Source organism: Peromyscus eremicus, chromosome 8b (genome assembly GCF_949786415.1).
Source record: "Peromyscus eremicus chromosome 8b, PerEre_H2_v1, whole genome shotgun sequence".
Lineage (NCBI taxonomy): Eukaryota > Metazoa > Chordata > Mammalia > Rodentia > Cricetidae > Peromyscus > Peromyscus eremicus.
The window spans coordinates 50,757,714-50,901,402 of record NC_081424.1 but is presented as its reverse complement, the minus strand read 5'-3'; the positions used below and the strand labels follow the sequence as shown (position 1 = coordinate 50,901,402).

Sequence of the window (143,689 nt, the reverse complement as noted above, 5' to 3'; positions counted from 1 at the left end):
GGGTGGAGGTCCATGAAAGGGGCCGGGGGAAAAGGGCACAGGGAAATACGTTCAAAGTGCATTCTAGACTTGCAAGCCAAAGTCCTTATGTAACCCAGTGTGAAAAGGAAGACAGTGGAGGATTTCACTTACAAATGGGCCATGGGAAGGCCAGGGCTTCATGAGTGGGACAGAAGGCATCTATTATCCTGATTCTCACACATGCGTCCCATGAAAATGCAAGATGTTCCTGGAAAGTTAATACTCAGAGTAACCAGAACTTCCCAGAGGGCCCAAGCCCACTATTAACAAAAGCACTCAGTGTTAGAGTGCCTCCTAAGTGTTGACGACTCAATCCTAGCAGTAAGCTTGAACCATTCAGTGGGGAGCACTTTCTGAGGGACACTGGGCACATTTCCACCTTGACCACACCTTTATATGTCCTCTGCCAGTGAGCGCACAAGTGTTCACCTAGCATTTGATTCCAGATGTCAGGTGAACGTGTGTGTGTGTGTGTGTGTATGTGTGTGTGTGTGTGTGTGTGTGTGTGATTCCCTGTGGGAGTTATCTCTGCACCCAGGCATGCCATGCCGTGCAGTAAGTGGCCTCATGGTGACAAAAACCCCAAAGACAGATGTTTCCTACCGAACAGAGCGTACCACAGAAAGTTCCATGAGAAATGTAAATAAGCAGATTTTGAAACAGTGTTCAGCTGGTGAGAGGTTTGTCTAGAAGAATGGTGCTTCATTATTAAAACCAGAACACGAGGGACCAACCAGCAGAGCAGAGGTTCAAGTTGAGAAGTTTCTCCTGTTACTCCCGGATTGCAAAAGAGAGGGGTCAATGGACCGCAAAAGCAGCTCATCCCAAGGCCAGCCAGTCTCAGCCTGTGTGAGTAAGCAGGGCCGCAGGGGGAAGCCTGTGAGTGTCCTCAGTAGCTAGTCTTCAGGCCTTCATGTGCTGCTATGGAAACTGACACATGCTCTCTTGACAAAGCTCGCATTGGTTTCTCTCCTCTTGAGATGCTTCAGTGAATGACGGTGTCTGTTGCTAAGCCTGAGGATGTGAGTTCAAGCCCCAAGCTCCCCATAGTGGAAGGAAAGAGCTGACTCCGGACGAAAACCATCATCTGATCTCCACCCCGGACACTGTGGTGTTCTTGCTACATTAAATAAATAAATAAATGAACAAACAAACAAATAAATAAATGTTTTAAATTTTTACAAACAAATCAGTATAAAAGCCTCTGGAACCACAATTTTCTCCCAACACCCTATTTGTTTTTTTTCTCCCTAAGGAATCTGTGTCTACAAAAGTTACGTGTAAAATAAAAAACAATATATTAGTGATTCTTAACACATATTGAGTACCTGTCTTATATGTTATTTGTTATCTAATATTTGCACACATCTCTAGGAGGGACCTTGTTATTTGTGAACCAATGCACAAGGTATTCAGATGATAAGTGAGAGAACGTATTTGAAAGTGTCAGCATTTTCAACTACTACACAGTGTCTTTATGAGTGAGCCAAGGAAATCCCCCCCCATCCCCCAAATGCTGTGAGGGATTGCCCTTGCTTCTGCTTATGACATCTGTCTTACTTACTTTTCTATTGCTGTGATAAGACACAAAACCAGGGTAACTTATATTTAAAAAAAAAAAAAAAGCATTGAATTTTGGGCTCCCAGTTTCAGAGGGTTAGGATCTATGACTATCATGGTGGGGAGCAGGGTGGCAGGCAGGCGGGCAGGGTGCTGGACCAGTAGCTGAGAAATCACACATTTTGAGACAAGAACCACAAGACACAGAGAGAGACAGAGACAGAGAGACAGAGAGGTGAACAGAGAGACAGAGAGACTGACCCTGGAAATGGCATAAGCTTTTGAAATATCAAAAGCCTACATCCAGGGACACACCTCCTCAACAAGGTTAGACCTCCTAATCTTTCCTAAACAGTTCTACTAACCAGACCAAGTATTCAAGCACATGAGCCAATAGGGGGCATTTTTATTTAAACCACCACAACATCTTACCCTGGTGAAATCTTGTTTATATCAAGCAGCAGTCACGAGGGAAGGAAGCAGGGGGGAGGTGCCGGATGACTGAATTGAGATAAGAAGAGTTAGAGCTCAGAGATCTCTGTTATCTGTACATTGCCTACTGATTTCAATGCATTCTCTGGTCTTCTTTTGCATCACTTTGGCTGCAGGTTCTCCCAGTAGGGCATGGTTTCTTTAGCCTTCCGCTCTCCCCACCCCCAATACACGGTGACCTCCTTGATCATCTGTATCCCAGGGGAACAACTTGGTCACTAACCATCTGTAGCATAAACAGCTTCCACTCAGCTCCTGCCCAGATACGGAGCATCATTTCTCTACCCTATAGCTTTCTCCTGTTTGGCATTCTCAAAGCCCCAGTTGCAATAGTGAAATGATTCCACCACTGCTGAAGGCATCAGGGTTCAGAAGCCAAAAGACAAGGGAGAACTGAACATCATGGCTGGTGGGCTATCATCGCCACCGACAATGCAAATGGCTTCTGGGTCCCTGTAACATTTAAAGATCAATTCTGAAGAGGCTAGCCTGGTCTACATAGCCAATTCCAGGATAGACAAGGCTCCATAGAGACTCTGTCTGACAAACCAAAGAAATCAGTTCTCAGGTTTGTATTAGTCAGACTTTTCATTGCTATGGCAAATAACTGGGAGAAACAGTATAAAGGAGAAAAGGCTTGTCTTGGCTCATGGTTCCGGAGGTCTGAGCTCCTCATGACAGAAGGGCATGTGGAGCAGAGCAGCTCACATAAGGGAGCCAGGAAGCAGAGCAAGAGATGGAGAGCATGTCTGTGGTGGTTGTCTTCCTCCTGTTCTGTCTGGTCCCCAGATCACTGGATGCCACCACCCCCCACACACATTGAAGGTGGTTCTTCCCTTCCCAGTTGCTGTGCCACCTGCCAATCATTCCTGGAAACACCTTCACAGGACACACTCAGAAGAGTCTACATCTAATTTCTCAGGCATCTCTCAAGCCAATCAAGTTGACAACCAAGGCTATTTGGTCACAAGCACCCGATTTGAAATTGGGGAGCCCTGTCTCCTAGACCCATGTGTCTCTGCACTTGATGTTCTGTCTGCTGTGCGAGGCACCCCAAAACTAGACGGATAAAATGTTTCTCAATTGTGTTTTCTGTACAATGACTCCATTGTGTTGTGGCTGAATTTTCTCTAAAGGGCTGCAAGCATGTTTGGAGGACCGTGATGAACTGCATAGGAGGAACACTCTCTCTCTCTCTCTCTCCTCTCTCATGTGTGTGAGAGAGACAGAGACATACAGAGACAGAGAGAGACTGTGGGAGAGTTAATATTGACAGATCTCTCATATGGAAACTGGGAATCAGGGGAGTTTTCCTAGGGACTAGAGAGAGAGCTTAGTCTTGTTGTGTTAGCACGAGGACCCAAGTTCGAGCCACAGAACCTGTGTAAAAATCCGGGCACTGATGCATCTGGAACCCCATCACTAGGGAAAGGGAGAAGGTGGATCTTTAGGGCTTGTTGGTCAGCCCCACCAGACTAATTTGCCAGCCTCGTTTTTGAGTAGGAGACTGTCAAAAAACCAGGTGGATAGCTCGTGAGGAATGACACCACGTGTGAATAGTCACGCACATAAGCATACACAGACACACATGCACACGGTGAGTTTTCCTTGTACACATTGTCCGAGTGTGCCTCTTACTGCACAGTTGTTGGAGATGGAGGCGAGAATTTCCTTTATCTGGCAGACCTCACTGTCCCTCTCCTATGTGTTCCTTTAGTTGAAAAACCATATGCATAGACGCTCCTGCTTTGTCGTTTGCCCTGATCTTGTGAAGCCGAAGAGGCTGGTACGATTAGACCCATTTGAAAACTGACAAGAACTGAAGGCCTGAGATCTTGGGACCAGACTAAATTCACATACACAGCTAATGTGCTCCCAGCTGGAGAACCGGTCACGTGAGTTCACCTCAGTGAGATTTCCGCTGAACGAGAGGCCATCTGGTCAGCTAATTGCGGGCTTTGAGGGTTCTTTTGCTTTTTTTTGTGTCTTGGAGGGGATGAGGTTTTGGTCCGTGGTGTAAGAGCATAGCATCATCTGATCACAAAAACACAAAGAAATAAATATTACTTCCCAGGATGGTAAGAGACAAATGTGAGCCCCCACGCAGGACAGGACGGACTGCCATTTCCAACTTTATTTGGCCCTTAAGCGGCAACGTATTTTTAAAAAATGATGTCATCACCTTGTGACAGTAATGCTGACCAGGTCTGCAGCAGTACAGTTGGATGACTCTGGATGTTGTTTCAGTGGCTCATTTCCCCTCATTGTCGCCACAAAGACACTGAGACAAAAGTTTCGGGTACCTGGTTGAAATTGGCCTGGATGTCCTGCACTTCCTGACAAGCTATCTAATTGATTCAAAACTGCGAGGGAAAAATTGGTTTAGACATGTCCCCAAATTGCAAGATACTCTCCCTCTAACCCTGACAGCTGGCATGGACAGAAAGATCTGAAAATATCATTCCATAAAGCTTGTTTGCAAAAAGCCCCACCGCAAAAATGCTCCTTGGACAGCTGTTTAAGACATGAGCAGGCCAAAGTGAGGTTACTTAAGCTCCTTCATTTTGTATTTTTCTTTTGTGCGTGTGGTGTACTCATATGTGTGCGCATGTGGGTGTGGAGGCAAGGTCAGAGGTCGACAAAGTTGTCTTCTATGATTGTCCACCTTATTCTTGAGTTGGGGGGTCTTTCTCACTCAACTAGGGGCTTGTGGTTTCTGTTAGACTAGCTGGCAAGTCAGCTCCAGGGATCTTCCTTGTATCCACCCCTCTCTTGTGCCCACCCTGCCCCAGCTCTGGGCTTACACACCACAGTTGGCTTTTATGTGGTTGCTGGGGCCGAGGGTTCTGGACTCAAGTCCTCATGTTATACAACAAGTTGTATGGCCCTTCATTTTATGTGTTTTTTTTTTTTTAACTGATGGATTGTATGAAATAGGTTATCTAACTAGATTTGTTGTTTATGAGTTCATACTTTCAAATCTAAATGTTTGTCTTGAATTATACCATGAAAGGATATAAATGATTGATTATGCTTTCCTGAGAGTTAGGATGAATTTTATTGGATTTTTTAAAATTAATTCTTGCTTTTCTTCCAGATTCGATAATCTTCTCATTCATGATTGAGTCCTGGAACTGTTTAAGACTTTAACTTCATGCGCAGTTTAAAAAAATATAACCTTATTGAAGTGAAACGTATATACCATTCAATTCACCTGTATAAATATACAGTTCAGTGGCTTTTAGAATATTATTAGAGTTTTTTTTTTATACATAACGAATATATCTAAAAACCAAACACTGTGATTTGCTGTGTGATCTAGACGCTGTAAGAGTAAAGGGAGAGCAGAAGAGAAAGACAAATGGAAAAATCCTGTCTCTTCTCCAGGAAATAAATAATGATCATTGCGGGAAAATTTCCAGTTTCATCTCTAAGGACTTCTTGGATAGCTGACCGCTCTCTCGGCGTTTAGAAAAATGCTGTGGCTGTATTGGCAGGCCCAGGGTTGGACTGGGCTTCCCAGGGAGCTCTTGCTAGAGCTGAAGAATTTGGGAGTGTTACATATTCTCATAACCAAAGCATCAACCTGTTTCCTATGCCTCTTCTGATGGGTCCATGCCTCAGCTCTGCAGTTCTTCCTGACTCACCTGACGTTTCTCCCCCTCCTTAATAAAGCAGAGTTCACATTTTCCATAGTTGTTTGCTGTTCTTTGGGATTACACATTAATCTGTCCTGAATAATCGCCTTGAAGCAACTTAGTTCTCTTAATTGTGCTCAGGCATCTAAGGAATTTTACAGGGTTGACGGTAAAGTTGGCATTGAATTATACCAACAGCACACGCTATTAACACACTTAAGCTTAACGCATCAGAAATGTCATAGTTCAAAAATGAAATCATATCACCAAGCATATCTTAGTCCTAGTACAAGGCTGTGATTTTTATAATGAGTGAAAAGAGTCATTGCCCTTGGGCTAGGGCATGGTGAAGTTGGATATAGGGATGACATCATGCTAACCTTGCTAGGTTATTTGACCTGTGTGTAATGTATTGTTACATCCTTAATGATGGACTTACCTTGTGTCTTTTGCCATGATGGGGAAAAGATAAAGGGGTTAATTGAATAAAATTATGAAAATGATAAAAATATTTTTGAAACTATAAACCTTTAAAACTATAGCTTATAGAATTGGAATGAAAGACAGAATAACCTACCCCAGAATAGGTAGAGTCATGATCTGAGGTTGTCTAGTTTTCCCCATTAGTTCCAACAATACTGTGTGGATCACTGGTTATGAGACTTTCATGACAGAGGAGGAGGCAGAAGCCCCACATAGACTGCCATGGTAGGCCAGTAGAACAATGCAAGGATTCCAGGAAGCTCTTACACATATACACGGAATGGCACAATTAAATGTGGAGCCACCATGGGCCACAGACACACACAGGCTCACTGGTTCCCAGATCTTTAGACCCTAAGTAAGAGGCTGAGGCATGGAAAGAACCTAGAAGGTGAACTAGAAACTTGGATCTAACCTTGGCTCTCTGGCCGCTAGCTCTATGACCTTGGAAATGAAATGGAACCATTGGGGGAAGCTCTAAAACACACATGGACTTGTGACTTTTGAAAATAAATGTGGAATCTTCCCAGAGATGGGAGTATCTTCCAGAACAACTGGCCCTGGGAAACGGAGGTCAGCATCTGAACCTCCCTTCTCTGACTGAATTTCAGAGTTTCCCAGGCAAGATCCTCACATCTTAGGGATTCCATTCCCTCACTTTTAGATCTTGGCAGCCACCACCTAGTTTTCTTCAAGTTAATGAGATGCTCTTTGGAGTCTAACTGGATGGCTGCTTGATACTTTCGTCTGCTTGGGCTGCGATCACCAATGCCGTAGACATGGTGGGTAAACAGACACTTAGTTCTCACTGTTCTAGAGACTGGCGTTTAGAAGACAGTTTTGGATCAGGGTGCAAGGAGATGCAGCTTCCTGGTTTGTAGGTGGCTGCCTTCTTTCTGTCCTCACATGACCTTTCTTTGCTCTGTACATATGGAGACAGAGAGAGAGAGAGAGAGAGAGAGAGAGAGAGAGAGAGAGAGAGAGAGAGATTTGCCTTACTTATATATTCTTTTCTTTTCTTTTCCTTTCTTCTCTTCTCTTCTCTTCTCTTCTCTTCTCTCTCTCTCTCTCTCTCTCTCTCTCTCTCTCTCTCTCTCTCTCTCTCTCCTTTTTTTCTTTTTCTTTTTTTTGAGACAGGGTCTCTCTATGTAGTCCTGGCTATTCCGGAACTCCCCTATGTAGACCAGGCTGATCTCAAACTCAAAGAATTCGACCTGCCTCTGACTCCCAAATGCTGGTGTGCACCACCATGCTGGGATCAAAGGTGTGCATCACCATGCCTGGCTTCTTGTTTCTTTTTTAGTTAAGAAAATGTAAAAACCAATTTCCCTTTCAGTGCTAGGGGTCAAAGCCAGGGCCTTGTGCATGCTAGGCAAGTGCTCTTCCACTGAGCACACCCTCCACCCTACCTTCCTCTTCGTATAAGGACACTGATCCCACCACGGGGGCTTCATACCCTTGACTTAAACTAAAACTAATTACTTTTTACGGCTCCCGCCTCAAGATTCCATTATATGCGAAGTTAGAACCTCAACATATAAATATTTTTGGCAGGGGCAGGGGCGCGGGGAAGGGTGCGTAACAAGATTTTAAATTCTAACAAATACAAAAAAGTCAGTGAAAAGTAAGGACTGATATGGCCTGTAAAACATTCGTTAACATGATCTCTCGGTTCTTTTCTTAGGAAACTCTTCTAAACAATGTTATCAGCAGCCCCTGTGCTCCCTTCTGCTCTTTCCGACTTCCAACTTTGTGGGAACATCACCCTTTCCTCCACTGCTGTGGGAACGTCTTCATGTATCAGCTCCGCCCTTCATCCACCTGTCCAGTCAAACAACACGTCCTTCCGTTGTTTAATGGGCATCTGCTCTGTTGCCATTCCGCTGCTGTGACAAACACCGTGACCAGAAGTAGCTTAAGAGACGAAATACCTTATTTCAGTTTACAGGGTCTAGTCCATCCTTGAGGGAAGTCAGGACAAGAACTCAAGCAGGAGCCTAAAGGAGAAACCTACGAAGAATGGTACTCGCTGGCTTGCTTCCAGATCTGTGCTTAGCTCACTTTTTGTGGTATAGCTCAGGACCATCTGCCCAGGGAATGATGCTGCTCAAAGTAGACTTAGCTCTTCTACGTCAATTAATAATGAAGACAACTGTCTACAGACATTCCCACAGGCCAATCTGAGCTGGGCAATCCCTCAACTGAGACTCCCTTCTCGGGTACTGTCTGTGCCAAGTTGACAGTTAAAAGTAACTACGGCAGGGTCCTCCGAATCCACTCATTTCTCCCCATAGTTTTAGCCAGAAGTAGAAACTAATGTTTAGACAGTCATCACCCTTTGTATGAGTCTTTGCAATTGCTTCTCAACTAGCTTCCTGCCTTCCAGATTTCTGTTTCTTCCGTCCCTGCATCGTGCCATTAGTGTTGTGGATGCAGAATCTAGGAAGCATTGTGTCTAGTTCACTTTTGACACTTCAGCCAATGGGATCCTTCAAAGTAACTAGAATCATGTTTGTAACAGTCAATGGCTCTTCATGTTGCTCTAAGGCCCAACCAAAATTACTTAACCTGGTGTGGAGAGCTCACCTTCTTGGTCTTAACTTACATCAAGTGCACGCAGCTGTGATGGGAAAACGTTCCCTAATTCCTTACACTGCTCTTTTAGCATACCACCACCTTAGCTTAGAGAAATGAGCTTATGGAATTCTACCACATTGGAGAGGGGGCCCTTCGATACACATGGAGCAGAAAAAGAGAAGGATAGGAAGGAGAAGAAATGTGCACGCACACACACCCCCATTGTAGTGGCTGTAAAGATTGTGAGGAAGAAAAGAGAGAAAGAAGCTGTTTGTTAGAAAGGGAAAGAAAGCCAGCAGTCAGTCCCAGGCTCCTGGGAGCGTAGGGTCGTGCTCAGCAAGTGAGTGACATTGAGGTCAAGAGGGAGGAAGCTAATGCCACACCCTTCCCAGGGTAAAGCCCTAGAGATATGTGGTATGGAGGAAATCTGAAGTTTATCTTCAGTTCCTGGGTGGGACAGAAGGGGTGTCAACTGAGGCACAGCAAGGACCCTACGACAGAGAAAACATCCAGGAGAGGCCAGCGTGAGGTGAGGAGTCAGCTGTGGAGACTTTCTGGTCTTGACCGAGAGCCCAAGGGGGCAGATCATAAGTTCCATCAACAGCTGACATGACAAGGGACTCCAGAGCCACACTGGGGGATCAGAGAGCATGTGTCTCCCCTTGACCGCAGACACATCAATCACAGCCCTTCCTCCCACACACCTGGACCTCTCCAAAACACAGCAGGGGAGGGGAAGCTTCCTCAGAGGCCCAGTTATTTTTCCAAGGGAGACTTGGCATTCCTTAAATGGTCTCTTTAAATGATTAGACTGTATTATGCTTTGAACAGACTTGAACAGTCACTTAATGTGTTTTTCCTATTAATAAGCAGTCAGAGACTTAGGAAAAAGACCAAAATAAAGAAATAACAGGTTTCTGCACATCTCAGTTGGAGTGTGTGAGACGTTTTTGCAAGCCTGCTACGTTTGCAGAACTCAGAAAAGAGCAACAACAGTACGAGCTAGTGCCTAACGTTCTCGGTTCCCCTTTCCCATCCCACCCCCTTCTGTTTCTGTTAATGCTTTGGAAAGCCAGTGGGGGAAATGGAAGGCAAAGTGCAGACATTCAAAAACCTGGCAACTGATTAAATAACACTCTGTTGATGCGTAGTAGACCAGAGTGGCTTTGAACCGGGCGGGTCAAGTGCAGCTTGCTGTAAGGACGCATCATCCACGTAAGATGTATCTTGGAGGAGGGTATACCTATGTGGAACCTAAACAAGAGGTTAGAACAGGATTTGCAGCTCAGGCTCCTCAGTGAAGATACTGACTTGGACAGGTTCTCCTCTGGCGAGTAGCAGGAGGACCATACAAGGTTGGTGGTGACCGAGGACCCGTGCAGAAGACGTAGGAGGAAGATGGTTGGTAAAATGGCCGGCTGGGGAAAAAGCCAGGTATAGTGTTACAGATGGCAAAAGAAGAGAGAAAAGAGAGGGCGTGGGGTGTCCTCCTAGATTTTGTACTCAGAACTTAAAAGACTAGAGGGTGTGATGGCTCATGCCTCTAGATACAGCACTGCAGAGGAGGAGGCAGGAGGGTCAAGAGTTCAAGATCACCCTCAGCTACATAGTGAGTTTGAGGCCAGCCTGAGCGACATGATGTCCTGTCTCCAAAACAAAACAAAACAAAACAAAACAAAACAAAACAAAAGGTATATAACAGTGTGGTTAGCTGGATTAGCTAGTTTTAATTTATTAAAAAAAATATGAAGTACTCACCATATATCCTCTACGACAGCAAGCTCTGTGGAAACAGAGATGAAAAACTTAAAATAGCCCAACAGTTGGGTAGGAAGCCACGAGGAAGGCCCACCGGTGGCTTTGTCCACAGCAGCAGCAGTTAAGTGGCAGTGGTTGAGGAGGGGTGGAAGGTTCTTTGAAGCAAGACTGTGGAAATAAGAATTCATAGGGGGGAGAGAAAAATGGCTTTTGAGAGATGAGTGTGAATGTCCGTGTAGAGAGGAATGAGGATTAACAGCTCTCTCAGTAAGCACATGTGGACTAGCTCTTCCGGGTGTGACTGTCAATGGAGGGGGCAGTTTTACTAGCCCAGCTCTTAGGGTACTGCCATCCTAATGAGGGAGTTGGGCGTATAGCATCCTGAGAACACATTTACAGGAAAAGGCAGCTCAACACGGGGTGATGGCAGGAAGGGACCTACTCTTCCTAGAGACCAGGTCTTCTCTGTGCTGGACACTTGAGTTGAGCCCCAGGGAAGGGTTGGGGACAGCTGCTTACACATGTGGATGGACAGGCTGAAGGAAGGTTAGTTTGTGGATTGCAGGAGAGGAGAGGCTCTGAGGAAGACTGTAAGAGAGGAGGTACGGGAGGTAGACAGAGGACGGGATGAACTGGTGAGCTCTCGCCAGTGAAAAACCCTGTCTTAAAAGATGGCGTCTTGGGCTGGAGAGATGGCTCAGAGGTTAAGAGCACTGTTTGTTCTTCCAAAGGTCCTGAGTTCAATTCCCAGCAACCACATGGTGGCTCACAACCATCTGTAATGAGATCTGGCACCCTCTTCTGGCCTGCAGGGATATGTGCAGACAGAACACTGTATACATAATAAATAAATAAATCTTTAAAAAAAAAAAAGATGGCGTCTTCTGGCTTCCACCTGGACACAAGTGCCCATGCATCTGCTCACACACATACACATTTTAAAAATTTCTTTCTTTCTAGGTGGCTTCCTTTGCTCACACACAGTAGCTTCACTAAAATATTGCGCTTTTGTTTTCGAAGTCCGCTCCCTTTAGCTGCTTTCATCAAACAAATTAAACTTATTCAAACTCCTTTGTGTCTTTATGTAAGAGGTGTATAAGCATTCCCATGTGCTCCTTAACAAAGGCAGCTAATTTGATCCTCAGTGATACTGATTTCACAGTTTTTCTTTTCCATAAATTGCTGTAGCTTATTTTAGCGAAGCCACTTGTGAAGTTCCCTCAAGTTCTGTTATTTTTTTTTCCTTCCCTTCCCTTTTATCACATGTTTTCAGATTTAATTTGGAGGCTTGAGACATCCTTATTTCTGTATGTGTTAAGGTATCCTTAGAAAAGCTTCCTGCCAAAGAAATCAAAGATTGAGAATGAATTTAGGACTTGAGACTTGGCCTTAATTTAGGAAGCAATGTCTATTGTCGACATAGAAAAGAGATTGTTCACAGCGCGGGTCTTTTTGGCCTCTCCTGAAAAGTGATCTTTTTGTTAACGGTAATGATTAGGAGGTTCCTAAGATGAGAAGGGAGAGTGCTCTGGGAGATTTGATGGTACTGAGCTCCTGCTGTAATGCACAAGAGCGCAGCTGTGTCTGGATGTCAATGTCCTGTTCACATCCTTGGCTTGAAAACGTGACCAGAGAACAATGGGATCCGCGTCCTGAGAATGTCTTTCTCTCCGACAGCTTTGCCTCGGCTCCCTTTAGCATCCCTTCCTGGTTTCCTCTGCCTTCTGGACAATTCTTGTCCTATTAAAGTGCAGTTGTATGTTATTTATGTATATGTAAAAGCACCTGCACACATAGGTGTATATGTCTATTCAAACACGTGATGTCATGAGAACAAGCCAAGTCTGTCAATGGCTGGTGTGTCTTAGCCTGCATTATAACACTGTTGGAAGCAACCTGAAATTTCTCCTTGCTGTTTGGTGGAGCATGACCAAATCTACAGTGTAAACCAGGGGGATTTTAGTTCAGATAGAATTTCCAGACATATTACAGTTTTCTCCTGAAAAAGTTGAAATCTACAGGAAAATTGACAGATCTGGGAAATGTATTAATCCAAACTCACAAGGACAAATACTGCATATTCTGTCTCAAATGTGTACCCTAGCCTTAAATGTGTGTGTGTGTGTGTGTGTGTGTGTGTGTGTGTGTGTGTGGTTTGGTCTAGGTCATGTAACCAGAAATGGGAGACCAAGAGGGGAAAGGGGGTTGAAGAAGGTGGGTAGGTAATAGAACACGTGATGACAAAGGACTGTAAATGGGGGAGGGGCTGAGGAAGAAAAGGAGGACAGAGGACCAATGGAAACAAAATAATGTTGAAAAGGTTACGGTGGGGGTTAGGAATTTAGTTCAGTGGTAGAGCGCTTGCCTAGCAAGCACAAGGCCCTGGGTTCGGTCCTCAGCTCTGGAAAAAAAAAAAAAAAAAGGGTCACGGTGAAACCAAATGCTCTGTAAGCTAATTTAAAAAAAAAATTTTTTTTTTTTTTAAAGTTTTGCTTTCTGATCCAAACCAAGTCATAGTTTAACACACAAATGACAGTCTAGTAACCACGGTAAAGGGCATGGACATGGCAAGGGAGGAAAGGGGTGAATAAAAATCCTGGGAATGTAGACTTCTGGCCAGCAGGAAATGGATTTATTCTGTCTGGCGGGTTGACAGTGAGAAAGTTTGTGCAGAAGTCAGGGAATCATGAAATATCTGTGTTTTGGAGAGTCTCAAGTTCTAATGTGACCAAAGATACATCTCCCCTGGGTGATACACACGCAGAAGAGAAGGGAGAAGACGCCTGGAAGCCAGTTCGGCGTCCACCCGGACTCAACGTGAACACTCCTGTGTTGGCCAGCTCGAAATATTCCTCACTACCCAGCAGCCTCGCAGGGCGAGGCCAAGGGAATGAAAGGGACTGGGAAAGAGTTTGTTGCAAATATCATCTAGCTCGCTTTGCACACCCCAGCCTTGTTTAAAGCCGGGAACACTGAGACAGCCACAGCAAAGTCAGTCAGGGCGAGGAGGAGGACGAGGAGGAGGAGGAGGAGGAGGAGGAAGAAAACAAAAAACAAAAAAACAAAACAAAACAACAACAACAACAAAATGGTCGAGGTTTTCCTCGTCCCTCCTTTGTGCTTGAAGCGGAGAGACGTGGACTCCAATTCCATTTCTGACCCTAACAATTTTGGGTAAATCATTAACCTGCCAGTGGCTCAGATGCTGGTTGTAAAATGAGAGGGTTGACCCGAATCAGTGGCTCTCAAATGTTAGCATCAGAATCACTCGGGGGTGGGTGGGGTGGGGCATGGGGGGTGGGGTGGGGTGAGTGGGTGGGTGGGTAGTGGCAGCCTCTAAATGCTCTCTCTGGCTTGGCTGGTCCAGGTGGGCCTGAGAATTTGCATGTCTCAGCATGCCCATTGTTTGAGAATCACATTTGAGATCGAGTGACCGGGAGATGTCTTTTCCTGTGCAAAAAAGTCCTAATCTTCTTACCTTAATCTTCTCGGCTGAGGGAAGTTTCCTTCTCTTGGCACTGGGAGAGGCTGCTGGGCCGATGCGATGTGTGTTAATGAAATCAAGCTTCGCGAAGTCTTCAGGCCGAGGCAAGACTCAAGCATTGATCTAATACACTCTTACGTGGACGGCTCCGAAGTTGTAAGAGGAATGTGAGAAATTTGACTCGTTTGGCGCACCAAAATGCGGGGCTGTATTGTACTGTAGTGTTGGAGGCGCCCCAGTCCTGTCTTCTGATGGAAGGCTGTGTCCTCGTAGACCTTTTAGTTTAAATTAGGGTCGGCGGGAAACCACAACAACAGCAAGACTGTAGCACTAGATGAGAAAACATGAAAAAAGAATTTCAGAGAGCCGTCGCCTAAAGAACTCTTGGGTCAGAATTTTTAGGGGCATTAAATTTTTAAAAAATAATATTTTAATTAAAAAAGTTGCAAATAACTAAAAAAAAAAAAACCCATCACACACCAAAATTAACCAGACCCCAAATCTATACAACAGAATCAACTCGCATTTGAATGGCATTATTAGCACTGGATGTACTAGTTTCTCAGTTTAGATGATATGAAGCTCTAGTTTTAATTCAACTTCTTGATTTTTGCTAAACACATCATTGTATTCAAAGCAAGCCAGTAATTAAATGGGGGGAATTCCAAACAAGTTATTTCCCCCTCGTTCTGATTAGACATCAGTTTTGCATACAGCACTCTTTCTTTGGGAACACGTGCTGGACAAGACAGGCTGCCTTGGGGGTTCTGATAGTGTAGTTACATTATGGATTATGTCACCTAACTGCTGAATGTCTATGCCACTGTTTTTAATCACTGTCTACTTTCAGCCAAGCTTTAAAAATCAGCATCCCTAAGAGATAGAATATGCTTTTTGTTTATTTCTAAAAGAAGTGCATTTTAGTTGCAAAACGATGTTCCTGATATGTAATGAATGTATTATTTTCTATTTCTTTAATTTAAAAAACAAGCTTAAATTCGATTAAGCCACTTAAAAAGAGATAACTTGATCCTGTTATAAGTGTCTAATATGTTGGAAATCTGCTCCTGTCTCAGTGACCTATGACCCCTGTAAAATGCAAATTTTTCACAGAAAGAAGCAAGTGAAGGCATACATCAGGGCTGGCTATCCCTTGGCTGGAAAACAAGAACAAAGTATTTTACCTTGTTTTTCACCCAATACAGAGGACAGGAGGTTGGCCTTTCCAGAAAACAAAAAAAGCCTGCTAGATTACTTAAAGGCCATCTGGGAAACTTGTTATTGACAGATAGCTGGTGAATGTCCTGGGCCCCCAGAGGCCAGCAGGGCACACCATTGTCTGCATGGTGCCATAAAGGGACCTCCACAGCTGGTGTCCAGGTCACAGGGCTCTGAAACTAAGGCTAATTTCCCTCCCCTCGGCCCCCTCCCCCTGCCCCCCCCCCCCCCCCCGCCCGACTTTGGGTTGATTTGTGACATCGTCTGTTGGTTTTGTTTTGGGGAGAAATTCTTTCACAAATAGAAATTATAAACGAACTCAACATGGCCTCCACAATAAAAATGTAGGCCGTCACGAGCGGTGGTGAGGACGTGGAGAGATTGGAACTCAAAGTGGAGCAGCTGGCTTTATGGAGCCCGGCTGTTTCCTGCATGGTTAACCACAGAGTTACCAGAAAGCCAACCGGGAAGCTGTATAGTTCTCGATCTCTCTCCCATATGCTTTCAGACCCTTTACACTATAAGTTCCACAGTCCAGGCTTGGTCTGTCTGGCATGCTCTGTGTGGAAACATCTGGAACAGAGTGTGGCCTGCAAAGCACAGGTGAACAGTGAAGTCATTGCATGTGGGCTCCGGAGTTACCCTTCCCCGGTGGGAATTCTGGCTTGCTTTTTTCCCTGAGGAACCTTACATTAGACACTAAGCTTCTTTGAGCCTCATTCTACCCATCTGTGAAATGGGATAGCGGTAGACCTTATAAGAATTTTGAGCAATAAGCATTTTAATAAGCAAAAGACTTATTAAAAGCAAAGAAATCCCACTTAATTTTTTTTTTTTTTTTTTTTTTTTTTTTTTTTAGTAAGCATGGTCTGCACAATACTTAGTGCCATAGAATATGACTGTGTTAAATACAGATTTTTAAATATTTCAAGCTAGTACATTTTGGTCATCTTCTTGTATAACCTGGGGTATCTTCAAACTCAAGAGCCTCCTGCCTCAGCCTCTCAAATGATGGGATGACACACACATGTAACAGCACACACGTGTGCCATGCCTCTGGACTTGAATTTCTCTTACACTTAGGTTTTAGACAACACTCTAGTTAAAAATATTTAACGTCTTCTGGTAGAATGAACTAGAGCTCGGGAGGTGGGTTACGATTCAATGTATTCTATCCTTAGACTTACTAATGCTAACTAATGTCCATTTATTTGGGAGCTGGGTGGCAGGCCCCCAAAGGAGCAAAATAAACAACAACACAAGACCAGCCAGCTTCAGCAAGGGTTGCAAGGCCACTTCCCTTTGACTCACTCTAGCGAGAGGACTTTGCGAAGTCTCTCGGAAGGTTATGATATCGTAGAGATGCTTGTGAATGTTGTACCAAATAAAGTCAGGACAGACTCTGCCAGGGAGGGTGTTTCTACATGCCCGTCAAACTACAGAGGAAGTGTACGGATCACCAATAGCTCCCAGAGGAACGTAAATCTTGTTTGAGGAAAGGCTAGAGGTCCAGGGGCCAGAAGACTGGTGTTAAGAAAATCATGGTTGTGTTTTTGTCTGCAAATTTAAAAAAAATCTGTTGTAGAAAATAGCCAAAGCTAAGGTTTGCTGTTGTGAGGCAAGTCATAATAACTATAGAACGTTTAGATAATTATTTACTGGTTGCTCTGTGTACCTGTGTGTTTCTTTCTTCCTGTAGTCTAATGCTGGGATAAGGCACCAAATGTCAATATTCTCCTTTTAACATAAAAATAGACGTGGTATTTTTATCACTTTTCTATCAAATCCCAAATTTCAACGCTTGCTGTCTGTATATGAAGGGCTAAGAAATTTCTTGTAGGCATAAAAAAGTATTAATTCTAGGCAAGGAAGACAAAGAACCAGTTCAGTGACAGCCTCTTCATAAAAAAGTGTATTTAGCATTTACAGAGTTCCTTATAAGTATTTTTACATTTAGTAAAGAAAATGAGTACTTCAAATAAAAATTTTTTTTGGTGGGGAGGGGATCTTATATATGTTAGGTTTAGCAACTCCTTGTCATGTTGTGTAGAACTAGAAATTCTTTCCTCTTTCTCTAAAATCTTAAGAAAATTCATCTTACTTAAAAAAAAAAACAGATGCTAGAGTTATCCTCAGCCTCCTCCCCATGTTCATTCAGCTTACCAACCTGAGCTGTAAGCGATGCTCTCCAAGTTTCTAACATCTTTTGGGGAGATGCAGGTCAGAATGCCTGAGGTAGGAGAAGCTCAGAGAAACCTGGTCTTGCTACCCAACGCGGTGAAGGCTTTCTGTAACCCAATCAAGACTATGCAGCCTCAACTGCGCCATGGTGATACCCAGCCGATAGCTCCCTAGCTGGTCCAGGCTCCTGTCCTCCCAGGAAGGAGGAAGCCAGCTTGGAGACCAGCTTTCGCATTCTCCAGCATTCCCTCCAGGATCTGCACAGATCTTTATTACAAAACCCTCAGCTCTTTTTTTTTTTTTTTTTTTTTTTTAACTTGACTTGTCTTCTCTACTTCCAACTCGTGCTTACTTTCCTAATTATTCACTAAGAACGTTTTATAACTCATGGGTGTTGTAACCCACACCCCCTTTCTTTGTTATTAAATGAGGGTAAATCTACTGTTCTAGAAGTGGGTGTAGAAGAACTTGTGGTTGGAAAAGAACTTCAGTATTTAAAAAATGAAAAGCGAAGAAATGCACAGAACAGCTCTTATTTTAATTAACTTCTTAATATAGGATTTGCTACTTCAAACCGATTGTTGTTAAATCTGTTCAGCAGATGTTAATAACACACTGTAACATAAGCAGTCTATGTTGGCTAGTTTTACGTCAACTTGACACAAACTAGAGTCATCTGAAAGGAGGGAACCTAAATAAAGAAAATGAGTCCATAAGATCCTCTGTATGGCATTTTCTTAATTAGTGATTGATGTGGAAGGGCCCAGCCCATTGTAAGTGATGCCATCTCTGGGCTGGTGGTCCTGGGTTCTATAAGAAAGCAGGTTGAGCAAACAATGAGAAGCAAGCCAGTAAGCAGCACCCCTCCATGACCTCTGCATCTGCTCCTGCCTCCAGGTTCTCTTTGACTTTGAGTTTCTGTCCTGGCTTCCTTCAATGACAGGCAGCAGTATGAAAATGCAAGCCCAAATAAACCCTTTCCTCCCCAACTTTCTTTTGATTATGGTGTTTCATCACAGCAAGAGTAACCCTAAGTAGGACAGAAATTGGTACCAGGAGCCAGGTACTGCTGTAACAGACCTGATTGTACTGGTTTTGGAAGGATTGTGGAAGGACTTTGGAACTTTAGGCTAGAAAAGCCATCGACTGTTCAAAAGTTGGTGATGTTCTATGGGACATTGGAAGATGAGAATATCGAGAGACATGAGATGATGGAGTCCTGAGCTGTGAAGTTCCAGAGGGAGGTTTGAAAGTCACTTAAAGACTCTACCAGGGCTGTTGAATAGTTTGAGTTCAATTGAATCAATCTGTGGTTCTGTTTGGCTAGGGCTGAAGAATCACTCATAAATAACAAGATACCAGAACCATTCAAACAGAACCTTCGCTTTACTGAGACACTTGATGCTGGCCAGCTGGAGCTAAGAAATTAGTGGTGATTAAGAAGAGACCAGCATCACTGTGGTGAAGTCTTCTGGGAGGTTATTTCATGAGAGTCAGCACACAGAACCTGTGTTTAAGAGGTGGCCAAGGTGGTACCTTGTGTTGCCACCTGAACTTGGTGGTGTAAGAGTCACTCAGATGGCACTGGTTTTGAAGGCATGAAGAGCAGCTGAGGCTTGGCACTGTGAGAAGCCAGGAAAGGCACAATGGAGGAGGTGTAGCCTCAGTAGCAGTTGAAGCCTCAAAATTGAAGGAATCATGGAGAGAGGCTGAGTCTTGGTACCATGAAGAGGGCCCAGGAGCAGCTTTTTGTGAAAGTGCAGCCCTGTTGCAACATAGACCCCAGCAATTTGGAGATACCAGTACCATGGAATGACCACCAAAAACAGCAACAGTGGTAGAATGGAGCCAGCTGGAGCCTAGAAGAAGAGCTGTGTGTGCTGCAGAGGGAGGAGGCAGAAAAGTGACCCAAGCCCTTTAGAGGAGCCCGAGGATCAAGAGTGGATCCCAAACATTGGACATTGAGTTATTTGCACAGTTGGAATTTGGTTTTGCTTTGATTTGATTGTGAATGTGCCCTGGTTCTTCCTTTTTGGAGTAAGCAAGTATTTAACTTATTTTTGATTTTAGAGAAGCCCACAGCTAAGAGACTTTGAATTTTTAAAAGAGATTTTGAATTTTACAAAGAGACTTTGGATTTTAATAGAGACTGAATTTTTAAGTGTTTTTTTTTAAGTTTATGAGATTTTTAAAATTTGAAAAGTTTGTATTGTTATGTTGATATTCATGTGTGATTTTGGGGATGAGCAAAAAGGAAAGGTTATGGCTTAACCTTTTTTTGTGTGTGTCAAGTTGACAAAAGGTAAGCTGTTCCTTGTCCCTTCTCTTCTTAACCTAAGACTTTTTAATGAAAACATAAATGTAAAACCCTTTGCTCTGCAGGCTTCTAGTGCATGGGGAACTGGGTAAAGGCCTGGTGACTCTTTATACCAGACCTACAGTGTTCATGCCACAGGCTCCTTGCACTGTGTTGTGATGCCTTTGTAATTAGGGTTGGGCTTTATTTACTTTTGAATTCCTCCTAGTTTTTAACATGCCACATGAATGATTAGGGAGAAAAATCTCTCTCATCACTGTTTTGTTTACTAATCCATTAGAGGATAGTTTTTAAAATTTGTTCAGATTACTGTCAGCAGACACTCATCCAGATTCCATCAACGTGAACAAGCATCGAAAACGATCAGGTCTTTGTTCCTCTCTCAACCAATACAGCTTCACCAAAGATGGTGGGTTCTGAGGAGGATGGACACACACGCACATGCACAGAGAGAGAGAGAGACAGAGACAGAAACAGACACAGAGAGATAGACAGACACGTATAGACACACACACATATAGATACATGGAGACACAGGCACACACATACATATAGACAGACACACAGACACATAGACACAGACACAGATTTACATATATACATACATGTAGATGCATAGACACATACAGTACATATATACACACATGTATACATACATACACATACACACAGACTTGCAGACTCAGTGGATGTGTCATGGTATTAGTATTGCTTCAGACAGGGAGCTGAAGGTCAATGGGGCAGTAGGTGACCTGAGCTCCAGGTGTAGGTGTTAGCTACTGTCAAAGAAAAGAGCAAGAGTGTGCTCACACCATCCACCAAGCAGAATGGCTGCTGCAGAGGGGCACAGTGGTTAGACACAGGGGGTTAGCATTTTATGTAAATGACCATAACTGTTATGTTTTTTATAAGAAAGACCCGTAGGTTATCCCTTACTCCTGTGTTCAGTGTATTTTGAATCAGACCAGAATGTTCCCTCTGAAAGTTGCCGTTCCCTTCGGTCATTGTCTTCAACTCCAATCCCATCACCTCCTACTGATCTCATTTCCTTACGGAGTATTTGAGATCCTTCCCATACCTAAGCCAAGCCCGGACTCTGCTCGCTCACTACAACCCATCTCCTCCATCTTCCCACATTGCTCCTCTGACACACATGTTGCTGGACCTTGGCGTCAGCCCGTCGGCTGTAGAGGGTCTGAGACTTAGACCGTGGAGCCCAACACAGTCAGGTTAGAAGCTACCAATGCTGAGAAGGGAAGGAGGTCAGAGTTCAGGGGTGGCCATATGGGAATACGAGGTTCTGTGGAGGTAAAGAGCTGCCCCTCGGGGTCCTTGAGCTGTGGCTGGGTGTGCCGGTGAATGAGAGCAGAGAAGGGACAGCTGGTCACAGACACCAAACAGCCCTCAGCCTGGCACTTCAACCCCTGACCCAAAGCTGGGTCCCTCACCTGGCTCGCTGTGAACAAACCGAGTCAGGAACATCTGACCTCTACCAGTATCTGCTCAGGCTCCTGTGCATGCGCCACATTGGTGTAGACTGCAGACTGAATTTTGCCTGGAGCTGTAAAAATTCCAGAGAACTCCTTTGTGTGGTAGGTACATTGTCATCCCCACTTATGAAAGGGTGAATTGAGGACCAGGGGGAAGTTGTGTGTGGTACAGATGAGACCCTAGGGCTAACAAGGGGTTAAGCCCGACTCACATCAAGAAAGAAGGCTGGGGGCATGGGAAAGCAGCAGCTCAGGACAGGAACGGGAGGAGGGCTGGAGAAGAAGCTGCTGGAAGGGAGGGAAAGAACAGGGAAGAGGGGCGACCAGGCCCCCAAGCTGAGTCTTTCCTCACCTAGGTACACTCACTCCATTTACCTCTGAACAGTCAGTCACAACTTACAACCAGCCTCTGGGCTCGTGAAGGGGGTGTAGGGCTGTTTTTCATCTCAAGAACTGCTAACTACAAGTTGGAAAACTTGAGAAAAATTCTATCCAATTTTCCAGCCTCCCTTCTAGTCATGTCTTCCAGCTCTGCTTATAAGGAATGTGGAGGGCTGCAAAACCCTGCAGCTGTGCCACATCTGGCATCCGGCGCCACTTTCTCTAAGAAAGCCTACTTGGCTTTCCTTCATTTTGAATAGCCGGGTCCTAAATTCTGCTGATTTTATCTTAATGTTGCCTGTAAAATATTCTACTATAAATGATTAAGTATTGAACAGCTTCCATGTTAATTCTGTTCTTTCCTAATTTTAAGCCCCTAAAGCACTTTTAGGAAAATGGGATAAAAAAAAAAATTTTGTTGTTTTAGCTGGGCGGCGGCGGCGGCGCATGCCTTTAATCCCAGCACTCCGGAGGCAGAGGGAGATGGATGTCTGTGAGTTCGAGGCCAGCCTGGTCTATAGAGCGAATTCTAGGCCAGCCAGGGATACACAGTGAGGCCCTGTCTTGAAAAAACAAAACAAAACAAAACAAAAAACCAAACCAAACCTGTTGCTTTTAGAGCAACAGAAGTCACAGGGCAGCTGTTATTTGGAAAACCTCCCTCCCCACCTTGCCTTTTGCCCTTGCTATGTGGGTTCCAGCTTGAGATTATTTTTCTGGCCGGGCGGTGGAATCTCAGAGTCATTTTTGATTTGCATTTCCCTGGTGGCTAAGGATGTTGACCATTTCTTTAAGTGTTTCCTGGCCATTTGGGATTTCTCTGTTGAGAATTCTCTGTTTAGATCTGTACCTCATTTTTATTTTTATTTTTTAATTAATAAATTATTATTAAATAAATAATTAATTAATTTTTTCGAGACAGGGTTTCTCTGTGTAGCTTTGGCGCCTTTCCTGGAACTTACTCTGTGGCCCAGGCTGGGCTTGAACTCACAGAGATCCACCTGGCTCTGCCTCCCGAGTGCTGGGATTAAAGGCGTGCGCCACCGCTGCCTGGCTTGTAACCGGTTTTTAAAGTGGATTGTTTGGTTTGTTGATCTCAAGTTTCTTGAATTCTTTATATATTCTGGATATTGGCCTTCTGTCAGATGTGGTGTTGGATGCAGGCTCCCTTGCTGTGTAGTCTATTTTTGGAGTTAGCAGCCCTAAGCTCAGAGCTGCCCGCCCTGTTTATCTTCATCCCTAGTGCCATTCCACACTTGGAGGACTTCGATGGAAGCATGTATGTGGACACCGGTTCAGCTATTTTCTGCATTTTCTGCTCCACAGCCACATTTTGAAACTCAGAGCTCTCCTTGTCTGTCGGAGGAGAAACCTGGGAAGAGCCCCATCCCGGCACTGGATGAAACCCTGGGCTATTCAACAGGGAATTCTTGGGCTAAATCTGTCAAGACAAAATAACTCAAATTGAGCCCATTAAAAAATAGACAGTAATTACTGTGTGATGGTTCTGAAGGCTGAGTGGTCAGATTAGGATGTCCGAAGGATGCTCTCCTTGGCTTGTAGATGGCCATTTTCTTTCTGGCTCTTTCTACTATCTCCCCTCTACCACCGTCTGCTTCTTTGTCCAGATTTACCTTTTTTTAAAAATTAGGACACTGTTCGTCTTGAATTCGGGCTCACCCTGATCTCATTTTCACCCGATTGTATTTATGCTATTTCCAAATAAGGTCACCTGCTGAGGCACTGACCCTGAGGAGGTCAGGGCTTCAGCCTATCTTTTCATTGTGCTGTTCTGAGGTTCCAGCTACTTGGCACAGAATCTAGAAGGCTTGCTTGGGTTCCAAGTGAACCTCCCCACCCCCCATAACGAGGGTCAGAGCCAGAGAAGGGCCTTGAGGGCCCCACACTGGTGTGTCAGTCAGATATCTGTGTACTCTATAACACGGCATATGTAATTAGCAACTGTGGTAAACACTGCCCTTTCTCTTTTCTCAGCCTTACTGCCTCATAGGGAGCCAGCTCCCTGACCTCCTGCCAGTAGCAACCTCTGTCCATCTGACAGCTTTCTTTGGCTGATGCAGCCTGCTTCACGCCAAGGAATGAATTCTCCCCTGGAAAGTTCAGTCACCGACCGACCAAGCAGAGCTGGAGTGTAAGCGCCTATGTTCCCTCACTCTTGGAGAGCTAATTCTGAGGAAAGGAAAACATGTGGGCTGAAGTCAGATTTTCCTCCCTCATTTTAAAGTTTTGTTTTGTTTTTTTGAGACAGGGTTTCTCTGTGTAGCCCTGGCTGTTCTGGAACTCACTCTGTAGATCAGGCTGGCCCCAACTCACAGAGATCCGCCTCCCTCTGCCTCCTGAGTGCTGAGATTAAAGGCATGCACCCCCCCTCGAGCATTTTAAAGTTTTAATAAAAGGTATTTGTTTAATGTGAAAAATTAATATTATATATGTATATATAGATAATTCCTGCATAAATATCTATTATCTACATCTATCTGTATCTGTCTATTTATCATTTATCTGTCTACCTTCTGTGTTTTATCATTCAACTACCAATCATCTACCTACCTATTTTCTGTCTGTCTATCATCTACCATTTATCATTTATCTATCTATCTATCTATCTATCTATCTATCTATCTATCTATCTATCTATCTATCTATCTATCATCTACCTAGCCATTGTATATGTCCATGAGCAACACCTATCAAAAATATTCACTCCAAAAGAGTAGAGAATGAATGTTTTCTTGGGCTAGGTGTCAAAGACAACTTACAAGACTATATTTTATCAAATTGTTTTCTTTCTCAAATGACTTTCTTCTCACCAGTATTATAATTTTTTTAAGGGTTTTTTGAGGGATTTTTCTGAACCTGGCTCATGATTTTTTTTTTTCTGTATTTTAATTTTTGAAATTACTGACCAAAGGACAAATGTGCCTGCATCTTGACAAATCCCATCACACCACATACATACCTGTGGCCTCTCCCCCACCCCCCACCCTCACCCCCGCTGCCACCTCTTCCAAACATAAAGCCATTAGCTCATTCTTTATCGCCACAGGCGGCAACAGTTCGTAAGGAACTTAATTGTCATTTTCAAGATTGGAACCCTCCCCTATGATTGGTTCTTAATTTTCAAGTCACTCATGCACCCTCATATCCTCAGATCACTCTCTCTCTCTTTTTAAAATTTATTTTTATTTTTTATTTTATTTATTTATTTATTTTTATTTTCCAGAGCTGAGGACTGAACCCAGGGCCTTGTGCTTGCTAGGCAAGCGCTCTACCACTGAGCTAAATCCCCAAACCTGGATCACTCTCTTTTGCTTGTTTATTTTCTTAGGGATATGTCAGCCAACCTGGTTGTAGCTCAACCAGCCCACAGGAGACCTGGCATTACCTCTTCTCCTCCTGAAGGATTTACCAGAACTTGTACAGTTTGCTTCTCTCTGACACAATCCAGCCCCAAATCTATATTCACACATAATCTCTTCAGTCCCATATGAGACCAGGATAAAGACCCAGTTTACTAAAGTCACATCTTTTGAGCAGGTTACATTTTATTTTAGGGGGGAAAAAAACCCATAATCTATCTATATGCTATCTATATTTCATAAATGGTTTTTCATTGACACCTCTTGTACAATAGGGGAGGGTGGCAGACATTCAGCTCTTTGTTGGATGGATAATGAGATAATCACGGGCTTCTAAAAGCTACTTTGGGCCTGACTGACAAAATACACTGGAAGCACTTACTGCCGAAGTGTTTAGTGTCCCATGAATGCAAAGAAAGTAGAAGACACAATCACGGCCACAGACAGACACAGAGGAAATTATATTACTGAATAAAGAACCAATTTAGCAGGGAAGGTATTCAGCTGAGCATGGTGGAAAATAATGAGAAGCATTAAGAGGGTCCTTAAATGCAAATAAGAAGGCCTCGGAGACAAAGGAGACTTCACTGCCCTGTCTCTGCAGCCTCGCCAGGGTTGAAGTGTCGCTGCGTGGCTTATTTTGGCTACTCTAAGATTTACCACTCTATGCTCGTGGTACAGCGCCTCTGCATCTTCCAGGTATCAGTACAGTTAATTATACAGAGAGATCCTTTGGTCCATCTTCCCATACCAGACTGTTGTTGTGGAGTTTTGCTTGCATGTGTGTGTGTGTGTGTGTGTGTGTGTGTGTGTGTGTGTGTGTGTGTTTGAGATAGAATCTTGCTAGATAGCCTGGCTAGTCTAGAATTTTAGATTCTCCTGTCTCAGCCTACTGAGTGCTGGGATTTTAGAAGTGCAGCAGTACACCCAACGATGAACATATTTATATATTTTAGAATTACTTTAATTACCCTGATACGCTTAAAGATTAATTAAAAGCTCTGCTTTGGCAAGCTCAGAGTGAGCTCTATCTTCTAGTTATCTTTGTCAGCTTGACACAGCTTAGAGGCAGCTGAGAGGACAGCCTGGATTGAAGAATTGCCTCGATCAGATTGGCTTGTGGGCATCTCTCTCTCTCTCTCTCTCTCTCTCTCTCTCTCTCTCTCTCTCTGCCTCTCTCTCTCTCTCTCTCTCTCTCTCTGTGTGTGTGTGTGTGTGTGTGTGTGTGTGTATGTGTGATGTCTTGATTGCTAATTGATGTAGCAGGGTCTCTCTCTCTCTCTCTCTCTCTCTCTCTCTGTGTGTGTGTGAAGTCTTGATTGCTAATTGATGTAGCAGGGTCTCTCTCTCTCTCTCTCTCTCTCTCTCTCTCTCTCTCTCTCTCTCTCTGTGTGTGTGTGTGTGTGAAGTCTTGATTGCTAATTGATGTAGCAGGGTCTCTCTCTCTCTCTCTCTCTCTCTCTTTATGTGTGTGAAGTCTTGATTGCTAATTGATGTAGCAAGGCCCAGCCCACCGTGGGTGGCACTATCCCTAGGCAGGTGGTCTTGGGCTGTATAACAAAGCTAATAGAGCCTGGGCCTGAGCTCTTCTTTTTTACATTGGTTGCTAGTAGACAACCTATTTAGAGTTCCTTAATGAAACTACTTGAGATTTTCTTCTACAGTTCTGACAGAGCTGGTAAATAAAAGCTTACACATCATCAATTCACACTTGTATTGAACTGGATTCATTTTTCTGGAATTACATGATCTATGGCTAAAACAAAATCCTTGCATACTTTCTTTGATTTAGCGATTGCACCATTCAAATGTATCAAGAGAGTACGGTGAATAGGATAAACATATACAGTTTTCACTTATTCATTAAAAAACAATCCCCTGTTTCAAAACCAGTGAATTTGGGTGGTGTCTCTTCTGAGGTCCTTAGAAGTGTGGCTCCTATGTGGAACTTCACTGTGCAACTTTTCCTAGAGAGACATGGACAAATTATTCACCCTCCATCGGACACCAATGACAGAACAAAGATCCCACTCCACCCTGGTGTATTTTGGGGGACCAGTGAGGTCACTTACACGAGCATGGAGACTCAAAGGAAGCTGTGTCATTGAAAGGTCCCCCACAGCATGGATGACAGCTTGTGAAATCCCTGCTCAGCTTGAAAGCAGTTCAACCGCACCGTCTCCACTCCACCAGCCAGCCATCCTTTACAACTTCCTTCATGTTGGGGAGGGGGCTTGTGAATATTTTCACTTTCTGAGCTCCCTTCCCGAGTTTAATGAGCCTCCCGAGCCCTTCGGGCTTTCTCAGCTTCCTGAGTCCTCTCCATCCTTCTTTGCCTTTTCAGGAGGGAATGTTTCAGTTAAGAGGAAATAGCTACACACACACACACACACACACACACACACACACACACACACACACACACACTAAAAAAAGCCACTTAGGACTGTTGGCACATAAATGCTGTAAAATGTGCTAAAAATCTAAAATTGTGGTTGGCTATGTTTTAGCTCATAACACAAGCCTGAGAGAATGCACGGTTCTTCAGAGGAAAGAGTAAGATGAAGAGATGAGGGGAAAGGAGCATTGTCAAGTGGCTGGGCTGAGACACTTGTATGCTTGAATGGAAAAGTAGAGAGACCTTGACTCTGGGGCCCCATATGTGTCGACAGTGACAAGGCTTACCTCTTAATAAATGAAATGGTAAAATTTGGAGTTAATCAAGTTCAACTTGTCTCCATGACTGGATTCCCCATTGGGCAGTCTTCCATGGAAGGCGTTAGGGACCCTGTAAAAGTAGGGCAGCTTGGCTGGGGATTGACCAGGACTTCACCTCTGGACTTTTGAAGATAATGGGCATTTGCCAACAATGTAAGGAGCTCTTTTCTCAGGAGGGAGTGCTTTTAAGTTTCTTAGTCTATTAATTAGTTTTTGAAGGTAACATCATTCTTTGAATTATTCCAATTTTGCAAAAATAACTGTAAAACTCAGTGGTACAGAAATGTCCCAGCTAGGGTTTCCATTGCTATGAAGAGACGCCATGACCACAGCGACTCCTATAAAAGAAAACATTCAACTGGGGTGGCTCACTTTCAGTTTCAGAGGTTCAGTCCGCCACCATCATGGTGAGGAGCATGGCGACCTGCAGGCAGACATAGTGCCAGAGAAGTAGCTGAGAGTCCTACATCTCGCAGGCAACAGGAAGTTGACCGAGACACTGGGTGGTATCCTGAGCATAGAAAACCTTAAAACCTGCCCCGACAGTGACGTATTTCCTCCAACAAGTCCACTCCAACAAAGGCACATCTCCAAACAGTGCCACTCCCCATGAGATTACGGAGGGCCAATGACATTCAAACCACCACAAGAAAGAAATGAGAAAAGTGTAAAAGTCAGCTAAACTTCAGACTGTGCCAGCTATGTGGAGAGTATATCCTTTTTCCTAAGTTCACTCTAAACAGAACAAGATTCTCTTATAACAAACAAACACACACACATAAGAAGGACACCTGGTGTCCTCTGATCTCCATAAGCATGCACACATATGCACATGAACACACAAGAATGTGTACACACACACACACACATACACACACGCATGCATGCAGATGGGCGGGGTTAATTTGGAAAGTCAAAGGAACACTGTCCTGTTCTGACTCATACCTCTATGGATCAAAAAGAAGCAGCATGCGGGGCAGTGGTGGCGCACGCCTTTAATCCCAGTGCATGGGAGGCAGAGGCAGGCGGATCTCTGTTGAGTTCAAGCCCAGCCTGGTCTAAAAAGCCAGTTCCAGGACAGCCAGGGCTGTTACACAGAGAAACCCTGTCTCAACACCCCCCGCCCCCCAAGAAGCATGAATGAATGTTTTAGCCAGAATCTACATGGGTTGGTCACAAATGACCATAGCATTTAAATACACTCAGTTGAGACCAGCAGAAGTTGGCCTCCTTTAAATGCCTTTTTAGCTATTAATGGAAGAGCGGATAACTTAAGACTGAACTCACTCTTCATAAAAACCATTTCATTATAGGTCTGAGTATTTGGATACATATATTTCTCTTTGATTTGATTTTTTTTTTTTTGTTTGTTTTTCAAGACATGGCCTCTCTATATAGCCCTGGCTGTCCTGGAACTCACTCTGTAGGCCAAACTAGTCTGAAACTCACAGAGATCCGCTGCCTCTGCCTCCCAAGTGCTGGGATCAAAGGCGTGCACCCCCCACGCCCGGCTTATATTTGACTTGAAATAGCCTCATAAATTACTTCTGTTAAACCAAACCAAATAAGAAACAAATGAAGCCGTATAGAAACAGTTATCTTTGCCTGTCTTGTTCATACTAGAGAATTATGATATTCAAATCTGTGTTTTATTTCTAATGCTCAGGATTTGTTTGGAATAATTTGATTTTTCAAAAGGACTTAGAAGGGTTTCCACACTTTCCCACTCTATGCCTTTGTCTGTCACTGTCCACACGGAACTTGTGTTGGGGACAAGGATTATTGAGTCTATCACTGACGCTGTCATGTTTGCTTGTCCTACAGAAGTTCGTTTGAGTCCTACAGAAGTCATATGGAGCTGTAAGAACACTGGTGGGAATGACATTCTGTTCTGTTTAGACACTCCGCAACCTAATAGCTGTGACAGAAAGTACCATGCGTCCAAGGGGTGGGAAACAGGACTCATTGTTCCTTGTCTATGCAGTACACTCCCTGTTAGCTACTTTAGCACTGGAGGGTAAAAGGATTAACTATTTGTGAGCATCGCTTCATATAGCAACTCTTACAAAACGTGCCTCTGGATCAGTGGTTCTCAACCTGTGGGGCGTGACCTTTTTGGGGGACACATATCAGATATCCTGCATATCCGATATTTATATTACAATTCATAGCAGTACAACGTCAGTTATGAAGTAGCAATGAAATAATTTTATGATTGGGGGGTCACCACAACATGAGGGACTGTTTTAAAAGGTCGCAGCATTAGGGACTGACATGGGCAAGGCCTCGGGCTCCTTCCTAAGCACTGGGAAATAAATCTGTGAAAGCAAGGCTGATGGTCTATACTGGTAATACCTGCTAGTTTGGAGCTTGAGGCCAAGGGTCACAAGTTCATGGCTTAAGTGGGCTACAAACCAAGTTCAAGGTTAGCCTGGAACAACTTAATCAGACCCAGGCTAAAAATAAAAAAAGCCAAAAGATGGTTGGAGATACAGATCAATGGTGAAGTATTTGCTAGCACGTACGAGGCCTTAAGGTCAATCCCCAGTACCACAAAATAAATAAGTAAAAATAAAATAATAATAATAACAGTAAACAACATGAGGCTTTTGAATCTTTATGCACTTGGCCTTGGTCTGTGGGATAGAGAAGGGAGTCAGTGAGAAGGAAGCCCAGCATCAGCTCTCCTGCTGTCTACAGGGTGACGTCATTAGGGTTCCCGAACGATCAAAAGACCTCAAGCAAGTGCGGCTGCATTTATTTCAATGAAAAAAAAAAAAAAAGTTTGAGAACTCCACCACCTGGATTATCTGATGGGACGCTTGTGTATTTAGGGAGATAATTTCATTACTGTGGTGTGAAGCACCCAAACCCATTGTAACTGAGTGGGAGACAAGCTCATCAGCGGCCAGGGTAATTGAGTTAACTGATGACTTTGTAGCCAGGTGATGTCATAGATAAGAACACTTGTCTGTCTCCCCACCCCACCCCCACACCCCCTTCCACCCCCACACCCCCTTACCCCCCGCCACTGTAGGATATTTCTCGGGTGGAAATTTGCAGAATTACTAGCTGTCTTTCAAGCTAAGAGATAAGCAAGGGGGAGACAATTTATAGGTGGGAAAACAATTAAATGATTTTAAATGCTCTGAGAATAGTATGGAAAAGAAACGTGATAGAATCACCACGAAGGGAGGGAACCTCAGCTGAGAGGAAACGCGTTTGGAGCAGCTGGCATTTGAACGCCCTCACATTTCTTTCATTATGGGAAGTGTTTTGAACCGCGGAAGGGTTCGGGGTCTTTTCCTCCTGCGTTCATCCAGTAGTTATAGTAATAGCTGTGTCTCCAGAGTGCTTAGCTCCTACTTCTCGAGTAAAGATAACAATACATTTTGAAGAGACTCAAACTGTTAATGTGAAATTGATTCCCAAACTCCCTTGTCCGGGTCCCTCTGTGTCCCCTGGGCCTTGTCTTCTGATTAAAGGCGAGAGAAGGAAACCCTCCCTGGGAAAGTCCCACGGTGTCCAAGAGCGGCTGGCTAGTGGTGTGTTTTTTAATCTTCCTTGTTCTCAGTCCAGTATGTTACAAGTATTCAGAACCTATTTTGTTGATTGAATAATTGACCTAAATATGCAAGGAGGCTCACAGAGAGAAGAGGAGAGAGAAACAGGGGAGGATGGGTCCTAGTATCAGCACTGGAACACATTGGATTCAACCAAAAGAAGGTTTGTTCAGTTTCCTAGGCATGTGGGAGGAACCTGGAGATTATCTAGGTGGGCAGGACAGAGGGTGCTCCTGCTGGAGAGGGTGGGTACAAAACAACAGGGCCTTGGGGACAAGCATAAAGAAAAGTGGCAAATGGGTAAACGATCGTGTTTGTTTGTTTGTTTGTTTTTTGTATACACATCAGTTTCTGTGGCTGCTTATCTAAAATCTCCCGTCTTGGATATGCTAGACTTTCTATGTCAAGTTTGCATTCGGGCAGGCTGTCAGCACACCTCCAAACTTTCACATGCCAACAGCTGTAATTAAGGTAGGAGGCCTGATTTACATAGTCATTAGCCTGCAGGACTGGAAGGGTAAATGGATCGCTAATTCATTTAGATAGTTAATTGGCCTTCCAGGTTGGAGATCTTTAACGCGGCTTTCTTCTTTGCGTGTTCTGTTTAGGGATGCGCTGAGTGTAGATTGTGTTGACCGTGGGTCGAAATTCTGCAAACCGGACTCTGGAATTCCAGCTCTTAAAGTTCCAATGAATGCAAAGGAACTGGAGAACACGGTCAAAACACCAAGTAAAATTCTACAGCAAAATCATCAGCCCTTGATTCTCTTTGTGATTCTATTGGTTCTAGTTACGTCACGCCCCCTTCCTCAGGCAGCACTGTTTCGTACGTGAATCACTAGCTTGGTCATCAGGATCATACAGTGATTGTCGAAACTGTCTTAACAGTTCCCACTGAGCAAAGGTTAAGATAGTTCACTCTTGCGGCCATAAACATGGTTAAGGAAAGAGACAGCTCAAAGATCATTTCTAAAAAAAGGGGCAACAACTACCAGGGATCTTTTCATGGCCTTTGCCAAGTTTCTGGGTTGGTTAATTACTTTGGGTTAAAAAAAAAAATTGCTATTTTTGATAGTTGCACCTTTCTATTGCGTAAATGAATTGCATAACAGGAGGGCGAAGGCAGTTTACACACGATACACCATACAACTATACAACACACACACACACACAGAGCTGGGTATTGGCCGTGATTCTTATGTGCACTAAACAGCATCTATCCCAATACGACAAATACTGAGGGAACGCAGTGGCTGGAACAGAGGATGCATCTGCGGGTGTTTATTGAATGAATAAGCACCAACCACTCCCTCAGAACAGGAGCTAGGGAGTAGGAAGTGGGAGAACAGATCCAGCCCAGCCTACCCAATACCAAGCAGCCTCTGTCCTGGATAGGGTTAATAGTCGCCAAGGGGAAGATGGAAATCAATAACTATAATTGAAAGACGACTCACTAGGGGCCAAAGGAGTGTCTATGCATGTGTGTGGGAGGTTGAGCAGGGAGGGCCGGAGGGAGGTAAACACCGGTTATAGGGTTTTCCCCAGACCCAGGCTCTGCTTCCAAATTGAGGCTTGTAGTGTGGAAAGGGCTCTCCTCCCCTCGTCAGAGGCAGAAACTGGGTATTTCTTTCTCTCTCTCTCTCTTTTTCTTTTTGGCTTGCTGACTGACACATTTCGCCTCAGGGTTAATGACTAATCCGAATCGAGCGTTAGGTCATTTTGAAAATATGAGCATTACATTATGGCAAAACACAGCCCGAAGAAACTGCCATTCTGCTGTTTACTAAACCAAAGAGCCGACACACGGCCAACAGCCTTGAGAGCAAGTGGGTACACCGTCACCCTCTTGTCCAACACACACACAACTTGGTCTACTTCAGGAAACGTAAAATGAAGACGGCTGGGTGGCTGAGCAAGACCTTGATTCGAAACTTTTAAGACGAGAACATAACGCATCTCAGTTACACAAAAAATCTGTTCAGCAGGAGGATTCGGACTGTTCGGGCTCCCACTAGGCTGGGACCTCTTCGGAGCTAATCGGCTCTCCCGGACTCTGGAAAGGAAAAGTAGAGCCCTGGCGACCGGAGCCGGGATGCAGAGGAGAAAGTCAGCAGAGTCCCCGTCGTCCCGGCCCCGCCCCCTCCCACGTGTTGCTCCCGCCTCGGCTCCGCCCCCTCCCACGTGTTGCTCCCGCTCGGCCCCGCCCCCTCTTTTATTCCCCGGAGCTCCGCGCAGAGCTGAAACTTTGCAACTCGAGCGCGCACGCTCTGCGTTCTTCCCCGCCCGGGCGGCCTTGCGACCGTGGCGCAGGAGGTGGGACCGGCTGGCGGGAAGGCTCGGGGCGCCGGCGCACGCGGAGTGGGGACCTCGGGGGTCGGACGCCGCTCGCAGGAGCCGCGGAGGGCCAGCGGAGCTCGAAGTTCCTAGCCCGGAGAGTCCCGTGCCTGGACGGCCCCGGCCTGGAGTCTGAGGTCGCAGCCGTGCTCCCGCAGCTGCGGTGGTCACGGAGAAGCGGCTGGATCCCTGAGCGGCGTGTGGGAACTGCAGCTGGACGGCGGTCGCCGGAGGAGCAGCCACATCGGACACAGCTGTCCCGTGCGCACAGGGCCCGGGACCGCACTCCCCTGGCTGAGCCGCAGCGCGATGGCCCGCTTGACCGCGGCCATGCAGGCTTGAGCGGACGCCCAGGGCGCGCAGGGGACAACCGCGGGCGCAGGCTGCAGCACTCCGCCGCTGACTTCCCAGCCCCGCGGGCAGTGAAGCCGCTTGCCATGGAGCCGGTGACCAAGTGGAGCCCCAAACAAGTGGTGGACTGGACTAGAGGTGAGCGGGCCGTGGAGGACCTCCCCGCGTCCCGCAGCCCGGGAGATGGGGCGGGCCAGGAGTTGGGCACTGGGGTGCTTGGCCCCTCCTGCGGGCGACAAAGCAAACTTCTGCCCAGCGGCCTGTGCGCCCCTATGTGGTGCGCCTGCTCCGTGCGGTTCCTTTCGGTGGGGGGGGTGCGCGTTCTGTGCAGCGGATCGGACACCCATATTTAAGCCAGGGGACAGTAGGATGGCCTTTCCGTGAAAGATGGGCTGGGCACGCGGGACTAGGGGATTTGGCGCCAGGGCACCCTCTCTGCCCTGCTCGGGTACCGTGCCGCGACTTGCTGCCTGTCGCCAAGCGCAGAGACAGACACAAGGCGTCTTTGTGTGGGTGATTGCCGCTGGATTTAGTAAAGGCTGCGGGCCCGGAGCAGTCCGCGGGCGTGACCGGGCGGTTGGGCAGGTAGACAGAGACTCCTGCTGCCAGTCCAGCCTGTCTGTTTGGGTTGGAGAGGGCGAGCTGGCTTTCAGTGCCTGAGAGACTCCTAGCGCCAGGACTCCCGCAGAGGCAGGGACTCAGCTCTGGAGGCGCCAAGACCCCCCGGGGGCGCAGCATTTTGAGGCCAATTAAGCCCCGAGAGGGAGCAGAGTGTCTGGAACTACAGTCCAGTTCTGTACAGTGTTTGGGAAGAGGAAACCCAGTGGGTGCTGGGCGGTCCGGCGGGAGTGGAAGGCTCCCTGTTACTTTATCGTTTCTCTCGTGATTGCTAGGGACAGTTGCCAGAAGAGGCTCAACTCTCTTTGTCCTTTTCCAACAGAATAGAGTCCACTGAAACTAACCAGTGGGTTCTCGGGGGGGGGGGGGGGTCCCACCTCCTTACTTCAACTTTTGCTTCAAGTTACTTGCTCCCCCCCCCCCCCGCGCTCCCCCCACTTCTATTTGGTGTTGCAGGTGAGGAGTGGCACCCTGTCTCAGCAGTAATTACTGGAGTTGTAGCGTGTTTTACACTTGGTTAAGTGCGCTGTCTTTGCTTTTGTTCATCCCGGTAGACGTGGGAAGTAGGTGATGCTGAGGTGTTCAGGTCATCTTTCAAACTACCCTGCCCATCCATGGCTGGGGCACAGTGGAAACTCCTCCGGTGGTTTCTGAAGCCCGTGTCTCGTGTAGGCCACTGGGAGGGGATGTCCCGGTACTTGAGTGTCTGGTGTATGTCTGATCATTCCCGGCTTCTCTGGAGGAGGGCACCGCATACTTTCTTAGATGGCCTCTTCCACTGTACTGGCTGACCGAATGGCCGTGTGCTGTGTATGCGCCACAGTGGGTGTATGAAGACTTGGTGTGAAGACAGAATAGAGAATGTTAACAACTTTCATATTTTATTACGTATTGACATGGTAGTATTTTGAATAAAATTGACTACTAAAATGAACTCCAGCCATTCACTTTTTAATTTTCTTAACTATGGGCGCTATCGTTTTTTGCGGTGACATGGCTCATGCTTGTGGCTCACATTCTGTCTCTGTTGTACGGTGCTGTTCTAGTCTCATGAACAGGCGACAGAGGATCGCTCTGGCTTTCCTGTGCCTCTGCCATCCTACTTGATAATGTACAACCAGAAAAATGGTAACAAGCAAACAGGAGGGTGATGACGTGAGATCTTAACACCCTCTAGATAGATAGATAGACCTTCTTTATTTTTTCCCTTCATCCTTTCTTAAGATGGGGAGAAAAAAATCTAAGTTTGCATATTATTATTATTATTATTATTATTGATTTTGAAAGAAGAAAGGTTAAAACATATTTTGGGGTATCTTTGGCCTTTGGCCTTAGGGCTTGCTTGGTTGAGATTGCTTTCATCTGGAAAAGTTTTCTGCTGCCCTGTATGAGCCGCTGTGTGTGTGGCTCAGGACCCTTGATGCCACTTATCAGTTTACATACCTGTGCTGGTACTTGGTGGCATCCTACCAATTCTGTGCCCTTTTTGACCTCATAGGAAGACCTAGATACTTTCTGTGTTGGAATCTTAAAAAAAGATAAAAGGTAGAAATACTCGCCTCACTCTTGAATGGCAAGAGGCTGTGTTCCTCCCGATTGCACGTTCTAATAAGTGAAGATTTTTTTGCTATAATGTCTCACATGTATTGGCTTTTTAGTAAACAATGGACATATGCCATTTGTTTGCTTGGGGGCTGTTTTTAGCTGTCTTTGCCAGTCTCTCTGCCCAGCTCCCGCTTTATAAATACTTCCCCATGACAAGCCGCTTGTCACGTAGATGTTGCCACTCTTGATGTTGTGTGACTATGAATGTGGCAGTTATGAGCACTGTGAAAAAAGCACTATCTGCACTCAGCCACATCTACAGTTCGGGCTTATGTCAACATTGCAGATTCATGTTAAGAAAGAATGCAGGGTGCTGGATAAACACGCCCATCTGGCTTTTATTACTAACTTTTGGCTACACCATTACCAGTTTCACCGTGATAGGAATAGATGCCGGGTAAATATTAACAGTCCCAGGCACAGGGTTGGATAGTTATCGTACAAGTATCAACTCATTTTAACGGGCACAACCACCTTTGCGGCAGGAACTGTCATTTCCTTGTGTACCCGGTGTCACACCTGGTGTTGGTTGGTGTGCAGTGTTTGACCTCAGTGGTTCCATGCTGTTTCATCCCGTTGTCTCAGGATTTTCTTCCCAGGGCAGTGCAGAGAGTACACTGAGACTCTGAAGACACTTAGGAGTAGGCCACAGCATCCTCATGATATAATGTGTTACTATCGTGTGTTGGTGGCAAGAATCCTCTAGCATACACACACACACACACACACACACACACACACACACACACATTATTTTACATGGTCTCTGTGTGTCAGAAAGTTGTGCAGACAGGAGATGAATTCTTAGTTCGTGGCACATGTCCAACTAAACAATTTGGTTAAAGGCTTTTTTTTTTTTTTTTTTTTTTTTGCAAATTTTACAACATGTCGAGGCAGCCACACAACAGAAGAACCATTGCGTTAAGCAAGTGTGAGTTTTAGTCTTCTCTTGTACAAGAGTCTGAGGTTGGGCAGCCCAGGGGCTTCTGTCACCCTGGTCTCCTGGGATGTCTGTGTGGCATAGCCTGTGGTCTTACACCTCAGTGTAGATGGCTGTTCTGTCCCAGGTCCTGTGCCTGTGTCAGCAGGAAAAAGGACACTTAGTATCCATACCCAGTGACAGCCAAGGCTCCCCTTTAAAAAGTTCCCCGTGAAACCCGTTCACGTCACACGGGTCTCCATCTCCATTGTCAGAATGGCGACGTGACCACTTTAGGCTGGAGAGGGAGCCGGTCACTGAAGATCGCTTTTTGTGTATGTGTGGTGCTGGGGATTGAACTTAGGGACTCACGCGTAGGCAAGCACTCTACCACTGTTCCACATTTTCAGCCCCTAGTTGGGTACATTGTGGCCTTAAAACAGTTGGAGTATGGTCAGGAAGGAAGGAAGGAAGGAAGGAAGGAAGGAAGGAAGGAAGGAAGGAAGGAAGGAAGCCGAGGTATTGACAGGCAGTCTGAGTGTCTACCACATGGCATTGGACATGGAGTGTGGGCCTGTGATCATAGCTGTACTTCAAGTAGGGCACAAGCCAGTTTCCTACTGACTGGCCGCAGGCCTGCTCTGCTGTAGAAACAGTGTCATATTTTCATTCCTCTTGAGTATCCTCAGGTCAAAACCTTAAAATAGATGAGGTCTTTGTCCCTGAGCCTCATTTACATACTAGTTTTGTGACAGACTTCTGCCCCCAGTTGCATTTCTGCTTTCACACTCTTGGGCAATGGGTTCGAGAAGGAAGACTCTGCTTTGCCCAGTGTCCCTCTCCTTCTCTTGGCCATGATCAGCCGGAACTGGCGGCTCTCAGTCAGCGTGATACTGAGCGAGGACCTGGCTAGATCGGCGCTCCTGCTGGAAGCCTTCCGCTGACCAGCGGACGGGGCACCCGTGTTAGCGTCAGTCACTGTCTCCGTCTCCATCGGACAGTGACGGGGACTTTTCCCTTCTGAGGTCGAGCAGGTGGCATTGGAGGCCTTTGCCTGTCCTTTTACTTTCCCTGCAGTGCCCGATCATACAGCGTCCCGATCATACAGCGTATCCGCAACCTTAAAGGGTCTCACTGTGCGCTCATGGAGGGGCTGGTGGGTTTCACAGTGCAGGCCAGCTAGAAGGTGCCATCTCACACTGTTGGGCACGGTCATTCCTCCCTACCGTACACGGGGGCCAGGTTTTTGCAGTACTGGTTCCAGTGGAGGGCAGACCTTTTCTTTTGGCCTCCGTGATCACCGGAAAGGGGAGGTCTCAGGAGATGTAGGGTCATCATTTTACCGTAGGTCCAGAAACTTCTGCCCGTCGACTCCCTCTCTGGCTCTGTTCTGTTTCCTGAACTTCAGTAATTAAAGTTTCCTTAATCACCATATCGGAAGAACATTAAATGAAGCACTTATTATGTGGTAGATGCTGTTTCAAGAGCACGCTGTAGACACACTCCTTTGAATGCTCAGAAAACCCAAGCAGAGAGGTAGGTACCATTGTTAGCCCATATTAAAGGAACGGAGGCAGGAAGAGAGTTTGCTCAGGGTCATGGATTTACAAGCAGTGTGTGCTTTGAAGCCCTTCTCCATCTCTTCATCTCTGTGATGCCTCATGCCAGTCAGAGGAGCCGAGTGGCTGGCTGGGAGCGTGGGCACCGCCGTCAGCTCGGTCGGCAGCCCGGTTATGCCTCTGACTGTGATCTTATGTAAGTGCTCCATAAATTGCTATGCTGTGTGTTCTTTATTGCTTCCTTCCCTTTATCCTATAGCTTCAGGTCATGAACTGTTCTCCGAGCAGTGAGGTCTCTCTCATAAGGCAGATTCTGGTCTCTGCTGGGGAGGCTTCTCTGCCACTTGCCAACCAGCCAGAGAACTGGAGTGGCACCTGTAGCCCATCGGGAAGGTTCCCTGTGCACCTCTTGTTAATACGGGGCGAACAATCAGTCCACATTTCCCATTTGCTCTGTGTGAGTATGTGAATGCGTGTGTGCGTGCGTGTTCATGTGTATGTGGAATGGCAAGTCAACCTCAGATGCCATTCCTCGGGTGCTGTCTGTCTTGTGTTTTGAGACAAGGTCACTTGCTAGTACCCGGGGCTCCTCACGTTGTTAGCAAAGCTGGCTGGCCAGCAAGCTGCAGAGACCCTCCCGTCTCAGCCTCCCTAGTTCAGTTTTATAAGTGTGCACTACTGTGCCTGGCTTTTTCACGTGGGTTCTGGGGAATGGGACTTAGGTCCTCACGTTTGATTGGCAAGCACTTTCATCTACTGAGGCACGCCCCCAGGCCCCTTGGCATCTGCTCTAAGAGTCATTCCACTTCCCAGCAAGCATGACAGTTAAAATGACCCTTCCTGCCACCACCCGTACCCACCTGGCATCTGGTCCGTGAACACTGGCATTGGCCGCCTCTGACGTTTTCAGGCCTGCCACACCAGAGTCTATTTTGATGTGATCCCCTGGTCACCACATACCCTTCACAGGTGGGGACGCCCTCTTGTAGCACCCAGCTGAAAACATGTTTTCAAAGTTAGCTGGTAGGTTCCTGCCTCTCCCCTATCACTGGGCCGCTGGTCTTTCACACGAGATCAGCGCTTGAGTTCCACAGTAACTCCCCCTTAGTTTGAGGATCCTTGATCTGGCCAGTCCTTAAGACGGGAAAGGGCAACCTTAAGGCTTGTGCTTCTATTTATAGACATCACCTAGCAACAGCACATGTAGTGCTTAGCAGAGTCAATGAGCCATTGCTCCTGTGAATCTTTATCTATCCTCTGGGACTTTCGGAGTGCTCATAACAACTTTGGATTTTATTTATTATTTTTTATTCTTTAAGATGAGCGATGGAGAGGTGTTGTGAGGGTCAGTCCTCGCCGTGACTGGTGCTTGTTCCATGCAGCTCAGCTGTACTGAGGATGATACGATGGGCCTTTGGCCTGTCATATCTTCTGGGCTGTGACTACGTGGAGCTTACTGCTCCCAGCTGATTTTGAGATTTGTGTGTGTATATATATATTGCTGGTGGTGGAAAGAGACACTAAATGCCATGTCAGGGATAAATAACCACAGCAGTTTTCAAAATTTAGAAGTTCATGTCGCGCCAAGCTTGGCTGTCCTGGGTCCCATATCCTGGGAGATGGGGACGGGACCTCCTCTTGTCCTGCCTCGGCCATCAGAGACTCACTTGTTAAGCTCACCTTGGTGGGTGCTGCTGTAAGCCTTCTCTGGCCTGCCTCACCATCTGTCTGTGCTGCCGCTTCTTCCTGTGTCCGTCGAAGCTAGCCATGCTTGGGAATGTCTGTGGTCTCATCTCCCTTTCCTTTTTCTGTTTTTCTCCCGTTTCTGCTTTTTCTGGAGTTTTATCCCTGGCTTAGCCGTTTTCTGGGCTTGACAGGAGCAAGTGCAGCTTTATTTCCATGAGCTCTCCGGAGCCCTCCCAGGTTCCCCTTCCCAGGTTCCCCTTCCCAGGTTCCCCTTCCTTTAACCGTTTTCCCGGGCTGCTCCCATCGCTGGGGGTGCAGAGTTGAGGCTTTGCGAGTTGGGTGAATTGTCCCAGATCAGGAGGCCAGGAGCTGAGACGGGTTCACAGGCCCTGGTTCCTTCCTCCAGTCCTGGTGGGACTAAATGTCTGGCTCCTTCTAACCTGCGTTGGTGGGAAGGATTGTGTGACTCCAGGGGGCTGAAATTGCTCTTCCAGCTCCGGCTGCAGCTCCTGCAGAATCCTTGCTATTAGGAACTTCTCTTTCCAGCAGTTGGGACATGAGCTCAGCAAGAGAATAAGCCATTTCTTCTCTGGCTTTCTTAACCGTGTGTGTGTGTGTGTGTGTGTGTGTGTGTGTGTGTGTGTGTGTACACTAATACTATTTTATTTTATTTTATTTTATTTTATTTTATTTTATTTTATTTTATTTTATTTTATTTTCTAGTGATGGGATCCAATCCTGAGCCTTGGGCATGCTAGACCCTGAGCTTCACCCCTCAACCCAGTTTTATTTTTATGTTGAGTGCCACATTTCTTGTCTGAGTGATACAGTTAGCACATCTGGCTGGTAGACTCACACACGTGTGTACACAAGTGTCTATCTTTCTTAAACAACACTTGCAGTTGTTACAAGCCTGTTTGGTGCTCTCGTGATTCATCAAAGTGTACCCATTTCACTGCTTGGGGCAAGGAAGCTGGGCAGGTTGAGGGACTGAAGACACACAAGACTTTGGAGGGAGATAGAACCTGTCTCATATCCTGCGTGTGACACACAGAGGTTGGAAAACTTGGCCATGTGACTTCGCCAAGCTCGTCTTTACATGGGTCTCATCTCGGAAAAGGGACGGATCATAACCAGCGTACAGGATTTTAGTTAGAATGAAAAGATACGACGATATATGGAGAACACTTGGCATAGTATATGGTGTATAAATTATTTATGATTAATTATTTATTATTAATTCATAACACTTCCAAGTGAATGAATGGGATATAATTGGATAATTTTTATTTCAGCATTCAGCATCCTTGTGACTGGCTGTCACCTTTCCCATGTCACATAATCATTTGTGACAGCAGGTCTTCCTTTGTTTTTGTTGGTAGACAGGAGGCAAGTTAAGTGGGTTTATCAGCTGTTTTCTGCCCTGTGGTTTTCCAGGTCATGTCCCTTTCCTTTCCTGAGAGGACCCTCCTGTGTCCCGTGGGAAGATGGGGGTATAAAAAGATGGGGTGGCTTCTCTTTTGAAAACCATGTAGTGGTAGCTCTTGCTGTGGTGACGTTCTGTGCTGTGGTAGAAAAGAGTGCTTCAGATTAATTTAACAAGTGGGATCCCTCTCTGTTTGCGCAGGTTTGATGTTAGGACTCCTGGATATCACCTTGTCCGTATGTAAAAAGGCACAGTGTTCGTGTGGAACCTACATGCGCCTTCTCTTATGCTTCCAACCATTGTTAGATTATTTATAGTATACAATGTAAAGGATATATGGGTTGTTGTGAAACTGTACTGCTTAGGCAATAATAATAAGAATAGTAGGTGTATACATCTTTGGCACAGACAAATTTTTCCTCCTAAATGTTTCATCTGTGATCACTTCAGTTTGCTGAAGGGAAGCCAGAGTGGGGAGCCCATGGCTGTGGAGGCTGATGGTGATTCATGAGTTCCAGGTGATGCTCTGGGGACAGACTTTCAGCTGCTTTTAGCCTGATAGATGTGGCGGGTAACAACAGTCAACCGGGTGACAGTCACCCACCGCTGCATAGATGGATGAGAAGGAAATCTGAGTTGTTAAGTGTGAAGAAGAAAATAGTGCAGAGATGTGGAGGACAACCAGGCAGCTGGTGAAGGGCTCCTTTGGATGGTGTGATCAGGGGCACCTTTCTGAGAAGATGGCACAGAGATGTGACCGATAGGAAGGAACTGGCTGTGGAAAGAATAGGGGGAGGACGGTCATGTGCGAGAGTGATTTGTGCCAAGGCCCTGCAGAGTGAATGAGCTTGGAGGGGCGTTGAGGAAGGGAAGGCTGGTGGAGTTGTGAAGGACAAGGCTGATGGGGTGGTAGGTGGAGTGGGGAAGGGGCTGTGAGAGAGACAGGAGAGCAGGCCGCGAGGGCTTGTGCGCATTGTGGACAGGCGCTGGAAAACTTGGTACTTGGGATGAAAAGCAGGGCATGGCCTTGTCTGATCTGGCTTCTGTTTTTTGTTTGTTTTTTGAGACAGAGTTTCTCTGTGTAGCTCTGGCTGTCCTGGATCTCGCTCTGTAGACCAGGCTGGCCTTGAACTCACAGAGACCCACCTGCTTCTGTCTCCTGAGTGCTGGGATTAAAGGCGTGCACCCCCACCGCCCAGCTCTGATCTGGCTTCTGAAAGCTTGTTCTGGCTTCTTGTAGCAGAAGTGGATTTATAGTGGAACAATAGCTGCAGGTGTTGTTTTAGACTGTGACATTGTCATGTTAGACTCTGAAGTCAAGTTTAGGATAATTTACCCACCTCTTTAAATCTCAGTACTTTGAACACAGCAGTTGCAGTTGGGATGTCTGTCTCTCTCTTTTCCTCCTACCAGGGTTAGGTGAGTTCTCTGGCCTGCCCTTGCCCCGATTCCTGCCTTGCCGCGTGTGCTGGCCCTTCAGCCCTTGTCTTGTTGCCTTCACGGGCGCTATTCACATCCTTGTTCTTTTCTGGAGCGTTCCCTGGGAGCTGCAGTGTCTGAAGTCGCTCATTCCTCTCTGAGTAAGAGTTTCTGTGAAAGTGGTCTTGGCCCGGTTTGTTTTCTTTGACTCAAACGGCTAACAGAACAGTTTTTAACCTGTGCCCAGGAGGTTCAGATGCAGATATGTTTCCCAGGACAGACAAAGCGGTCCTCTAAGGCACAGACCAATAGGCCGGAGGCAGCAGAATGCTTTGTGTTTGAAAACTTTGAAAGGGTTTGAGTGCAGGAACTGGCAGATCTGACTGAAAATATTTTGCCTCGCCGATGGACTGTCCTAATTTTTATTTTAGAAAACAGAGCCGTTTTCGTTGAATAGATGGTATTTTGGGAAATTCTCAGCAAGCAAGAGTTGAGCACATTTTTAAAAACACTCAGTGTCTCACTCCTCAATAGGGAAGGGTAAAGAGGGAGGGAATTGAAGGCAAATAATTGGCAAGTTCTACTTTACTCCAGGCCCAGTTTCTTGGTTGCCTTGAGGCAAGGAGACTGTCATTCTCCAGGAGGAAAACCCCTGTGTTATCTATCAGAAAGGAGGCAGCGTGGTCATCTGAGTCATGTTTTCCTGAGGAAAAGATTGTAGTGAGAGGAAGCAATCTATTTCCTATCTTAAGAGGTTTGCAGTGTGGGGAAAGTTAGTGTTTAGGGGGCAGGGGGTGAATGTGTTTCCAACTGAGAGCGAATGTGTGTTTCCAACTTAAATATGTACTAATTGAACAACCTTATATGTTCTCAGAGGTGTGTGGGGATATGGGTTTGTGTGTTTGAGTATGTTCATGCACAAGCATGTTCCTGAGTGCATGCGCCACGTGCGTGCGTGCGTGCGTGCGTGCGTGTGTGCGTGCGCGTGCGCGTGCGCGTGCGCGTGCGCGTGTGTGTGTGTGTGTGTGTGTGTGTGTGTGTGTGTGTACAAGCCAGGAGTGTGTGTGTGTGTGTGTGTGTGTGTGTGTGTGTGTACAAGCCAGGAGAAAATGGCAGGTGCTGCTCCTCAGGCATTATCTACCTTGTCATTGTTTGTTTTTGTTTGTTTGTTTGTTTATAAGATAGAGTGTCTTGCTGAGACCTGGGGCTTGGTGCCGGCGAGGCCGTGCTGACTGACCAGGGAATCTGTGGACCTGCCGGTCTCCCCACTGCTGGAATTACCATCACATGCCACCGTGCCTGACTGTTTTTGTTTTTACTGTAGGTTGTAGGTCATTATGCTTGCGAGGCAAGCCCCTTTCTGACTGAGCCGTCGCCCTGGCCCCTCGAGGTCATTCCAAATCACGGTGTCAACAAGAGGGTCTAGTGAGAAGCCTGTGGGAGCGTGACGGATGTGGCAGAGGAGCAGGAACATGGTGTGCTGGGAGGGCCTGGCTCCCCGGCACCTGTTGGAGCTGTCAGCACCATGGATTCCGACAGGAGCCGTCCCTAACTGTGAACAGATGACGCATCTGTGAGCAGCCGTTCTGAAAGTTCCCGTCTACCCCAAGCTTAGAATGCTTAACAACGAGCATCAGAAAGATACCCACTCTCCACTACTGGGGTGCCTGGCGACGTAGGGGACGATGAGGCTTAAAACTGTGAGCACCTCAGCCAGCTTGAAGCACCTTACCCAAAGCCGACTGGTAAAGACAGACATCTCTGTGGAAGAAAAAAAAGAAAAAGAAAGAAAAAGCCTCTATTCTGATTTGGATCCCGACAGGAATGGGCTGGGAACAGGGAGACATGCCGGGGGCCTACGAATAGGTGACCATTATCTTTGACCCCCGATGGTTCTGACTGTTTGAAGAGACCCTTTCCCAGACAGGTATCTGTACCGCCTCCTAGTGTCTTAACGCCCCACTGCCCTGGAACCAGCTTGCCCAGCATCAGCATCACCTGGGGACGTGGGTGTGTGGCTCAGGCCCCTGAACCTCAGCATCGTCAGGTGATCTGGTGCAGGCTGTAAGTCCAGAAGCGTTAGTCTGTCCCCTTTCGGAGGGGCCAAGCAGAAATAAATGAGAGCAGTGAGACCCTCCACATAATGTCCACTGACAAGGTGGCTTGAACTTGATGCGTGAGGAGTGATTAGGAAGGAATGCTCTTCTCGCAGGGATGTTTTTTGACATGCTTAAGTATATGGGTCGCTGGACCTGAGTTCCTGAGTGCGCTTTCCATGGCGCGTACAGGGGGGCAGTTAAGGTGGTTGGCTCAGTGGACTCCCAGCTGGCTGCTCCACCCCGTGTGTAGAATATCTGTTGGTTGTGATCTTCTGTGTTGCTATACCTGGGGAAACCTAGGACAAAGACCTAGGTATTTCATGGGTCTGTTTCTCCCTTCAACAGGCTTAAGTCACTTATTTAGTTTTTTTTTTTTTTTTTTTTTTTTTAAATGGTGCTGGGAATGGAAGCCAGGATGTGTATTCTAGGCAAGTATGCTGCCACTGATCTGCAGCTCCAGCCTTGTTTGAGTAAGGTCTCAGTAGTATGTGTAGCTCAGGCTGGCACTGAGTACTTGTTCCTCCTGCTCGCGTCTCTGCAGCACTGGGATTACTGGAAGGTGCTACCAGGCCTGGCCTGAGAAACTGTTTTGTCCTCGGTGTACGGTCCCAGAATCAGTCAGACTCAGACGTGAGCACTGAGGGCCAGGCAGGGTCACGATCTGTGCACCAGGATTCTCAAACTCAGATGCTGTCGGGTCGGGCCAGGTGCAGTGTTAGAAATGGAGGCTGGGGACCTAAGACACCGGGGGTAGGGGTGGGGGTTGGGGGGTGGGGTGGGGTGGGGTGGAGACTGTAGCAAACACAGGTACACATACGGCCTTCAGTTTCTGCCGACTGTGGACCTGAACTTTGCAGGTCTTTGGACTTTTGGTTTGTATTGTTTCAGAAGAAGCTGGAAATCTATGTGTAGTTGATATTTACCAATTTTAAGAAACTGTTTGTAGGGCCTCTTTTTTTTTTTTTCTTGGCATGCACCAAACAAAAACATCCCTGTGGGACAGTTTCTGACATCTCCCGTGGTCAACATTTCTAGGTTAATTGTTCTCATGAAAATATACCTATGAGATGTGAGTAAATTGGCTTCCTGCGTATTAATTCTTCAGTTAATTAGTACCCCGTGTTCAGTCTACAATTTCATCTTTGTTTATCTATTTTCATGACTTCTAAGATTGCAACATAGAGTTGTGTGCCAGGATTGCTAAGGTGGGTTACCCTTGCCTGGGTGGACCCAGGAGACCTCTGGGTAGCTGTTTTTCAGTGAAGACACAGGCTTTTGGGTCCTCCTGGCTCAGTTTACCTACAGAGTACTGACTGTGTAGTCTTGGCCCCCAGCTGGAGCTGTTTCTATCTGTATTATCAAATTTCATGTGCCGCTTAAATTGTATTATGTTTCCAAATTTGGGGGCAACTTAGTGGGATCCTTATTGGATTATTAAATTACCAATCGTCTTGAAGTCCTTTTTATCCTCACAATGCCCTGAATTGGCAAACAGAACTAAGAAATTAAGTGTTCCCAGCACTTAAAAAATTGGAGTACCACCTCCCCATGATAAAAATTGTGAAACTTCTTTCTAAAACTTAGGGGTCATTTTAATCTTTCAGTTTGATCTGTAAATGTGTAGATAATGCATAGGCTTAAGTATATGTGTGAATACATGTTATATGTATATATTTATCTATGTGCATACATGCATGGATGGTCATAATAGATGACATTTTGTCAAGTTTTCATTAGGTCTTAGTCAACTGTTCATTCCTTCCTAAAAGCTCAAAATCAAGAAGGGTGTGTAGATGTTCAGTTTCGTACCAACAGCTCTGCTTCATGCTAGGAGCAGGGTTTTCATTGAATTGAAGCCTGTCTCTAGGCAGCCTGCAGTTGCTCAGGGATATGGTGCTTATGGAGGCTCTCTGTAGCATGCTAGCCCTTTGCTAAGGGTTTTCAGGGTTTCTCTCATTCAGGTCTGGAGGACTGCATGTGGGGCACATGGCTAGGTAAGTGTTTTTCAGTCTTTCGTGAACCACTTGTGATCCACTAATGTTGAAGAAGTTTGCTCTTAGTTCATTGGATAATGAGAAAATAACACAGAGGTTGGGAAAAGTGTGCCGACAAGGGCTGTGGAAGTGAGGAGGCCTTTGTAGGGGAGGTGTGGGTAGAGGCTGAGAGACCAGCTGTGAAGAGTGCAGAGTCCTTTCTTGAGGAGATGTCATACCCCAGAGAAGCACTCCATAACCTCTGCAGGGTCTAACTTTGAAGTCTGGGTTTTGTGACTCAGCATGGTGATAGCATTAAAAAAATGTTAGAGCAGTGGTTCTCAGCCTGTAGTTCTCGACTCCTTTGGTGGGTCGAATGACCCTTTCACAGGGGTTGCCTATGACCACCAGAAAACACAGATATTTATATAACAATTCATAACAGTAACAAAATTATAATTACGAAGTAGCAGCGAAAATAACTTTATGGTTGGATGCCACCACAGCATGAGGAACTGTATTAAAGGGTCACAGCATTAGGAAGGTTGAGAAGCACTGTGTTAGAAGGACTAGCGGAGATAGGTCGGTCAGTAAAGTTTGCCCCACAAAACATGAGGGCCTGAGTTTAGATCCTCAACTCAAGTAAAAAGCCGGGCATGGTGATTTTATACTTATAATCCTAGGATTGGGAGGACAGGGCTGGAAGGATCTAAGGCTTACTGGCCAGCTAGTCTAGCCCTCAATCCCAGTGAAGAGACCTTAGCTCAAAAACAGAAATACGAACAGACAAAAACCCCAAGGGGGATTGCTCCTGAAGAATGACACCTGAGCTTGATCTCTGCCTTGCACACCCACGTGTACGTGTACTCACATTCACACGTGCACGCCCCCCCCCCCCCCCCACACCAAGTTTCAATTCTGGGGGGTGAGCGTCTTGCTGGGTTCCACTCTTTAGGATGACAGAGTCCTTTAGGATGACAGAATTCCTCCTCTCTTTGCAGTGCTCTGATTGTCTTATGTCTTAATGAATGCAAATCTCATGCCGCTTGGAGCATGAGATGTGTTAAGACAGAGGAGTGTTAGCCGGAATCCAGGGCCTCAAACTTGAGTGTGAAATGATGCAATATACATGAACATGACACCCCAGATTATTCCCATAGGTGCATCCTAAATGGTTGGCCGCAGACTGGAAGAACCCAGAGCATTCAGGCCCCAGGATGGCGTCTAAGCAGGGCGCAGATGCAGTGCTGATCAATGAACGCACAGTGCCTCTTGGAAGGATCAGGGAGTCTTGCCCACTGCTTAGTGAGATAGCAACGCTGGCCAGCACATCTGGCTGCAGAGGCTCTGTGGACAGGAGAGCCGGTTCTCTGAGCTTTCTGCCTGCTTACGGTTGCCATTGCAAGCCGTGAGGAGAGCAGCTAGGCTGGCCAAGGGTGAGGCTCTGGACTCTGCAGGCCTGGCCTGGCTTGGTACTTGTTCACCACCAGCCTCTCCAACCTTCGAAACAGGTGTGATTTTTCTCAAGGAAAGTTAACAGAATCCCTTATCACTTAATGATGTCTACTATAAGATGAGAGACTTTTTCTTTTTTTGCATATGGTTTAATATCTATTAAAGCCTGCTAGTTTCTCAGCTCTGATGGGCCTGCAAAAAAAAAAAAAAAAAAAAAAAAGCTTTCAGTTGAGTACGGTGTCCCTGAATCCTGTCAGGAGCTGTGTTTCTGTCCTCCACTCAGGGTCTGTGAGCTGAGAGTACCCCATTATTTCACCTATCAAGTCTGGTAATGGGCAGTGTTTGTCGTTAAAGTTAGCGAGTACTGCCTGTGTGCCAGGCACCGTCCTCAGAGCTGAGGATGCAGCAGGGGATATACAAGGCTGCAGCTTCCTTCTTTCTGGAGCTGATGGCCTGGTGGGAGCGGATGGCTGATTGGTATAATTGACTGCATGCATACAGATGTGATCTCTGCTGCATGGAAGGACCACGGGTGGGTGTGAAGAGAGGAGGGGATGTAGTTTTAGCCAGGGTGACTAGGGATAGATCTCGGTGAGCGTTGTGACCAACAGGTTTGGAGGCAGAAGGAAGTGGGAATACCAATGGATGCCCTTAGCTGGGGTGTGGCTGGCATGTTGAAGAGGCTGCAGCAGAGAGAGAGAATAGAGAAAGCCGTGATGGAAGAGGAAAGGCAGGCCAGAAAGGGAGGTGCCTCAGAGATCATGAAATACACTTCGGCTTTCCTTCAGTGTTTCAGGGAGCCCGCGGAGGGTTTTGAGCCGAGGAATGAAAGGAGAGTCATGTTTTGAGGATATAGTGATGGCTATGCAAGGTGGGATTAGAGTCAGATCAGACACTGTCTCCGTAATCACGTGGGGATGAGAGAACCGCTCATCGGTTTGGCTCTGGCCATGATGAACTTGATAGGGTTGCTGGTGGGATGGCAGAAACACAAACGGAGCTGGAGGGAACCAGATGTGGCACTGTGTGCTTGTTACGTCTAGCATTCGGAGGGCTGAGCCAGGAGGCTTGCCTTGAGCTCACTGCCTGCCAGGGCTGTGTAGAGTGATCCCGACAAAGAAACAAAAAAAACAAAACAAAACAAACAAACCAACAACAACAACAAAAAAAAACCCAGAGCACCTTCCCAAATAAACAGAGCCCTGATAGATTCTCAGCGTCTGTAATAGGTAACTGTTTGGCTGTTGAGAGAGCTGATAAAGTGGGAAGGGTCTCATCCTCCCTGCACTGTGGACACCACAATCCCTAACAAATCCATTCATCCAGTTGGTGATTCTGACTTTTAGAGGAGACTTGTTCAGAGACATAATCCTCCACTTTCTCCAGTGGTCCCCTCCCCTCCCACATTGTTTAAGAACTAAGGATTTAGAATGAGAAGAACTGGCTATCTACCTAGGGTCTGTGTTATCCCATAGCTTACTCCCTTAAGCAGGCAAGCCTCTTTAATGTCAGGCTCGAAACCTTGCAGGGATTCTTCATTGCTGTTGATGGCCCTTGATGTCTTATGATTTATCTGGGACATTGAGAGTGCTGTGAAAATCATATATAAATAATGTTTCCAGATCGTGGGTGGAAACTCTTTGTTAGAGGAAAACTGGTATAACTCAAGAGAACCAGTCAACGTTGACTATAATCTGTGCAGTATTTATTGAGCCCCTGTCCTTGGCGATGTTCGTGTTCAGGCACAGTGGACAAGAAAGGGTCGCGGTTTCTTTGATAGTTCCAGTCCAGTAGTGTGGAGCACAGACAGGTTCACGTTCAAGCCCTGGGAGAGGAGGGAGGCAGCGTCTAACTCAGGTGTGAACAAGTGCTTCAAGGGGATCTCTCCCGTAGGAAGAGACATCCAGGTCAAGACCCGTGGATGAGCAAGAGGCAGCCGGGCTTACTGGAGGGCAATGCGTGTTCTTGGCAGGAAACCAGAAGTCAAGAGACAGTGTAACATTGTGCAGGTTCTGTGGTGCAGAGTGGAAGGGGGGGGGGGGACTAGAGAGGTGGGGAAGGAGTGTGCTAGATCACCAAGGTCCTTTTTGTGCCTCGGAGGGGCTGGACCAGTAGTCCATGTCAGGGTTCCTGGACTCCTTAGGGCACACAGTGTGCACCTCAGACTATCAGATCCTGATTAAGGCTAGATAAAAAGTCTTTGTATCTTGTAGTGATCCTCCTTTGTGAAGGAAGAGTGTGTGTGTGTGTGTGTGTGTGTGTGTGTTCGAGAAAGAGAGAGAGCACATGATAATGCATATATATATATATACACTATAGACTCACTTGTATACATATAAATATACACAGTTGTATTTTCAGACCCTTGTAAGTTATTCTTTGACTCAGAGTTCCATCAGGCAAGCCCTGGTTTATTGTTCATGAAGCATATTATTACACTGACCTTTCAGACCCCTGCAGAACTTGTCACCCTGAATCTTAGGGAAATATCACCTGAGGGCTCTGTGAGGAAAGACCATGACTCTGTTGAGTGTGTATTCCCTTTGATCTGTGAAATGTAAAACTGACCCTGACTTTAAGTGTAAAGACATAAAAAGTCTTTTTTAAAAAAAGAAGGACCCCAGCACAGGAACCACGTGGTTCCTGGGCAGATGGTTCTGGATGTAAGAAGGCTAGCTAGCTAAGTAGCAGCCTGCAGGAGTCATAAAGCTGTGTTCCTCCAAAGTTCCTGTTGTGTTTCCTTCACTGGTGATGGTGAGTGGAATAGTATGCAGTTCTGCTTTCAGGGCCCCTGTCCTGAGTCTAAGATGAAATAAATCCTTTTCTGCCTCTAAAACCAAAACCAAAACCAAAACCAAACCAAACCAAAACAAAAACCCAAAAAACAAACAAAACAAAACACAACAAAAATTCCTCTCAGAAATTCTGGCCTTGGCCTTTGTTATGGCCACCCTAGACAGATAATTTTAAAACTGCTTTGGTGGTAGTGGGGGTTAGGGTAGGGTTGTTTCTTTGTTTTGATTAGTTTTCTGGTATGTGTGTCTGTGGTGGTTAGTGTTGGAAATGAACCCAAGGCTAGATATGTGCTCTGTTTTGTTAACTGTATTTTGTATCATATACCTTTATCTTAAATAATTTTTACATCTGAGTTAGTTTTTCAGATTAAAAAAAAAAAAAAAAAAGAAGGCCCCATGAAAGACTGACTGGAGCTGAAGGAAGAGACGGGGTGGGGTTGGACAGGGGCTGGGGAGGAAAGGGAAGCCAGCAGAATGGAGGAAGCCCAGCTGGGGGGTCGGAGGGGAACCTTGATAAATCTGTTGTGGGGTGTGACCCCTGGGCACACCTGGAGTCTAGGATGCCTGCACACTATCACCTGTGATCAGCTGTAGGTCCCGGATTCATGATGGTTTGGAGCGCAGAGTGTAGGCTTTGAATGTTCGGAAACTTCACTCCAGTGGTATCAGCCAGAGCCTGGAAGTTATATGCTGCCAAAGCGAACAGGACTATGGAGGACCCTCGTCCCCGCCCCAAGGGCAAGGTGCTTGGCCGTGAGATAAGCAGTCATGCCCGTCATTTCCAGCTCTCCCTCCTCTGCCCTTTGCCCTTCCTGTTCTTTGCACCCAACCTTCACGCTCACATACCTGTGCGCAGCAGAGTAGTGACTTTAACCCAAACCCTGAGAACAGAGAACAGCTGGTGTGACAGTCTCCCACCCTGGCTCAGATGAGTCACCCGATTGCCCCCAGCCACGTGGGTGTCCATGTCAGGGTTCCTGGACTCCTTAAGAACACACAGTGTGCACCTCAAACTATCAGATCCTGATTAAGGCTGGACGTAAAGACACCGTGGGTGCCACTTGTGAGGGGTGCGGCTGCCTGCGCCTCCCGGGGTTGTTTCCCAGCATGTCTGACATTGCTGTTTCTCTCCCAGGGTTAAGCATATACTCAGCTCTGGGAAAACATCCATTCTCAACAGCCTGGAGCTATAATTCAGTGGAATGTGGTTTTGAAACAATTTCACAGAGTAGATTTTTAGTTTTTAGCAATTGCTGTGTTTTTAAAAAAGTCCCCAAATTTCTGCTCCTGCCCACTCCTCCCCAACATGATTTTTGACCACCTTGGAGGGCATGCATAGTTGCTTTAAATGCCAGTTTCATACTTTTTAATCTGTTTATTTCAGCAACACATGATTCTGTTCTGTAAGTTCTATTAGTTTACTCATGCTCACACTGAGAGTACTTTTTTTTTATTTCTCTTTTATGTTAAAAACGTAAAATTATTGCAAAAATATTTTAATTGCTTATCAAGTGCGAGGACCTGGGTTCTGTTCCTAACAACACACACACACACACACACACACACACACACACACCCCACATGCACACACACACTACATGCACATGGACATACACCACATGCACACACACACACCACATGCACACACATACACACCCACCACATGCACATGAACACACACACACATACCACATGCACACGGACACATGTATGGGAGGTGGCATGCATATTGGTATTTAAAAATATATTTTAAAAATTTTCCTAATTATGGTCTTATGAATCAAAGTGAGGAACATTTTCTCCTAACAAAGGAAGCAAACACGGAACCATATCTGAGCAGCCTCAGGAAGTCAGGGGGATGGTTCTGACCAGGCTGCCGTATGAAGTGCCGCAATGGTAGATCTGTGGAAGTGGTGAGAGGTGGGATCAGACCTTCCTAATGACCTAATTGCCATCAGAAGCTCTCCAGACAGTTTTGTGGCTCAGTGTGGATAATTATCATCCTTGGTGGTAACTGTGTAACTACAATGTTTTAGAAGCCCATAAGCCTATCTTAATTTTCTTGTAACAACAGATTGCATTGTTGTTTAGGGTTCCACCCTGTTCCCTCTTCAGACTGCTGAAGTTATAAAGTGGCACAGTGTGTGTGTGTGTGTGTGTGTGTGGCGCTCAGCTAGGCAGGCCCGTATTCTACGTGATTGACTTGATTTTTTTTTGTTATTGTTGTCCAAATGGAGATCACCTTCACCTCTAAGGCAAATACTGTCGCCTTTGGTTCTTGAGATGGTGAAGGACAGTCTCTGGTTATTACGAGAAGACCTGAATCCATCGTGAGGTAAACCCTCAAAATTCTCTGACAGAGTAGGAGTTGGCTTCTCAAGGTCATGCTTGTCACCAGAAGTATCTGGGGTGTAGGAGCAGAGGCTTATGGTTAATTACTTGCTTGCTCTAGAGGCCTAGAGCTGGTTAATTACCTGCTGTAGAGGCATAGAGAACTCTGTTCTGGAGTGAAGATACATTACCAGATTCATCCATGTCTCTGTGCCTGTCCTCTCCTTCTCTCTTCCCCTGGCCCTCCTCCTCCTCCTTCTCCTCCTCCTCCTCCTCCTCCTCCTCCTCCTCCTCCTCCTCCTCCTCCTCCTGTTCCTCCTCCTCCTCCTCACTCCTCCCCACTTCTCTGTGGCTGCTGCAGTATCACACAGCGGTTATGGACCAGTGGTAGAGTGACTGCAGAGATTCCTGTCCCTTACTGTCCCCACCTGCATGCGCCATGCCATTACAGAACGTCCATGGCTTGTGTTGAGAGTTGAGTGCACGTCCCAACATCCATCTAGCTTCTTTTTTTTTTAATACTAATTTTTATTTTATGTGCATTGGTATTTTGCCTAAATATATGTCTGAGGGTATGGGAGCCCCTGAAACTGGAGTTACAGACAGTTTTGAGCTGCCATGTGGGTGCTGGGAATTGAACTCAGGACCTCTGGAAGAGCAACCAGTGCTCTTAACCACTAAGCCATCTCTCCAGCCCCCATCTAGCTTCTTAAAGGGACCCTCATGTGCTTATTAAGGGACTACACATCCATCCTGGCAGAGACAGTTCATCTCTTCAACAGGAAGACAGCCTCGATTTTACAACTTTACATTGAACAAGGATAGCCCCGCCCTTCACAGAGAGTAAGTTACATCTCAGAGAGCAGCTTGAGGGAGAACATGAGATCCTATTGACTTTGTGCATTGTGCCGAGTCACTGGGAGGCCAAGTCTACCTCTTAGCTTCCTCGAGGTGGAGGGTGATGGTGAATGGTTTCTAATATGCTTCCCTCAGCTCTTCCAGTAATTGTCCTGAGCCTTGACAGCTGCCTCTCCTGGTGGGTGACACACATCGGCGACAGCAGAGTGGGAGCTTCCGCTTCAGGCGCCCCGCAAGGCCGTATTTCTGGTTTTGTCAGAGTCTACCTGAGACTCAGTTCCTGCTTCACCAAGGCTCTTGATCACTAGTGGGTGTGAGAGTAGCGTTTGGGTGTGTCCACGGTGTAGGGTGCACACCCCTGAGCCGTCGCCCCGGCGGAGCAGCACCGCACGGAAGGTGCTCAGTCTCGCCAAGCTCCGTGACGGAAGCCAGCCAAGAAATCATTTCATCAGATCAGCGCCTGTGAGCCCTGTGGGAATAGATGTCGGAAGGGAATGGCAATGACTACTGTGCCTTCGCCACCAGTCACAGCCCTCTGTGTCCCAGTCACAGGACTTTGCCAGCTTTTCAAAGGGCTTTGGCTACTTGTGCAAAAGGGGAGTGCCTTGTTCTTATGAACGATCCCTACTGGTGTCATGAGAGGCACCTGTGCTGGGAAGCCTGGTCAAGGGGAAAGTTGCTAGGCTAGGTGAGTGTTAAGAGTGATTGGGTACCGAACTGACAGAAAATAACCCGAGCTTGCAATAAGCAAAGCTCAGGCCTGATGTTTGCTTTGGAAGGCAGGAGGTTACATGAAAAGCTGAAACACTGACCTGGTTTGCCTGTCCACAGCTGAAGTAGGCATTTGATTGACATGGTTGCTTCCAGAATAGGACTTCAGCCTTGATTCCTGTAGCATGGGTATAATCTCAACAGGCAAAGAGAAGGCTTTCCAGTCCTTTGAGAGAGTCAGCGGGCAATCTCTTCTAGGTCCATTTTCAACTTGATAGATGCACCTGCTGTTTCCACGTGAAGTAGTATTTTATGAAAGTACATTTGTAAGCTATGTGGCATGATCAACCTCCCCTCCCTCTAACAGTGAATTGGCTTTAGACCTCTGGGGAGATGCGAGCCATTCAGGAGGTTCAGAGACAGCATATCTGAGATGCTCTCAAATGTCAAACTCTGCCATTTGGTTTCACCGTTTTTTTTTTTTTTTTTTTTTTTTTTTTTTTTTTTTGGTTTTTCGAGACAGGGTTTCTCTGTGTAGCTTTGCGCCTCTCCTGGAACTCACTTGGTAGCCCAGGCTGGCCTCGAACTCACAGAGATCCGCCTGGCTCTGCCTCCCGAGTGCTGGGATTAAAGGCGTGCGCCACCACCGCCCGGCTTTTTTTTTTTTTTAAATGCACACAAAAACATGGGACAGAGGGTTAAGACCCACACTAGCCTTTGGTAGTCAGGGGGATTGCCAGGGGTGGTGTACCTGGCTGAAACCCTCTCCTGGATGCTGTGATCCGAGGCCAGAGCTGGCTGCCTATGTGGCTAATAAACATGCCATCTGCTTTCAATGTTAAGACCTGCTTAGCTGTCAGCGTTCCCCCAGGGGTTAAATTTACAAAGAGGCCTTGCCTTGATTTCAGATGGGGACATTTAATACTTAGGTTTGAAAGTTCTCTGTTCTGTCTGTCTGTCTCTCCTTCTGTTTGTGTGCGTGTGATCATACTTAGACTTGAGAGGAGGAGGAGGAGGACAAAGAGTCCATTTACTGGAGGCATATTAGGATCAGGCAGTGCTCGGATTTGAGTCTTTCGTAAGTCTGCGAACTCTAAGTCAGCCCACCTGTCAGGAAAATGGGAGTTTTCTTGACTTTGGGGAATGTAAGAGAGGGCATTTTTTCTATGGCTGGGAGTACAGCTCTGTCACCCCCACCACCACCACACTATAATTTTAGAGGCGATGGAGGCCATAGACCATTCACCCCAAATGCTGTTCTTCAGAGTTGAATACATTGTTTCATTTTACAGTTAAGGGACTGTAACCCAGGGCGTTACATGGCAAGATGGAGGGGGCACAACTGAGATCAGAACTTAATAGACTTCATGTTCAAGATCTTTTTTTTCTCACTGGGCCGTTTCCCCATCCCTCAGTTGTGCTAGCGGCAGGCACCCCCTTCACTTGGCCCCACCCCCTGGAAAGTCCTCCCCACCAGCAGTAGTAGAGCACATTACAGCTCCTTTCCTCTCCGGTAACGTAGCTCTGGTCAGTCCCTGCTTGTGATGTACCAGGCACAGTGTCTGGTTTTGTGGGGTTCAGTCACTGCTTGTGATGTACCAGGCACAGTGTCTGGTTTTGTGGGGTTCAGTGCCAAGGGACATTCAGTCGGTTGCGAAGAGACACGGTGCTGATTATCACAGTGTGGTCTGGTAATTCTGTGTGCAGTGAGCGTGTGCATAGGAACACACAACGAAGGTGACTGAGGGTGGGTTTAGAGGATGAGGAGGAGTTTGCCAGGCAGATGTAGAGGCGGGCCACGGAGCCTCCTAGGCAAAGAACCTTAAAACCTTAAGAATCAGCAGGTCTGGGGGTGTAGCTCGGTGGCTGAGTTCTTGCCTAGTATGCATGCACAAGGCTCTGTCTGGTTCTAGTCTAAGCATTGCAAAAACCACACCAACCAACCAGCTAACTAACGAACCAACGAACCAACCAACGAATCAACCAACCAACTAACCAACCAACCAACCAACCAACCAACCAAGCAGCCAACCGACCAAGCAGCCAACCAGCCAACCAACCAACTGAACAGTAGGCGGCAGAAATCAGTAGTCTGTGGTCACGTTGTTCACCGCTCCAGCGTGTTTTAGAGCGGGCTCGGAGGTTGAAGTTCAGAGTAAGCTTTTGGAGTGAACTACAGAAGGCTCCACTACAGAAGGTGACTGAACGTGGTGGCTGGTGTCACCTGTGCTCACAGTCATAAGCCAGCGGCTCAGTGGTGTGTGGGCGTGACCAGGGAGGAGGGTCAGGATGTTTTGCTCTGGAAGCCTACCACGGTATTTATGCGGGAGGGACTTCCTGTCCTTCAGCCAAGAAGCCAAGGCGGTGAAGGTGTGGATGCAGCTTTGCATGCTTAGCTCCTGGAAGCAGACGGAACCACCTCGAAGTTTCCATGGCCTTGCAGGAAACAGGATGAGGCGTAGGAAACAGCTGCCCGAAGCACAGGGGCAGAAGCCCTGTCTCATGCAGTGTTCAGTGATCACAGGGTTGTCAACGGAAAAGCCTCTGATTAAACATTGGGGAGCCGTGTGGAATGCCATTTGTTTTCAGACATTGGCCCCTCCCCGCCCTTGGCCTTCAGTTGCCTGTAGATTTTATTTTTACTTATCAAATAATCAGAAGTGCTTTCTTTAAAAATGAAAAAAAAAAGTGTGTGTGTGTGCATGGATGCATGAGTGCGTGTGTGTGTGCGTGCGTGCATACGTGTGTATGCATGCACACACTCGCACTCATGCTTACGGTTACATCCATGTGGAGGTCAGCTGGCAGTTTTTCAAGCATCAGTGGTCTGCTTCCACCCTGTGAGACCTGGGGATTGAATTCAGGTCCTCAGGTTTGGCAGCAAGTGCTTTTGCCCGATGAGCCATCTTGTGTACCCAGGAGTGCTTTCTTGTAAAAAGTTAAACAGCAGAACTCCAGATAGGTTGGAAAAGACAGCCTGCTTCCCTCTCTGCTAATAATCCATGTCTCTGAATGGGTGCCAGCATCTTCCAGAAGCCGGCTTAGACATTCCTGTACATGTTTATACTTACTCATGTATCATTGTTTTCTTTGACAGAAGTAGATGGATACATAGTTTGAATCTGACTGACCCTGTGATACTTTTATGGTGAAGTCTGTCTTAAAGCTTTTCCCATCACTATATTTAGACAAACCCAAATCATTTTAGAAGTAATTTTTATGTCACCAAACCCGATTAACGTCATTCATAATTTGGATGTCGGTGTGGAGATCTAGATGTCTCTTAGGAGCAGGTGGGTCTTGTGGCCATGCACTTTGTCTGGACAGGGGACTCTGGATGTTTTTGACAGACGGGCTGACACCTGGCAGAATATCTTGGGTCAGTTTGGCAAGGGGGAACTGGTCACCTGTGAAAGGTTGTGACTGACACCGGTTCTGCTCCAAACATCCAGCCATTTATTTTATTTTATTTTATTTTTTTATTTTTTTATGCCAGGGTATTATGTGAGAGGTGGCTTGATGGTCATCTTTGAGATCTCTGGGAGGAGGGGTGAAGCATGTGGGCAATGTTTTCCTAACGCTTGCTTCATACTTTTGCAAAGCCTCCTTCAGGAAGATTGCTCACGGGGCTTGGGAGACGGCTCAGCAATAAGGTGCTCCTCCAGCAGGGTTCAGCTCTGATCCCCAACAACTGCGTGCAAAGCTGGCCAGTGGGTTCCTGTAAGCCCAGCGCTAGGGAGGCGCAGACACCCTAGGGCCTGGTGGCCAGTTACTCTAGCCAATTGGTTAGCTTCAGGTTTCGTGACAGACCCTGTCTCAAAAAGTAAGAGGCAGAGTGCTGAGGAAGAGGGAAGAGCTCTGCATGTGTATACACACACACACACACACACACACACACACACACACACACACACACGCACGCACGCAGGTGGTAGGGCAAGGTGACTTGTTCCTGCTTTGTTGCTGAGAAGTAGGACCCAGGATTGGAAGGAGATACAGGGCCTGGCATTATGCCATCACTGTCATCGGTTAAGACGCTGTGGGAAGCATCTGATGATGAATTGTTAAAATAGTCTTGTATGCTTGAGTTTGCCAAGCTCCAGCAGACCTGGACTTGACATTTCTGGCTACGCCCTGACGTGCGACAGCAATTGTTCCTAGAGTGGCAGTTGCTGCTGGAATGCTGTCACGACCTCGGGTCTCTGTGGCTGAGACAGAGAGGCGGCATGCCGCTGCCACCGCCGCCTTCTCGGCTTCACGGTTTGCAAGCCACCTGCCACCATTCTTTCCCTTCCGTGCTCCGAAGGTATCCAGAACCTGTGGCCCTATCTCCTTTCAGAAGAGCAAAGCACGGGCATGCGTACAACCATGGTGTAAAGATGATGTCATTATGAAGGAGATGTGGCAACCTGTGCCTAGAGCCCGAACCTTCTGCTCTTAGAGGCACGGGCCTTTACACGGCCTATTTCACATTACCAGTTGGTTCCGTAAAGAGGGAAATTTCGCAAGGAAGAAAGACTTGATTTTTTTTTCTTTTTCCTTAAATATTATTTTTTTCACACAATATATTCTATCATGTTTTTTCTCCTCCCTCAGCTCCTCCCAGGTCCTCCCTACCTCTCTACCCACTCAACTTCACATTCTTTCTCTTTCAAGCAAAACAAAAAAGAAAAAAAAAAACAAGTAAAACACACACACATACACACACACACACACACACACACACACACACACACACACAAATATGCCCAAACAAAAGGAAACAAAAAGCCCACCCAAACAAACAAAAAACAAAACGTGGGTCTGTTTTGTGTTGGCCAACTACTCCTAGGCGTGGGGCCTGCCCTGGCGTGTGGTTGATACACCCAGTGACACTTGCTTGGTTTTCCCTTTTCAGCAGGTACCAATTTGAAATAGCTTCCTGGTTAAGGGTGGGACCTTTGTGTCCACTTCCTCTTCTCCGCTCTGGGTCTTGTTTGAGCTCATATAGGTCTTGTTGGTGCTGCCGCGGTCTCTGTGACTTTATATGTCCTTCTGTGTCTGGATGATGCTGTAATGCTTGGAGTCATCCATCACCTCTGGCTCCTACGGCCTTTCCTTCTCGTCTTACACGTAGATCTCTGAGCCTTGAGGAGAGAGGATTGATGAAAACATCCTGTTTAGGGCTGAGTGCTCCCAGGTCAAGGGAGAAAGACTTGTGATGAGATAACTGGATATTTTACGAGAGCTGTTTCTGTCAAGTAAGTTCAAAGTTCTTGGCTGTGTGGCTTTATAAAGTACTTCTAGTCACTAAATATGGTGGCCCCATACCTAGTGGACTGTTTCTGTCTGGCATTCAAGGAGATTGGGACTTGTGGGCAAGAAAGAGGTTAAGAACGTGGCGTGTGATCATAGCTCAGTAATGTTAACTCTGACAGCGTAGAGAGCGTGTGCTTCTACACTGATTTCTGCAGACACAGGCTTAAATTCTACGTCTACTCCTTAAGCATTGGTCAGTTTGACCTCATGGAGAACAAGCTGGAAAGCTAACTCTGTCTTTTCGATCAAGCCTGTCTTCTTTGAGATCTGAAGAGTCCAAGTCTTTCCTGTGGTAGTCACGCTCCAGGACAGGAGTTGTTCCTGCCGAGTTAGCCAGTTTTCTGCACTATAACAAAATGCTTGAGGTAAATACTGTTAAAAGGGAGAAGGGTTTACTCAGATTCACAGTTTTAGATGTTCCAGCCCCATACTTGTTTGGTCCTGTTGCTTTGGGGCTGGGGTTGGTAACTCACTGGGAAGCATCACCATGGTGGCAGTGGTCAGGAGTGCAGGGTACCACGGTGGGACCCGTCAGGGTTGAGAGACAAAAGAGAGTGAAGCCAGAGCTGGAATCTCATAATGTTTTCCAAAGTCATGACCCCAGTGACCCAAACAACTCTGACGAGGCTCCAGTTCTTAAAGGAGCCACCATCTCCCAACAGTGCCAAGCTGGAGTCTGTGCCTTTAACACGTGGTGTTTGGGATGACATTTGCTATCAAAACTGTGGCATCTGCTGCAGGGAAAAGACAGCCAGCCTGGGGCAGATTGGACAACCCCATCTGGAATCCTCCTGACCATTACTGGTACCTTGGCTGGAATCTGCTCTCAAACCTGTAGGATGGGGACGGTTACTGTACCACGTGGAACGAGTGTGCGGCTTACATTTGCTGCTTACATTTGCTGCCTCCACTTGCTCTGTTTTAGACTCGCCCTCAGTATTTTTTATTTATGTTTTTCGGCATGGAATGGGATGACCTAGCACTGGCTACCTGTTACTTAATTCTCAACTCTGCTCTCCACGGATAACTGACTCTCTTGCTGATCCACAGCAGAGGGCAAGAGTGCTTTCCTTCAGCTCACCCTTCTGGAATTGCAGACGTTCTTCGATTGCTTTCTGTTCCTCCCCCAGCACAGCCACTGCGGTTCAGTGAACGCAGAATCTGTCCAGTCACAGCATTAACCTCTCCCGCAGTGAGGTGTACCGGGAACCAACCACACACGCTTAAGAGTAAATGGCAAGTATGAAATCTCAAGTTACCCCAGCACAAGTTTTTAATTAGAAAGTCTCTTCCAGCTGCCTCCTCTCCAACAGCAGTGAAGGAAAATGAAAATTCCACGTAAAGACACATTTTATTATTGTTTACGGGATCTATTTTGAGATAGGTAAACAGAAATGCTTCCTGGCTAGACTGTCCATAGTCTCGGGTGCTTGTTGCACAGTCCTTCACTTTAGCAGGGGGCTCGGTAGTAATCATTGTCAGCCCTCGGTGACTCATGCATTCCTAGCTGCTCTGTGTTTATGTGGAATATGGAAACAATTGCCCCCTCTTTCTCCCGTGCTTGATTGAGTTAGGATGGAGCAGCTGAGCTCCTTCCTCACTTGGTTATTTTTAATGGGCCCCTACTTTTGGGGCTCCAGCTGGGGCTTGAGGAGGGACAGGTGGCAGTGTGGCTCAGGCTGTCTCGTGAGGTCAGGCTAACATTCCTGAAGTTGTAACCTCGTTTGGGAACTGAACCCTGTACCTCCCACAGAAATGTGAGCCTTTCGTGTCTACAGTTCATTTGCCCAACCTGGAGAACCTGGAAACAGGGGGTAACAGTAGAAGAGCCTGAATGGAGAGACAATTAACTCGTGTCCCCATTAGTGGGAGCCTTGTGCTTTATGGCCTGACATGTTTTCTTTTCTCTCTGTCTCCAGTTACCTATCTGTTTGGGAAGTACAGGGTTGGGGAAGGGGTAGCTGAGCTCTGAAAGACTACAGAGAAAGGAAGAAAAAGTGCCCCCTCCCCACTTTTTATTATTTTATTCATTTATTTTTATGGGTGCGGGTGTGTTTTATGTGCACCCCTTGTGTGTAAGTGCGGAAGGCAGAGGGAGCTGCAGGCAATTGTGAGCCATCGGATACGGGTGCTGGGAACCCAAGCTGGGTCCTCTCTCTGGAAGAGCAGTGGCCTTAACTGCTGAGCTACCTCTCCAGGCCCCCTCCTGTTGTAAACAGCGTGCTCTCTTGAAAAAGAAAGTTTTAAAACCTACAGGGCTGAGGAGTTGAGTTTGGCAAGTGATTACAGGCTCTGAAGGTGAGGGGAAGCGGCTTTCCCGGCGTCCACGTGACCTTCCCATTTGTCCAGCCTTCCTGTGTCTTGGCAGATGTGGAGTTTCTTCTTCCAGAGCAGAATGTTTTTCCAACTGCACAGTTATAGCTGCCTCATGCACCATGATGCATGGCTAGGTGTCAAGATCATTTATAGGGGGAAGAACCCCGAATGACTTAAAACATCCAGCTTCTAGCAGGAAAAAGAGCGAGTTATTTTTGCAGAAGTTTTCTATAAAAGACTACTTGGAAGTTTGGGCTTTGTTCCCAGGCAGGGTTTTTTTTTTTTTTCTTTTGTTTTGTATAGGCTTAAATATTTGAGTGTGTGTGTTTTTCTTGCCTGTAATTCTGATGATTAAACCTAGGGCCTTGTGCATGCTAGGCAAGCACTCTACTGCCGAACTGTTTTCCTCAGCTCTGGTGTGAGCTTTCTAGAAAAGAAAGCAAATGTTTCATGCATTCGTGAGCTGAGCTGTAGCCATCTGAAGCACCTAGTACTGTGGACACAGATGCATGCCGTGGCGCCAGCCCTGAAGCCATTCACTTTATGAGGGAGTCAGGTGGGTGAATGTCCGATGCCAGGTCCAGGCAGAGGACAGGGGCTGAGGCTGCTGGAGAGGGAGGAAGCCAATGTTGGGGTGTTCAGGGAGGGCCCCGTAGAGGAGGAGAAGCTTCGGGGAACTGTGTGTGATGAGGAAGAGTTCTCAAGGCACGTGAGAGCAGGCAGTGAGGAGGTACAGCAGTGGAGTTCATGTCAGTGGCAAGCAGTAAGAAAGCTGGCATGCAGGGTTGGGGAGGAGGAGGAGAGGAGCTTGGCGCTCATCATGGACCAGCTATTTTTTAAAGCCTCTGACTTGTTCAGTGCAGTTTCATCCTGTCGTTTGTACGGGAGCCTCATGAGAGAGCAGGGTTGATCTCTAGTTACCGGTACCAGTATCTACTGTTGACTGCTACAGGAGTTTGAACCTCGTCCTTTGAGTGGGTGGCAGCCTATTGAAATCAAGGGAGTCATACTGACATATTTTTTATTTATAATAAGTTTTTTATATATATATTATATAATTTTGCAAAGGCAATGATCATCAGCCAAGATAACTCCAGTTGGAGTCATGTTGTTATAAAGCTGCCCTCATTCTTGATTGGTCAGTGACGTAAAAGTTTTAAGGGTGGATTTTCTTTGAAATGCAATGCCTATTTGGAAATAAAGTGGGTGCTTTATGTAAAATTGGGTTTTACATCCGTGTCAGGAAGTTGACCCTGTGGCCACCAGAGGCTTGTGGCTGGGCTTTTTGCAGTTCTTCAGGACTGTGGGTTTTGGCAGCCCATTTCAATGGACTGGGCTGTCCTCATTATGTTTCAGACATGTGAATTTTCTGATACCCGAACCTCATAATATTATGACTGTGTACATTGCTACTTTCCCCTCTGATTTTGGGTGGAAATCTTTCTAAGGCATTTCTTTCTTATTTTGTGCTCCTGGCAGGCCTTCAGATTATTCATGGGTTAATGATTTCTCCATTCCTTGCTTACGAAAGAATGAAATATTCTCAGTGACTCTGGCAGGCATCCTGCTAAGGACAGGGCCTGTTGGGACGTGTGCATCTGTCTTGCTGAGTGACCTCAGACTGTCATGATTGTGAAGTTGTCATCCTTAGCTCTTAAGGTGACTGATGGCCTACTTCATTTCATTCTGCTTGTTCCTTGTGCTGGCAAAGGGTAGCTTTGCTTTCTGAGAGAAAAGCCGGCCAGCCTTGCAAAGGCTTCTGGGAAGGTCTGTTTGAAGGCTTGTGGATGCACTTTCCTGTGTGCTCAGATGAAACACTAATTGAAGCGCTCATACCATGCCTTTCAGGTTTAGTAACAATGGGTTATCCAGATGGGGGAAAACGATTCTAATTATATTGCTTCTGGAGAGGTAGTGAAGTTTGCCAAGGTCTTCCACTGCAAGCCCAGACGTCTTCTGGCTCACGTTCTGAGTGCAGTGTGGGTGAGGTGGAGGGTGCTGGAAGTATCACTGATCATATTTTTTTCCTCTCTACTGTTGAATCATTGGTGACATTATTATATTATACAGTATATACTTCATATATGGTATATATAATATATAATATAATGTAGTGTATTATTATATTTGTTGGATATCCTTTTTGTGTAAGGCATAGTCCATGTCGTGAAGAAATAGTTTCCTTCTAGGAGGTGAAGTTTGTGTTTGGAGGAGGAGGTGGGGGTAGGGGTGACTACGGATGGGTGCTGCCGAGTTGCTCAGCTGCAGTGACACTCGGCTGCTGGACGAGTGTCCTGTACATCTGCTGGAGGCGAGGCTTGTGAGGTGACCTAGATGAAGTACAGAGGAAGGCGGATGAAGGGAGGGCACCCTGCTCAGCACTGTCTGTTGGTGGCTGGTGTCCTAATTCTCTGCTCTGTGGCTGTGATGCAACACTAACCAAAGCCCGCATGGGGAGCAAAGGGTTTCTTTTGTCCTTCACCGAGGGACACCAAGTCAGGAACCTGGAGGCAGGGACAGAAGCAGAGACCACGGAGGAGGAACGGTTCCTATTGGCATGACCCTTCTGGCTTGCTCGGTCGCTTTACTTATAAAGCCCAGGCCCACCTGCCTAGGAAGGCAGCCGCCCCCAGTGGCCTGGGTCCTCCTACCTCAATTAACAATAAAAAAAAAGCCCTACAGACATGCTCAAAGGCTACTCAGATAGAAGTCATTCCTCAGGTGAGGGTCCCTTTTCCCAATTTGTGTCATTTTGACAAAAACAAAAACAAAAACAACTACTACCAGAACAGGTGACTCCTGCTTCCTTTTCTGTCTCTGCAGGTCAGGAGGGTTGGGGGAGAGGGCTTGGGAACTTCCAGGATGGCAGAGGCTATCAATGGCTGTGATCGGCTGAGCGCCATTGCTGGTTAGAGATGGCGGGGCCCCAGTAGAGACTGATCGCCTGCAGTGAACTCTGACACATGTCCTACGTGTCCAGCTACTCTGTCTGAGGCTCCCCTCTGGTTCTGGGGTTGGATGAACCTGGCCATCAAGACCGGATCTACCACTTTCTGGCTGTGTCTTATCAGCAGTTTTCTTAGTCCCACTGACTGCCTCAGTTTCCCCATGAGTAAAAGGGAGACAGTGGGACTGATCCTGGGCTCCTCAGAACAATAGCTGGGCTTCTGTTTCACCCTATTTTGTAAGAGTAGTGTGTGCTCAGTTTTGTGTTAGTGATGACTTCCTAAGGCTAGCGACGCCCCGCCCCCCCAGTGCCCTGTGCTGGAGCTCCTGGAGCCCATGGGCTCCACCTGCTCTCTGACTCACTGACAGTAACCGTGACCCCAGCAGGTACAGGAGGTAACACATCACCTCACCCTCTTCCCACACTTCTCAGCTCTCCCTTATGCCATCATCGTTTTCTGTCTGGTGTAGACTTTGAACCTGGTCCAAACTCTGGGCATCGCCTTCGATCCGTTTCGCCTGTTGTGAATGGTTCTAGTCTGTCATTTCATTTTCCCTCTTTGTGTTGTGAGGTCGCCATCCCCACTGAGCTCATGTGCCTTCACGGACGGGTCGCTGAGCACCTTTCTGTCTGAGGCCGCCTCTGATTGTCCCAGCTCCTGTCATTACGTACATCCCTCGTGAACCCCCGAACTCTGCCCTGCGTCTTGGGACACATCTTTCCTGTGCCCCACACACACCATGAGCTTCAAACACATGGCTTTTATTTACTTGTGTGTAGTTTTGTGCTAGGAATGTTTTAAGTCGTCACTGTAAGCCATTTCATTTGCAGTAGCACCAGGAGATGAGGTAGCATTCCCACCACCATGGTTTGAGGGGGAAACTGAGGCACAAAAAAATGTTGAGTTACTGCTTAGGGTTGCAGAGTTTGCCGGCGCCTGAATCCAGGTGACGTGGCACCTCAGATCCACTCTGGGGACCTGGTCTGTGACACTGTTGTCTTCTCTGCTGTATACGTGCAGGGGAGCAGGGGCCGTGCCGTTGGCCTCTGCTCACACGGTCTGTGCCATCCTGCCGTCCGGTCGACGCTACCTGCATCTCTCCCCTCTGCACCTTAATAATGTCATTCTCTCTCAGGTGGGAGGTGGAGGGAAGGAGTAGTTGCTCTGGATGTGAGCTTGTGTGGTTCGCTTAGGACCTTGGGACTGAGAGCCTCACCTGCTCACGTCTCTGGGACAGAAATGAGGGCAGAGGAGGGAGATGGGGAGGGTGCTTGAGAACAAGAGCTGGGTTATCATCCTCAGAGCTTGCTCCTAGTGGCCCACGCCCTCTGGCCAGGCTCCACACCCTAAGGTTCCAGAACCTCCCCAAACCGCATCACCAGCCAGGGGACCAAGTGTTCAAACATACAGACGCGTGGGAGACATTTCAGAGTCAAAGCACGGCCAGCACTCACAAGCTGTCACTTACCCATCCGGGCCACTGCTCTACCTCCTGGAACGGTCATTTGATCGTGCCTACTTCATGGAGTTCATGGACGCTAATGGCATGAGTCGGCTTCTTCTTTCCTAGGCTTCGTGTGCGGAACCTGGTTAGCGAACGCCAGCCCTTCCGAGTGGCTTCCGTTCTCCCGCCCACTCTTCCCAGCCTGCTTGTCTATTGGGTGCTCTTGACTAACTTTTCCAGCCCGTAGGGAACTGGAGACCTACCTGGTCTGTCCACCTGTGGACATGTGCTCCGTGTGGACTAAATTTTGCAGGTCTTGTCTGTACCCTGGTGATAACACAGGGGTCTTGGTGGTTTACATAAGGAATATGGGGGTCATGGTCAGCTGTCAGTCAAGCTTGATTTCTTTGCTTCCTTCTGTCCTGCATCGTGGTCTTCTCTGGCTAGCAGCTCCTCCTCTACCAAAGCTACTGAGAAACGCAGCCTCTAATGAGTTATTTGGGAGTTATACTGAAAGAAAAGGGGGGACTGGACCGGGCCACAATCAGTTATTAGGAAGCTCCAGAACAGCCGTTCTCAACCTGGGGGTTGTGACCCCTTTGGGGGTAGAATGACCCTTTCACAGGGGTCACCTAAGAGCATCGGAAAACACAGATATTCACACTGTGATTCGTAAGAGTAGCAAAATTAAAGTTATGAAGTAGCAATGAAATGATTTGATGGTTGGGGTCAACACAACATGAGGAACTGTATTACGGGTGGCGGCGTTAGGAAGGTCGAGAACCATTGATGTAGAAGGTTGTAGAATCACGTACTGTCCGTCTTGCTGTTTGGAAGTAGTAACTGTTGGTTGTAGTTCCAAACGTGGCCGTGCTCTGTACTGCCTCTTCTCTTCTGTTGCTGTAGAAGAGCGGTCTAGAGAGTGTAATTTCTTTTCTTCTGTGTGCGTGTGCGCGTGCGCACGTGCATGCGCCCATGTGCTCTAACAGAGGCCAGAGAAAGATCAGGGGTCCTGGTATGTCAGTCTCCATCTTGAGATGGTGACCCAGGAGGTAGACTGGCAGCACCAGGGATCCTTTTTTCATCCCCCTCCGCAGCAGTGGGATCACAGGTGTGTGTGGCCTTGTGTGGCTTCTTATATGGGTGCTGGGGATTTATACTCAGGTTCTCAGTAAACTGGCTTACCCTCCTGCCCCAAGACTTGGCAGTCCATAAAGCAAAGACGTGTGTTTAGCTCATAGCTCTGTAGGCTGGAAAGCTACAGTTGGGTGATCCTGTCTCCCAAAGTCCTCGACCCGCATCGCATGGGGGTAGAAACACAAAAGGTCCACTGGGTGTGTGGAAAAGAGACAAAACCAGGGTGCTCTCGATGGCTGATGGCTAACGATATGCTCTCTTGGTAATTAATCCAGTCCCATGAGAACTGCATTCTCCCTTTCAAAGGCCTAATCCCCTCCTGGAAGGCTCTGCCTCCCAGCAGCACCAGGATGGCAGCCATATTGTAACCTGAGTTTGAGACAAAGCATCTTCAAGTCACAGGGCCCGCCAAATCTTACACAACACCAGGCAAAACCCAGGACATTGGAACTCAGTTACTCCACACACCAAATCCTACCCTGTGTTTGACTGTCCTCGCTGTTGGGGGAGTGGTGGTGAGCCAAACACCCCTGGTTTTGTCCTCATGTGGTGGCGTGGAGCCATGGCCACAGGGCCGCTGGAACCTTCACTTCCATAATGAGATGTGCTATGAAGATCCACAGGAGGGGGCGTGTGGTGTGGAGGGCCAGGCAGCCAGCCCAGGTGGAGGGGATTGAACTGAGGTCTGAAGGCTGAGCGGGAATGCCCAGGCACGGAGGCAGCGGAAGCCTTCCCATTTAATAGTTACTGTTTTTCTTTTTGTTGAGGATGCTCTTCAGTGCTCTCTTGAGCTTGGCTGGTGGCAAATGATAATTAGCCTTGAAATCGCGAGGTAACCAGATGTGCTATTATAGGTTGTGGGATGTGTGTGTGCGTGTGCGTGTGTGGTTTAAATCTAACTTATGTGTAAATAGTGTGTGTGTGGGGCTGAGAGCTACTGTGCTCCATTGTAAGCACAGCCAATCCTGTGTGTGTTTTAACATTGCACTCGCGGCCAGTTCTGTCAGTAAAGCCCATCCAGTCAGTTGTCACCGCGTAGATAGCGTCGTCTGGACTTGCCTTCCCGGGGCAGGTGCTCTTCACTTTAATTCGCGTGACGTGTGTTTGCTCTTCAGGTTGTTTTTGTTGAAACCAGAAGAACCAGGTGTGCTTGCAGCTAGAGCGTGGAGTGTTAGAAAAATCTCGGAGTCGGGGAGTGGGTTAATGCAGAGAGGGGGACACTCCTCAGCCGAGGCTTCCTCACCGTGAGAGCAGTGTGTAGGGAAGTGTTCGTTTATACACACTAGCGTGGTGGCTGCCGCTCTGCAGCTCATCCGCAGGGATTTCTGAAGCGTGGGAGACAGGTGACAGGAAGCGTAGACCTGCGGCCGTGCACTGCCTCAATCACGGTGTTACCACCTGCCGGTCTGGTCTGACTAGGTCAAAGGAAGAACAGCCACGTTGTAGCTGTCTTCACTTGTAAGTTCTACAACACAAGGAAGCCCACGAGACAATGACTTCTGCCTATCTCTGCTTCGTTTCACAGTGTTTACACATCATGGCAAATTCTATCATGACTTAAGGAAGTTTCTAACATGGCACTAAAATGAATCAATTTTTTTTTTTTTTTTTTTTTTTTTTGCAAATTCAATTTTAAATGAATCAATTTTAAAAGAGTTTTTTTTAATTATTTTTGATGACGCATGTGTGTGTCTAAGTGTGGACAGTAGGTGCATGTGTGAGCCCAGGTGCCTGCAGAGAGCATTAGGTCCCCTGGAGCTGGGATTGCAGGCAGCTGTGAGCCATGGGAGCTGGGAACTGAAATCTGGTCCTTTACAAAAGTGCAGTACATGCTCTTCATGGCTGAGCCAACTCTCCAGCCACCAAATGAATCAGTTTTTAATAATTCAATGGATTATGGAGTGACAAAGATTTGGCAGAATCGTAAAGGGGGTCCTTAAATGATCAAAGCTTGGAAATACTACTTTGGCCAGTCTGTATTCCCCCCCCCCCCCCTTGATATTTGGTTTTGTCTGTGTGCTAAACTCTGGTAGCATAGTTACAGTTCTACTACATGTAGCTGTCATAAAACAGTGGGTGATGAGTGTCGGTGAAGAAGTGGAGAGTTGGGAACCTGTATAAATCTCTGAAAGGAGAGTAAATTGAGACTGTTCTTTTGAAACAGTCTGGCAATTCCTTAAAAAGTTAAATGTAATGTTACCATAGTTACCATATGTCTCAATAAAGTACCCATGCGTATTTGCAGCATGGATAAACTTTGAAAGCATGCTTTGTGAAATAAGCCAGGTACAAAAGTATAGCTTATGCTGTTTATTCTCTTCCGTTATGTTTATTTAAAGTTTTGCTTTTGTGGTGCTTCGGATCGTGCACGGACAGTTGAGAATGGAAGTTCAGAAGGGGCAAATCTATAGAAAGCAGATCAGTGATGGCAGAGACTGGGACGAGCGGAGGGACCGAGGAGTGACAGCTAATGCTGACAGTATTTCTTTTGTGGGGTGTGATGGAAATGTTCTCAACTTGAACAGTGGGCATGGTTGTACAACTTTATGAATATACTAACAGCCACTGGGTTAAATGCAATAAAAGGTTAAGTCTTAAGGGATATGAATTGTATTTTATTGGGAAGTATCTGGCCACAAGAAGCTTGTGGCTGTTCATGGGAGGCTGTCTCTGCAGCTGCACCTTGGCTGAAGATACCGGTGTAAGCTGACTCAGACAGAGTCCCCCACGTGTGGAGGGAGATGTCTTCTGTTTTGTGGGAGGAGCCACGCCTCTCGAGCAGGAAGGGATGGGGATGATTAAAGTCACCTATCTGAATTCTCCAAGCAGAGGGTGGAAAGGACAGGAGGTTCCCAAGGAGGCCTTCAATAGCTGTTTGTTTTGTCTAGACTGGTTTTTGAGGATGATGGTCAAGGTCTTGTGGGGCTCTCCGTGGAAACAAGATAGCCATTGTCTCCAAATTTTCCCTTCGCTACCTCCCATGTCTCTGCTTGTTCCTAGCTCCCACCCCACCCCGAGCTCTTTCTGGAGAGTATCTCTGCTTATCCTCCTCTCTCATCCTCTCTTGACTCCGCCATCACAGATGGTTTAGAGCCTCCTTGAGCCGCAAACTGGGTCCCAAAGCGTGGTCTCACAGATATTCCAGGCTCCCCAGTAACGGGGCCTGGGCTGCTCTTGCTGTGGGGCAGATGATTCTTTTGTGTAGAGAGACACAAGTCAGCACATGAGCTGGGAGCTGGAGAGTCCAAGGTCTGTCTACTGCTGCCCTAGGCTGTAAGCACACAGAGCCCCCGGGCTGTGTGGACAGCCGCTTACCATTTCCTCTTGCTGGTAGCCACACCTCCCTGCCTTTGTTTTGACCTCAGATGGTAATGGCACACAGAGAATGTCTATATATTTGATCCCAGAAAAGGCTAACCTTCCCCGCTCCGTTTTCTTTTTTTGGTATAGAAGTTTGGAAGCCATTGGGAGAGAGTTGAGAATTCCTCCCGTAGTTTTAAACCTTTGAAAGCAGGCCACTTTATGTGGGTGTTTCTTCCCTTCTTCCCTCAGGTCTCCCTTGCTCTGAAGGGCCTAGAAAGGCTTCTTCTGCCCCTAGTTCCTGGGAACAGTATGGAGTCTGTCTTTCCTCCTTTTAGAGCGGTGGTTCCCAACCTTCCTAATGCTGCAACCCTTTAATACAGTTCCTCATGCTGTGGTGGACTCCCCCCCCCACCCCCCATAAAATTGTTTTGTTGCTACTTCGTAACTGTAATTTTGCTACTGTTATGAATTGTAAGGTAAATATTTCTGGAGATAAGAGTTTTGTCAAAGGGGTCACGCCACGACCCACGGGTGGAGAACCACTGTTTTGGTGAGTCTTAGAGAAACTTCAGGCATCTACTTGGTGGCAGACAGGTTCTGAATAATATCTTTCAGCTGCAGGTGTCTTCTCCGACCCACGTGGCTGTTAAGACTCCCCATGGCCCACAAGGACAGCAAGCAGAGTCTGCTTGAATGATGTGTGCCATTTCCTGCTACATAAAACCGTCTTTTGCACAGCGGCGATGGGGATACCTGTGACGTTCTGTGTTGGTCAGAGGGGGACATCTGGCCTGGAAGGCAGCAGCCCCTGGCTCTGCAGGGGGCCTTCAGTGCCTTGCCTGCCCTCTGGTGCCTCAGCTTTTCATGTCCAAAGGGGAGCAGTCACAGTCCGCAGCCCTGTTGGGCTTTAGGATTCGAGGTTTTATGTATCTGAAGTCTCAGAGGAGCCTGTCATATGTGGGGTGATATTGAGCAGCAACCCTGTGAATGTGTTTTTATGTGTTGATGATTCTCAAATTGGCTTAATTCTTTTGAGTTTCCTTTGTTTTGCTGTTTCTCTTTTTCTATCATGTTTTTTGAGACAGGGTTTCTCTGTGTAGTTTTGGTTCCTGTCCTGGAACTCACTCTGTAGACCAGGCTGGCCTCGAACTCACAGAGATGAGTTTGCCTCTGCCTCCTGAGTGCTGGGATCAAAGTCGTGCACTGCCATGCCCGGCTTTCTTTTGAATTTTCCATCAGAGGTAAAATAGAGTCTTGTTAACGACAGTGTTTGGTGAGATGTCTGGACCCCACTGTATTTTACATCACAGATGTAAGGATTTGACTTAGCACACGCGGACCAATGGAGACTGTAGCTGTTGACCTACCCGGAGCACTCTGAGGGCTGCACCTGTACCCTGCCTCCTGCAGGGTTTTGTTTCCTTTCTGGTATGGGATGCAAGCTGTGTGCACTCCTGGGGTGCAGGCTGTGTGCCCTGGGCCAGATGCTGTTCTGTTTTGTGAAGCTCAGAAAGCCTCTTAGGTGCAGTCTCTGTCACTCTGTCCCATTATAGCTCTGGAGGAAGGACACTAGAGGGATACAGTCTCAGAGGCCCTGTCACTGGGAGGCTTATGGCTCTGCATCTCCACCACCAGGTTCAGTCCCAGCTGAGCAACACCCAACCTGGCTGTCTGTAATCAAATACTTTATGCACGAACGGTATTTTAAGTTGAACACAGGACCCAGGAGTGTATAACACTGTAAGTACTCGCTCTCTCTGGGCTTATAGCAGGCCTCGCAGATTAACTGTATACAGATGGCGCCACTTTCTTGCCCACGTGTGGTGGTTTGAATGAATGTTCTTGCATATCTGAATACTTGCCCCCCGGCCCCCCAATTGGTGACACTGTTTGGGTAGATTTAGGAAGTGTGCAGTTGCGGGTGGGCTTTGAGGTTTGAAAAGCCATGCGCTGTTTCCAGTGAGTTCTCTCTGCGTCCTGTTTGTGGTTCCAGATGTGAGCTCTCAGCTCTCAGCTTCCAGATCCAGTCACCATACCTGCCTGCTGGTGGGCTTCCCCCGAAGTGGTGATGATGGACTCTGGAATCGTAAACCCAAATAAACCTTTTCTTTGAGAAGTTGCTTTGGCCACGGTGTTTTCTCACAGTCATAGGAAAGTAACTAAGATGCCGAGTGATGAGGTTGGGCGTTGGTAGTAGACGGCTAGAACTGTCTGTTCACAGGGCTCGGGATAAAGGTGGGAAGAAGGCCAGCAGTGTTGAGCAGCACAAAGTCAGAAGTACAGACCGGTGGAGAAGCTGGGATTGGTGAAGTGGCCATGTGATCTACCCGGGTCCCTTAGCTAGTGAGAGCCACAGGCTGGGTCCTTTCCCTGCCAGGGCAGTAGTGGGAGGAGAGGCCATGTGAGATGGTCATCCCTGAAGTAGCAGAGGACAGCGGGAACCATCCATGTTGGTTCCCCGCAGTGTGGTACACACAGACTATCCTGGAGAATGAGTAGAAAGCTTTAGTAACCATGATCGGGACTGGGGAGGTGACTCAGCCCATAAAATGCCTGCCATGTAAGCATGGAGACCCATGGCGGGGCGGGGAGGATGAACGGAGGCAGGTGGATGCCTGCCGTGTGCTGGCCAGCAAGTCTAGCCAATGGGTGAGAGCCAGGTTCAGTTAAGAGACCCCATCTCAGAAGATAGGGGGATCAAAGGGAATAGCTGGCATTGACCACTGGCCTCCGACACACCCGTGTACCCCCTCCTAGCCCCTTCTCAGACTCCCTGGTATTGAAAGCTGGCATTCTCCAAGCCCCAGTGATAGCAAATGGGGGTGGGGTGGGGGGTGGGGGGTGGGAGGGGGGAAAGGGCGGGGTTTGTGTTGGTGAGCCAGGGGGAGGGGCGGTGCATCGCTGACTGAAGGGAAAAGTGAGGTGAAGGGAGCGAGTCAGACCAGTGGATCTTGAAGGATCCTGACGGGTGGGTGGGGCCTGCGGCTTTACCGGCCGCTACCTCTCCAACCAGCTCTTCAGCCTCCCCTAGGTTTTTCCTTTTTCTTTGTCCTTCCTTGAACTCCTGTGAAAGTCTGTCCCTTAGTGCCGGGCAGTACACGAGATATCACGGTGAAGAGGGGAGCAAGAGCCGTGTGTCTCAGGGAGAGAGGCTGGTGTGGGCTAGTGAGTGCAGCGCAGCTCACACAGGTCCCAGGAAGGGAGCATCCAGCCTTATCCTGGTCTGCTGACTGCTCCTTGCTGCTGTGAACTCGGAATTGCAGCTAAAGGATGGGCATTGTAGGTGGCTAAGTATTGTGGGAGTGCCAAGCTGGTGGAGAGAACCAGGTGCCGTGCGGTTGACGCAGTGGTCAGGGCACAAGGGGACAGGAAGTGATGTCAGGGAGGCAGGCAGCAACAGATGGGCAGGCCCCCGTAGGATTTGTTAGCTGTAGATTTCATCCCAAGGGCAGGGGGACATCAGCAGGGCTGGGGACAAGGGAGTGGCATTCAGGCTGTGTTCAGAAATCAGTAGGGAACTCGTTGTATCCCACAGTCTTTTTAAAAAATTATTTTATTTCTATTTTTGGGTTTCTGTATATGGACACATCAGTGCAGTGCCCGTGGAGGCCAGAAGAGGGCGCCAGACCCCCTGGAGCTGGAGTTACATGTGGTTGTGAGTCTCCTGACTTGAGTGCTGGGAACCAAACTTGGTCCTCTGCAACAGCAATCTCTCCAGGCCCCTCCTCTGTGGTCTTGTATGTAAAGTGTGTAGAAACTATGTATATGTGAAAGATGCCAGCAAACCCAGAGATGAAAGGTGGACACCCAGAGGTAGCATGGAGGGCCGAGGGGAGTGACAGGGGCAGGTTCAATATTTTTGTAGTAAGAGGTTGCTTAGGGTTTACATTTGTGGCATAATGCTGAGCACGCTAAAACTCAACGAACTGTGCCCTTCGCATGGTGAGTTGTACGGCCCATGAGTTATCTCAGTAAAAAAAAAAACGCTATTAAAATCTCGCCCCCGAGGTCAGCACGGCCCGCTGAGTCGCTCCACTGTTCGCGGCAGCTGTCTCCGGCGGTGCCGCAGCTGTTTTGGGCTTCCTCTACCCTCTCTGCACCTGAGCACCCTCTTCCCGAGCTCCTGTCACCTCATCGCACAGGCCGCAGCTGCGGAAGGTGTCACTTGCTTGTCACCAGACCCCCAGAGGTCCCTGAGGACACACCTGCTTCCAACAGTTCAGCAGCTTTCGGTAGTGGCTGGACACGACCCTTCGGTGGTCGCGTGACTTCAGCCTAGTTACTTACCAAGGCCCTGAACCCCTGCTTCTCTTCTCCCCCCTTCCCTCCTCCAAACTCTTCTCTTCTCCCCCCCTCCCTTTCCTTTCTCTTCTCATCTGTTTTTATTTCCCAAACATTTAAATTATGCATCGCTATGCAACTGGCCCTATTTCTAAGTAACTTTGAGAATAGTAACCTCTTTATACATTTTAATACATTTAATCATCCAGCTAACTCCACAAGGAACATCCTGTACGCCGTTCTTGTTTTCATACAAGAGAAGGCACAGAGAGAGAGAGGTTAAGTAAGTTGCAGAAAGTCACAGAGCTGGGAAAAGTCGAGCCCGCTGCCTCTCCCAGGCTGACAAGACGGATATGACACTTCTTTTCTGCCTGCAGTGGTGACTTATACCTTAAACACTCAGCACCGAAGGTCTCTGCGTTTCTGCATTTGCCTATTCCCCCCACCCCTGCCCCTCATACTCGTTTCTTCTTTGGTGGTAACAGGCAAGGTCCTGGTGCCTAGAGGAGGTCAGTGTCCTGCTTTGGCTTTGCCTCTGAGCGGGTGCTCCGAGTATTGGCTTTACTGTCCGTGAGCTGGTGTGACCGTAACCTGGCCAGCATCCCCTGGGGCCACCGCAAGGATCCGTGGGAGAGCCTGTGGGCAGGTGCCTTGGGAGCACTGCAGCCTCTATTCAGCAGGTCAGTTGAGCCCTCAGCCTGGGTCTTTGGACCATGCAGTTCGATACGATGATTGGGTGGGAAGAGGCTTCTCCGGTGGCAGTTTTTCCATGGAATTCTGATGGCAGGCAGTAGGTCTGTCACGTGTGGAATTTTCCACTGGATAGGCTGGACAGCAAGCAAGAAGTGAGGCTGAGGGCCCAGGTTGCAGGCCTGATGCTGGGGCCACTGGGCCAGTGTGCTGGGCTGCTTGTCCCCGATTCTGTGAGCTTGAACTTGCTGTGTGTGGGGACTGGTGAATGAATGCTTCTTTTAATTCAGCCTACGATGGCCAGTGACTACAGCTGTAGCCACTGTTGAGGCTTTAATTTGTTATTACTTTTTAAACTTGTGTGTGCATGCCTGTGTGTGTGTGTGTGTGTGTGTGTGTGTGTGTGCATGCCTGTGTGTGTGTGTGTGTGCGCGCGCGCGCGCGCGCGCACTCCATAGCTCAGGGCCAGGCCAGAGGACAATTCTGTGGAGTTGGTTCTTTCTCTCCTCCACCTGTATGTGGGTTCCAGGGATTGAACTTGGGTCATCAGGAAGATGGCAAGTGCTACCACCCACTGAGCTGACTTGACGGCCTAGTTCTTTAGATGGAATATAACCTGCAATTTGGGCCCAATAAGCTATACAAGGAGCACAGGTGGATGCTTGAAGTAGTTATTCTTTTTGTCTCTGATGCTGCTCCTTCTCTCCTGTCCCCCACTGTAGCATGAATCTTAAAAGTTCTTATTAATAAAATCAAACCTGAGGCCAGTTATTGGGGTGAACACTGGAAAATCAGAGGGCCAGAACAAGCCACAGCTACCTCACCTCGCCGGATCCTCAGCTGGTCCTGTTTCCTCAGACTGGAGGCTTCTGAGTCCTCATCCAGAATGGGTCTCAGCTGAATTGCTGCTCAAAAGCCTGAATGCTTAACCAGGCCAGATGCTTCTAGTTTCTGGTCTTCACGCCTTATATATCTTTCTGCTTTCTACCACTACTCCCTGGGATTAAAGGCTGGCTTTCTGGGATTAAAGGCTTGAGTCACCATGCTTGGCTGTATCCTTGAACACATGGATTTCTGCCTCTGGAATGCTAGGATTAAAGGCGTGTGCTACCACTGCCTATACTCTATGTTTAATATTGTGGCTGTTCTGTCTCTGACCCCAGATAAGTTTATTAGCATGCACAATATTTGGGGGAACACAATACCACACCCCACTGTGGTCCAAGCACTGCTGAGTTGGATGCTGTGGTGTGTTCTGACTGACGGCCATTAACCTCGAGTACACCATGGTATTTCTTCTACCTGAGCATCCGGCTGTGCTTCATGCCTCTCCACAGTTCTGGTTTTTTGTTTCTGAAATCTAAAACTCATTTGCCTTTTTCTGGCTTGACATGAACCGTGAGATACATGTTTGCAGAGGCATGCACGCACATGATTGTGCACATGCCTGCAGATGTGCTGGTCAGTGCTGTGCACCCCGCCCCTCCTGCACTCAGTGTTATCTGTGGAGTTCATTACACACACTGTGATTCGGGCCTGAAGGAAGAGGGCTCATGGCTGCACGCTGAGCGTTGCTTATGGAGTCTGAATTCTCATTCACTCTTTAGACCTCTGGCACTTTAGTTGGCTGATTTGCGTGTTGGTTCTCTTTAGTCGCTTAGATTAGCATAGTTTTTAAGCTAAACTCACAAATGATTTCAGAAGATGTCTACTTCTGTCCTTTCTCCCGTCTCCACTTTGGGCTCTCTTTCCTCCGTGACCAGCACAGAGGATGCTGGGAGAGAGGAGGATGCTGGGAGAGAGGAGGATGCTGGGCGAGGGGAGGATGTTGCAGGATGGGGGATGCTGAGAGGTGGGGGGTCCTAGGAGGTGGAGGACAGGCCCTTCCGTAGTGTGGTAGGTTGTGCTGAGTCTACTCGGGTGGGGCAGGCTGGGTGTGAGAGGCCACACCTTTGCAGCCAGTTTCTCTGTGAAAATGTTCAGGGGGGTCATTATCCAGCAGGTCAGAAACCTCAGTGCAGGCAGATCCTTGAGTATCTGTGTTCGGGATGATAGAAATCTTGAGATACAGTTTTTGTCCTTTAAATTGTCTTGCGTGGACAGATGGACGTCCTTGCTAGTGTTGTATTTTCTTCAAGTCTGTATTGTCTTACGTAGTGAATCCCAAAGGGTGGTTGCCTCTGCTGATATCTCCAGAGTAAAATTAGCCTCAGAGGATGTGGGTTACCAGTGTGAAACCGAGGTTGCCTTGGGGACAGTGTCTTGGTACTTACTCTCTCTGCACTTGACCTCTTTCTTGTTAAGTTCAAGCGGTCGGTCGACTGCATGCTGTGTTTTCAGTAACTCTTCCATGATGGACAAACCAGCTTTTCCTAAATGGCTGTGGCTTCAATCTTTGATTTCATTGTTAGCATTACCTTTTCCCCCGTCCCAACTCGGTATCCTGAAAATGACTCGGGCCGTTCCTCTGCTTCAGCTATCAGTTGCTCATTCTGTAGACAAAAAAAAAAAAAAAAAAAAAAAAAAAAAAGAACTTTGGTGGCTCTTCCCTGTGCTTCCTGGGCTAGATCTCCAGCATGTGTCTGGTCGCCTCTGCTTGGGGAGGGAGGGAGGGAGGGACCAATGGATGCAATCTCTGCTTCAGTGGAGAGGGCATGGCAGCCTGGTCGCCAGCCTTCAGTTCACACAGGTGTGACTCAGTAGAAAGCCTGGCTTTTCTAAAAAGCTTTTAGGTGGTTTTTCTGAAGACTGAGGATGTTTGGAATTTAGGTTTCGGGTGATTTCTTTCCTCTTCCCGTGGAAGTACAGGTAATCTGTCTATACAGTTCACCTGTCTCTCAGAAGCATTCACCCTTAGACTGGAACGAGTCCTCAGAGGTTCCAACCCATTGTCCACCTGGTCTCTGGTCCTGGTGCCTTTCTTCAGAATAGCTGTAATCAGCAACCTCTCAGGGGGACTGGTCAGACCAGAGCTGCAACTGGTAGCGTGTGAGGATGTTGGCTTAATGCATGCTTGCAGATCTTTGGGTGAGGTGCCAGGAGCCAGGACGCACCCTGTCACTTAGGTAATGTGGCGTTCAGCCTGGATGGCAAGTCAGGTTAATTTTGTGAGCTAGCCAAGGGCACAGGGGCACTGTCATTAGGGAGGTAGCAAAGGCATAGAACACGAAGGCCATGTGGATCCCATGACCGTACACATCAGTCAAATCCCACCAGACTATGTATTGAATGTTGGCAAATTTTATTGTATCCAAATGATGCTTCAGTAGATAATTTTAGGCAAATAATAAGTTAAAGGGAATCTTCTGGAACATGTTCAGATCTTTAAAAATTCATTGTAATTATAGAAAAGCGATTTTTCTCAGACATATTAAAAGGAACGAAATTAATTAGGTTCACTTCAATTTCAGATAGACTGGCTGGGCCTGTTTTTCTGCCCGGTTGGTGTGTCACCCTGTGAATGCGTCACTGCTGGCAGCCGCAGCAAAGTGGACTTTCTCTGCAAAGGGCCAGTCCATGAGGAGTTCGGCTCCCAGGCTCAGCCTGGCCTTGGCACACCCACTCAGCACGGCTGCGGTGCAGAAGCAGCCAGAGTCAACACGTCAAGGGAAGCATGGCCATGCTCCACCGATGGAGCACTTAGGAGACAGGCTCACACTGGACTTGGCCTTGGGGTGTATTTGCTGAGCTGTGAGGGATGGATGCCATTGTAACTTTTGGGGGAAACTCATCAGAATGAGTATCCTTGAGGGAACACTTGTCGGGTGAGTGGATAGAAGGTGGGATTGCAGAGAAGTTTGTAGGAGGGTGTGGGGCATCATGTTCAGCCGAGGGCCTTGGCTGTGTGAAAGGATGGAAGGGCTTGCTCACAGGGACTTACAGGGGATCAGTGAAGAAGAAGGAGGGACTGAGTACAGCACCTGGCTTCTAGATTCCGGTAGAAACCCAGGCAAGGGATTTTTGCTGTACGACAGTTCAATAGAAAGGAGGGGGCAAGGCTGTGCTACCTTTCTGCCGCTGTAACAGAATCCCTGAGATAACCGGCTTCCAAAGAGGAAAGGGGGATTTTGGCTCACAGTTCCGAAGGGTTTGCTCCTTTGCTGGTTGGTCTCTTGCTTTTGGGCCCTCGGTGTGGCAGCCCATCATGGCGGGAGCCTGTTGTAGTTGGGGAGACTACATCTCTTGTCAACTGGAAAGCGAACCAAATATTCCCTTCATGGGCGTGTCCTGAGTGGATCACTTTCTTCCCCTTGGGTCCCATCTCCCAAAGGTTCTACCACCCCTCAACAGTGTAGGCTAGGGACCAAGACTTAGCGTAGAGACCCTTGGGGAACACTTACTCAAGCCATGCAAATGATGAGGGGTGCCTGGTAGATACAGGCGACAGAAGGCAGAGATGGACCCTTGAGAGTGAGGAACGGAGAAGCAGGAAGATGGTTTTAAGATTTTAGCCTAGAGTACGTTGTCAATTTCAAGGTCGTTAACCTAACTAGGGAAGGTAGAGAGGCACCCTGGATGAGGAGAGAGAGTTTACGTGTGTGTGTGTGTGTGTGTTTGAGCTTTAGCGTGAGAGGCAGGAGGCCCTCTACACATGTGGGCCATGCTTGCTTGATTGTGTACACACAGCCACTGTAAGAAGTAGACATTTAGGGGCTGGAGAGATGTCAGCATCTGAGAGTCCTTAGTGCTTCCAGTGGACCCAGGTTCAATCCCCAGCATCCACATGGTGGCTAACAACCATCTGTAACTCTAGTCCCAGGGAACCTGACACTCTCTTCTAATTCTGCAGGCACCAGGCACACATGTGGTGCCTATACATACATGCAGGCAAAACACTCATACATACAAAATAAAAAATAATATAAATATAAAAAATAGAGGTCATCTATGTCTATACGTAATACACATGAATGCTGCACTACCAGGCACATTATGTTATTTAAGAAATAAACATTTCCAAAAGACAAGATAGTTTTTAAAAATATTTTTAAAACCAGAAAGCATGTCTGTTAGTTACTTTCCTTTATTTTATATTTATTTTTATTTTTTTAATTATGTGTATGTGTTGGGGGTTATGCCCATGACACATGTATGCAAATACCCATAGATGTCTGAGGTGTCAGATACCCCTGGAACCGGGGTTACAGGCAGTTGTGAGCCACCTGATGTGGGTGCTGGGAATCAAACTCAGAGCCCCAAGAAGAGCAGCAGTGCATGCTCTTAACCACTGAGCCATCTCTCCAGCCCCATTAGTTCCTTTTCTATTGCTGTGATAAAACACTATGGCAAGGAAGGGTTTATTTGGCGTCTGGGTCCAGAGGGTTAGAGTCCACCGTGGCAGAGAGGCAGCAGGCATGACAGCTGGAACAGGAAGCTGGGAGCTCACATTTTGAACTACAAGCAGAGAACAGAGATCAGAGAGGGTGAACTAGAAATGGCATGTGTCGTTTACACTCTCAAAGCCTTCCTCCAACAAGGCCACACCCCGAAACCTTCCAAACAGTACCACCAACTGCAAACCAAGCATTCAAGTGCCCAAAGAGTTGTTGGGTCCTTGGAAATGGTCTTTTTTTTTTTTTTTTTTTTTTGGTGACTATCTTTAAGGTGTGACTTTAGCCAGCACAAGACTGGGGACGGGACCTAAACGGGAGCTACTGGCTGGTTTTTCTTGAGAATGTAGTGTTCACAGAGGACTGCTTTGTTCGCTTGTTTTGAGGTTGCTCATTTTTGAAGGGGAGACTGCAGGATCCTTTGAAGAGGAAAGATGGGAATGCTGGGATGGGTGCGGCGCGTGTCCCTGCAGGCTCTGGAGGAAGGGGAAGAGGGTGGCCTTGACCCTTAGGAGTCCAGAGGGAGAAGATGAAAAGTATATAAGCTTCGGATGAGACTAAGACATGAATTAAAACATTCCTTTAAGAAAAGCTTCTAATTCGAACGGGGGATGGGGCATCACACCACTTTCTCACTGAAGGGACGCTCGTGGATAAGTGGGATGTATCTTCCGAATGGGATGGCGCTCAGCCATACGATGGATGGAATCCTGCCCTTCCAGACCACACCCAGCACTCCGTGTGCCTCTGCAGCAAGCTGTGGACACAGCGAAGCCTCTTTTTGTGGTGTCCGTGTGCTCATAGGAATTGCAAAGTGGTTTTTTTTTTAGACGATGCCAATCACAAGCTTCCGAATTGGAGGATACCTTCTGGGCATGGTCTTCATACAGGCTGTTAAGGTTTTCACGCCCCCACCCCCCCACCCCCAATTAACTTTATTCTAGAGGGGACCACCTAAGCGTTGGACACTGTCTGTGTCTTGCCAGCAACTTCATTCACACACTTAGGAAGTTGAAGATGAAAATAAATCATGTCTTTTTTTTTTCTCCAGTTTAACAAAATGTACAGAGTATCTGTCGTGTGTTCTGTGATGTGTTAAGCTCTTTATAAACGTTGGCGTCTAGTTTTCACTATAGTTATGCGGTAGGGAGTGTCAGTTCCTTACAAATGAGGTATGGAGTCGCTCGCCTCTCCGGGGACACGTCAGTAAGAAGGGAGGTGGGATCAGACCCCTGGCCTGCCCTCCCTCTCCGCTCTTCACATTTCATTGTGTGTTTAATTGGATTTGGGTAAATGGCATGTGTTTAACTTAATTTTACTTAATTATACGTCTCTTATAAGTTCCTCCAAGACAGGATTGGTCAGTGGATACACTTGAGGGACGCAGAAGAGCGGCTCGCTCGCGTCTGAGCCCCCCCTCCTCTGTGGGGCCGCGTCATAGTTTAAATTAGCCGTTCGTGAATGTCTAATTGTGTTCTAGACAATAGGATAAGTGAACAATGGGCCGTGGTGTGCTGGGGTAATACAGCCCTGTGGCTCTGCTATTTCAGACACAGCTATTCAGCACACCACCGCCTTACAGGAAAGTGTGTAAGCCGTGATAGGTTCTGTCCTCAGCGGTGCCTGCGCCTGATAATCCTGCCTCTCAGCACTTCTGATGACTGCTCACGTTCTTGGAGAAGCCTCAAGGGCAAGTTCGCTGTCCTGCACCTTTCAGTCGTCCACTTCTGGTTGTCGCAGCCTGTGCTCTAGTGTGTCCATGACAGACAGCCCAGCCCTCTCTGTGCCCCCAGCACTTCCTGAGGGTTGCAGTTCTGCTTCGGGTGTTTCCTCCCTGGTGTTTGGAAATTCAAGTAGGACTCTGGTCTTAGCCCCACTTTTTACCTTCCAGGGGTTGCTGTCTACCCAGGAGCCTCGGTCCATGGTTTCCTGCTGTAAACCTTCATTAGAGAGGGTCTCATGTATTCCATCTGGCTTCAGACTTACTCTGTAGCCAAGGCTGGCATTGAACATCTGCCTTCCTGCTCCCACCTGTCGAGTGCTGGGCTTCACAGGTGTGCTTCACCTTTCTGGTTTTGTCTGGGGCTAGAGATTGAGGCCAGGCCCATGAGTGTGTTAGACAAGCACTCGAGTGTCTGAGCCACGCCCCCAGCCCTTCGTTGCAAGTTGGATGGTCAGACTCTGTCCATACAAACTGATGTGAGCCAGTCTGTCGGCATCGTGCTTGAGTTCTGAGTGGTAGTCTTTCCCGGCAGTCCCACTGGCCCGTGGACCATCTTATTTTGTTCGGAGATGACGAGTGTGAAGTCAGACAGCTGGCTTTGTCTTCGCTGCTTGGGCTCTCATGTCGGAGACTCAGTGACTGCGAGGCTGAGGAGACATTTGCTTCTTCACTGTTCCCAAGGCTGGAAGCCTGGGAGGAAGGCTTCGCTCCTTGGCCTGTTGACGGTCATCTTTTCCCTTCGTTCTTGGCTCACCTCCGTGTAGCTGGGTCTTTATCTTTTCTCCTTGCGAGGACACCAGCCACAGGCTGAAAGCATGCCAGCAACATCATTCCACTTCTTTGGAGACTCTGAAATATATTCTGAGGTCCTGGGAATCAGGCTGTCAGTATAGAGTTTTGGTTAGACACCATTCAGTCTCAACAAGGCTTAGAGGTAACGTAACAGTCCTGAACCGTTATGACTTCTGAAGTGAAGCAAAGGCAGGCTGGCTCCCCGTGGCATCTCCCCCACGCACGACTGTCGGGAGTCTTAATTTCTTCATCTGTAAAGCCAAGGCAGGGTAGCTAGGAGACCGTCTTCCAGTCTTATCCGTTGTCACTGTTTCCTGCATACACGTAGATTGATTGCTAGACACCAGACACTTGGTGCCCCAGTGCTGGGGTGGCCTTTGACCCCAGGTGGGGCATCTGTCTCAGTACCTGCTGGTGTTTTTAACCTCCACTGCCTGCCTAACTTACATGCCAGACACCACCCAAGGATGTTGGAGTGGGTGGGGTTTGCACCAGTGTTCCAGCGTTCCTGCTGAGACACAGCCTCCCTGATACAGATGTCTGCTCAGGAACACAGATGGCTTCACTGTCTTCCCTTTCTGTATTCCATGGCTCCTCGTAAGTTTCAGAGCCCCGTCTCTTTCTGGGTGTCTTGTCAGGAGGAGAGCGGTGGGAGTTTGTGGGGCTGAGATAGAGTTCGGTGTCACATGTCAGATGTTAAGACTTGAGTATTACCAAATGAAGGACTTCGTGTGTACTTTTTCCAACTTGTAGAAACACCGACCCACGTGACACAGTTTTTAAAAAGGCTGACTGAGATGAGTGCATGTCTGCATGTCTGTCTGCACACGTGTGTCCATCCACGTGTGTCTGTGTTGGGCTCAGGGATGCCTTCCACCTACTTTGATCAGTTAAATTGAATGTATGTCCTTCATATAGGGATGGAAATTGTATAAATATTGTCTCTCTTCATCTTCTATAAATAATAGTCTTTTGAAATACTAAGGTGACTTCTTATTAAGCTCAAAAAGGTTGGTTGCTTTGGAGTAAGATTTTTTTTTTTCTCCATAAAATCATGATCAGAAGTTGACCTGGGAGTTCTGTGTGTAGGAATAAAGATTCCCAAGGCTGTTTGGCCTCCTCATTTTAGCTGCTTTGCAAGAACTTTCAGATGAGATGCTGCTTGCAGTGGTATTTGGACCTGGAAAAACTCCCTGGTCCTGGGGCTGGTACCCTGTTCTTATTCTGTATTCCATATTCATCAGAATATTCTCTATTCACCACAGAATTCTCAGTTACAAAGGGCAGAAGCTCAACACAAACAAGCTTAAGCTAAACAGGGGATCTGTTTCACTCCTAGTGGAGGAGTCTTGGGATCGAAACGTCTCTGGTAGAGTCAGATCCGGACAATACAGGTCACTATCAGCATTTTCTCTTGCTCTCTCAAATGGATTTATTCTCAGAAAACAGACCGAAGAAGTGTCTGCCCCACGGCCAGGGTCGTGTCCTGTGACTTATAACCGGTCTTTGTTTTCCTGTATCTGCCTATCACATATCAAGGAAGATAATGATTGGCTCCACTTAAGTCACTTGCTTGTCCCCGACTCGATCACTGGGGTATTGTTGCCGAACTGGCCATGTCTCAACCACAATGGCAGGCATCTTGATTGGCAAGCCAACCGGGAGAGGGATGCTGTCCCTGGAGAGAGGGTTGCTTAGCAGACAGGTAGCAGCAGCACACAGCTAGCACAGACACTAACATTTCCCATCAGCAGGGCTTGGTGTTTATCCCTTAGTACACAGGGAATGGGAAGCACCTCTCAGAAAGTCATGCTGTCCCGCGTCCCATGTCCAACCTGTTTGAGATGAGGTCACCGGAAAGGTGCCCATCCCGTGGAACACACGGAGAATCGATCCCATACGGACAGCGCAGTGGTGGCCTATTTGACGGCTGTTAAGGGGGATTGAAATGTGGGCAGTGTTTGGGCTCCTGCAGCACTGTGACCGTAACAGGCTCTCCACGTTCTGTCCTTACAGGGTTGGATGACTGCCTGCAGCCGTACGTTCACAAGTTCGAGCGGGAGAAGATAGACGGGGAGCAGCTGCTGAAGATCTCCCACCAGGATCTGGAGGAGCTGGGGGTCACACGGATTGGACACCAGGAGCTCGTGTTGGAGGCTGTGGACCTCCTCTGTGCACTGGTTAGTCGGGGAGAGAAGGCGCCCCGTTCTGTGGTGCCGCCCATCCTCACGCTCTGAACAGGCTGAAGGGACGCCTCAGCGGAAAATAAGAGAAAACAACGAGGTGTCTTCGAGAGGAAAGGCTGGCAGATAATACGCTATGAGCTTGGTCCGGCTCTCCTTTTTATATGTGTATGTGTGTGTGTATGTGTGAGGGTGCACAGATAGGTTAAGTGCACGTGTGTGTGTGTGTGTGTGTGTGTGTGTGTGTGTGTGCGCGCGCGCGCGCGCGCCTGTGTGCAGAGGCCGAAGGACATCTCTGAGTGTTGTCCATGGAAATGCTGTCCACTTTTGAGACTTTCACTGCCCTGGAGCTCTCCACTTAGATTATCTGGCCAGTGAGCCCCAGGGATCCTCTGCCTCCACCTCCCCATCCCTGGAACTGCAGTGTGTGACATGATGCCTGTGTACATTTACCTGTGTACCCAGGCCCTCATGCTTACGAGGCAAGTATTTCACCAACTGACGGAGAGGTCTTCCTAGGCTCTTTCTTTTCTCCCCGAGTGAATGAATGAATGAATGAATGAAAAAATTAGCATACAAGGTATTAGATAACATGATGTTTTTGTTTTTTTTTTTGGTTTTTTTTTGGTTTTTTTTTTTTTTTTTTTTTGGTTTTTTTGAGACAGGGTTTCTCTGTGTAGCTTTGCGCCTTTCCTGGGACTCACTTGGTAGTCCAGGCTGGCCTCGAACTCACAGAGATCCGCCTGGCTCTGCCTCCCGAGTGCTGGGATTAAAGGCGTGCGCCACCACCGCCCGGCCAACATGATGTTTTTAAACAAAGTGTATTTTAGTAAATTCTCCTCCCCTCTATTTTACCCACCTCTTATCTCTCATCCCCTTTGAATCTCCTCCTATCTTTTCCTCTTTGATGGCCCATTTATCCTTTTGTTCATCCGCATCCTTTCCTCACACCCACACAGGTATACATCGCACACATGTCTGTTAAATAAAGTTTTATTAGAACTCAGTTATTGATGTATTTATTATCCGAGGCTGCTTTTGTGCCTCCAGGACAGGATGGAGTCTCTGTAACGGAGACCACATGTCCCTCCAAAGCCAGAAATGTTTACTGTCTCATCATGTACAGAAAAGAGTTTTCTATTACAAAAAAAAGGTCTGTATTAACCTTATGTTCAAATCGTTTATAAAGCACAGAATGATGGAGACAGCTGTGAATGAAGATGAGAAATGCTAAATGTTCATGTCTGTTTTTGTTACTATAAAAAGCACTGGGTTTCACAAATACTCACTCTGTTTAAATAACTGATGTTTGTGTTTGGAATAATCAACCAAAAAAAAAAAAATGGCAGCTAGATGGACAGGCATGTGAACTTTGTTCTAGATGGCAGGTGTTTGAACTCTACCCAAGTTCAGTAATTTCATTATACCTGTGTCTCCTAAGAGATTTATTCAGATGTGGTCTAAAACACCTGTAAGAGCATTCGTTTATAGATGGGCAGGTGTGGGTGGGACTCAGGTCTCTCTCATGCTTAGGAAGGTGTTCACTTATCGGTCAGGGTTGGATACCCTTCCCAGCATTCAGGCTGGGTTAATAATACTCTGAACCTGAGCCAAGGGGATATACAATTACATCACCCAGGATGGTGGGAGCGACTGTGTGCGGTGACGTTGCCATTGCTGGTCTGCATTCCGTCGATTATATAACACTCGCCACATTGTGAGTATTCTTTTTCTTTAAATGGACAGAACCTTGTCTTCTCTGCGATGCACCGCTCTTGTTTAGGAAAGTAATGGGGAAATTATTTGTGGTTGATAAATGAGCTGCCACAAGGGAGACGCTGTGGCCAAGTGGTCTGAGTGCTGGCCTGGGAGGCAGGATTTTTGTACCCTAATCCTGGCTCTGCTCCAGGCTACTCCTTCTGTGACCCCTGGGGGAATGTGGTGTCTGTTCCTCCCATCTGTGCAGTAACCGTTACCTTAGATGTGGCTGTGGACTCATCTGGGTTCATCATGTGGGTGTTCTGCATTGCTGAGGATGTGCCCAGGCATCCTGTTTATTATTAAAAGTGTCTGCTCTTGAGAGCCAAACAGGCCTGGGTTTACTTCTGTTACACTTTCTGGGAGACACAGCTTTGCACTCCTCTCTGTCAGGATGTCCTGCGCTCTTGTGCTGGCTCTTTCACTTCGCAGCGTTATCTCTGAGGACGAGCACATCGCTGTGAAACCCAGAGTATGAAGGCGAGGAGGACAAGTCCGTGGCGGGCATTCACATTGTGAATGGCAGGGAGAGGAGAAGTAGCAGTTGCCCCGGGATGGACTCTGCTCTTACCCCTTCGCTGCCTCTTAAAACATTGCACCAAAATGAACAAAGCTGGGCCAGTGCCAGAACCTAAAGCTGTGTTTTATCTCCTACAATTTCCTACTGATTTCCTCTGTAGACCAGGCTCTGACCTCAGTCTCACTGGGGACCTACTCTCTTACAGCACTGTACCCTGACTGCGTTGCAGGGGGGCTGAGGGGTGACCGCCACCAGTGTCTGCAAGTGAAAGTGTTTTTTTTTTCCCCCTAGGTAGGAGAGAGTCTAATATAGTTTTATTAAATCTCTCTACATATAATCTTCTATAAAATACTATTATAACACAGCATAATTATAGTTTATTTAATCTGATGCCTTGATGGTCTTTGGATGGCTACATGAGTGAGAATGTTTTGCTTTGAATAATTCATTTGCTGGACAATTTAATGTGGAGCTGTGGTTGGCTCTGGTGCTGTAAAGAGGTTTCTAGGCAAACTTGCTGTAGTGGATGTTGATTTTTTTTTTTTTTTTAAATGGGCAGGAAGTGAACAGAAGTTGAGTTAAGAAAGGACGGCCAGGGTCAGGGGGGCGTTCCACTGGGCTCACTGGAAGGTTTTGGAGCAATGATAAGGACAGATAGAAACCCAGAGAGAAGAATTCTCCAAACTGGTGTATCGTAGCTAGAGGGTGAGGAGGGGATACCATCTCCAGTTCAAGGCCCACCCCCTTGCTGGGGTAGAGGATGACTGCACACTCTCTACCTATCCTGTTCTCGTGAGGGAGCTACTGCCACATTTGGCTGCTTTATGTGAGGACTAACGAAAATAAACCAAAGTGGACTCTCCATTGTGCTTTCTCTGTCGAAAGTACTCAGGAGTTGCGAGTCGCGGCGGCGGCGGCGGCTACCAGATGGGATCACAGACCCGCAGACAGTTTGGTTGGACAGCATTGGCCGGAAACATGCAATAAGAAACGTCACGGACACCCACACTCCCTGCGAAATACCGGTGAAGCGCTGGTTTCCTGAGGATGGAGGTGGAAGGAATGTGTTTTTAAGGTTAAGGGAGGATGAGGGGTGAACAGGGTTGGAGTCAGTACCAGGGTTCAGTGATGCCACCCCAAGTTTGTGGTTCAGGGACATGGCTGTATGAATCAGCATGGCATGCCTGCATGAGGTCCCCCTCAGTCCATTCACTGGTGACCATTTACCCACGTGGCACATCATTCAAAAAAGTTTTCTCTGTCTGTTGGAGAGATGCTATGCAGCAGGGGAGTCTTGGCTGGTAGTTTTTATTTGACTTGATCTTGCCAAGGGCTGATAAGGTACAGAAAGCTATCCGTGACTATTTCTGGGGTTGCCATTTAATGGATGTAGGCAGTGAGATTGCTTTGATCCGGTGTCACTTGGTTAGACATGTTAGAGCATGACCAGAGTCTGAAGAACTGGGGGAAGAGGAGGCAGAGCTGTGTGTGGTACCTTTAAAGTACGTGTCAGGGTAAGGCCTTAGAAGTGTGAGAATTTGACCTCTTTGCTTTCTAGAAGGTCAGAAACCTCCCAGCTTCTCACCGAGACCGGGCAACAGTTGCTGATGGCCGGCTCCTAAGAAGGTCACTTAAGGCAGAAGGAGCTGTAGAGTATTTTCAGAGATGTGTTTCATTTCTAACTTAGTTTATTCACTGCACCTCCTCTTCCTTCTCATCCTCCTCTTACACTAAACACGCACTCTGACACCAGGCTGCACCCGCGGTCCGACATTGATGTCTGTGTAAGAACAGTTCTGAAGGAGACAGAAGACTCATGAAAATAATCAGACCTAGACTGAGAAAGTCTTCATTTTCCCTTTGGCTATGGGGCCCTGAAGTTGGCCATCCTTTCCCGATTATGTCTCTACAGTAGGGTTCTTTCTAGCTAATAGCATTCATGCCTTGTTCTCTCTTGGCCATGGAGTTTGACAAATTGAGGGCTTCTCCCCATCTGTGCCTCTTTTTAAAACGATGCTCAAGTGTCCACGCATCTCTGCATCTTTCTGGTTTTATGATTTATTTGCGTGGTGGGGGGGGGAGGGGGCAAGAAACCAGTTAGAACCAGCCCAATGGAAAATGGAGAGCTGCAGTCATAAGATGCACCCGTCTCCCCTTCATTTTTTATTTTTATATTTTATTTTACCTTTATTTTTCAAGTTTGTCAAAGGAAGAGAGTTTAAAGTCTTCTGCAACAGTGAGATGTATTTTAATCTTCCTTGGGTTCCAGAAGTAAGTGTCATACAGGAGCGAACATTCCAACTCATTTGTGGTGAGGTTGGCTGCGGAACACCAGCCTCCCCTGCTTTTGGTGAACGCTCTTGATAGAAGTTGGCAGACTGGGCAGTTGACAGAATGAGGGAGCCTTCCCTGGCATCCCAGACACAAGCCTTCCCTTCGAAACAAGCTGTGTCTTGTAGGCTCTTTATCCGTCCATTTGTGAGGCTTTGAAATAAAAAGCCGTGATGGAAACCTATCCTTATTTCCTCTTCTCCACTGAATGAGGATATTCTATTTTAGACTTTAAGAAAAAAGCCAGTGATAGGTTAAAAAAAAAGTAAATGAATGTAAGATTTAGATAGAATATTGATGTTAATGCAGGAAACATTTTGAAATTTGTATTCTTTCAAAGATTTATAAAAGCTTTTAAAACTTGGCTTAATTCCTTTTAAAATTTCCAAGATACAGAAAGATTTCATTAAAAAAAATGATTTGTGTGTCTGTGTGGGGTATGTGCACATGAGTCCAGAGGTGTCCGATCTCCTGGAGCTGGAGTTACAGATGGTTGTGAGCCACTTGACGTGGAGGCCAGGAACCAAACACAGATCCTCCCCAAGAGCAGTGGATACTGATACTCATAACTGCTGAACCAGCTCTCTACTCCCCTCTAAGTTTTTAAAATTAATTCTTTTAAAATAATTATTTTCATTCTGTGTGTATGGGTGTTTTGTCTGCCTGTGTGCCCAGTGCCCACAGAGGACAGAGGAGGGCCTTTGATCCCCTGGAACTGGAGTCACAGATGGGTGTGAGCTGCCATGTGGGTGTGGGGACTGTAACATGGGTCCTCTGAAGAGCAGCCACTGACCTTCACCACCATGTCGTTTCTCCAGCTCCTAAAACTATTTCTTTTCTTAAAGGCAGAAGCAGTGCAGATTTAAACTGCCAGTAAAGTCTATCTGAAGTAATTGTCGCTAAAGCCAAACTCTTTTGTGGTTATCAACTCATTTCTTGCTGAAAAAGGACGTTATTGGAAATAACTATCTAAATATGTGTATGCTTAGATTTATAGATTGTGCATAATTATCCCCTTTGTCCCCAAGAACAAGGCGGCTCAAGCCAGTTCAGAGATGTCCTGATACTTTAGAGGCGATAGATCATGGGAACATACAACGTTCATGAATTAAGTGTCTTTGGTTAGTTGGTACTAGGTCTGGGGTTACTAGCTGGCTTCAAGCTGTCCATGCTCCTGCCTCAGCTTCCTGACTTCTGGATGAAATGTGTGTACCCGCACACCCAGTGTGTCTATTTTACTCTTGTCTGTTGTCCATCCTGTGCGGATTGTACATCTTGGCTTTCTGTCGGGCAGGGTGTTAGGAAGTGGAAGTACACACAACACGCTGAGCCGAAGGTTGGGCCTGCGTGCTGTCTCCTGATTGGCATCTCAGCCTTGTCTTTGGTCACCTGTGTAGTCTGGTGAGGCACCGTTCTTGGGCCTCAGTTTCTTCAGCTTTAAAGTAGTCATAATGCAGGTCGAGTGTCTGTAATCTGACCAGTGGAGGTCTGCGAAACATTTAGAGTTGTCAACGTGAGCTCAGAAGTAAAAATTGTTCATCTCACCTCCTGTAAGGGTCATAGTCAAGACATGAACACTCTAAAAATACCATATGCGATTGCCTTCAGGCTGTGGTATAGAAATTAAAAATTAATTATTTTATGTTTATAATCGAGTCCCATCCACAAGATATGTCATGTACATGCAGATATTCCAAAATTCCAAACCACCCAAAATCTAAACCATGGCTGGTCCCAAACATTTAAGATAAGGGACGCTCAATGTGCTGGTTAGTTTTGTGTCAACCTGATACCAGCTAGAGTCATCTGGGAAAAGGGAGCCTCAGTTGGGAAAATATCCCTACCAGACTGACCTGTGGGCCAGCCTGTGATGCATTTCCTTGGTTGATGATTGACGTGGGCGGACCTAGCGTACTGTGGGCAGACCACCCCTGGACTGGTAGTCTTAGGTTCTATAAGAAAGCAGGCTGAGTGAGCCATGAGGAGCAACCCAGAAAGCCCCACCCCTCCGTGGCCTCTGCATTGGTTCCTGCCTCCAGGTTCCTACCTGGAATTCCTGTCTTGACCTCCCTGGATGATGGATTATAAGCTTAAGATGAAATAAATGCTTTCTCCCTAACTTGCTTTTCGTCATGGTGTTTCAGCACAGCAATAGAAACCCTCACAGAGACACTGAACTTGCAGACATATGTCTGCCTTCACCAGCCACTTCCCTTGGGATACACGTCAAGCCTTTAGCCCAGTTCTTGGCATACACCAAGTGTCCAATATATTGTGTCCAGATCCCAAATGGCACCAGGTCCCTTCCTTGAAATTCTACTAGGACAGTATCATATACCTCTAGGAATATCTCCTCTCTTTGCTAAAGTGATTAGACATTGACATGTATTTACAACCAAATACAATATTCTTCCCTATCCCCCCAAATCACCTCAGATTTGGTTATTTGTTTGTTTGTTTGTTTTTATCTGAAAGTTATTGCCTGCCTATCTATCTATCCATCTATCCATCTATCTATCTATCCATCCATCCATCCATCCATCCATCCATCCATCCATCCATCCATCTATCTATCATCTATCTATCTATTGCGGTACTTGAAATGGTACTTCAGGCTCCGAGCATGTTACACAAGTGTTCTGTCACTGAGCTGCACCTCTAGCTCGAAACTGATGTTTCTAAAGCAGGCAGATAAGTTAACATAGTTCAAAAAGCACAGATTAAATTGCAGGTAAGTGATAGTGCTATCTTTTTTCAGTCCCTTCTATTGGAAAGCCATCTCTTCGTCACCTGTGATGCTGTGGTGAGGGGCATGCAGAGTCCTGGCCTGGCCCGTGGTCCAGATGGGGTAGAAGTAGGTGATGAGCTGGAGGGCAGTATTTTACTCCCAGAGAACACACGCAATGACATGTTTGGGAGACCTTTTTTTATTTTTATTTTTTATTTTTATTTTTTTTTTCGAGACAGGGTTTCTCTGTGTAGTTTTGCGCCTTTCCTGGATCTCGTTCTGTAGACCAGGCTGGCCTCGAACTCACAGAGATCTGCCTGCCTCTGCCTCCCAAGTGCTGGGATTAAAGGCGTGCGCCACCGCTGCCTGGCTTGGGAGACATTCTTGGTTATCACATCTGGGGAGTAAGTGTCTTATATCTGGTGTGTGTGTAGTGTGTGTGTGTGTGTATATGTGTGTGTGTGTGTGTGTGTGTAGTGTGTGTTTGCTAGCATCCTGCCATGTACTAGAGCTCTCCTCACTAGAGTTACCCTACCACACATCAGTTAGCTGAAGCCTGCTCTGACCTAAGTGGTCAAGAGTCCTGGCCCAGGAGGGAACATCTGTCCAGGCCTGAGAGATGGGAGTGACCTCTCCTTGCTTCTGTCCATACGAAGAGCATTTTGAGATAAGGATCTAGGGAGAGTAAAGCCCCTTGAGGCAGAGGAGGCCAAGGGAAGAGCAGAGTACAGGCTAGCTTGTGGGCAGGCGGGTGGAGTGGGCAGGATCCTGTGGGGGTTGGATAAGTTACTCCAGCAACTCAGCCCTTTGAGAGTTTAGACATTGTTAATAGTTTTAAATCCTTTAATTTTATTTCCCACAGAATTATGGCCTTGAAACCGATAATATGAAGAACTTGGTTCTGAAACTTCGAGCGTCTTCCCACAATTTGCAGAATTACATCAGTAGCCGGCGGAAGAACCCGGCTTACGATGGGAGCACGTCCCGCAAGCCCCCTAACGAGTTCCTGACTTCTGTGGTGGAGCTCATAGGCTCCGCCAAGGCCTTGCTGGCTTGGCTGGACCGGTAAGCTGTGATGCGAGGCTTCCTGGGGCACAAGGAGGGCCTGAGATGCTCAGAAGCCTCAAGGCTGCCTCCGGAAGGGAAACCATTGTTCCCTAGGTCCCCTCTCCCTGGAGTTCAGGGGTCAGAGGTAGATCTTAGGGTTCCTTTGGAAGTTACTCTGAAGGTCAGCAGCAGGAATGAATGAACCCAAGTTCAGGGGAAGTGAAACTGTGCTAAAGGTTGTTTTACTGAGATTAAACATTAGCCCTGGAGTATGGTTGGCATGAAGCAGTTAATGGACTTGGGTTGGCTCATTTTGGTTGTATTTTTTGTCCTTTTTTTTTTTTTTTCCCCCTATCCAGATTCTTGATTTTTTTTTAAAGCAATACAATATTTTTATTAATTCTTTGAAGCTTTCAGACAGTGTATCTTGTTTGTATTCAGCCCCCATTCCTCCCTCCAGCTTCTCCTGGATCTGCCCTCTCCTCCACACCTCTCGCTTTATTTCCTCTTCCACAGTTCCCCCGAGCCTTAGATGTAGGTGCTGTGTTGGGGGCAGGTGCCCAGGGTCAGTTCATTTCTGCATTTTGACCAGTCGTGGTTTTCTGTGATGATCTCTGTCTACTGTGAAAGAAGCTTATGTGATGAGGGTCGAGAGCTACACATACCTGGGGGTTTAAGGACCAGTATTTCCAATGCAGTTGGACATTATACTGGCTTAGGAAACTGCAGTAGTGGGTTCTCCTCTGGATTTCACGGCTTCACCAGCCACAGGTAGTTGGCTACATTTACAGTGCCAGGCATGAAATCATCCTTACACTCCATTAGATAGCTGTTAGTTACCTCCAGGATCCTTCAGAATATTTTACCATGGTGGTGATTATTGTGGTTCATAGGTGATATAACCAGATAGTACTGTTGATTGCTTTTCTCTCTTGGTGATGTATATGGCCCCTTCTGATACATGAGCTGGTTCTCAGGGTCAGATTTCTTTCTTTTTTTTTTTTTTTTTGGAAGACACAAAACTTTATTATTATTATTATTATTATTTTTTGAAGACACAAAACTTTTTATTTTATTTTATTTTATTTTTTTGGAAGCAGGGTCAGATTTCTATACGATATGTTCAGAAGAAATAGCACAGTGAAAGGTAACTTAAGCCAGCCTGAAGTATAGCCATGCGTGCCGGCGTCTAAGGTGGGACTCTCAGGGGTTTCCTTCTCCGTCACCTTTCCCTCATTAAAGAGAGGTCTTGTTCCTTCCCAGGGCTCCGTTCACAGGGATCACGGATTTCTCTGTGACGAAGAAGAAAATCATCCAGCTGTGCTTGGACCTGACCACAACAGTCCAGAAGGTCGGTAATACATCATCATTGATTTCTAGAACTTTCTCTTACCTTTTTTCTTTTTTTTCCCCAAGGGTTCCTGTATGGATACAAAGTGTCTTGTCTTCCCCTTCCATTAGAATTTGGTGGGGATGAAAGGTTTTAAATTTGAACAGATGGCTTCTGTGAAAAATGACCAGCAGCCCCAGTCCCAGAAATGACCTCTTTTGTCTTATCATCACGAATGCCTCTGTATTTCTTCGGATATGTGAGGGTGCTTTCCACTGTCATCTTTATTCTGGTTGCTTTGCTATGCCTAATGATTCTGACTTTTTGTTTGACCTCTGTTGTTGGGATGAAGGGTCAGGATGGGGCAGGTTGTGAGGCTGTAACAAATAACCCGAAACCTCAGCAATTTATTCCTTCGCTATTTCTAGTGAACGAATCCCACTGGGAGATGTGCTTGGGTTCTTCTTACTGAAAACACTCAATAGTCCACTTTGGTTGTCCCATTGCAGAGACAAAGAGCTTTGGTAGTTCCCGTGTTCTGGTTTGGACCTGACATGTCAGTTTCCCCCATGGCTCTTCAGTCAGACCTAGATATTTTAGTAAGAACCGGCAGAGTTTTAGATCAGCCTATAATTTGTCTAGCTTCTATAATATTACTAGAGAGAGAGAGAGAGAGAGAGAGAGAGAGAGAGAGAGAGAGAGAGACTGACTGAGTGCTGTCATGTTACTTGGCATATAGTAGATTCTTATAAATTACTTTTAATTGAATTTGTTATAGATACAAGGAAGGGATTTTCTTCTTCCTATCTATTTGGTTTCAAAGATTTTATTTTTTATTTTAATAGAGGTTTCTCTCTCTCCCCTGTGTGTATGTGTATTTCTGTGTATGTGTGTGTCTGTGCACATGAGTGCAGATGCCCAGAGTCTAGAAGAGGGCATTGGATCCCTTGAAGCTGGAGTTCCAGGTGGTTGTGAACCTCCCAATTTGATACTGGGAGTAGAACTTGGGTCCTCTGTGATATTGGCAAGTGCTCCTAACCAGTGAGCCATCCCTCAGTCTCTCCACTTGGTTTTTAAACTTTGTGGTTTGATGTGTGTTTCTTTGGATGATCTGATAGAAACAAAGATATCCTTCTCTTATTTCTGACCATGCAGTAACAGATGCAGGTGTGTGTGTGTGTGTGTGTGTGTGTGTGTGTGTGTGTGTGTGTGTGTGGTGTTTTCCTCTGTAACACAGAGTGAAATGTGGCTTTGTTCCTGTCGTTTACTGGAGATCTAGTCCTCAGCAGCCTCAGAGTTTGGAACCTGGGATCGGATCTGACAGGTGCGCAGAGACACTCTATGGATCTTTTTTTTTTTTTTTTTTTTTTTTTGCTCATTTTTATGATTAAAAATAAAGTAATTTTGATGGAAAGAGTCTGATATCAGCTGTGATATGAGTGCCCTGGTATCTGAGACCAGTCATTAATGGTGGTTAAAACATTAACTGTGTTTCCCCAGTGTCTACCTCAAGGGTTCTTTTCCTTCCCTGCTTCCCTCCCCTTACTATTCTGATTCCTTGTTTGATTTATGACAGAGTTTACTTACAATCCATCACATCAAAGTGTAAGAGCCGAACAATGAAATCAGCTGGCGGGCCACTTTAGCTCATAGGCACACCTGTGTTATTCTGTGACGAGTCCTAGTCGGTGTGCCTGACTTGGGCTGCTGCTGTGGAGCATTGGGGAGCGAAGGGAAAGGGAGGAGGCAGGGGGCAGATGCAATGGTGTTTGTTTTTACAGGAAGAGTAGGCTTTGCCTGAGCAGGTTAATGTTGGCTTTGCAGGCCCTGGGACAAGTTCCTTCAATAAATATTTCCTTGGCATCTGTGATGGCCACTGTTCTAGGCACCGGGTACCAGAATGGGATGTCTGTGACTCAATGAACTTAGTGTCTGGGGCAAAGAGAAGCAAGAAACGAGGTCAGTAAGCAAAGTTACATTTGTGTGAAGTTACATAAAGTCAGCAAGCTGAGGCGTCAGGGGCGCGGGATGGAGAGGCAAGCAAGATGGCTGGCATCCGTGGCTGCCATAAGCCTTGCTGAGAGGATGATATAACTGATCTGTGAAGTTGCGCTTACATGCCAGGGTGGGCCTCTTGCAGGACCCCAGTTTGAAGCTTTTTTTTGTAGGTAGAGAGCTATCGATCACTATGCACTGATGATTGGAAAAATGTAGTCCCCTTCCAGCTGGGAGGTCCAGGTCCAGTGTGGCTGTGCCTTCTACCGAGTGCCTTTCTGCACTTGTTCCTGCCCACTGGGGCCTCATGGCATGTGGCACGTGATGAAGGGTGATTTTCAAAGTGCATTTCACTGGGGAGATAGGCAGCTGTCACTCAAGAGGCTGACAGAATTCGTCTTTTGTCAGGAGAAATTGAACCTCACACTCGAGGGTCAGGAGAGGCATGTGCTTGTTAGTGTGAGTGTGGACCATTTGCTTCTTCTTCCCTGTGGCACTCACTGGGGGAGTTAGTCTAATGTCTAAGAGCATAGTCTTCATAGGTTCAAATCCCATCTCTACCACAGATTAGCCCTGGGCCCTGGACAAGTCATTTCAGAGTCATGAGGTTTCACTGTGTTATCTGTAAAATGAGGACACTGATGTTTGCCTTATCAGATGGCCTCATGGAATTCCTGTAAGTTCCCTCCTCCATCCCACTTTTGAGTAAGAAGAAAGGCATTATAAAAATGAGATGTGAAATGGCAGAAGAGAGGATTCATGCCTTTAATTCCAGCACTTGGGAGGCAGAGGCAGGCAGATTTTTGTGAATTAGAGCCAGCTTGATCTACAGTGTGAGTTTCAGTGCAGCCAGGGCTACTTTTTTTTTTTTTGATGTGAGAAAAAATGATGCTTAAAAAATTTTAAATGAGCATATGTACATATGTATATACACATGTATACAAATATAGTCAGATAGCCATAAACCTGTATGTGAATATAGCGGGTAATTTGAGAGCGAAGTTGTTTTGCTGGCAGGGAAAGAGGTGGACAGAGGGGGTAGTGGAGTAAGCGAAGGAAGGGAGAGAGAGAGAGAGATGTTTCACTTACAATAGTCATCGATATGACCACACACATGTAAAAATTAGATATAATAAATAATATGAATGAATGTGGGTTTCTTGTATATTTGGGTGTGGTGCTGGGACTAGAGTGCAGGGCGTCTTCATGTACACGAGGCAAGTGCTCCCTCACATAGCAAAGTCCAAGCATTGAGCAGAATGAGAGACTCTGTTTTAGAAATGGGGTCGGCTTCCAGGACTGTCTTGAAGGTGATGTGTGGTACAACATAGGAGGCGAGGTGCTGCCCCAGAGAGTACGCTCAAGTGGGATGTGAAGACCTCGCCTTTTGGGTATTTTTGGGAAATATTGTTTCCCAGAATCAGACTTGATAATTTAAGGAGAACTAGGGAAACATATAGGCTGCCCTCATTTTCTGGAACTTAAATTTTTAATTTGAATATGTTTTCATAACTTTGATTGAGTTTGGTCTTTGACAGTTCATTCATGTGTATGTGTAAGTGAATGAATATGTATCTATACATAAGAATATGTTTATACACATGAATGTATGTGTACATATGCATAAGAATATGTATATATACATGAATATGAATATATACATATGAATGAATATACATACACACATACACACACACACTTTTTAAGGAAGAAGACTAAAGACATATAAATATGCATGGGATGTTACTTTCTGAACTTTGGGAAAGATAGGTCCTTGGTTCTTGACCATAATTTGTTTTTTATAGTAATTGAAAACACCATTTTTTTTTGTGAGTGTCATTAGTGTGTCTGGGCACATGTGTACACACACACACACACAGAGCAACCAGCTTGGTGAGTGAGTTCAGTGACACACACACACACACACACACACACACAGAACAACTAGCATAGTGAGTGAGTTCAGTGTCACACATGCACACACACATGCACACACACACACCCAGAGCAACCAGCTTGGAGAGTGAGTTCAGTGTAACATACACACACACACACACACACACACACACACACACACACACCACACACCCAGAGCAACCAGCTTGGTGAGTGATTTCACTGTCATCTCCAGTGCAGCTACAAGATGAACTGTTTCAAAAATTGCGCCCTCTCTCCCTCCTTCGGTCCCGTCTTTTCCTTTGAGCTGGTGACTTGAAGGACTAGGAGCTGGCATTTCCTCTGCAGGGACAGGAGCGTGTTGAGTCTGCATCTCAGGCCCCTGTTTACAAGAGACACACGACTTTCCCTTGCCCTCCTTGACCTCTCCTGCGAGCTGGCGGTTCCTCCCCGCTTTTCCCAGCAGGGGCATCTCTCCTTGCAGGGGTGAAGGGGGATGCGCACTGCTGCTCTTCTGTTCACGACACTGCGTGTCTGCGCATCCCCAGGGCCTGCATCTGCTGCAGCCTACACCGAGCACAAGGACCAGTCCTCTTGCCTGGTGTTGAGGGTATAACGTGAGATGAAGGACACAGGCAGAAGGGGATTGGGAGCCACATTGCCAATTGGACGAACCTGTCCAATGACTTAAAGACATAAAAGTGTAACGGTACAAGAAGAGGCAGTGGTAGGAACCAGAGCAATGCAGCAGTATTTGAGTCCACAGGAGCAGGACGGAGCAGAGGGAGACACTGTTACTGAGTGGGAATTGCGTGTCGGGTGTGTCCTCATGGTTGAGCCCCGTGGTCACATGGAGTTCCCAGTAGTTTGCTGAGATGCCTTCTTGCCGGCTTATTTTACTGAGCAGCGGGAAAGAGAGACGGAGAGGTTTAGCAGGCTGTACTGGGCTGCTCCGTTCCTGAGGAGGTAGAATGAGGACAGAAGGCAGAGGGACCCACCCGGGACAAGCTGCTGGCTGCCCTGGGAGGCCCTGACCGCTGATCCAGGTGACCAGGGGCTGTCATGAAGCTGAGCTTCAGTGTGTGACTCATGAGGGGGTGACTTGTTCAGGAAGGGTCTCTTCCTTCCCCTCGCTCCCTCGCCAGATGATGTGAAGTCATGCCTGCAGCTGTTTCCTTTTGGGGCGGGGAGGAATGGGTGTGGGAAGCCACCATGCCCTAGGTGGAGGGTAATGAGTGAGTCTCTTCACACACTGGCTTGAACAGTACCCGTTGGTCAGTCTTCAGGACAGGAAGCCCATTTAGATGGATGGATTCCGAAGAACCAAGCATCAGGAACCAATGGGTCACACCTCAGCCTTGACTCACGTGCCCTGGTGTAGGAGTGGCATACATAACTAACAGTCTGACAGAGGTGGTCTCCAGCCTTCCTTACAGACTGTCACCCAGCACGTCACAGGCGGGAAGACGTGGCAGAGAGACCCAGACTGTGGCAGTGGGAGTATGAGATGGTAGACTAGGCTGCGTCAGTCAGTGGCGTCAGGAACCAAGAGCAGGTACAGTCTCCCAGGAAGCCTGGAGACCGCCTCTCTTAGATGGTTAGTTATATCGCCATCCCAAGGCCACGGGAATGAACATTTTCCAGAGTTGCTGTTTATGTAGCAACTCTGTATGTAACGGTCGATGACCTGTTAGGGAAGTAGATGGTTTAGTTTCTATGCATGAAGTACAGGCACACAAATACTTCTCCAAGTGGCAGTTACTCATGGTTTACAAAGTTGCTCATGTAGCTTAGGTTTGCATCAGAGTCATGCTTGTGAAAAAATGTATTTCTAAGTTTCTTAAAATTTTTCCCCCAGGTTGCTTTTTTCCTGAGAGTACACATCAATTTTGGGAGCAGTAACATAGCTTTTATTGATTCTCTTATTTTTATCTGGTAGAGAAAAATTTTTAAAGTTTTAAGACGATAAGGAAATCTTGATTCTGAAATCATACAGGATAAAAACTAGTTGAGAAAAATGACCTAAACATGACATTTCAACCTAAATGAAAATCGTTACCTGGTAAATTCAGCTCTGATTGTTATTTTTTTCTGCACACCTGAAACTTTTATCAGCATTAATTTCAAGATTGGCTCAGGGCGGGCTTGTACTCAGTGGTACAAAATAAATTAAAGAAACCAGGTCGGTCTCTGAGCTGAGAGAGACAGCTGTTAAGAGCGCCTGTTGGATTCCCAGCATCCTCTTGGTTCACAAGCATCCACCACTCCAGTTCCAGGGGATTTAGCGCCCTCTTCTGGTCTTCAAGGGCACAAAACACGCGCATGGCGCACAGACATATATGTGGGCAAAACACTCACGTGTGTAATAAAATGAATAAATCTATGAACAAAGAAGAAGCTGCTCCTCTGATTTCCTCTCACTCACCTTGTGGTCTGTGTAGCTAGAGTTTTCCTGCCTGGCCCACGGTCAGGACAAATCTCTGTCACCCGCCAGTCCCACAGACGCTCAGACTCGACCAAGTAAACACAGAGACTTATATTGCTTACAAACTGTATGGCCGTGGCAGGCTTCTTGCTAACTGTTCTTATAGCTTAAATTAATCCATTTCTATAAATCTATACCTTGCCACGTGGCTCGTGGCTTACCGGCATCTTCACATGATGCTTGTCCTGGTGGCGTCTGGCAGTGTCTCTCTGACTCAGCCTTCCACTTTCCAGCTTTATTCTCCTCCTTGTCCCGCCTATACTTCCTGCCTAGCCAATGGCCAGTCAGTGTTTTATTTATTGACCAATCAGCAACACATTTGCCATACAGAACATCCCACAGCAGGTCTGGGTTGCGGATGGTTCTAGAAGGCTACCTGTGGAGGTCTCACGTGGTCAGCTTCACTTTGGTGGCTTCTGGAGGACAATGGTGATGCCTGTAATCGGCTAACCCGGCTGGCACAGTGCTCCAGCCTTTTGTTCTTTAGCTGAGAAAATAATGCTTTGCATTCCAGCCCTTTATTTAATGTCATCAATAGCATACCTCAAGACCACTTTTTTGGCAGTGTGTTAATGAATGTTTTGTTAAACTTTCTTCATCTTCTAAGGGCTGAAGTATGTGATTTAATCTCACTGGCGCTTAAAATAAACTTTTGTGGCTGAGTTTACCCACGGCCTTATTTTAAGAAAGCTACTCTTATAGACAGGACTTGAGCTAAGGGCTGCTGGCTTGTTGGCCCACAGCTCACTGAGCCTGGGGTCACACTGGGAACCGTAGACAGGATTCTTGAATTTGTCGTTACAGACTGGCCTGTACATAGATTTCAATTCTGTCATTTGTTTGGTAACAGGACTAGAACCCAGGGCCTTGCTGTGTGCATGCTAGGCAAGGACTCCTTTACCGAGCTCTATGCTCCCAGTTTGTAGGTTTTTGTTTTTGTTTTTGTTTTGTTTTTTTAAAATAGGCTTTCAAAACCTGTGAAAATGAGTCACATGAGTTAGAAGAGACCAGAGCTGTAGGAGAAGAGCAATGTCAGCTCCACTCTGACATTTCCACTCTGTCCCCACTCATCTGCCAGAACAGGCTGAGGGCAGTGGTGGTAGTAAGATATGTCAGGGACCTTGTGATTTCTAGAAAGATCAAAGCCGTTTTTTTTTTTTTTAAGGATTTATTTATTTTTAATTTGATTTTTAAAGTTCTCTCATGATTTCATACTCACATCTATATTTACGTTCATTTTCATCCTTCCCTCTGCCCCCTCCAACCCCTCCCATGTCTTGCCTACTTTGTCTCAAATTAACGAGGTGAAGTTGTCATTATACACACACACACACACACACACACACACACACCCCTTACCAAACCCCTTTAGTATTGCACGTATGTACATGTTTCTAGGGGCGGCCACTGGGCTTGGCTCATCCCTGGAGGAAACAGGTCTTCCCTCCACCGACCGCCTGTGGCTCTCCTTGGGCAGTGTGCCGTCTTCTCATCCGTGCGGTCTTGTCAGTTGGTGTGGTCATACTGTGGGTCTTGTGTAGACAACCATACTGTTAAGATTCATGGGTGCCGCTTCCCTGTCCCGTCTAGAAGACACTATTGGGCCGCAGGCATCCTGATCCGGTGGCTCTTAAAAGTCTCTCTGCCCCCCCTTCCTGGATTTTTTCCCCTGAGCGCTAGGTGGAGGAGCTGTGTTACAGACACACGAGTTGGGGCTGAGTACCCTAGCTCCCTGATCGGCTGCGTTATCACCAGCTGTGTTAAATCTTTTTTAAGTTTTTCATTCTTACACTTGTTTCTCTTCTTCTCTTCTTTAGGATTGCGTCGTAGCAGAGATGGAGGATAAAGTTTTAAATGTGGTAAGTGTGTTTTCTAGAAGTTACTGTACAGTTCACTTTTCCAAAGGCAGTAGGAACAATAGTAATTACATGCACTGGCTAATCGTGTCAAGATGAACTCTGAAGTACTGGCTGTGGGGGTTTGAGCCCGCTAATGCTCATGGAAGAGCAAAGGCTGTGTGAGGAGAGCACTGGTCATGAAACTTCCTGCGCTTACTGGCTGTGCTGGGCTCTCCGCTTGTGTTTGAGTTTTACCGTTGTTCCTTCTGGACAGTTCAGCAGGGCACAATTATGCGGCAGCTGCTTAGCATTAGCGTACAAATCCGGGTGAGAATGATGTCTGTACTTCATTGAAGAACTATCTCAGTTTAGAAAAATACCTTGGCAGACACTTCACGGCGGGGGAGGGGCATGTACTATGGCTATGTAAAGAGCATTCTGGAAGGATTCATCATCGCTTCCTCCTTTTGACACAAGCAGCCTGTGCCCTTTTGATAAAAACCCTCCCCCTGTTGGGTTGAGGAATTTGGCAATGAAACTGCTATAAATATATTTTCCATAAATAGGGAAGCTTAAACAAAACTGGAGGAACGTGTAGAAGTTCCACCTCATGGATTCTCCACCTTGGAAAGAAAAGTCACCCTTTGGAATTTCCGGATGCCTTTGCTCATTGGATTTCGGGCGGGTAGATAGATGCTCTGATTGTGAGAAAATGCGCATAGCCCCCATGGCCTCCGTAGGAAGGCTGCTCCCTGTGGGTACTCTCCTGGCTCTGAAGAGTGACAGGGAGGGGTCATTGAGGCCATGGGGCTAAAGATGCAGAATATGACACTATAGAACTGAGATGTTATGGGGGAGATCTAGGTGATCTGGGGTTCAGAGGAGTTCTTAGATAGAAAACCACGAGAAGAGTCTAGCAAAGAAGAAGTAATAGTGGACTCCATTAAAATCAGAGACTTCCCTCCGGCGAGATTCACTTTGAAGACAGTGAGGCGTCAAGCCACAAGGTGCAGGGAGAAGATATTAAAAACATTTTAAAGGACAGAATCAAAATATTCAAACGCATCTTAAAACTCGGAAATCAGAAAACGGTCCAGCTAAAAACAGACTTGAAGAGACACTTCACCCAAAGGAGACATGGAGAGGGCAGATAACACACGAAACATGGTCATTTGTGATTAGGGAATTATACCTGAAACCAGGACACACGTATCACTCCATGCTTACTAGAGCTGGCTGAAATTCAGAACTGACCACAGCAAATGTGGGCGACTATGGAGCATGGTCACTTGTTGCTCGGAGGGATGAGGAATTGGAGCAATTTAGAGGACAGTTTGGCAGGTAGTCACCAAACTAAGCGTATTCTAACTGTGTGATCTACCAGTTACACTGTTGGGTGTTTACCCAAGGGAGTTGTAAGCTCAATGTCAACCAAAATCTGCCCTGAATTGCATGTAATGTTTATGGTAGCTATATTCCTAATTGCCCCCAAATGGAAGGAGACAAGCTGTCTTTTTATAGCTGAATGGAGAGACAAATATGGAATATTCATTACATAGAATATTACTTAACAGTAAGAAGAAATGTGCTATCAAATTGTGAAAAGATATAGAGAAAATTTAAAGGTATATTGTTAACTGAAGTTAGCCAGTAAGAAAAGGCTGCAAGCTGGGTAATTCCAGCCAGTTGATCTTCTAGAGAAAGCAAAGCCATAGAGACAGCGAAAAGGTCAATGCTGGCCGGGAGGCCAGGGCAAGGAAGGATGAAATGGATGATGTTGAGCTTGGGGACACCGGTGGTGATGAAATTACCCCATCGGATGCTTTAATAATGGATATAAAACGTTAAATGTTTGCCAAAACCTCTAGGAAATACAGCACGAAAGTGAATACTACTTAAAATTATGGATTTAAATATTGGTTCATCAGCTGTAAAAACGGACAGTACCATATTGATGTTAATCGTGGGGAAGGCTGGCACAGAGAGAGAAGTCTGTCCAAAACTCAAGCATTTGTGGCTTGATCCCCTCCCTGAACCTTGCAAACCTGAAGTATATTAAAAACAAAACAGTAATAACAACAACAAAACAATATGATTTAGAGTGACATATCTTTCTCCCTTGTCAGTATTTAGTATTTAAGAGAGTGGGCGTGACCCCTACACTGTTAGGTGGCTGAGGACTTCTCCTTCTCTGCCAAAGGGGTTTCTTCCTGTCTTGTGCTTTCCAGTGGTCGGCCATAAAGGATTGATTATAAAAGCCATGCTGTTTTAGAAAGCGGAAACAGTAGCAACATTCCCATAGATTGTAAGACAGGAGTCCAAATGCCAGGCGTTCATTGAGCAGGATTATCATAGTGAGGGCTGGCCAGAGCCAGAGATAATGTGTGAGGTGCGTTTCTCTACAGATCATTTTGAGATAAACCTGGTTAATGATTGAACTCCCTCAATTCCAGGTCAAGGTTTTAAATGGCATCTGTGATAAAACAGTGCGCTCTACTACAGACCCTGTTATGAGCCAGTGTGCATGCCTGGAGGAAGTTCACTTACCGAATGTTAGACCCGGGGAAGGCCTGGTAAGACTTCTCTTGGTTTTTAAGCGTTAAATAAAGTACGTCTTACTGTTTTCACTGTAACTCTGAGTAGCAGAGATGTATTGTATTGTATTGTATTATATTATATTATATTATATTATATTATATTATATTATATTATATTATATTATATTATATTATATTATATTACTTTATATTATATTATACTTATTATATAGTTAGGGACTTGCCATCTTAAACTGTTAATTATCTTTCAAGCATAAAAACAAACGCAATTTAAAAACTTTACCCTCCCATCTTAGGATTCATTTTTAGTGCTTAGCAATGTAAGGAAATAGAAAACGTTTCCACAAAGGAGAGATGGTCTGTGGGAACAAAACAGCATCCATTCTGGAAGTGTCTATTAGCACTTAAGATGGCTGTGAGGAGGCTGATGGAAGGAAAAGATTCCTAAGAAAATTTCAGAAATGTTTCTTTTGTCCTGTGTCAGGTATATAATGGCAGGCTCTCAGGATGCCTGCAGGTGACTTCTCACGGGGGGTATTAATTTGCGGAGCTACAGAAACCTATGAAGCTCATTGGCTAGCATAGAGCCTTTACATCAGAGAGCTTTTGCATGTGGGCTTTCTCATAGGCCTGCTGAGTGGGTGGCCCTGGGTGATGATACCAAGTGCCCAGTGCTAAGAGCACAGAACTTGTGCAGTAGGGGGCTGTCGCTACTGATGCTGGTGACAGTGATGGACATAAAGGAGGAGGTTGGAGTCATTGATGTATACATTGTTGTGAGGAATATTAAGACAGTCTCTTAAATAGGAAAGCAAAAAAAAAAAAAAATTACTGTCAACAAGCCCATATTCTCAGTGGGTAGAAGTACACTCTTACTTGGCTCTAAAGTAGAGGGTGGATTAGCATAGCTTTAAGAATTCCTGGGTATGAGTTTGTAGTCAAGGGTTGAATCAGATCCATGCCCTGAGTGGGCCGAGATGGAGTTGTCCTTTCCTACCATAGAGTTATTCTAGGAGTGGCTGGGGGAAGGATGTACAGTTCTGTAGGGCAGACACATATTGACTTGACATTGTAACCCTGGAGAGGAATGGTTGGGAACCTTGAGGGTTTTACGATTTCGTGAGATTGTTTTTGCAGAGCGGTGTCAGTTACAAAGCAGGACAAGTTCAGTGTAGATAATCAGGTGAAACTACTATTTGGCCCTGTCTGCCCTCTTTTTTCTGTCTCCCCTCATCTTGTTAATAGTTCAATAAGAACGTTGATATTTGGACTGTCAAATTGTAGAGATATTTATCTGGTAACGTGGTATTTTGCCCAAGTTTGCCTAAAGGTGTCTCTTTGAAGACACATTTATTCATCCATCCTTTGGCTTTCCCTAAAATAGAGCAATGTCCGTTACTGATTATCTATCCGTGTTGTATAAGTTCACATGCTTCACCTGCAAGCCCGGGCTGCATCACAATAGGCTCTCATAAGTCGTCCCATGTGTACACTGATAGCAGATGGAGCCAACCACATTGTTTCCCTGGGAGAAAGCGGTGGACAGAGAAGAAGAGCCCTTGTTTGAAATGCCTGGCTCGCTGAGCAGGCCTGAGAAAATTCCTCCATCCTAGGGTTGTGGCAGGATGCTGTGTGCCCAGCACACACATTATAATATCAAAGAGATTGCCCATCTGATCGCTTCTACTGGTGTCCAGTTGTTTAGTTCTCTCTCTCCATGCCCTTTGGATTGAGTTTCCTGGTGTTTTGGAAAGCTAAAAAAGCACCTGATGTTCCAAAGGGACTGTTGAGTATTTTGAAAGTTTATGTGTCACTGCAGCTCTCTGTGAATGCTGGAATAATGAGTTAATATGTTGGCAACTCCCTCTAGGGCATGTACATCAAATCAACCTATGATGGATTGCATGTGATCACCGGAACCACAGAAAATGTAAGTGTGCCTCTGTAGGGTGTGTGTGTGTGTGTGTGTGTGTGTGTGTGTGTGTGTGTATGCTCTTGTGTGCTTTGACACATTCACCACATCTCTGAGCTTCGGGGTTAAGTGTGTGTGTGTGTGTGTGTGTGTGTGTGTGTGTGTGTGTGTGCGTGCGCGCACGTGTGCTGTTACCTGTGTGAGATGTGTGAGAGCTGGTGTGACGGCCCGCTGTGTGTGTTCTGTTGGTGGATTGGCTGCCGCCTGTTACCAGCTGTTGTCAATGTATTATTTAAATTGTCCTTTATTGCTCCGGGTCATGTGCCATGTCTTTTTTTTTTTTCCTGCCTCCACCCTTGTGCTAATTATTCCTTTTGCACCTTGGAGGTGTGAACCCAAAAGTACAAAAATAACGATCTCTTCGTTGTTATGAGTCACTCACTCACTCACAGTAGAACTGGGGTTGGTGACCATGTGTATAGTGTGTGTGTGTGTGTGTGTGTGTGTGTGTGTGTATACATGTTTGTGTGTGTGCTCATGTATATGAATGTGCATCTGTGTGGAGGGCAGAAGTCAGTGTTGGGTGTTTTCCTCAGTTGCCCTCTACTTTATTTTTGAGTATAGGATGTCACTGATTGGCAGACCAGCTGGCCGGCAAGTCTCAGAATTTCTCCTATTTCTGCGTCCCTTGGCTCTAGGGTTATAGGAGCGTACCACTGTTCCTAGCTTTTTATCCAGATGCTGGAGATCTGAACTCAGGTCCCAAGTGTGCACAGCAAACACTTCCCTCACGGAGCCATCTCCCCAGCCCTGGGATTACTCATTATCTTCTCTAACATGATGAATTTGAAAAAAGTAGAGCTAGGTAAATGTATTTTCTCTTGCCACCTAAACTGTGGCTAGCTTTTGAGTGACATTGGCATGAAGTAGTAGGAATATTTCAACGGCTACCCTCTGCCTCTGTGAAAGAAGCAAGTGTTTGAGGCATGAGCCTGTTTAATCAATCAATGAGGGAGGAGATAATTCCAAATATAGGGGGAAATTCAGTAGTTTTCCCCCTTCCGGTGTGGTGAAAATGTGTGTCTGATTTAAGTTTCATAGTAGGCCTTTTGATAAAATGTGATATGAGCTTTGATGAATGCTTGCTATACAGCTCTTGAGTGTTATAGTGAGAAAATGCCAATGCTTGAGTTAGTGAGTAAATTCTAAATCAATCTTGTATCTCTGATAGACAGATGAGTGGAAGATGGTGTGTCTTTAAGTATTCCCTGTCAGAAAAAAAAAATCCTGAGAATCGAGGAATTTTTAAGTTAGTCAAACTGTGTGTGTGTGTGTGTGTGTGTGTGTGTGTGTGTGTGTGTGTGTGCATGTGTGCATGTGTGTGCCTGCATGAGTTTATATGCACCACAGGAGTGCAGGTGCCTACAGAGGCCAGAGGGAGTCAAGTCCCCTGGAACTGGAGTTATAGGTGGCTGTGAGCTGTCTGATGTGGGTGCTGGGAACCAAGCCTGAGTCCACTGTAGTAATAGTAAGTGTTCTTAACCGCTGAGCTATTTCCCTAGCCCCCACAAAGAATTTCTGGACCATCTCACCTGATAGGTAATAATGACACAGGAAGCTTTCATTTTCTTCCGGACATACTTTCAAAGGAACAGACATAATTCTTTATGTAATTTACCTCTACGTCTTATCCCTGTTGGAGAATTGCTGTCCCCTACAGCCACAACAAGAACAGACTCAAGTACCCCTCCATACATTGTTTTTGGTTGGAGGGACTCAGAAGGATGATGACCATTACAGTCTTTAAAGACTGAAGTTGTAAGGTCTTGTAACTTGGTGATTATGCTGTTTGACTTGACCAGACTTGGGCATTTCCAGACTCACCCTGGCAGAGCCACATCACTCTATGATAAATGTGTGGTGTGTTTGTGTGGTGCCACCAGAAGGCACAGGTTGCTACTCTCCCCTTCTACCCCCTTTTGTTTAAAGACAAGAGTTGAACGGGAGACTAAACAATGTTGCCTTAGAATTAAATGAAATGTCAGCTATGAATAACGATATATCTTTCCCAAATTCCTACCGGAATCATAAACCAGGGCCACAGACCTAGGATTTACCTGCCTACAGTCTGTTCCAGAACTGAATGGAAGCTGCCTTAGATGGGGGTGGAGGGGGTTACTTACAATCGTGTTAACAGTTAAGAAAAACAAAAAACTCATTTGATCCCGTGTGGTGATCTATTAAAAATATTGTCCATGACTTTAGCCATTCACCATGCATTTGTTGAGGGCCTGGCATGGGCAAGACCCTGGGCTAAGTCTTGTAGCTGTGGCTGGGAAGTAGTCACGACGTCACTTCTCAAGGGCATGCTCTGGGCGCTTTGTACAGGTTCATGGATATTTTATACTTGGTTGGCAGTAGGAAATGCCAGCTCCAGATCAGCTCTTCAACTGTCAACAGAGGTAACTGTAATTTCACTTAGAAAGTTTGGATGAAGGGGAGCAGCGGTGGGCAGAGATCTCTCATGGCTTTTCTGGTTCTGTGTGTCTCCATCCTGGGCTCCAGGGTGATACAAAGCCAGCAGGCCATTCTTAGCAATGCAGTGCGTGTTGTTGGAGTGACCTCAGCAGTCAGGGTCAGACAGATCGTTCTGAGGTGTTGTCTATCTGACTTCTTTTTGGATGTTGCGATCTTATTCAGGAACCTGAACAACCCTCTCTCGTGGGAGCGAGATGTGCTCTAGAAGAATGGGGCATTGTTCTGCCCTTTCTGAGGGCACACCGCTAGAGGCATCATTTTTTCTGTAGTCCGACTCATGGTGAAGATAGGCGAGAGCTCCTGACTTGGGGAAAATGTTGGTATCAGGCTCCCTGTTTATCAGTGTTCTGCCAAACGCAGCCCTGAATCTCTTGATGGGACATTTGAGAAATGAAGACACGAGGATCCTTGGGAAGGGAGTCAGTTGAGGACAGTAGTTCACGAGTTTTAAGATCTATAAACAGGGACTTCCTGGCCTTGGGGCCACGTCTTATAAAATGAAGCTTGCCTCAAAAGAATCCTGCGCTCGTGGAGGCTAAGATGATGGTGTGCTTTCTGAGGGGTCACACTTTACTCTAGCAGTTGACACACGGGTGCAGAGGCAGCATTCATCTTTCAAAAGCAACCCAAGAGGAAGAGGCTCTAGGTTGGTGTCTCCTCCCGGTGTCCAGCTGGTTGCTAGTCTCCTAGTCTCCGCTGAGGCACTGCTGTTGTTATGGCAACGGGTGAGCTATTTTGAAAATAACCAGTGTAGTTACCTGTGCCTTCAGCTGAGCCCTGATAGAGCAGAGGCACTGTTTCCACAGTTTAATGCTGCCGGCTAATTTCTTGTTAAGCCTATCACAGCGGTTGAGTGAGAAAAATCCAGCAAGTGTGTTCTGAGTTTTGTTGCCCGCCCCCAGGTTCAGAGGTGCTATTTTGTCTTCCGAGAGCTGTAAATTGAAGTTTTACCCACTCACATACGTTACAAAATTAAATACTCTGAGCAAATGGTGTTTAATTAGAAACCCAAGGTTTATCTTTTCCTCTTCATCACGTGATATGTCTTAAACAGAAAGAGTTTTTGTTCACTTAGGGAACAGGAATGTGCTCGGCGCCACATCGACAAGTGGCTTTATAACCCTTTATAAACGTATTTGTTGTTGTAAAGTAATAACAGTGCATAATTCAGGAGGAACAACACGTACTTTTTTTTTTCTTTTTCTTTCCTTTTTTAAAAAAGATTTATTTATTTTTATTTTGTGGGCATTGGTGTTTTGCCTGCATGTGTGTCTGTATAAGGGTGCCAGATTCCCTGGAACTGGAGTTACAGACAGTTATGAACTGCCATGTGGGTGCTGGGAATTGAACTCAGGTCCTCTGGAAGAGCAGCCAGGGCTCTTAACCGCTGGGTCCTCTCTCCAGCCCCTCATCTTTTTTTTCTTTTTAAAAAGTCTTTCTGTGTGTACGATGTGTGTATGTGGTATATACATGTGTGTATGTATATATGTGTGTGGGTATGTATGATATGTGTATGATCTTTTGTGTATATATACCAGTGTGCTTGTGGGTATGTGTGTGTCTGTATATTCATGTGGGTGTGAATGTGGGTGTGCACATGCCACACTCCGTGTGTGTGTGTGTGTGTGTGTGTGTGTGTGTGTGTGTGTGTGTATGTGTGTGTGTGTGTGTGTGGTGGTGGTCAGAGGACAACCTTGAGTGTCAGTCCTTGCCTTTGACCTTGAGATAGTGTCTCCTGTTTGTCACTGAGTACCCCGCTTCCAGGTTCCTGTCTCTGCCATTTGTCTTACTATGGGAACACAGAACACACTTACCATTTCCAGCCTCACCGGGGCCCCCGGGCACCTGACTTTATGCCCCGTTCTTGCGTGGCTGGCGCGATATCTGCTGAGCCATCTCCCAGTCTTAGATTCTTTTTCTTACTAAAGCCATACTCACATTTTCTTACTAAAGCCACACTTATAACCTAATGGTGAAAAACCTTTTTTCTTTAAAGAAATAAAATTTTTGTTTTTGTTAACTTCTTATTTTAATGGCATTGTGGTAACTTGGAAAACCAGAAAGAAAAAAGATTAATGTTTACTAATAATGATAGTGATCCTTACACATTAAGTGGTTCTTCCGCTTTTGCAGGGTGAGTGGTGATGGGGAGCTGTGAAACTTTTCCATTTATTTATTTATTTATTTATTCGTTCATTCATTCATTCATTCATTCATTCATTTATTTATTTATTTGTAGTTGAACTTCCGGCTTTTATCAGCTAACCATTTCAACAATATTACCCACATATTTCATTTTTTAGATGAACTCAGGTGTTAATGGAGGGGTCATCTGCTGCAACCAACCTCATAATAGATTACACGAGACTCCTATGCCAAGACCCGTGGGCCACTTTCATGGATGGTTTTTATTTTTCTGAGGAAGTTTTATTTCTGTTGCTATTGTCTACAGAAGAAAGGGGCAGAAAGAGAGAGGCAAACACTTAAGCCAGGTCTCTCTGTTTCTCTGTAGTCTCCTGCAGACAGGTCTCAGAAGATTCACGCTGGTGATGAAGTCATTCAAGTGAACCGGCAGACTGTGGTGAGTTCATTTATTGGGATGTAATTTTTTCCCTCTACAACTGTGCATTTAAAACTCTGTGTGTGTGTGTGCGCATGTGTGCATGTGTGCACGTGCAGGTGTTCATGGAGGCCAGATCTCCATGGCATCAGATCTCCAAGAGCTGTATTTACAGGGAATTGTGAGCCACCCAACATGGGTGCTGGGAATCAAACTCCAGTCCTCTACAAGAGCAGCTGGTGCTCTTAATGGCTGAGCTATCTCTACAGCCTCTATATTAAAAAAAAAAAAAAAATTACGCCGGGCGGTGGTGGCGCACGCCTTTAATCCCAGCACTTTGGAGGCAGAGGCAGGCAGATCTCTGTGAGTTCGAGGCCAGCCCGGTCTCCAAAGCGAGTTCCAGGAAAGGCGCAAAGCTACACAGAGAAACCCTGTCTCGAAAAAAACAAAAAACAAAAAAATTTAAAAAAAATTACACTTTGTACCCATTTTTTTTCAGCGTCTGACGTAGTGTTAAGATGAACATATTTGCATTGACCCAGTTTGCTTATAACTTGAATTTCCTTGAGATAAGTTCCCGGATTGGATTTTCATGGCTCGCTCACGTGCAGTTCTCCCTGCCTCCTTTTCCCTCATTCAAGGTCGGGTGGCAGCTGAAAAATCTGGTGAGAAAGTTAAGAGAGAATCCCACGGGGGTGGTGCTGCTGCTGAAGAAGAGGCCCATAGGCTCCTTCAGCTTTACTCCGGCCCCCCTGAAGAACCTCCGGTGGAAGCCGCCCCTCGTGCAGGTATCTGGGACCGTGGTAGACCTTCATCTAGAGTGGACTTTGTCAAAAAAGGATTCACATGGAGGGTGACTGCTTTTAGGAGCTGGTTTGCCTGTCAGTATTCTCTAGTCCTGCTTGCATGAAAATGTGAACTCCAGGTCTTTGCTGAACAGTGTGGGAGCCACTTGCCATAGGTGACTATTTAAATAGTCGAAAGGTCAGTTCCTCCCTCTCACTGGCCGTGTCCCAGGTGCCGAATCGTCACCTATGACTGGTGCTGCCGCAGTGGACCACACAGGTAGAAAGGTCACTTTAGATCATCTCACTTGTTTTCAACATGGTCTGTGGCCTTTCCTGGGAAAAAAAAGCAAATGTCCATTTGCCCCAGGTAGGGCACCGGTGGCTAACCAGAGAAATCATTCCACCCACATCTAGCTGAGTGAGACAGTGTATTGGGGTTACTTACAGCAGCATGGTGACTCCGACTCAGCGTTGCCACTGAAGAGCCCATGCCAGCAGGAGTGACAGCTCACCAAAGACGCATCCTTAGAATTCCCTGCATGGCTGGCAGACAGGTGTGTCAGCCACAGAGCGTCTCTTCTCCCTGGCAACTGATACTACTTGTGTAATGTTAGGGAACATTCTTGTGAGTTTTGTAACTTTCAGGAATATCCTGAACCTTGTATGTTTACTTTCTGAATTGTTGTTGTTTTGTTTGTTTGTTTTTTTTTTGAGACAGGGTTTCTCTGTGTAGCCCTGGCTGTCCTGGAACTCACTCTGTAGACCAGGCTGGCCTCAAACTCAGAGATCTGCCTGCCTCTGTCTCCCCAGTGCTGGGATTAAAGGTGTTCGGCACCACCACCCTTGGCTTGCTTTCCACTTCTTAAGAGCCTCCCTTTTTCTTCTAGGAGGAATGTTTCAATTGTGGGGAAATAACAGTCAGCACTCGATACACTACACAGGACTTGAACCCTGATTTTAGGGCTCCCCTGCGCTGCTGAGTCCTTAGGAGGACTTTGCCAAAGAGCAGGTTGGGGATGGAGAATTTAGCTCAGGCAGTGGGAGGTGGCACCACACCATTGCTTAGGCACGGTTCAGAATCCCCAGCGCATGCCGGTGTCTAACAAACAAGCCAGCTTTAGGTGAGCTCTATGATTTAAAGCTTCTGTAAGCATTAAGGACCTTTATTGTCTCGGCTGAGCTTAAGGGGCTCACTGACACCTCTGCAGCCTCAACGGACCCCCCCCCCCTTTAGCCACTGATTCTTAGTTTTCACTTCCCAATAATATTTTAAACGTTTGCTTTTGCTTTTAGAAAAGTCCGTAAGCCAAATGTGGTGGTGTGCGCCCCTAACACCAGCAGGTGTACCTCCTCGGCTCGAAAAGGTCCTTAAATCTTAGATGGCGTTTTGTTTGCAGGGCTGCCGGTGGCTGTATATCTGAGCGCTTTATAACATAAGGCTGCAAGTGTGTTCACAGGCACAGAGAGCAGAGTGGAAATCAGCAGCACAAAGTAGAGGGTGGAGCAGGTGGGACACAGGATTTATGTTTTAAAATTAAAGAGAGGGGACCGGAGAGGTGTCTTAGCAGTTAAGAGCACTTCCATGGGACTTGGGTTCCATTCCCAGCACCCACACGGCAGGCAGCTCACACTGTCTGTACCTCTAGTCCAGGGCATCCAACGCCTTCCTCTGGCCTCCGTGGTCACTGCATGCATTCGGTGTACTGACATGCCCCAGACCACCCATGTATATAAAGTATTCAAAACGTAAATATAAATAAATGTATTCAAAAATGAGAAAAACTATCAACACACCTAAACTACATACACATTTTGCTCTACAGTGCAGCATTTCAAAATTGGTTTGTGTTCTTGTTAATGCACGTATGACCTCACTGCTGTTTGTGGTGAAAATGGTGAAAATGTTTTAGTCTGTTCTCTCAGCGGTCCTTAGGAATCACTTCGTGTTGACTGTCATCATCCTCTAGAGAGTTGTGACAGAGAGAGCGGTAGGGACTGCGTAGGTGAGGTGCCTCTTGCTGATGAGAAGGAAGGAGGTGGGGTCTGCACTGGCAGATGAGGGTGTGTCTTATTCTTTAAACCCACGAAACCTACCACCTCCAACAACACGGATACGGATACGTGGCCATCAGGCAGAGGTTGTCTTAGGTTGGGTTCTTAGAGGCAGAGTTGTGATTCCTGTCAAAGTGATGTTTAAGGGTAGGGGAGGACAAGTCTGGGCATGGCTCCCTCTATGGGATGGAGGGTTGGGACAGAGTACTGTGTGTAATCAGGCAGCTGCAGGCCTGCTGGCCCTTCCTAGGAGAGGTAGCCTTGTCTGCTGAGGGCCATTCTCTAGAGAAGGGTTGGCTGTGAGCTTTCGGTAGTTACTATGCCCAGAAGCTGTGGACTGAGATCTCAGTATGGGGACTCTGAGTGTCCTTCATAGCCCCTGCTCCAAAGAATATCTCAAACTCCCTAAGTTGGCTTGGTCAGTCGGGCTAGTGTAATAGCAGAGATAGGATACTAGGCTAGAGGGCGTGGACTTTACCCCCAGGGGTCAGGTCGACGCCTAGTTTTATGTTCTTATCTGTGTTATTTTGCTAGGGTTGCCATAACAAAGCTCTATGGGCTGAGTGATGGGGGTTCAAGGTCAAGGTGTTCAGGGTTGGTCTCTTCTGAGGCCTTCCTCTCCTGGCTTGGAAATGGCTGCCTTTGCTCTGTCTTCACATCCTCGCTCTGTCTGTGTCTTCGTCTTGTCTGGACACAGTTGGATTGAGTGCATCCTGATGTCCTCATTTTTTAACTTGCTCCCCTCTTTTTAAAGATGTGATATCCAAATACAATTACATTCTGAAGTACTGGAGCAGGGGAATCTTGAGGGGGCATAGTTCGGCTCGTGACATTATCTAGGCACAGGAAAATATCATGTAGGAGGCTACTGTGGATGTCCAGATGTGAAGTGATGAAGTTCTGAGCAAGGCTAGTGCTGAGGTGGTTCAGATGAATGACTAATGATTTGAGAGGCCTTGGAGATGAGGCCTTGCTTGAGTCCTCAAGCAACGCTGTGTGGGTTGACATTCCAGCTCCGCCATGCATCGTCTCTGAGCTTTGGGTGAGATATTCAGTCCCCTAAGCCTCACTTTCCTGATTAGTGCTGTTGTGTATTAGAGAAGGCTTTGGGGTCAGCATGAGGGAGGGTTGGGTAGGGGAGAAGCAAGTGTCATGTGGTGAGCCAAGACGGAACCCTTATGAAGGAGAGATGCCAGGCGCAGTAAGTGTGACAGAGTGTGAGGTGGCAAAGGAAAAGCCCCATGGGTGTGTTCAGATCAGAGGGCAAGTTAAGTATAAATAGAGGCTAGTTCATCCCTTGAGTTCCGGAAATGAACTTTGGGAGGGGGCGCACTTCATTCTCTCTCTCTTCACAGCAAGCTTCCTTACCGTGAGGTTTGAGGATGAGGAGCTGGGGAGAGATAGGGACACACTTAATTTTGTTTCTGACCCAGGGAAGTAATCACTATGAAGACGTGGAAGCTGCTCTGTGGCTCAGCTACCAAATGCTGTTTGCAGAATATAAACGCTGGTAGACAAGACTGTAGGCTTGCTCAGCTCCTGACCTGGGTGTTTCTCCAGCTCCGTCTTTGGTGGTCATTATGCCTGGGTGCCCAATACTCCTGGGAGGGATGTCATCTGATTCTTCTCAGTATCTCAGTTGGCCTTGCACAGGAAAGATGGTCACCATTCTGTTTTTAGGCTGCATCCTGACAAATGAGGGTCTTCCTAAACAGAAGTCATCATTCATGTTGGAATTTTGGGGAGAAAATGTCTGATGGGAGTGTTCCAGAATACTTGTGGCATACGGGATTTTGAGGATATGGATTTTGGCCCTGTGTTTTCGGATATGGGGATTCATTGATTCATTGGATATCAACAGATTCCATGTTGAACTGAATTAAGGGCTTGGGTTGGGAGATTATGCTGGAAGACTAAACAGAACCCATGCCTGTGGGCCTTTGTATCCCTCCTGAATGTGGCTGTCACTTTGAATCTCTCGGTGGCCATAGTTCCTGTGGACATAGTCCACACTAGCTGTTGAGTGCTGGAACCCATTGCATTCATAACAACCTGAGGTCAGAAGGGAGTGCTTCCTTCCCTCGAAGGGTCTAGCATGGACTTGCTGGCCTTTGCCAGTGGTTCCCATAGTAACTGTGAGGACCTGGCTGGTCTTTTCCCCACTGGAGCCGGTTGGTCGGTGTCATTGTTAGATTGTAGAAGAAATAAGATAGAAGGTCTCATAGGAGATTTTAGAATGTCAGTCCTTTCCGCGTATGCCAGGCTTGCACAAGATGAAGCCAGCTAACATCCCAGCGTGGATCTCCCAGCACATGAAGTCTTAACACTGTCTGAGGAGCCACTGGCACTTGGTGGCTGCTGGGAGGAGAGTCAGTTTTCTTCAGGGATGTTGTAGCTGGAGTTTTCTCCAGTCCTGCCTGGCCCACGGTCAGGACAAATCTCTCTCACCTGCCAGTCCCACAGCTGCTCAGACCCAACCAAGTAAACACACAGAGACTTATATTGCTTACAAACTGTATGGCCGTGGCAGGCTTCTTGTTATCTAGTTCTTCTATCTTAAATTAACCCATGTCTATAAATCTATACCTTGCCACATGGCTCATGGCTCACCTGTATCTTACATGTTGGTACTCATGGCAGTGGCTGGCAGCATCTCCTGCCTCAGCCTTCCACTTCCCAGAATTCTCCTCTCTCCTTGTCCCACCAATACTTCCTGCCTGGCTACTGGCCAATCAGTGTTTTATTTGTTAACCAATGAGAACAACACATTTAACATACAGAACATCCCACAGCAGGATGTGGTCCTGCATAGACTGCCCATGCTCCAGTACAGACAGGTTCTGCACCTGAACACATGCAGACAACACTGGCCGTGAAGTTAGTGGTGGGGTGACGGGGAGGGGGAGGGAATGAGAGAACAGGAAGTTGTTGAGAGAGGAAAGAGAGGAAGGGATAAAGGAGAGAATGGGAGTGGATTGGATCGAGACATGCACACGTATGAATATTAAATATTTCATAAAAATGTAAGTCCTTTCAGATCAGTAATGTAATTAAAGTTAAAGATTTAAATTTTTTTTTTTAATTTAAAAATGTGTTTGTACCATGGGCGTGCATTGCTAAATTCAACGGAATGAGTTGTAGATTTACTGTGTGGCAAGCATGTCCTGTGCCCTTCATGTGTGTTCTCTCGGTTTCCAACTGGATGTTGTTCTTGTTCCCATCAAGTCCCATCTTATAGATGAGACACAGAGACGTTGAGTGCCAGGATCACACCCACAGCCCCCAAGGCCACACCCCTAATCTGAGGGGCACTGCTGTGTGCTTTTCTCAGCCAGCAGGATTGTGAGTGTCAGTTTTACAGAGGAGGAAACTGAGGCATGGATTTGTAAGTGATTTCCCTAAAGCCAGCGTTAAAACCCCACGGCTTCTCCAAGTCCTCTGTGAGTTGGTGGCCTCCCGGAAGCGTGGATGTTGAGCTCTGTTAGCAGCTGTGAGTGTGTGGGTGAGCTCTGCCTCTGCTTGTACTCAGGCCTGGCTTGGTTTGGGGTGGGGGAAAATTAGACAAGAATAATCTCCAAGTGGATCTCTGCTTTTCACTCCTGTGTGTCTCTCGTTGCAGACCTCACCCCCACCCACCACAACCCAGTCCCCAGAGAGCACCATGGATGCCTCCCTGAAGAAGGAGAAGTCAGCCATCTTGGATCTGTACATTCCTCCCCCACCTGCTGTGCCCTACTCCCCCCGGTACGTGAGCCCCTATGTCATAGGGGGACTGGCTGTCCCTGCATGGCCAATGCTGAGCCAGGAGGCCACTTTAAATGACAAGATCTGACTCGCTGGGTGGGACTGCGGGGCTGGGTCACACTTCGTGGGGCTTGGAAGTTGTACAGTTGGGTGAGGGCCCTTTAAGAAAGGAATCCCAACATACCTGACTTGTGAAAAATTTACAGAAGTCTGTGCTTTGGGGGCCTTGGAAGCAGCTGTTTGGGGGATCCCTATAGCTTAAGTTATGTCAGCTCCAAGATAAATTCATTTGTAGGGAGGAAGCTAAAAGTTATTTGTGTGAAAATCATTAGAGTTGTTGCCTGATTTTACCAAGAAAGATGTGTGCGTGCACTCGCACGTGCGCAGACATACACACACACAAACATATATACACACATAAACACAGGTACACACACACAGGCACACATATATATAAATACACAAACACATACATGGACCTACACAGACACACACATACACACAGGTGCACACATACATATGTATGTAATATTCACACATGTATACAGACATACACACATAAATACATATACATATATACTTACACTTGTGCATACATATACAGACATACACACATAATTCATACAGACATGTATACACATGTACATACACAGTACATATACACACAACATACACACACAAACTCACAAACACCTATATGCACACACCTACACAAACACACACAAACATCTACATACACGGACACACATATACAAACACGAACACACACACACACACACACCACGGCACTCCACATACCACGGCACTCTGAAAAATGGTGAGGTGATATGTGTTGAACTGTCTGTGAGCAAAATGAGTGTGTACTTGTGATATCAAGTCTTGCTCGGTGTCCTAACTCTGGTGGCGGTGCAGCACAGTGGTCCCAGGAGGGACAGTGGCGGTCGAGGGGTGTGCTCCAGGCTTCCTCACGGGGGCTCACATACTCACACATGCCAATGAACCAGAGGATGTCACTTTTATTCAGAAGACACCGAGTGAGGGGCTGGTTTCCCCTTGGCACGAAGCAGACTTGGTTTTGCCTCTGATACCGCCAGCGTCTCACTCACCTGATCAGACACACACTGGGATCAACGTCTTCTGCGTCACCAGGCAGAGCCGGAGCAGCATCTGTGCAGTGGGTGTGCCCGGCTTGTTTGTCTTTTGTGTGTGTGTGTGTTTGTTTTTTTAAGACAGGGTTTCTCTGTGTATCCCTGGTTGTCCTGGAGCTCACTCTGTAGACCAGGCTGGCCTCAAACTCACAGAGATCCGCCTGGCTCTGCCTCCCGAGTGCTGGGATTAAAGGCATGCGCTGCCACCGCCACCACCACTACCCAGATCATTTGTCTTTGTTCATCAGGGTTTTTGCTGCTTTTGTGTCTCTTGCCTGGGGACCGAGCAAAGTCGCCCTGTGGTCTCCCTTGACTTACCCAGAAGGAATGGCAGCATGTAGTGACTTACCTTGAGTGTGGTGATCAGAGACATCTGGTAGCTGGCAGGCCTCTTCCCCGATCACAGGGTCCTGTGGCATAGACTTGGAGTGGGTTAAAGCTGCAGGGAGTGTTGTCTCTGTGCATGGGGACCCCAGACCCTCACGGGCCACCGAGTGGGTCACTGTGTCAGGAACTGTAGGGAGACAGATTCTCCAGCCCCCGACCCTGAGTGTTCTCTGAGCTTCAGTGAGAGTGTCACAGGAGTTCTGGCAAGTTCTGTGCACATGGGAAGGGAGCTGGGATGTTCAAATCCTTTTGTGGGAGACACATGGTTGTGCATACACATGCAGGCCACCAGTGATGCCTTCTGTGGGGTGTGAGACATGCCAGTGGATACAGAGAAACAAGTTAGGAATCATGAAAGCTTGTGAGTGAGGAGGTTATAGGGTGGGTTCAAACTGTAGAAGAAGATTCTGAGAAGGTGAGGGCATGTGGGTAGCAGGCTCACCTGGGGATGCGCTCACAGGCTTCATAACCCTCTTTATCTGTATTTTGTCCAGTGGGCTTCTACTGACTGCCTTACAAAACTCACCAAACGCAAAGAAAGAAAACTGTTCATCTGGTAACTTGGGCTCAGGTACAAACTGAGTTCTGCTCTATATTGAAATTTAAGGAGGATTAAGATAGAGTTGCTGATCCAACTTAATTTTTTTACTGAGTTCAGAAATAGTCCCCCTCCTCTGGTTTCTGAGAAGCACTCTTCAAAGTATTGGAAGAATTTTCAAATCTAACAACTTCAGTACACGCCAAGAGTCTTGCTGGGTCCAGGCAATGACCCTACTCTTGGCATGAGAAAAATGGTGCAGTAACCCACACTTGAGCTGCTGACCCCTGCTGTGAACAGGACATTCACCCAGAGAACAGGATGTGGGGAAGGCAGGAGCTGTGTTTTCAGGGTGCACTGGTCCTGTGCACTCCTATGGACAGGAGGCCGTGTTTGCCCAGACTCAACAGGTTCATGGGTTCTGTTCTTCAGCAGGGGGGTCTGTATGTACTTGAAGGGGCAACTTGAGTTGAACAGAGTAGTGCTTTCTCTCCAGTGGGAAGGAGCTGAAAGTCACACGTGCCCATGGTACCTGGGTTCCTGGTGTTCATTCTTGGTCAAGAGAGCTGGGTCTGTGAGCTCCCTACTCACCAGACACTGTCTTCCAGGGACGAGAATGGGAGCTTTGCCTATGGAGGACCCAGTAAGAGTAAACAGCCGTTGCCTGGGCGTAAGGGTTCCGAGTCCCCTAACTCCTTCCTGGACCAGGAGAGCCAAAGATGCAGATTTACCATCGCTGATTCTGACCAGTTGCCGGCTTACTCGGTGGGAACCAACATCCTCCCCGCAAAAATGAGAGGGAAGACACCATCCTATGGTAAGTTCTCCAGGGTACCCCGCCGTTCCTTTTCACCTCCCCACCCCTTCCTTATTTGGGGCTCTGGCATGAACTTGGCAGCCTCGGAAGGTGATCCGAGGAAAACATAAACCTCAGTGACATTCTAGGTATGAGCCCTTTATTCATCTGGCCAAAGCAAAGCCCTGTTGAGTCACTGCTCAGCCTGGCATCAAAGCCCAGCTGGGTGAGCTCACATTACAATTTTAACTGGAGCGTTGGAGACCCAAAGGCCAGCGGTGGCTGGCATGCCTCTCTGCCCTAAGTGCTTTCAATGGTGACGTGGGGCTTTAAAAATAGTTTGATTTTAGAATTTGTCGTTGCTTCTATTTAAGTGGGCACGGTTGGGAGCTCAGTTACAAGTGAAGGGAGGGAGCGTCTTCAAGTTGATAAATGTCTCTAACCTTGCCTCACCATCTGGTCTCCGAAGGCAAACCCCGGCCTCTGTCCATGCCTGCAGATGGGAACTGGATGGGGATTGTGGACCCGTTTGCTAGACCTCGAGGTCACGGGAGGAAAGGTATGTCTCATCTAAGCAAACCGGAATTGCTGAATGGTGTCAGAAGACCCAGGCCATCCCATCCCTGATTCCTGAGGGTGATAGCATTTCTTGAGGCCCAGCTTGTCATTAGTAAATCAGGCCTGCTGAAGGTTGCTACAATACGGCTTGTTTCCAGAGTGGAAATACTGTATCTTCCTAGAATCTAGTTAGTACTGTGGTTTTTTAAAAGTCTCTAGACACAAATGGTCCACTTTTTAAACAAGTCATTCCGTAAACATCCTTAATTGCGTGATTTTTTAAGTTTGATTTTTGATGAACGTACAAATCGTCTTTAAATTATTATGGCATAATTACTGTCTGAAAAATTGTTTTTAATTCACCCTGTAATTGGTTACTAGTTATTATACCAATCTTTAGGAAATATCTAAAAATATTTTTATATGCTAGGCACAGTTGTGTGTGCCGTTAATCCCAGCACTTGGGAGGCAAGGACAGGCAGATCTCTTGAGTTTGAGGCCAGCCTGGTCTACATAGTAAGTTTCAGGCTGGCCAGGGCTACATAGTGAGGCCTTGTCTCAAAAACAAAACAAAATTTTTACCTATTTTTGCTCAATAGGCTCTGATTACCAACATTGGATTGGAATTACAACATCACCTCTGTAATGTTGAAACAAAGAGCCATGAGGCAGTGTAATGTGGGCTGTGGGCTGAAAGGAAGAATAAACTCCGAAGGCCTAGCCTTCCAAGTGCGTGACTCCCGACATCTCCTGGGGAAATCATGTCACCTGCGTGCTTGGATCACTAACTAACTAACACGACAAAGGGACAAGATGCCAGTCTCTGGGTTTCAGATGTTCCTGGTGTGCAGACGGAAGTCTGTGCAGCCGTCAGCAGGTGGCAGGGCTGGCCTTTGTTTAGATTTAAAACGATGACATCTTCATCGCCATTCCCTGAGCGTGGATCTAGCCTGCTCTTCTTCATATAAGGAGAGGTGTAGTGTAGGGATTGGGGCTTCTGAGAACTTCCTTATGACTGCTTTAGAAGTGATGATGTCTCTCTACACATGGCCACTTAAGAAATAAAATAGCAGTGTTCCTGGGGTGGAGCCCTCCCTCTGGGGGTGAGCAGTGTTCCTGGGGTGGAGCCCTCCCTCTGAGGGTGAGCAGTGTTCCTGGGATAGAGTCCTCCCCTCTGGGGGTGAGCATTGTTCCCGGGATGGAGCCCTTCCTCTGGGGGTGAGCATTGTTCCCGGGATGGAGCCCTCTCCTCTGGGGGTGATGATGGCTGAGCAAGGCACTAATCTATGAGTCTAGCAGAATGCCATTAGGGGTCATTTTACCACTGTATGTTTTTCTTGTTTTAGACCAGTAGTATTTAGTTACCCCCATGTGCTGCAGGCTCCACCCACAAACAGCTGGGGAAGTGGGGATAGAAGCACACTTTGTCTGTCTTTGTTTTTTTTTTTATTTTAAGTGAAGTTATATGTAGGTAAAAAAGTTCTGGCTCTGGTTCTGCCGGGCCATTGTGTTTCCTCTTGGGTGCTAGAGCAGCCAGAATATATTAGCCACTTCATATCACGTGACTGACAAACCCAACAGAAACAACTTCAGAGAGAAATGTTTCCTTGGGCCACAGTTTCCGTCCCACGGTGGGGGAGGCGTGGCAGAGTGGCTCTGTCTGTGGCAGGAGGAGCACAAGGTGGAAGCTGTTTACGTGGTGATAGACCCCCAGGAGCAGAAAGATGCTGGAGCTAGCAGCTGAACTGTAGCCTTCAAAAGCTTACCCCTAATGACCTTCGGCCAGCCAGGTCCCACCTCCTAAAGCCTCCCCAGTCTCTCAAGCAAGGGTACCAGCACCAAGAACACAAGCTCCCGGGGTAACATTTCACAGCCGCACCACAGCACTCCTTCCCTGCCTTCCTGAGGCTCATTTCTATCTTAGAATACACAAGGCATCCATGCCAACCCATCGTCTTGAGTGGTTCTTATACTGTTTAGGAGTTCAGAGGTCAAAGGACTCTGGGACTCAAGGACAACTCTCTTAACTGTGAGTTAACATTCCAGGACCAACACGAGATGAACTCCGTGTCCAGACCTCAAAAGCATGATACCATGATCTGTGGTTCAGTGGACTCGGGCACTTTGCTCCATAGCCATGCTGACTACATCTTAGAGTGGCTGTATCTGATGTCTGCAGCTTTCCTTGGCAGATGGCTTCAGCATTCAACTTAGGTCCCACGTTCATAGCTTCACATGTTGACATCTTAGGGGCTCCCTGTAGGGAATTCAACTATATTATATACTGGCTAGCCTCACAGGCTTTCCTAAAAATAAATAAATAAATAAAAATGAAATCTGTGTATAAACCCTCATGACCCCATAATTCATACATGCTGTGTGCTTGAAAAACCAGTGCCATATGAACCACACTAAGAACTCCGCTGCAGCTGGAGAGTATCTTGCTCTCATTGGACAAGCCTGTGGGTACCCATGTGGCTGATCCCAGGAAAACATCCTAGGCAGCCCCTTTCCTGCAGGGTACCTGGAAGCAAGCTAGCTTGTTTTTCTTAAAATAGTATGTGTGTGTGTGTGTGTGTGTGTGTGTGTGTGTGTGTGTGTGTGTGTGAGTACATAGGTGCCAGAGTGCATGTTGAGATCAGAGGACAACTTGCATTTTCCTCCCTCCCTCCCTTTGTTTCCTGCCTCTCATGTCTGGCTGGCAGCTGCCTGGTTTCCAGCCCGGGCATGACCCTCTTTCTCCCTCATTCTACTCTTCCTCCTTCTCTTACTTATTCTCTCTGCCCACCAGCCCCGCCTGTCTCTTTCCTTTCTAGCTATTGGCCATTATTAAGCTTTTTATTAGACCAATCAGGTGCCTTAGGCAGGCAAGGTGAAACAAATGCAGCACATCTTTACATAGTTAAACAAATGCAGCAGAAACAAATGTAACACACCTTTACATAGTTACAGTAATAGTCCACAACATAAACAAATGTAACACACCTTTACATAGTTAAAGTAATAGTCCACAACATAAACAAATGTAACACACCTTTACATAGTTACAGTAATAGTCCACAACATAAACAAATGTAACACACCTTTACATAGTTAAGTAATAGTCCACAACATAAACAAATGTAACACACCTTTACATAGTTAAAGTAATAGTCCACAACATAAACAAATGTAACACACCTTTACATAGTTACAGTAATAGTCCACAACAGAAACAAATGTAACACACCTTCACATAGTTAAATAGTCCACAACATAAACAAATGTAACACACCTTTACATAGTTAAAGTAATAGTCCACAACATAAACAAATGTAACACACCTTTACATAGTTAAGTAATAGTCCACAACATAAACAAATGTAACACACCTTTACATAGTTACAGTAATAGTCCACAACATAAACAAATGCAACACATCTTTACATAGTTAAATAGTCCACAACATAAACAAATGTAACACACCTTTACATAGTTAAAGTAATAGTCCACAACATAAACAAATGCAACACATCTTAGCATCATGAGCAAAGGCAGCAGAAACAAATGTAACACACCTTCACATGGTTAAAGTCATATTCCACAGCAGAAACATATCACACATCTTTGCCTAGTTAACATGATATTCCACAAACACATCATAGCCGGGAAGTCATGGCAGAGAGACCTGGCTGTGGCAGTGGGAGTATGAGATGGTAGACTAGGATGGGTCAGTCAGTGGCATCAGGAACCAAGAGCAGGTGTAGCCTCCAGAGGACCATGTAGCACAAATCTTAAAAGGTCTTATTAATGAAAATAAACCTGGAGCCAGATATTGGGGTGAATGCTGGAAGATCAGAGAAGCAGAATAAACCACAGCCACCTCACCTTGCCAGTTCCTCAGCTGATCCTGTTTCCTCAGACTGGAAGCTTCTGAGTCCTTATCCAAATGGATCTCAGCTGAACTGCTTCTCAAAAGCCTGAAAGCTTAACCATCTAAAAGCTAGTTTCTGGTTTTCATGCCTTATATACCTTTCTGCTTTCTGCCATCACTCCCTAGGATTAAAGACTCACTTCCTGGGATTAAAGGCGTGAGTCACCATGCCTGCTATTTCCAGTGTGGCCTTGAACTCACAGAGATCCATGCCTCTAGAAGGCTAGGATTAAAGGCGTGAGTGCCACCATTTTCTAGCCTCTGTATCTAGGGGCTGTTCTGTTCTATGACCCCAGATAAGTTTATTAGGGTGCACAATATTTTGGGGAACACAATATCACCACAGGACCACTCATTGTGAGGTGCATCTACCAGCCAGCCCCCCAACACAGTGCCAGTCACTGAGGAGCTCACAGTCAGGACATGAGTTGGTGGTGTGGAGGTGGAGAAGTTTTGACATTTCTTATTTAACCGTAAGGCTCATGGCGAACCTCTCGGTGGTTCTTTTTGCAAACACTCCTGAGGCAGGTCAAGCCCTTCACAGGGCCTTGCAGGGAAGAGAGCTGGGTATGTGTTTACGTATTGGGTGCTGTTAGATCTGGGGGTTCTTGTACTCATAGGCTTGTGGGTTTTGTTTGAAAACAGGGGAAGAGGCCCTCTGCCGCTACTTCAGTAATGAGCGGATCACACCCATCACTGAAGAAAGCGCCTCGCCTGCGTACCGGTTCTCCAGACCCACAACTGAGCGGCACCTGGTGCGAGGTGCGGACTACATTCGAGGGAGCAGGTGCTATATCAACTCGGATCTGCACAGCAGCGCCACCATGCCCTTCCAGGAGGAAGGGCCCAAGAAGAAATCAGCCTCCTCATCGGCCAAGGCATCCTCCGGGGAGCCTTCGCTGCTGGTCAGCTGGCTGACTCGCCTCAAGCTGTTGACTCACTGAGGCTGCCCCACCAGCCTCCTGCTGCCTGTCTCCTGCTAAGCAAGTGCCTTCTTCCTCAGGGGACAGCTGCTTCAGACTCCGTCCGCAGTGCTCCAGGCGACCTTCCTTCATTCCATGGTGTTTTGGTTTTTTAAGGTTGCACGCGGCCGTTCCTGGAATTTTGAAGTCCTTGGCAGGCATCTGGTCCAGAGGATCTTAGGTGCTGTTTGTGGAGGCAGAAGGAAGGACGGACATGGCACAGCCTGCTCATTTTTGCCTCCCCATTGTGGGAACATGGAGACATGCTCTGTAAATTGTGCATTGGCCAGACAAGTTAATGTCAGGAATTGGCAACGTTGTTCACTTTTGTTTTCTTGGGCAGCAGGGGACTAAGGTTGATGGCTTTTGTCACATTGATGTGTTGGTTTGTGGTCCAACTTTTGTGTCTGAAGAAGCCGAAGGAGAAAACTGTTTTGATATTTTTTTTTTTTTAAAGCTATAGACCATATTTATAAGTGTGGCTGCGTCCACGGCAGAGTGGCGTGGTAAGTGTGTGAGGCTCTTTGGAGCAGGGCTTTACCTGTAGGTCAGCTGTTACACATGGTTAGCTCCCCCTTTTCTATAACAACCTCCGTTGAGGTGAGCCAGTACGGACTCTTGAGCACACTTTGATGGGGTGTGTGGTAGACACAAGAAAGTGTGTTGCTTTTTGTGAGGGGTGTTGCAGTTGTTCTGTGTGTTGTTCTGTGAGGGAAAGAAGCTATAAGGTTTGCTGAGAGCCAAAGTATCATTCAGGAAAATGAAGCAACAAGATTTAGAGTGATGAGACATTGGTCAGTTTACATTATTGACCTGTTTGATGTCTGTCTGCTGGAAAAAAAAAAAAAAACCTACAGCCCTTCCCAGTTGTACACATTTTGCTAATTAGAAATGTCTTGGAAAGCCTCATGGTCACTGATTTTCAACTAGCATCAGGTATTTTGAAAATGTGTGTCTGGATATTAACTCCTGTTTAAACCGAATGTACCATATTTTGCTAGAATGGAAAAGCCCTACCTTGTTAATTTAAGTGTTTTAAATAGAGTTGTATATTTTTCTTACTCTTAGTCACATGTAATTGAAATATTGCTGTTTTGCGTCATACGTGAAACCGAAGAAAAAAAAAAGCATTCAAAGTGTTTTCAGATTTACAAGTGACCACTCTGGCCATTGCCAGCATGGGCACTAATATTAAAAACCGAAATAAATCCTCCCAAGTATTTTTTGGGATTTCATGAATTTGTGGTAGTGGAACTAAAGAAGCAAATGTAAATGCAACTACGGAAAAGGAATTTTCCAAGGTATTCTTAGGCAGAGCTCTAGCCAGGCCTCTGCATACTCTTTCACACCACTGGGAATGTCCACTGACCTGCCTGAAAGGCAGTTCATGAGTGGATCACTGGGGATAATGAGCCTCTCCCCCACATTAAATGCCTCTGGCGGGATTAAGAGACCCAGCATCTACTTCTCTTAGTGTGATTGGGTTCATACCAGCATTTTCCCATCAGTGTCTGGGGGGAGCTTTGAGAAGCTAGTGTGTTGGGTGGGGGTCACAGGTGATGCCACAAACAGGGATGTAAGGATTGTGTGTGTGATTCATCTTGGTACTTAACCCCCAGCATGTGGGCAGGGTATAGGAAAGGGCCTCCGGAGGCAAGGAAGGAGCTGTGTGAGAAGAGCAGGGGGGCCCCTGCCAGTTTCCTGTTGGCCTGAGTTGGCTCTGTGCCCAGACACGGTGCTTGCTTTAACCCTGGTCTAGAATAGGGTTCTTCATAGTATAGTCCCAGCTGCTTAATGGTGTACACAGCTTTGGAGGACATGGCTAGTGGGCTGGCCTCTTTTCTGTGCAGAAAACATCTCTTCTGAATTGAATGACCGTTCTAAGAATGGGTTCTCAGAACTCAGACTTAACTCTCTGTGGTGTTCAACTCAAATTACTGCAGCAGATGGTACCTCCCAGGCTCTTCCTGGAAGTGCTGTGCAAGTCCAGGGAAGGTCTGGCTTCCTCTACACTCTCCACAATTTGTTTTTCCTTTGTGTTTTTATCTGGGGTTTTTTACCTGAATTCTGTTTGAGAACTGTATTGCTGCTAAAATATTTTATAAACCTTTACTTCTGAAATACGTAAACAACAGGTAATAATAATTCCTCAAAATGGGGCCGAGGAGATGTGTCAGGGAGTAAAGAACTCAATGCACAAGGGAAGCCTCAGAGTTTGGATCCTCAGCCCCAACTCGGATCCCTGCAGCTGTGGCGACTGCCTGTAATTCCAGTACTCTGAGGCAGTGAAGATGAAGGATTTCAGGAGCAGCCTGGCCCGCTAGACTAGCCGGAGTCTGCAAGTTCTGGGTTCAGTGAGAGATGATTTCTCAATATGTAAGACGGAGGGCAATCAAGGGAGACACCCGATGTCAGCCTGTGGTCTCCATGTGCATGCGTGTGCACCTACACACACACGTGCATACATGCAATTAAAAAAAAAACTTCAAAATGAACGGGCACTCCTGGGCTCAACAGTTAACCCTCTGTCAACCGTGACAATGGTTTAACACAGACGGTGAAGGATGGCAGAGCAGCTTAAACTGGTAACTCTTTAGTCTGGTCATACCCAACCCAACACCATCCCCTTTCTTAAGAAAGAAATGCTTTTTGTTTTAAACTATATTTTATTTTTTAAAAAACAATCTTTAAATTTAAATACATTAATCATCTTCTCCTCCAAGTTCTTCCAGTCCTCTCCCTCCCCACCCAACTTTAAGATCTTTCTCAAAAAATAAAAGCCTAATACAAAAACAAAAACTCCCAAACCAAGAAAACAAACTAAAACCACACTCAAAAACCAAACAAAAAGCCCCACCAAATGGTAACGAAGTAAAACACAGACACACCATACACACACAACCTGTGGAGTTCACGATATGTTGGCCAACTACTTCTGAACATGAGGCCTGTCCTGGAGTGGTTGCTATACCTAAGGTCATTTTATTAGAGAAAACTGATTGTCCCTTTCCCAGCAGGTCTAAGTGTCTGTTAGTGGCTAGGTTTTCATTCATTCATTCATTCATTCACTCATTCATAATAAGATAAAACTATCATATTAAAGTTGGACAAGACAAACTTTGTGCCAGAGTCTAGCTCCAGCAGGGTTCTGAGCCGCAGGACAGAGGTGTGAAGTTGGGTGTGGCTTCTGCCAGAAAGGAGCCCAAGAGAAGGGACACGAATCAGAGACCCACTCATTTGCACACTGAGTAATCCCATAAAAACACTAAACTGGAAGCCATTATAGATTCACAGAGGTCCTGGTGCAGACCTGTGCTGGCTTAGTGCACGCTGCTGCGGTCTTAGTTCATATGAGCTCTGCTCATGTTGATTTAGAGGTGGTTTTCTTGGTGCCTTCCTTGTTTTAGAACATCACTACAATCACCAAATGGAAATCACGGATGATAAAAGATGCACACATAAAAGCATTTGGCGGGTAGTACACTTGATATGATGTTACAGCTGAAATGTAAACATTTATGTAAATAAGATGTAAATGAAATATTTCAATATAGCATGACTATATATTTATAATCATATAGTAAAGCAAAGTACATGGTCTACACACATACATAGTATAAAGTCATGATCATAGGGCCTGGAGAGATGGCTCAGCAGTTAAAAGAGTACTGACTGCTCTTTCAGAGGACCTGGGTTCTGTTCTTAGCACCCACATGGTGACTCAAAACTGTAACTACAGTCTCAGGGAATCTGATGTCCTCTTCTGCCCTCCTTGGGCCCTGCATGTACATGGTGCACAGACAGGCAAGACACTCATAACATTTTTTAAAAAAGAAAAACATCGTGATCATGGTAGCTATAAACGAAGTCTAACACAGGCTGTTTGATGATGACAGCTACCCGGTTTCCCAAAAGGTGGAGGATTCCAGATAAAGTTCTACAAAATTGTCTACGACACCGTCATACAGAGCTCACTCTGTCCCTGGCACTGTTGAGATAACATCCGTGACTTGAGAACCACGGTCACTTCCGTTTTTCATCTGAGGGCATTATCCAAGAATGTGCAGCTGGTGGTGGCAGAGCTGGGGTGAAATCAGGGTGGTGTGGCTCCAGAATCCTCATTCATCATCGCTGCTGCACGTGAGCGTACTTCAGTTTACAGAATAATTGCATTCCGGAAAAAACCAAAACACTTTAAGCCTGAGCTAAAAGTCCTCCGTGTGTCGGCATAAAAAAAAAAAAAAAAATGACGTCACGGACTCAGATGGTTGTGAACGGGATTTGCAATGAAATGAGTATTTAGAAGGCAACCAAAAGTTGTGCTGTGGGGGGGGGGGGGCTAAGTCTTTATTGTGAAGGACCCGGTCTGCTGGCGGCTTCTTGCGGCATTCACGACCCCACCTGATAAATACAAGGAAACTGGCCATTAACATGTCCGCTTAGGAAGATTGCCCCTAGGGGGCAGCACCACCCATTTCAGAGCAAATGCTTTGAGGAAGTCCTGGGTTGTTATTTAGTGCCTCAGTCGATGTATTTGTCCCACTTTCTGTCTGCTGTTTTCTGTTCACTTCTTTCTCGATCCAAACTGAAGTTCTATCACCTATTTTGTGGGCCTTTTGTTTTGTTTTTATTCCCCCCCCAAAAAATGCATTTAAATACCTCCAATTTTCATTCCCACCATCTTCCAAAACCCCTATGATCTATTTTATATAAACACAATTTACATAGACACACCCAAGAGTCTTGAGGAAGTACATATCTTCATTTAAAGTTCTAATATTGCCAGCAATGGAGGAACCTCTTGTGGCCTTTTGCCAGCCCAGGGTGCATTAGGAAGAGATGGGGCCCTTGCTTAGATGTCCCAGGGTGCATTAGGAAGAGATGGGGGCCTTGCTTAGATGTCCCAGGGTGCATTAGGAAGAGATGGGGACCTTGCTTAGATGTCCCAGGGTGCATTAGGAAGAGATGGGGCCCTTGCTTAGATGTCCCAGGGTGCCTTAGGAAGAGATGGGGGCCTTGCTCAGATGTTCTCACCTGCTGTGCATGTGTTTAAATAGCACAAATAACAGGTTCATATTCTCTTCTAGCCTGTTAAAAAACAAATGGCCTCTTTCCTTCGGGGTGAGGTGAACCCAAGCCGTTTCCTTGGAGATTGTATGTGAGTGACCATCTTAAAAGAAATTCATATACTTCTGGGACAGCCACCCTCTGGCTTGGCCAATGGTTTGGGTATTCACTTTGGAGGTTACTCCATGTCTTAGTCAGGCTGGGCTTTGCCGTGACCAAGTATAGACTCGGACGTCAAGGCCAAAGTGCTGACTGATTCGGTTCTGGTTTGCACACAGCTGTCTTGGGGATGGGTGGGTGGATAGGAAGGGAGTGAGAGGGGAGCGAGCAAGAAGAAAGAAGGGAGTGGGCAGGGGAGAGGAAAGGAGACAGAAGAAAGGAGTGAGGAGAGAGGAGAGAAAAGAGCATATACCAACCTCTTACAAGGGTACTTTTAAGGGCTTACCTCCTCAAAGCCTCACCTCCTGGCGTGTTCCTAATGTGGCTTAATGCTTCAGTGCAGGAAGTTTGGGAGGGGACGTGGGGACATTCTACCATGTATTTCATACTTAGCAGCTAGAAGAGGAACATTTTAACATCTTTTTATGGAAGATTGGCTTGAAGAGTACCCTAAACTTGACCTTTCCAATGTACCTTCAAGGACATGTAAGGCCTTCTGTGATGAGCCAGGGCTAGAAGAATCCAGCAGAGGTTTGGTGACCTATAGGGGCTTATAAAATGGATTCTGTAACTTGTATTTTAGGTTATGGAGTTTGTCCATCTTCTTTCTTAGAAATTATATTATCTGGAAAGGTTTCATTTCTATTTTACAGGGATTTGATTTATTTGGGTTTAGAAGTATTTTTAGAAGTGGGCTGATGTCACAAAAGAATGCTTAGTGTGAAACTTAATGGAAGTAAAGGAAAAAATGATTTAAGTCACATAGAAGTTTGCCAGAGGGCCTTGTTTTTCTCCAATTTTAGGCAGCGTAATCTATCCTGATTTCTATTGCTCTATATTTCTCCATCCCTATAGAGGAAAAACTTTTCTGCTACGTTCTTTCTCAAATAATGACCAATGGCCTACCTACTTGGAGAACAGAGATTAAATTCTGTTTGGACCTAGCAAAGTAATGTCACATATGCAAGAGGCTACATACCATGTAGTCTTTGAAAACCTTTGGGGCTCTCGGTCAGGATGCACACACATGGTGCAGGTCTCCTGAGGTCTCGGATTCAGGCTGTGCCCTGATATGCCTGTGCATCTTCTAAAAAAAAAGGTCATGGCTCTGTTTCTGAAGCTCGTCTTTTGAATGGATCCTGCTGCTGGCGGATGATTGATCTCATGGATGAGAGCATGAGAGGTGATGTGTGATGGAAAGTGGGTGCCAATCCGACATTCTTGTTCTGCTTTGGGGAAGGCCACATCCAAGCAGCACCTCAGGCTTGTTTTGAGGGAGTCCTCTTCCCTGAGTGTCATGTTTCTTTGCAAAGTTGTGGAACTGAGGTCACGGGAGAAGACTGGAAAAGAGACATTAAGAGATTTTACAAAGCAGGGAAAGACAGTAAGCCCTGACATCTTGGGGTGGTGAGAATCTCACCCCTCTCTCCTCCCAAGTTCTCTCTTTCCCTCTCCCTACCTCCCTCCTTGCCTCCCTCCCTCTCTCCCTCTCTTCTCCCCCCCCCCCTCCCCCCCCCCCCCCCCCCGATAAGTACAGATGTTCTTATGAAGGATTGCTATAAAGGAGAAAAAAATATCAGGAGAAAAATACTTAAAAGGAGAGGAGGAATGTCATTCTACCGAGTAGATGTGTTAAATGGGTTTATAATTTAACGTTGCTATTTCTTCGCCATTTTGACATCTCTTGGTTGGAACATTTTGATGATTTAAGAAGCATCAAAGCTTTACAATTAAGTTTAATATAAAGCAATATTGTCCGTGAAGTGAGAAATTGTTCTTTTCATTTCGTGAATGTCAGGCTCTGTTTAAGAACTGCATTCCATTTTTCCCAAGTGAGGTTGTGCCAGGATAAGAGAGGAGGGGCTTGGGAAATTAGCATGGATGTAGAAAGCTTTGACTTTTGGAAATTGGCATCAGGGAACCAGAAATAGTTGAGGAATTGGCTTTTGAAGTCAGACAGTCCATCTCATGCCACTCACAGACCTTGGTCTTGAAGCCGATTATTTATCTCTGTCCTGCAGTTACCCACAATGTGGAAGTGATTCTAGAGTCTACGGCCTGAGCTGCCGTTGGTCACGTGACAGCGCGTAAGGTCCTTTGTCAGGAGCATCTAGATGCTGACTCTTGTCTTGCGGTAACAGCAGTGTTTTTTCATCTCAGCCTCTAGTAAATGAAGCATTCAGGGCCAGCCAACAGGGAATTACTCACCGTTTTGTCTCTAACCCACAAAATAATACCCTTGTCCACTGCCGTGGAGTCTGTGGCTTGGCTGTGTGGTTGTCCCTGGTACATATCTTTGTCACTCAGATGCTTGGCTGAGTCAGAGCCCAAGAAAGGATGACAGTCTGTGATTGGACACACTCTGAACACTGGGGTTCTGTTTGAACCATGGGCTTGGCTTATCCTCAGTTTATCTCACCCGCCTGCCAAATTCCTTCATCAGTTATAGATGAAAACAAAAGAAATCTGAGCCTGGTTCTCAGTCCTGGGGGCTGTTACTACTTCGCTACTCCTCTCTGTCTTACAGTGGTACCCCAAACTCATTTTTATGTTTTGTTAAAAAAAGGAATAATGTGGAAAGGCAAAAGGGAAAAGAAACCATGAAGCCGATAAAGGAAGTGAAGAGTGGTGTTGGTCTGCGCTCTTTTGTTTGGTTTGCTAATCACAGTGTGCCGGTCAAGAATCTGGGCATGCGCAGTTTCAGCTAGTGCAGATGCCGAGGTCCCCCTGTTGACTCGGGAAGGACTTTTGTAAATGGTGACTGCCTATAAATCAGTTTAACTACCTGTGCCACTGGATTGGGGCAGGGCTGTGGCCATACTTTTTATATGGTAACTTTTTTCTGTTCCTTCCTTGCTAGAGGGTTTCATTTGTGCCCCGTCACCTGTTAGGCAGAACCAGATGACTTGGTGTGTATTTGACCATATTTCATGGGTACAACCCACAGTTTAAACAATGCAGCCTAATAAATTACAAATGCCCCAAGACAGAAATAATATTTTTTTTATTTTTATTTTTTTTTCTCCCCAGCAAAACTCAAGCCTATTCTTCGTTCTGTATTCCAGGTGCACTTTATATCGATCATTTCCATGGACTCTCTACACCCACTGGACCCCTGGTGAGGAACCCCCAGGTCTGATCTTACTAGTTTCCAGATTCACCACTGTTAATCTCTACTAACCAGGGAAGGCAAGGGTGACATTATGACACCGCTTGCTTCTATGTGCTCTGTGCTTATGGACATGTCAAAAAGCAGCAAGAGTCAACTGATATTTATGCCAGTGGCAATGTCAGAGGAGCAGTAGGAGGCAATTGAAGTTCAAGGTGTCAGCCCACCAGGAGGAAACTCTCTGATGGGTCAGCCTTAGACGGGCAAGGCCCTGAGACCACCGACCACAGAGTGTCTTTTGATTCTGCTGTTTGTCCCTGCCATCTTCCTCTGGTATCCGGCATGGTGTGAATGGGTGTGGGGAGATCCCCACTGCCGGTGATGTAGTGTGTTTATCTCATGGAAACAGCCTGTTCTACTGGGCCTTATCTGTGGACTGTCATGAAGATGATTCCCTAAGCTTACTGTCTAATTGATAATAATAATGATAGCTTATACAGAGTTTTGGTGAATAAAAGTAAAACAAGGAGGTGTCACACAGCTAGAACCCGTGAGTTTCTATCGAGGAGCTGTATAGATCGTGGCTTACTTAGGTTAATGATTAAGAAAAACAGTTGAGTCCCAGTAGCCCAGCTGGCTTAAATTCTTTTAATCTTAATGTTGGGAGATGTGTTCACAGGTTACAGAGTGCATAATAGCTGAAAAAAAAAAGCTTTGAAAATAACTTAAAGTTAGACTAAGATGTTTTAGTCAAATAGCTCTGAGGTGAAAAACCCAAGAAGATAATCTAAAGTTTTAGAAAGGCACACAGTTGAGTGAGGAACTCATGAAGGTCAGGGAACAAGAACAAAGCAGTCCAATTATTACTAGCTGACACATTTTTCTTGCTAGGATTGGTTGATAACCAAAGGTGATGAATAATTCCTTATACCCGTTTCTGCCCTCAATCTCCTGATATAAAAAGAACTATTGATGAGTGGGTATGTACCCTAAAGATTTAAAGTAGAGCTGATTAATTCTTTTTCATATATAAAAGTTTAGGTTTGTGATTCCTTATAAGATTACCTTTCAAGATAAGTAGTAAAGTAATTGGCCCTTTCTTTGTAGCTGCAAAATGCAGCCTGCCAGAAAAAGACAAGACCAAGAAGAATACCTTGCTTGCCCGCATGGTTAATCTATATAACAAGTTGCTTGGGTATGGATATATGTGGGTTCTTAGGATAATTTGGTTTTCACCCATAATACATAAAATGTTTAATCATGTAAGGGATATGGAAACATGCTGTTTTTACTGTTTATTTTATATTCATTGTAATTATTCACTTGAAAAACAGAATGTAACCACATTGTAATTTTCATATTGCCTGAAAGATTTTGCTGGGGGTATATAAGCTATAAGGGAAAGAATAGAGATAGAGTTAGAGAGAGTTAAAATGAGTTAGAAGGAAAACATCTGGAATGAGAGAAGGGATAGAGAATGCAAAGGAAGAATAAAGAAAAGGTTTGAAGGAAACCATCAAGAGAGTATGCAAGTGTCTATTTCCCTAACCTCCCTCAGATAGAAAAGTCTTAGTTATATGCCAACACCATGGATTCATTTCGAGCCCTGGGCTATCTGGAGGCTGGTCTCCCAGGCAACAATACATTTAGATCAGAAATTAGAAGGACTTTTAAGAAGGAACTAAAGCCAAGACCTTCCAAGGCTTTACTTTCCTTTTTACTCCTCAGGCACTTAAGTGAGTGGAAGAAGATTTAGGCTAATGGTCTTTCAAGTACTGCACTTTACTTCAAAGTGTGACTTGCCATTTTCAGAATTCTCTTATTGAAGGAATGCAGAGGATGCGGCCCTGAGGGAGCATTTGGTGGTTTGAATTGTCAACATAAATGCAAATGCCCAGGTGTGAGATTTGCTGTGTGTATTAGTTCTAACGAGGAACTAGTTAAATTTAGCTGATGTGTTTTCCTTAAATCCTTGGCCTAACACTTACAGATTCGCCCTTAATCTGAATCTTGATGTAGGGTAATCTGGACCCAAGAGATACAAGTATACACACAAACACCAAGCCTTAGGGCTGGTGAGGTAGCTGAGTGGCTGAAGGCACTTGCTACACAAACCTGACAATAAAGGTGGAAGGAGCCGGGCAGTGGTGGCGCACGCCTTTAATCCCAGTACTCGAGAGGCAGAGCCAGGTGGATCTCTGTGAGTTCGAGGCCAGCCTAGTCTACAGAGTGAGATCCAGGACAGACACCAAAGCTACACAGAGAAATCCTGTCTCAAAATAAAAACCACAAAAAAAAGAAAGAAAGAAAGAAAGAAAGAAAGAAAGAAAGAAAGAAAGAAAGAAAAAAGGTGGAAAAAGTTACCCTCTGACCTCCATATGTCACCCTCCTACACATGCGTGCTTGTGCACACATGTGCAACACACACGCACACACAATTAAAAAAAAACCCAAGGTTTGTTCCTGGGAACAACAAACTACACTGTTGAAGTTTTCTAAGACTGAAAGTTTAGTTTTAACAGAATGGCCTCTGCTCCTTGCTACATTGGACTCTGAATAGGGCTAATTGACTTCCTGGTTATAAGTAAATAATCAGAAATTCTGTACCTGTGAACCTTACACTCTAAAGGGTGATAAATACCAGAAGTGGCTAAGCTATGATGCAATCCAACGAAGAAAAAGAAAATGAAAAGGAAGACAATTAAATAGACTCGCTTGCAAATCGTGTTTGAAGATGTTGGTTATTGCCAGGGCTCCACTTAGTTGTTTTTCCCCAATTCATGCCTTGTAGCGTTGTTATCAAAAGCACTCTTGTAGAATTAGCTGAGAATGGAGATGACGCCTCCCTCATTTCATGGGGACTGAGATTAAATTCTATTCTGGGCAGTGGAAAATCGTGCGTGCTAATCAGAACGCTGTGTTTCTCTTTTCCTGCGCGGAGAATGTTCTCCTCGAGCTTTGCTGGAAGCTCCGTTCTCACCCTGGGAGTCTGCCTTCCCCTGGACTTTGCACCTGTGGTTCTTGGCTTCTGCTCTGGTGGGTTCGTGAGGCAGCTAAAGAAATCTTACGATTTCTCCAGTTTGAGGCTTGTAGGTGACATCCATGCCATCCATTGGGGGGGTGTTTCTAGGATGGGGGAAATTTCCTGGGCAATTGTAAGGATATACAAACAATGCATCCCATTGAGCTTGTTATGTGCAAGCTCTTGATATGTTTGGAACCATGTAGGGAGACGTAAATATACTTGGCAAGAGGACTTGGAGCAGAATTGGCAGTGACTGATAGCTTTCCTAAGGGCTGGGGAAGAGCCCCTTTTGTTGGACTCTTCTGTTGTTTTGTGTTCGCTAATTTCTACTCTTTATTTTCTCCTTTCTTCTACTTCCTTTGGTGACAAGAGTCACCTTCTTTTCCTCTTCCTCCTTTTTGACTTGTGTTTGGCTCACGCTGTGACAAATGGTTTCAAAATGTCAGTCTCCCCCCCCCCCCCCCATCGAAAGTTTATATTTTCCTCATTCAGAGTCCACATGGGTGTTCCAAGTTGGGTGACACTCCAGAGTGGCCTATCTCTAACAAGGTGGATGGGGTGCTTGGGATGCTTCTGTCTTATGGTTTCCCTGACTTGGAGCTATGAGGTTATCCTGCCATCTCCAAGGTTGGCTTGGGGATGGGCTGTGGGAAAGGTCACGCAATCCCCCTGGCTCAGCAATGAGTGTCACTATGTACCTGCACAGAAGGACAAGAAAGGGATGTTGGCAAGATCAATGGTGTCTTCCATATTTCTCTACTTGAATACTTACCTCATAATACATATTTTTAAAAATAATGGCCAAGACTCTACATTTTCCTTGAACTGTTAAATTTTGCCGTATTTCCCAAGGCGATATTTCCACTATTATTCCAATCTAACTAATCTTTTTTTTTTTTAGGGGGGGGTGCATTGAGACAGGGTTTCTCTGTGTACCTCTGGCTGTCCTGGAACTTCCTCTGTAGACCAGGCTAGCCTCAAACTCAGAGGTCTCCCTGCCTCTGCCTCCCAAGTGCTGGGATTAAAGGTGTGTGCCACCACTGTTTAGCTCAATCTAACTGATCTTAAATTCCTGTTACTATTTATTCTTGGATTCACATACCATTTCAAAGTTGATGTATTCTTTATTACCCTGGTATAGGGAAGGATTTTTACATACATTTATGCATATGGATGTGTATGTACTAAGATAAAATGGATTGCTTCATTCAACTACCCTAAAGTGAGGAACCTCTTTGCACTGAAGGCTACCTTAAGAAAATGAGATGAAGCCAGACAGGCAGAGGCAGGCAGATCTCTGTGAGTTTGAGGTTAGCCTGGGCTACAGAGCAAGTTCCAGCACAGCCAGGGCTATACAGAGAAACCCTGTCTTGAAAAACAAAACAAAACAAAACAAAAAAAGATGAAAGCTACAAATTAGAGGAAAAATAGAAATCTTAAGGGTTAGCATCAGGAATATAGAAGAAATTCTTCCAAATAACCAAGCAAGAGGATAACAAATCAACATAAAAGCATCCAGAAAAGCATTTAACAAAATGGCCTGTAGAGAGACCACAGGGAGATGCTGGTTACCGTTAACTACCCAACTGATTTACCACAGTCACTTGGATCCCTTCGGGGATGTACTGGGAGAGCATTGAGACCTGTTGTGCAGATATGCAGTTAAATTAGTATTCAATATCCTTATACCAGATGGCCCAGCCACAGCATTCCTAAGACTATATGTGTTGGAAAATGTGATGCAAACTGTTTGAGGTAGAAATGCTAATATATGAGGAAATTATTTATTTGTTTACTTTTTTTTTTTTTTTTTTTTCCAGACAGGGTTTCTCTGTGTAGTTTTGGTGCCTGTCCTGGATCTTGCTCTGTAGACCAGGCTGGCCTCGAACTCCCAGAGATCCTCCTGGCTCAATTACAGAAAACTATCTTCTTTAAGTAAGGCTTAATTACTAAAAACAATTGTGCATGTGTTTGTGTGTGTGTGTGTGTGTGTGTGTGAATATTGTGTGTATGTGCATGAGTATGTATGTGTGTGTGAATATGTGTGCGTATGTGTAAGTGCATGGGTATGTGTGTGTGTGTGTGTGTGTGTGTGTTTCTGCTTTCCAAGACTTTGTCTTAAGTCCTATTAAAAGTAGACTTGTTATAAGCACACATTCCTATTAGTTGTAGGTTGTTCCCATGCCAGGACATGTAGCAATCTGAGGTTATCATGGGCCATGGACTTGACTTTTGCTCCTGTTTTTCTTAACATTCCTTTCCCATGGCCTCATTTAAATAATGAAACAAACTAAATAACTAAACACCTTTCTTCAGTTCCCACTGTAGCAAAATGCCTAAGTTATTTTATTAGTTTCATGAGGTTGTTTACCCTGGGCTTAACTTATGCTCTTGTGGTTTATGTCACATTTATTAAAAAGAGATATGCTTGTTGCACTGACGTGAAGGCTTAGGAAAGGGAGGAGGGGGTCACCCCGTCACAAATCACAACCCCGTTGTGAAACAGCCAGTCCTGTTAAAGAGTCAGCAATTGGCCTCATGGGGGAGTTATTTACAAGCGTGTAAATAACTGCAGAAGCATCCCAGCAAAGGTTGGCTGCCAGGGCTGAAGAGGTCAGAGGGGAAAGAGGTCCCTGGAACCCAGAGTGATAGGAGAAGAGTGGGCACCCTGCTTGGAGGTGTGGTCTTGGGTGAACAAACATCAAACAAACATCACTGCCAATGAGAAGGGGAATGCCAGCCACCCCCCCCCCCCACACACACACACATTATCAGGACCCAGGTTTAGAGAGCAGGGGTGGGGTGGGGGAGAACTATCGATGACAGAAGCCACAAGGGGCCTAAGCTGGTGTTCTGAAGCAGCTGGGTATGAGGGAGGCCAGGGAGTGCAGAGTGGACGTGAGGACACAATTGGAAAGATCCAGCACACACACAGAGCATCTGCTACCAGGATAAACACATATTTAACAAGTCTTTTCCAAGCAGGGTGAATTTACCTTCAGTGGTTTGATAATGATCACATTTATTTGGAGGGATTTTATTTTTAATCCTTGGAAGACTAGGCTTTGCTACCTCGGTTTGAGGTCTACCTCAAAAGGGACA

General features: G+C 46.4%; 1 protein-coding gene and 1 long non-coding RNA gene across 3 annotated transcripts; both read left to right on the top strand.

Moving 5' to 3' along the window:
- Nucleotides 1-30,701: 30,701 nt before the first annotated feature.
- On the top strand, nucleotides 30,702-31,995 carry LOC131918311 (uncharacterized). 2 transcript variants are annotated; one of them, XR_009380940.1, is made up of 4 exons: nucleotides 30,702-30,815; nucleotides 31,273-31,424; nucleotides 31,610-31,732; nucleotides 31,870-31,995. It is a non-coding gene; the product is annotated as an uncharacterized LOC131918311 (long non-coding RNA). The 2 variants fall into 2 exon arrangements; XR_009380941.1 differs by lacking the exon at nucleotides 31,610-31,732.
- Nucleotides 31,996-33,513: 1,518 nt separating this feature from the next.
- Cnksr3 (CNKSR family member 3) lies at nucleotides 33,514-130,094 on the top strand. Its single transcript, XM_059272796.1, has 13 exons — nucleotides 33,514-34,084; nucleotides 86,679-86,842; nucleotides 95,045-95,247; nucleotides 96,493-96,580; nucleotides 104,753-104,794; nucleotides 107,227-107,346; nucleotides 109,202-109,261; nucleotides 114,294-114,362; nucleotides 114,983-115,129; nucleotides 120,801-120,925; nucleotides 123,607-123,815; nucleotides 124,264-124,353; nucleotides 128,911-130,094. Exons 1-13 carry the CDS (start codon nucleotides 34,033-34,035, stop codon nucleotides 129,207-129,209), a joined length of 1,668 nt encoding a protein of 555 aa, XP_059128779.1. The 5' UTR covers nucleotides 33,514-34,032; the 3' UTR covers nucleotides 129,210-130,094.
- Nucleotides 130,095-143,689: the final 13,595 nt, after the last annotated feature.

Excerpts from the sequence above, each read along its gene's own strand:
- Cnksr3 (XM_059272796.1), top strand. The coding sequence starts at position 34,033 with ATGGAGCCGGTGACCAAGTGGAGCCCCAAACAAGTGGTGGACTGGACT. Across the intron at positions 107,347-109,201 it reads TTAGACCCGGGGAAGGCCTG|GGCATGTACATCAAATCAAC; the intron begins GTAAGACTTCTC and ends AACTCCCTCTAG. Across the intron at positions 120,926-123,606 it reads GCTGTGCCCTACTCCCCCCG|GGACGAGAATGGGAGCTTTG; the intron begins GTACGTGAGCCC and ends ACTGTCTTCCAG.